Source organism: Larus michahellis, chromosome 2 (assembly GCF_964199755.1).
Source record: "Larus michahellis chromosome 2, bLarMic1.1, whole genome shotgun sequence".
NCBI classification, from domain to species: Eukaryota; Metazoa; Chordata; class Aves; order Charadriiformes; family Laridae; genus Larus; species Larus michahellis.
The window spans coordinates 120,910,189-121,054,367 of NC_133897.1; positions in this window are offsets into that span (position 1 = coordinate 120,910,189).

The window sequence follows — 144,179 nt, forward strand, 5'->3', positions numbered from 1 at the left end:
TTTAAATTGTACAGATTCTATTATTCTGAACGTATGAATAACTTATATACATGGCCACTCAAATGATTGACTCTTCTTGTGGAAAATAAACTCTTTTCCCCCCTCCCTTCAGTAGTTTCTTATAAGTGATGAAAGAAATAGTAAGACTTCTCTGAGCTAACTCAGATAATTGATGCATCTTGGCTACCTCAAATCAGTTCAGGCTGGTTGCTGCCCTGAATCTCCTCAGTTATCTCAAACAGCTGCCTTTGTTAACCCCCAAATACATGACACTGAAAGAAAATAGTGTGCAAGAAACCAGATTCCATGTGTTCTGAATTTATTGCGTAAAACTGAAATGAATCAGTAGTGTTTTGAATGTTTACACTGCCATGTAATACTCATTTGTGAGTATGTAAGGGTTGATGGACAAAGCTGAGTCTGTATTGTTCTAGGTGATTTATGAACACCAGACGAAAGAGAGTCCCAGCTTCTTACAATTTGTAATCTAAATGATTTAAGTAAAAGCATCTGCAATTCTAGTTTGCATAATGACAGTTAGGGTTAATGTCATGTAAAACAAATTGTCTGAGATTTCACATTTTTTTCTCATGTTTATTTTTAAAAGTCTATCTACCTTTGTGTCTGCAACATTTCCAGCACAGGCTTTTTTTTCAGAAATACTCGAAGAAATGCAAGACAAGCCTTGTTCCAGGCAACACCATATTTCTTATTCATAGGGCTGGCCAAGAAAAAAGTGTGAAGTTGAGCTGCACAACAGGCTTTTGGTTTGCAAAGTTCACATAAATATTTTCTCAAAACAAGTTGTTACAGCTGAGAGGGTACACTCCAAGTCACATTGAAATCCAAACAAATATTTACAAAAACTGCATGACACATAGCTATCAAGCAAATATTTACATAACCCCCCTGACACAATACACTAAATTCTGTGTAACTTGGCTTTCAACTTCCTGTAGTGTAGGAAGATAATTCAAGGCTATGCTATGAAGAAGTCTTTTGTTTCACTCCTTTGATCTATCCGAAGTCATAATGAAAATCTCCCGGTGAAATCTATTCTCAAGAGCGTTATTGACTGAAAGAAGACCTGGATGATTTCAGCTAAATGTTTTGTTATGGAGACAGAGCACCAACACTATCCCAATCTGAATGGGTGCTGCATCACACATTTTGAGGATGAACGATAGTGCCTTTTTTGTTCATTTGTTTTCAGACTAATAAAAGGGACTTAAATGTTTAAAACAAGGCAGTTTTTAGATCACAGATGTGATTCTTTACGCAGCATATAGGCTTTTGTCTCCAGAATTAAATGGCTACACTGAACAGCTTTCTCTGGACTCCCTCTCCAGACTGAGATTCGGCAAGTTCCAGACTGTTACAGCTAGTGGAGTTTATCTTTTCCCTTTCAACACAAATTGTATTTTCTTATGGTCAAGAAATATTTTCTTATCAGAAATCAGAATATAAAGCTGTATTTCCAGCCAAAAAAGAAAAAATTAAGAAAAAATTACTTGTGTCTTACGGGAAAAACAGGCAAAGTGACTTTGATTAAGAATGACTCCTTTCCTGCCTTTTTGAACTGGTAAAAAGCTAAAATATAAGCACTATAGTTAAGACTGAATATGAACTCACTTGAAGACAACCCCATAGGAAATAACGAGAAATAACCTCGATGGCATCAGCATCCTCCAGAGAGATCACTTGACCTGCTCCAGTCGTGAATTTTGAATCCAATTTAGGTATATATCAGAAAGATCTATCTCAAGCTGTGGCTGTAGTATATTATTTTCTGAAATTCCAATATACTGATAAAATAGAAGTGATGAGAAAAGTAAGCAATGGCTTTTAATATACAGTTTTTCTTAGACCATTGTCAAAGCTTGCCAGTTTAATAGTGTAGATCGAGTAACTACAGTACACTAGTGTGCAGTGAGGTGATTGCTTTTTATTCTGCAAAAATAAAGGGCCTTTTTGCCATAGCTTTTTAAAGGTAGAAAGAAACAGTAGGTCTTTTATTCATAATCCTTTCCTATTCAGAGACCTAATCTGATGGCAATGGGCAATGTGGAAATTAAACATAAGAGGATACATTTTGGAGTTTGATGTCATAGGCGCGTCTAATACCCCTGATTCTGAGAACAATATCAAGCTGTTGAAAAGTGTGACAGGTAGTTAATCCCACTTAATGAATACAGCACCATTTGCTTCTCAAATGCAAAACATATAAATACAGTGTCAGTTAAGATAAATTCTGTCTCACTTTGCACACCTAAAGTCCAGTTTACTTTGGACTTTAACTTAGAAATATTTCCTTCCCCACCTCCCCCACCCCCCTTCTTTTGATTTTCAGGAGAGAATCTGCTGTGATTGTTTGGTGGCTGCAGTTGACACAATCAATTTTTCTTTAAATTACTGATACTGTTTTCCTCAAATGACTTCTTCACTTATCCTCTCCTGTTACTTAAAAGCTCCAAACAATAAATGCTTAATAAGATTATATCCTGATTTAGCTGATCTTTACTTTTAATTTCTTGCTTATACTAAGTAAGACTTTCTCTGGTTTTCATATAAATTAATTTTCTCTTCATTGCTAGCATGGTCTGTGAATGTAGAAGAATGATTTTGTCATCTTCACGGCCATTTTTAAATGGCTTCTTTATCAAATTTACTCCAAATGTGGTGAATAGTAGAGTTATAATTCCCAGACAAGAGTTGGAAGTTGTGCTTTGATTTCTTGTATCATTATGTAAAAGAAGGTTGATCTTAGTTCTGTCAATTTAGACACTAAATCAGAATTCTAGTGAAGATTCTCTGATTTTATCTTCAGTCCATTTTTATTTTCCAGATACTCTTGTCTTTTCAGTGCTGCAAAAGTGTTATTTTGGCTATTCAGAAGATGTGACTAGAACTTCTATGAAAAAGCTGGTTTCCCTTAGGAAAAATGAAGTTTAAATTCTTCAAAAACATTCAAAGAACAAGGTAAATTTAACCAAATATATAAGTTTAAAACAAAAAGAAGGAAATACATTCCAAGAACATAAAATTTCCTTTTTTTCAGAATTTCAAAAATAAAACTATCTGATTTTTTATTTTTTTGGGGGGGACAAATTTTCATCTGCTTATACTACATATAAAAGTAAATTAGAACTGATTTGATTAAAAAAGGACTTACAAGGAGGAAAAGGATGGAGGTATTTTTTTCAGAGGTTTTTATTTCCATTCTAAAACAGAATTAACAAAACCAGTTGACTCTCTACTTTGTGTGGTATGAGATTCCATTATTTTCCCTACTCCAGATATGTCTTTCTAGAAAAAGATATGTACTTTCATGTATTATCTTTTAGGCCAAAACCATATTTTCATACTAAGTCCATGCTTATCTCAATTTCAGAAAATATGGAAGTACCTTTACTCTCTGCCTTCTTGAAGCCATTTTACTTACAAATGCAGCTTGATTATGTATCAAAAGGGATCTCAAAAGTCACATTTTCAAAGTGCCAAGTCTGTATGTCTGAGAGTGTAAAACAACATTCATCAAGTCTAAAAGCCAATATTGAAAATTTAGCCTTCTGTTTTTAAAGCTGAAATATGTCCTGATTTTCAGTCAATAGCAAAACTAATTGGTTCTAGTAGCTCTTCCCTGGGAAGAACAATAAATGTTAAAACATCATAAACATTAGCCCATATGCTTAAGGAACAACAGTTCAAAACCACTGGAATTTATTCCTTTTATATCAAGACATTCCAGAAGGCCAGAAAAAACAAAACACAGGATCATAACCATACATATCAATGTGCGAGTAACCATGCAAATGTTTGCATCTCGTGTTTCTTTTTAAGGCTCTGGACCTTGACATACACCCGGTCAGTATGGAGGACCAGTAGTAGGAATAGAAGTACAAGGAGGCTGTCAGAATCTGGCCCATTCTGCTCTTTAAAAGAGTTGGAGGGTAACAAAGGAACCATGGATTTGTACGACAGTCAGCCTGACCTTAATTTCTGTGAAAACAAAGCAAAGGAAAACAAAGCAAAGCAAAGCAATTCTGTCCCCTAAAAATCTTGACTGGGTAATGAATTTGTAAACAACTAGAGTATAACAAGGAGAGGAGTCAAATACAACATAAATTTGTAAAAAACAAAACACTTCAAACCACCCTAATTTCTTTTTATCACAGGTTAAGAGACCTTTTGGAGTGAATGAACAATAGATGTGACATTTTTTGACTTTTCAGAGGTTTTACATTTTTTTCTGACAGTATTATAAACAAGGAAATATGATTTAGGTAGAACTTCTATAATGTAGATACAGAAGCAGTTGTAAAATTTTATTCAAAGAAAATGGACATGTGGTTATCACTATGTGTCATCTAAGTCATTTAGTTATCAGTATTGTATGATCAACAGCATGTTGTGTCCCAGTCATGTTCTGAAGGTAGTGGATCATGTCACTCTCTTCATTAAAATTTGTAATAGACATGGTACTCGCAAGGTTTACTATTGATACCAAGTTGAGTGGGCTACCAAGCAATCCAGAGGAAAAGAATTGATTTATACAGGACCTTAAGAATTTGCAAAAATTAACTAAAAAGGTTGTTATTCAAGAAGTACCAAGTAGTAAAACTAACGAGACGCAGGAGTACAAAGCAGTGAATGGTGGTCCAAGCAGCAGGTTTCCAGAGGAGGATTTGTGCATTACAGCGACCATAGAGTGGATGGGAACTAGCGATGACATACAGTGGTGGAAGAGTCAGTCTTGAGCGCAGGAACATGAGTGTCATTTGTAAAATTTGTGAAATAATTCTTTGCCTCTGTTTTTAGTGGCTTGTGCTAGAGCAGTTTTTAGCATGCTGCATTTCAGGAAGAAAATAATGATCAGAAGACTTGCAAGGAAAGACTGACAGAAAGGGTATTATTTACTTGGGAAGGTTGGATGAAAAAGGTACTCAGATATGTAAAGATGAAGGGGATAAATTATTTTCCAGGTCTACTATGTATACATTAATAAAATACAGTCTTAGAGCACTAGAAAGATTCCAGTTGCAGACTAGGAAAAAAAAAAAAAAGGATAAAAATAACCAATTACTGAGATAGAAAGCAGAATATCCATTACACAGCTTAGCCAAACATCTTTCTGGAATAACATAGCTATAGCTGACCCTGCCATGAGGCAGAGAAATAGTCTATATGGCACCGCTCCTCTCTTTCCCAGCATACTATAAATCTCACTGTGGATGGCTGCTTTAAAAAAAGATTCCATCTCCTGTCTTTCTTATCAGACATCCCTGATCTCCACAGGGGCAGGTTTCTCTAGTCTCTTTCTATGCGCTCTTTCTTTCAGTAAATCATCTAAATAATGTTCACCTGTCATCAAACATTGGTTCTGTTTCTTTTGAAAACAGATATCATAGCAAAACATATCCGAAGTTTACCTTGCCATTTCAATCCATGACACGTGGGTTAGAATGTTCACTGTCATACGATACCATTGCTAGCAACATCAGTGTTGGATTTTTTCATTACATTTTTTTTTTTCACGAAAACCCTCAAAATAAACATTCCTGTTCATCTTTTCCAAGGACTTCACAAGTTATTATACCCATTGAGACTTCATCTCTTAAGTCCACACTCACCCATTTGCTTTTCTACTAATTCCCTCTTGTTCTAAAAGCATCGGAAACAGGTCATCAGCTGATGTGAAATTTAGGCAACATTTTTAGAGTCTTACTTTATGGTCAACTATATATATTATGAGTGGAGCTGCAAAGTAGTATCTTGCTGCTGTCCTTTGGCATGACTAAAAGATTATGATCACTTGCGCTCATGCTGAAATCAGTAGACTTACTAGAACTTGCCCTGAGCGCCAATCAAGGACAGAATTTGGTGAGGTAGTTTGCTGATCGAGGGTGTTTTTAAAAGAGCTGAAAGTGTCTGTGGGGATGTCTGCCTAAGGAGAAGTTGAAAATGCATTGGAGTTCATCCCAGCTCTCATCTATGTGGTACAGAGTGAACAGCGGTGAGGGGCCCTTGAGATTATCCTTTTATTTGGCTCAGATATTTCATCAGTTTAGAGAACAGACTTCCTTTTCCCGTCAGTTACTCCTTTTAGCAGAAAAAATAGCTCTTTCCAATGGATCATGATTCCCACAAGGTGATGCTTCCTTATTGTACTGGAAACAGGATTTTGGCCAAAACATTCTAAACTTTAAGGATATTTTGAATCTATTAATGATCTTAATAGGCTACTTTCCCCCTTTAATTTCAATCTAGTTATACTTTCCTTTCTTGGTGACTTTTTAACTATTAGTAATGAATAGTATAAGATGACTTTTTATCTTTCTCCCTTTTGATGGTGCCATCCACCTCTGGACAAAAAAGTGACTAATGCAAAGGAGGCAAGTTTTTCTGCCGTACCTTAAAATAAGTATTTTTGGGGCCCATCATACTATTTGCAGTATCCTAATTGTCTGTCTCCTAATTTGCATTATGTTAATTAGTGAGATATTACACTACAATGCTCTAACACAGCTATTTGAAATAGCTGAATAGTTTTACTTGTAATTAGAAGTAGCAGCAAATAATTTTCATTGCAAGATATTAGGCAATTATAGTTTTCTTTTTTTTTTTTCAACATCACATTTTCAGTCATTCTATGATTGCATATTTAACAGTAAAATTCTAACCTTCATTTCATCTTAGCGAAAAATAAATAAATTAAAGCACTGGCATTCTGTCACTGTGCTCCAAAAAAAAAAAAAAAAAAAAAAGATGCTATGCTATTTGGCCTAGAAATATAAGCAAAAATCTAAATGTACTATTAGCCTTTAAGATACTTTTTTCAAATGTCATTCTTTGAGGATGAAAACATGTTTGCTTTGTAAAGCTCTTAACATTTCAAGCTGAAAGGCTTGAACAAGCTTTGAACTCTGGAGTTTGTGATGCCTATAAATTAAAGGGAAAAATAACATTAAATGGTACCATAGCTTGTGAGGCTGCCTTCTTTAAGTCTCTGAGCATCTCAAAGTCCTCAAACAAACAATTTTTCTTGGAGCAGCCTGCGTGCCAAAAAACCCCATGTATCCCATGGAATGTTATTGCTTTAGTTGGAAATATCCTTATATGAGGCATAACATGAAAGTGAATTCTCTGTAATGCTCAATAAACAGCTGGCTATCTGAACAATTTGCTGTCCATAGATACTGAAACATTCCAATGGAAACAGAGTGCAGCATTGACTCAAAACATCTTTGTCCCTGACCTGCGTGTCTGTCACCTTTGACTAGGGCCCTCCAGCTCTTTGAGATGCTGGGAGCTACAGTCAAGATTTAGCTGCTTGTAATAAAAAAACCTGTGGGCTTGATTTTCTGCCCTTTGAAAAGTCTATTTCTTTTTGGTCTTGGTATTTAGCCCTCTCACCCCATACCTCTTTCTCTATCAAACTCCGCCTTTTTTCCCAGGATTGACTATATATTTTTTTTTCCTTTAATTGACACAAAATGAAGATAATAAAATGACATCAAATTAATCGTATATACGTGTGATTTCTCAGAAAAGCTGAAAGGAGGCCTATGAATTTCTAAGGGAATTATTGCAACACAGATTTCTGGATTATAGAATTGTTTACTATTGAGAAAAGAATAGAGACAAGAAAAGACTATTTTCCTTAGAGAACATTTTACAAGCAAGGGGCTGCTTCACTGGCACAGCACAGGTAGTTCATACGTTTGTGTGGATTTTCCTATTAGATCTTACAACAAAAAGAAAAAAAAAAACACTTGAAAAAAGGTCTTTTGTCTTATGTGTCCTTCCATCACAAGGCAAAGTAATAAAATACTAATAATGGCTCACAGAGGCTGTAAAGAGACCCTAAATCCTTTAAACAAATGGTTACAGTCTAATTGTCTCATCTGCTGATTGGTATTATAGTCTTCCATCAGCAGTGTGCTGTTGAACTTGTAGACACTCCAAGTCACAGATAGGCTTTAAAGAAGGAAGATAACTTTTATTTGTTATGGGCAATAAAACTAGAGTCTCTACTGACTGTCTGACAAGGAGGCGTCTGATACTGTGGATCCAGTCAGGCAGAACACAAATCGAAATAGTGTCTAAAGGGCAAGGTAATGGAGGAATGAGAGGTATAAAACCTACACAATAAAATTATATTGCAATGAAAGAAAATTAGAAAATGAGGAGTAGAGCCTAAAAATAGAACAAACCTGTCCCTTGAAGCCATATATGGTAGGCATGGCTGCTACTGAAACAGTACGATGCTGGTTTGCCTTTAGTTTAGACTCAGCAGTAGTCACATATTGAGGCTGGGTTGAAAGAACATGCTGGTGCATGTGCACAACTATGCGTTTACGCACCCAAACACTCGCTGTGTTACCCTAGTCCATTCTGTGTCATTAAGATGCTTCGATCTACCACAGAAGGTGTCTGTGAAGAGACAATTGCTTTGGTTCAATTCTGCATCTTCCACCATGGATTAAAAAAAAAACCCAGATCTTGGAAATGTGCCTCAGGTTATTTCCTGTTTGGAAGAAGAGGTCACATAGAAAGAAAGGTCATTTATTAAATCAGATAGCACAGACAACAAAGATATTACATACACATGGACACACATGCACACACGAATACATCCCTTCCATTATGCAGCTTTTGCAGTTTTTCCTCCAACCTGTCTCCGGTTTATTTGATGCCACTATCTTACAATGACACCTGCTAGAAAAGCTTAGTGGAGCCACTGACAGCTCCCCTGGAGTTGCTGCCTGTCAGTGCCTAATTCTCAGTCAGCACTATGTACCAGCTCTAACGTATGCTATATTTCTAATTTCCCTTTCTTTCTCCTTGGGGCAACCTATGCTTATTATCACTGTGGATAATACTCCTAGACCTGTTTTCCTGCCAGCCCTCCTACTCCTGAAGTGAAGGTGCGAATGAGATCTGGAAACCACCACAGTCTAAATGTGTGTTTAAGTTTTAAATCCCTGGCTAGAAAACAACTCATTGTTCCCATTCGTTTCATGTCCACAGCTAATCCACTCAGAATTTCAACAGAAGTGTTTTCCCTTTGTTTCACATTAGCTTTTAAAATGAAATTTTTGCTAGTTTCAATAGATGAATGCTCAGCTCATGATGGCCATTTTAGCTTTGTCTCTCTGAGGACAATTAATAAGTATCTCACAGTGATAAAGCAATTTTTTCTTTCCTTTCTCTTACCACAAGGTCTTTTACCCCTCTGGGGTAAATGAGAACATGCTTTTGCACATGTGTGTCAAGTTAAAGTTTGCACTGACTAAATAAGTGAGGTTCTCAATTGATTTTCATCCACTAAAATCAATAGTGGTATATCAGTATGAAAATGGTAAGACCAGAATGGGATTCAACTCTTAAACTTTTAGTTTCACCAGCTTTTGAATAGGGGTCTTGGCAGTCTGCATGAACAGTTGCACAGAGATTGCAAGGGGAAATTTGGGATCTATTTATGCCAAGTGCTCCAGGCACACACAGCAAAGATGATACGGGATTATTATATATAAAATACTCTTTTAAAGCCATATTTTAAATGATGAATCGGGAATTCCAATTTGCTAGGAATACTGTTCTTTGCCTTAGATTAATGAAAAATTGATTATTTCTGTAACTAATAACTAAATAACAATGCTAGAAAGGAGCTCAGCAGACACTGGGGATCCCATCTGTTCCCATTGATCTAAGAGATGATATGGATCACCTTCCCTTAACACTTGCTTGAACTATGCTCAGAAGAAGCTTCACGTGTAGGTGGAAATCCCTTACCTTTATTTTTTTCCCCCAAGTATTCATATCCGACACTTAGAATTCGCTGGCTACCAGATTATTTGCATAGGTAATCTTACAGAGTTTTGCAACAACAAAGACTCTAAGCTCATAATGAAAAAATAATAGTATTCAGATTTTTATTTAAGAGGGCTTCTGATCCTCTTACCTGTAGTAAATTAAGATGTAATTGGCTTTTAGGAAAAAAATCATTTAAAAAAACCCCCCAAACCCCAACACATTATACTTCTGACTATATGCTTTCACAGCAGATTTCTGCTTCTACTGCGGAGAACTGCTCATGTATGCATGGAGCTGCAGCCTTTATTTCAGATGGAGCAGTGTCCATACCAAGAGATTTGTCCTACATAGATTGAGCACTTCAACAACCAGGGAAACAAAGCTGCCTGATTTAGATAACCAGTCACAAATCGATAGGTAAGTTATAATTTCAGAACATACATTGCAACGTACAGAGTAAACAAATTCACACACAAAAAAGACCTGTCAAGTAATTTAGAATAACAAATATATGCAAGAAAGTTGTGATATGTTTGTAGACATTCCGCAGACAGAAAAAGAGGCTAAACTTATTTAATAAATGATTCATAGCGAATCATTCTCTCAGTATGGTAGCAAAATAAAATGTATTTTTTACGTGACTTCCATGGGAACTTGTAGACCTGGGAAAAATTCTTTAGGTAGAAAGTTTGGCTTTCTTACAAAACTATATATAAAGACATCTAGCAAGCTGGGCTCCAGCTTTTGCAATGTAATTTCGCAATGCATCTGTCTCTTCATAAGCAAAGCCATCGCAGGAATAATAAAAGCTTTCTCCTAGTAATCTGCTAACCTTGCATACAAATGGTTCAGCAGGAAATCCCGTCTACAAAGTGTCATGTAAACTACTGTCAGTATAAACGGTGAAATCAAACACTTTGCTTCAATTGGCTGGGGAGACCCATCAGAGACCTGTTTTTCCCTCATGCCACTTTCATGAGCTGTCCTTTTTCGACAGACCTAGTTTAGTAGCAGCAAATTCTGTGTCTCTCCGGAAAGTGAGCATTAAAGTTTGGCACCTTGAGCCTTTCCCTTTGACACTCTGCAAGCTAGATCCTTGCAGCTGGCTGAGGTGCTTTTATTTCTTTCCCTTTTTCTTCTGATAGGGTGATATGTATGCGGTTCAGAAAGCATTCCCACAGAGAACCCCCGAAGGACAGGCAGCCTGTGTATCTGACTGCAAATCAGCCAACTACCTGATTCCTAGAACAGCAGAGTAATTGGCTGGGGATTTTATCTGTTTCTCTGGCTGATGCCAATAAGCAGGTGTGTTTATTAACAATTTATTTACAGAACACAGATTGATTTCAGGAGAGAAACATCACCAGCCTCTGCAAAGTGCGAGCAAATGATTTCTTCCGGGCCCTCAAATAATCTATTATTGTCAAGGTATCTTTTTACATTGGACTTTATCTCAGGGTTTTAGATCTAAACAGTGAACATGCACAGGAGACACAACATGGAGTGAAATGGTTCTTCTTGTTTCCTGAAGAAAACCTGAAGAATAAGTGCTTCAAAAGTAACATAATTAGCTGAATAAATATACCCCACACCTACCTCAGGCTTCCTGTACAATATCAGACAATTCCATGTTGCTCACTAATTCGCACAGCTCCTCCCTCGCAGGTGGTTGGCAAGCAGATGCATATAGTCAAGAATACATCAAGATGGCATTTATGCTATGAAGTATTCTTTGTGTTAGTCTCTGAAATCACCAACCCCTCAAATTATAATGACGAACAATGAAGCATGACTGTTTTCAAATCAGCCTTTCTAGAAAACTGGCTTACCTTTTTTGTTTGTTTGTTTTTTTCCTTCACCAGAAACAGTGTTTTTTCTCTTTATTCTCTTAAAGTAGCTGAGATGCAGCCAGACTTCATGGTATTCTGTTTAGAAGTAAAACTGATTTTCCCAATAAGATTATTTCAGTCAAGAATATTCCCTTTCATGACAAAGAGAATAATTATACTAATATTTGGTTATACTCAGGATTTGATATAGAATTAAGTATTCTTGCCTGAACAAAGTCCATTTTATGAAGTAATGCTGGTAGATGTCACTTCTGCATTATTTTTTTTTTTCGGTGGTTCCACTAAGGGTCATGCTGAGCAACTTAAACATATTCTGCCACAGATAACTTGCTATCATTCATATATAACTTGTTTGCTGTTTAAAAGAGTTTAAGAATGAAAGGCACTGGGTAAATGATGATGATGATAATTCAATTTTAAGTTCAATACTTTTCTTTAAAAATTGATGAGTTGTATATAAAAAGGAATTGCTACAGGAAGTGGTTCATTGCTTTTCCTGTAATAATCTATCTCAGTCTGAAGTGTAGATCCTCTCAAAATGTGATTATCGCAGATGCAGTATTAAATTACAATGCAGAGCACAATTTACTTCCAGAGAAGCATATGAATAATAATAAAAATAAATATCTGACTAGGGTCTCCATCAAAGAAAATAAAATTCTGGGTAAATCTGTTTCCATGAATAAATGATGTCTAATAAGTTCATAATTACCTTATTGTGATAAATATTGAATTAATGGAGTAAACAGTTTTGTGCATAACTTTTGATAAATCACAAAATAGCAGCATGTTATCAGTTTACTTAAATGCAACCCAAACAAAATCTTCATTCAACACATTGTCTTACATCTGTAATGTTGTGCCTAATGCCAATCAAAATTCAAGTTTAGTGACATTGCTCACTGAGATACTAATTTAATGGAAAAAAACCACCATATGCATTCAGGCTTTTTTTTTTTCTTGTCGTACCTTCTGCTGAAAGTTTTTTCTCTGAGTAAGGTTCTAATTGAGAAACAGACTCTGACGTAAGACATGTCCTTTCTTAACGGGCCAAGAAACTCCATTGTTTACTGTATTGAAAGAGTAAAAGGTGTTCCACTGAGATGACAGAATTTTGCCTTAAAGATACAAATGTATGGAGTTTTTCATACGTCTCTATTAGTTGCAGATGCATAAATTGCTTGTTGCTGACAGAATAGGCAGCTTACGCTCCCTAATAAAAATGTATTCTCATATCCTCAGGGAAATGTAAATGTATGTTCAGCCCACTCTTGTGCAGACTAGCCACCTCATTAACTGGTCACAATTCCACTGCGTCTCCATGCTTGTATCTCATTCCTTTTTTCTTTCTTTTTTTTTTTTTTTTCCTGGAGGGTAGCATTCACACACATGGAGAACTCTTCACAACATAGGCTAAAAATCTTCTTTCTCCATCCAGCCTGTTTTCCAATTATACTGACTCATAAAGTCCTCACAACTTGCATCTGCAACAAGGGTCATTCCTGATGAATGGAACGTAATTATGAGGTAAGAATTAATGTTAAGTAAGTATGAGGCTGTAGAACTCAAAAGTTCTGGAATACAGAATTCCAGGCTGTAAGGAGATAGGCTGGAGTGTGCCCATGTTGATACTGTACCATGACTTTGAGACTGTATCTGTTTGCTGCAAGAAAAAAACCACTCAAAAGTGTTTGCAATATTATCCAAAGAGGTAAAGGTACCTGCAAGAGGTATTTTAAAGAGGCAGAATGACCAGAAGTTGAAAGAAGACAAGGATGAGAAGGAAACTTTGGCAAGAAGGAATGAGGAAAACAGTTACCTTTGCCATTCTTGAGTACATATACCTATACATGCGTACTCAAAGACAAGTATCTTTATCTTTTGCAATGTTTTCATATTTTTCTTTCAAGACAAGGGCTTTGCATTAATTTTATTTAAAATGAACAAGTGTCCTCAGTAAAGGGTGTGGCATGTGGACACACATGCAAAGAACCTCTGCATCCCAGTGCCAACAGAAAAATGGCTATTATTAGAAAATTATTATTATTAGAAAAAAAAAAATTTGTTATTGCCAATGGGGACATGACACATGAAGTCTAAATAAAGAAGAGCTTTTGGCTGTGATAGCACCCCTGTGCAATTCTTGCAGAATCCAGTGAAGACATCTTACTGCACTGGGAAATTCACTCAGGGTGAGCCAAATTTATTTACTGTTTCCTCAATAAATGCTCTTCACAGTCCTCAATTTTTCCCTTTCATTTGTTTTAATTTATAATATTTCATGGAATTGTTTTGTTTCAATTTCACTCTTCCCATTTTTTCCCCTTTATGTTCTTCCACATTTTCATTCTCCCATTTTTCTTGTGTTCTTCTTGCCCACGTTTGTTTTTCAGCTTACTGTTCTTCACACACTAAGCTGATGCCAGAGGCACAAAAACCAAAAGAGAATAGAAATGCACTTCAGAAAAAAGACATCTGTCATCCCCAGGTCCTTTACAACAACCAGCAGTAGGGTCATGTTTAACACAAATGTCCGAGAAAACATCTAACAAGGCTGCCGAATCATAGTTTGGCCATCACATCTTACAGTGTATCAATATGTCTGCATTTTTATGTTGCACCTGGCAAATTGGGAAGTAATACCAGAAATGGTTAGACGTTGTTTAATATGTTTTAATCCTAGCTGGAGTCATGTAGAGCTGTCTGCTGTGTAAGTAATTGGACATGATACAGTAGGATTGTAAGACAGTCAATTTGCCTTGGGAAAAAAGGCATCGTATTTGATGGTATTCAAAGAATGGTCAAATTACAGTTATTAAACCTGTATCTTGACACAAAAATAGTTTTAATCCTGTGCAATAATCAGGATAATTAAACAAGGAGCTTGCAAAGACTGGTGATAGAAGAAGGGATGCTGATTTGTTCCCACTGATACACTGATTTAAAACTTGATGAATCTGAGCTGGGGTTTGAATCATTCAGAGAAGTGGCTGCCAGGGCTAAAATTTGGATAAGGTCGTGAATGTAGAGAGTGTTACTACTTGGCATTTCCACAAATCATCCCTCTCAAAGCTTCATTCTCTGGCTGACTCTCATGCAATAAAGCTGCAATGCCTTGTGTTTGTTTGCTCAATAACTTACAGTTTCACGTTCATAATTCTGAGGGTTTTCTCTTTCTTCTGGGTCTGTCTTGCTGAGAAGAGCTGGAAATCTCTCTCTAATAACACCTGGGAAAAGTAATTGAAAATATGCCCTTAAAAAAAGAATCAAGTTGTTATTTATTCTGCAAGACAAAGCCAAGGCACTCATCCCGGATATTTTTGACAGTGAGAATGATAGAGGAAGGATAATATTTTATTGGGCAGTCTCTTGCTTGTGTTCTGGCTCTCATCGCAACACAATGACTACAATCAAGAAGGGGAAATTGCATGTGTCAGTGTCTTAAGGAGAAAAAGCAAACAGTGTTTATAATAGCAATGTTTTGAAATTCAGTTATTACAGGGAGGTTATATGCAACTCTTCAAGCCCAGAGGGGCTGGTTGGGGCTGGGGGTTGGGAATTGTGACTATGCTGCCCGGGCAAGCAGCTCTGGTGCTGGCACAATCCATAGCGGAATGCTCCAGCAAGGTGTACAGTGGGGTTCCCCAAACCGGGGGAACATCAGGAGAACCAGAACCTTGCAGCTCATGCAACAGCAGCTGGTGAGACCTGGGCAGGGCCAGGAGCAACAGCGGCCAAGCCGCCAGCTCATATAAAAAAAAGTCCTTGGGGAGAACTAGCAATGAGGAGCACTGTGAACAGGGTGTGGAGCGTCAGCTATCGCGTGGCACGGCACTTTGTGTGGCAATTCACGTGGCAGGGCACACAGGAAGGGTGCTGGATCTTGACCAAGGAGCAATGCCATCTGCCCGGCAGAAAACCATGGCCCCTATAAGCTCTGAACCCACCATGACTGAGGTAGCTTCCCAGACAGACCTCCAGTGGGAACACGCTGCCAGCCAGGTGTCAAGATACACAGTGTGCCCTGCTCTTACGTAGTATTGGACAGCAGCAGAGAGCACACCTGTGGGAGGTGAGCCCAGGAAGAGGAACTCCTCTGCTTAGTGACAGAGCTCCAGGAGGAGGTAACTAGGTTGAGGAGTATCAGGGAATGCAAGAGAGACCGAGAGACTACTGGAATGGAACCCTACCTTCCCTGAGACAGGCCCAACAGGCAGACAGGATGCATGATTCCCCATCCTGTCTCTGCCTGGTGACTTAGGGGTTAGGGGGCACTGGTGACAAGTTCCGCCCAGGAACAGCAGGTGCATCTCCTCTGTGATTACCCCACCTTCCCAGGCCCTTGCATAATAGGTACGAGGCTCTGCAAGTGAAACTGAACAATAACAAGGACAATGGTTCATCTAGCTTGGAGGTGTTGCCAAGGTTAAATCACTGCCTCTATAAAGAAAAAGAGATGGGCCATTGTCATAGGAGACTCCCTTCTGAAGGAAACAGAAGGACCAATACGTAGACCGGACCCACCTCTTAGGGAAGTCTGCTGTCTCCCTGTGGCCCGGGTTAAAGATGTGAATAGAAAGCTTTCTACATTGATACAGCCCTCAGATTATTATCATTTATTGATTTTTCAGGTAGGCGGCAATGAAGTTGCAACAAGAAGCCCAAGGGCAATCAAGAGAGACTTCAGGGCCATGGGATGACTAGTTAAGGGATAAGAACCACAAGTAGTGTTCTCCTCTATCCTTCCAGTGTCAGGAAATGATGAGGGAAGAAACAGAAAGAGCCAGCAGATCAATACCTGGTTTTGAGCCTGATGTCACTGGCAGAATTTTGGTTTTTTTGATCATGGGTTGGTTTACACAGCATCAGGTCTGCTGGCAACAGATGCGGTACACGTGTCTCAAAGAGGCACAGGAGTAAGCAGGACTCAATTAAAGAGATTTAAACTAGATTTGAAGGGGGAAAGGGATAAAACCAGGCTCACTAGAGGTAAGCCTTGGGGCAGCATGTCAAAGTTTGAGGAACAGCGTACTAGTGAGTTCCTTCAGCCTGCTGTCTCAGTGGAGATAGGGGATGGAGATCTATGAGGCAGCAAACACACAAGGGTTATTGATGTGTTGGAAACCATGGGAGCACCTGAGAAAGGTCACGTAGAAATTGGGGTTTCTCCCCCAAAAAGGGTGGCAGGATCAATAGCCCAACTGAAGTGCATCTATACCAATTCACACAGCATGGGCAACAAACAGGAGGAGCTGGAAACCATCGTGTAGCAGGAAAACTATGATATAGTTGCCATCACAAAAACATGGTGGGATGACTCACACAACTGGACTTCTGCAATGGATGACTATAAAGTCTTCAGAAGGGATAGGCCAGGAAGGAGAGGCAGTGGGGTAGCCCTGTATGTTAGGGAGTGTTTCTGTTGCCTTGAGCTTAATGATGGTGATGATAGGGTTGAGCGTTCATGAGTATGAATCCAGAGGAAGGGGGAAGGCCAACAAAGCAGATATCGTGGTGGGAGTCTGTTACAGACTGCCCAACAAGGATCAAAAGGCAGACAAAATAGTCTATTAGCAGCTGGGAGAAGTCTCACAATCGCTAGCCCTTGTTCTTGTGAGGGACTTCAACTTACCGGGTGTCTGCTGGAAATACAATACAGCAGAGAGGAAATGGTTTAGGAGATTTCTGGAGTGCGTGCAACATAACTTCCTGATGCAGCTGGTGAGGGAGCCAACTAGGGAAGGCACCCTCCTGGACCTGTTGTTTGCTAACAGAGAAGGACTTGAGGCTGATGTGGGGGTTGGAGGCCATCTTGGGCACAGCAATCACAAAATGATAGAGTTTTCAATTCTTGGAGAAGTAAGGAGGGGAGTTAGCAGAACTGCCGCCTTGGACTTATGGAGGGCAGACTTTGGCTTGTTTAGGAAACTGGATGACAGAGTCCCTTGGGAGGCAGTACTGAAGTGCAAAGTAGTCCAGGAAGCCTGGACATTCTTCAAGAAGGAAATCTTCAAGGTGCAGGAGCGGGACATGCCATGTGCCAAAAGATGATCTGTCAGGGAAGAAGACTGGCCTGGCTGAACAGCAAGCTTTGTCCGGAACTCAGGAAAAAAAAGGAGAGTTTATGATCTTTGGAAGAAGGGGCAGGAGACTCAGGAGGACTACAAGAATATCATGAGGTTATGCAGAGAGGAAATTAAAAAGGCCAAAGCCCAATTAGAACTTAATCTGGCTAATGCCATAAAAGACAGTAAAAAAATGTTTCTGTAAATACATTCACAACAAAAGGAGGGCTAAGGCGAATCTCCATGCTTTACTGGATGAAGTAAAGAAGAATCAGGAAAAAATAGTGACAAAGGATGTGGAAAATGCTGAGGTACTTAATGCCTTCTTTGCCTCAGTCTTTAATAGTAAGACCAGTTGTTCCCTGAGTACCCAGCAAGCTGAGCTGAAGACTCAAATAAATGTGCTAGTCTGAAGCACTTAGACATTTCTGTCACTTATGAAGTAGAAAAAGTTTTGGTCTTTAGTCTTGTTTAGACAATGGTGATTAAAAATCAATCACAATGGTAAAATCTGAGGAGTAATGAATGGACAAAGATCATGATCTGACATGGCTTTCAAGAAAGACAACAGGTAAGTATTTGGACTACGTAAGGAATCAAACTTTCCTTCAAGGATGTCATCTGCTGAAGGGAATGATAGTGCACAGCAAGACTGATATTATAAACTACTATTTCAATTTGATAAGCCTAGATTAAATATGAAGTATGTTGAACTGTCCTGTGTTATTGTGCCTGCCTGATACGGTATTTCTACTGTTCTGAAAATAATGGTGAAAATGGAACAGCCCTTTAGCTACTTTCAGACTTCATCTACAGATTGTAGCTGTAAAATTTTTCCCATACTACGACATATGAGCTATTTTCTGTGGGACTTCAAAAATAATAATTTGTCATAATGGAAGTTATAACCTCTATTGGATAAAGGCTCCCAGAGTTGGACAGAGAAGGCCCAATTTCTTTGGATCTGACTTAGTAAAAAGATCTAGTATATCTAGTTTATTTTTCCTTAGAATGGGAATATTTGTCTGGGCTATTTGGGAGACAAGGAAAATGCAGGGCTTAATATTCTTAGCGTGCTTTATTATGTATGTAAAATCATTTGGTGACAAAACATCAAATACTAAAGGTAACACTAAATTGGTCCTTTTTTGTTAGGCCTTTAAAAGTGAAATAAGGACACACTTCAGAAGGAGACTGGAAATGTAATGGCAGGATATTGCTACAGTGGAATCTAAGCTTTGAAAGTAACCTGGCCCGGTTCAGCTTGTAAATTACACTTAATCATACAGCTTCCCCTTATTGGGACTTTTCTTTTTTTTAACTTATACCAAGAGTACCCAGAACATATGAACAGCTTTCTTCCTTAATACTAGTATACTCTTATACTCTTTCTTTTCTTTCTTCTTTTTTTTTTTTTGACTATTGCTTTTCTTCACTTATACTTTCCCCCCACATCTTCTTATTTACTTTCTCTCATTTTGAGAATCACCTGGATAATTTCTCATTAATCAGTGCTATAATTTCACTTTCTTTTCTTTGTCTTGCATAAAACTGGTCTTCATTTGAAAAAACTATTTGATATATACATTGGTAAACCCAAAGCAAAGCAAACTGCATAGCAAGATATATTTTTGCTTCTATAAGTATTTCTAACACAAAATCTTCTAGAGTGAAACACTTCCGTGATGTTAACAAGGAACTTGAATAATTTTAAGAAAAAAGACGTATATGTTTTCCCTTATCCTGTGGAATTCAATACTTCTGTGAGAAAGCTGAAAAAAAAAAGAAAAGAGGAAAAGTCAGGAAAAAACAAACCAACCAGAAATAGAATGAATGTGGAAAACAACCAAAAACAGCTCTTATGAAACAAGAAATCAGAAGCCCCTAAACAGAAATGATCCAAATGGAAGAAGGTAATTGAGTTAGTATTTGAAGCTTAGCTCCTTGTGGACAAATAGACAGCAATCTCTGCAGAAATAAATGTCTAAAGTTAAGCTCACTGGAGTAGAAATACAACCCTTAGTAAGAAAAGTCTTCTGTGCAGGGAACCAAGGCCTATTGTAGCACTTAATCAGGGGACATCTGGCTACATAGATTACATAGATTAGTATAAAATAGTAAAGGAGATCAAACTTAATGAGATCAAATTCAAAAGGTGTTAAAAAAAAATACTGTGGTCAAAATTTGTACTGTACATAAGACATCTGAAGAACAGATGAGATTTTCTGCTAACGCCGATAATGACATGCATGTAGTAGTATGAGCAAACAAGCATAGAAGACAGAAGGTAGCAAAAGGTTCAGTATAATATGCTATGTGTATTTTTCCAAGAAAAAATGCAGCAAAGGCAGTGGCATGATAGGCTTGTAGTGAGTATCAGTTTCATCTTACTGCCCCAGTGCAAAACTAGGGAAGATGGTCATAATATGTCACAGCACAAACCTCCTGGCACAAATGTGCAGCATGCATCAGCAGAATAGTACAAGGTGTGCAGCGGGATGTAACTGTAAGATGCACTCTAGAAGAGGAACTCAGCAGCAGTAATGTTATGCCCTTCTTGACTGCAAGGCAGATTAAGAAACAGAATGCTGTGGTTATGTGTTACCATCTTAACACCATCTTAAGATGGGTCTAAAGGAAAACCTCAGAATTTTCAAAACATCAAAGTAATTGCATCCCTGAAACTGAATTCAGAAAAAAAGGTACATTACAACACACCACTGCTAGCATATTTATTCATATGATTTGGCACATTCATTGAATATTCAGTCCACATAGAGCATAAATAGTATATTCAAGGAAAATGTCAATAACTAGATATCTATATAATAAGCACCTAGCAAAAACAACCCTGAAATTGAATCAGTAAACTAGAGACCATGAAGTCTACACAGGGTATCCATAAACATACATGAGTGAAAATAAACAAACTAACACTTTGATAAGGCATTACCTTGTATGAGGTGTCTATCAGAACAACTACAAGTCAAACTTTCTACACCTCTAGTGTCAACGTTGGCTGTAATATATGAATTGCCACAAAAAGCTAGGGCCAAACAGGACAAGGAATTCCGGCATTAAACATATCTGTGTATTTTTTGCTAGGAAAATGGGAGAACCATCTAGGCAGCTAAGCTTCATGGCTGCAGAAGATAAGTACTAGATAGGGCAAACCTTTGAAACAAAATAATAATAAGAAAACTTGACAGTCCTCCTTTGTTACATTGCAACATCTCTCCCAAATGAACAAGTTAATCAGACCCAAAGTGTAAAGATACATCAGGAAGAAGATAGTAGCACGGTAACCACTTTCACCACTCTAAAGATGGCACTTCAAAAGACTATTCAGCATACAGTGCTCAACGGCACAAGAGATATTCCAGAAGTATGACATGCAAGAAGGTCTGATGGAAGTCAAAGTAACTTTTATGACATTTTAGTACATTGCAGCACAAGAAAAGTGCACAACAAAATCTTAATCACAGTGTTTACAAATGCAGGAAATGTCACCTAAAACTGAATCACAACAAAATGCAAATCAGAGTAGCACATATGAATTACTTTGATCATTCCTTAGAAAAAGGCAACATTAGGTCTGATCCAAAATAGAGAAAACAATAAAGCATTTAATAGTCCTCACACCATCCAAATGAGCTAGAAGTTTTATTTGAGATGATGACCAGTTAAAATCCACACTGAGACTAATGAAGTTCAAAAAGCATCTCAGAAATGGAAAGACAGGTGCTGAAAGAGTGAATCAATATGAAATTTGGTGAAAGCAGACTATAATAATAACCAAAGTACTGATAGACACTCCCTATGCATCTATAAGAGAAGCATAATGGCAGGAAGAGTTGAAGACATGTCAACGCAGCAGCCCAGAAAGACACATTTTGCTACCACTAGTAAGCATCATAAGCTACTAGTCAGGACAGGTCCAGCTGCATACAAATGGCAGAAAAGGTTACAGTTTTCTTACCAAAAAGTCAGTGTTTGGAATACAAAGCCCTCAGATTTTCATCTTAAAACCTCAGCAGTGTAACTCCAAACTGAATTACAGGACTGAAAGATAAACCTTGGTTGCAAATCTTCACTTGCACATTTTTGCAGAAGGAGGTAATACACAAGCGGTGGAGCAAATATATGTTTATCAGTGTCTGCCAATAAGTTAGGACATAAGATAACAGAAATAGGAACGACAAAGCAAGAAAGTTATGCCTTTCAAAGGCAAAAATAACGTCAGGATACTTAGCCCCAAGACAAGGTCTTAGAGATTTTTGGAATGAAAAAAGCGTTTTTTCTAAAGAGCATGACTATGTCTGACTTTTAACAACATTTTCAGCAGAATCAGTCTGAAATGTGTTAGTGAATGTATCCTACAATGCTAAAAGCGGTCGAGAGATATTTTATTGACTTAGTATGAACATGCAAGTAGAAATGTTACATTTGTGCAAACTAGCCAAGTCAGGATTCGGAAGAACCCGTGACAGTCAGTGCTGCACTCAGAGAGTTCTGACAAGAACTGGCAGCTGCTCTACTTGAGCACAGAGGAAACTGCTATTTGCTGATAGCTTGTTACAGTCATGCTTTTAAATACCTGAACAAAGCAGTGTGTTTGTCAGCGCTGCAGTGAGTCAAATTATGACAATTTCCACAGACATGATATTTGCATTTTGGATCATGGACTACACTATGCTTTGGCAGACATTTTGAAAAATTTGGGAGTGACTGGATTTGCACATCTGCCTTCTGCAGTCTGTGCTATCAGCTTTGCTATCAATGGCTTAATTTAATATTACATTCAAATAGTTAGGCCCTAACCTCTGTTTGCTAAACTCCTTAAGCACCGAGACATATCTTTACCGCTGTGAGTGAGAGGGGTCTAATCAGTTATTTTTCTTCTGCAAGTCTTTTAAGAACCAAGAGCTGTAAATCATTGCATAATACAATGGAGCTGGGTAATTGATAGAATGAGAAAAAAACATCAGATTCACACTTTTCAGGAGAGGGGCTGCTGTAACAGTTTTAACAAAAGGCTGGAAGATATGCTCTATGAGGAGGGGCTAAGGACTTTGGGTTTGTCTAGTTTGGAGAAAAGGAGCCTGAGGGGTGACCTCATTGCTCTCTACAGCTTCCTGAAGAAGGGAAGTGGAAAGGGAGGTGGTATACAGTGGTCCCTGGTATCCAGTGACAGGAATGGCTCAAAGCTGAATTGAGGGAGGTTTAGACTGGACATTAGGAAGCATTTCTTTACCAAGAGGGTGGTCAAACACTGGAACAGACTTCCTGGAGAGGTGGTCAATGTCCCAAGCCTGTTAGTGTTTAAGAGGCATTTGGACAATACCCTTAATAACATGCTTTAACTTTTGGTCAGCCCTGAATTGGTCAGGCAGTTGGACTAGATGATCATTGTACGGAAATAGTCTGTTCTATTCTAAAGTGTGAGTGATCAGTGGCAACCTTCTGTTGTAATTATACTGGTAGAGCACAACATATCTTATGGAAACTATGAGACTGCAATCTCTTCTCACACGCATTATGCTCTGCTCTTACTCATTCAGCTATGTGTCGTCCATGGAAGTAGAATCTGTGGTCTGAAATATCATGCATAAAGACTACAGCTTTGCTGTCAGCAGCGCGACTAGAATTATCACGGACTCTGGTGTGCCCTCTATGAGGGCAAATAGCAATATTCATTTCAGCTACAACAGAATTTTAGCTGAAGAGGAAGACAGAAGATGATATGCACTGATGCAGTTATTAACTAGAGCATTAGTAACGTCTCCAGGGCTCTTTTACTTATGTAGGACATGCCTTATATACAACTGGATAACAACCTCCATCATTCCTTTATGAGAAGCACAGGAGGTCCTTCCACTTCTGGCTCCCAGTGGGAGTGTCCTAAGCTAAGTTTCTAGGAATATATATTTGGGAATTTATAAATGTCCTATGTCATTTCCTTGGCTTTGTGGGCAGTCCAAGCAGGTATAGCTAGGCAGGCCATCAAAGCATAAGGCAAAGGCCTGGATGTGATCTCCATCGTCATGATGTTCAGCCCCTACTACTGAAGCAACTATGGCATGTAATCCCACTGACAAATTTATACAGCTTCATTCTGAACATAGTTTATATTTCTTTTCCTAGAGTTCTTGAAATACAGTGTTTCTCCTACACAGGAAAGTACTGGTAGTGAGTGCAGCTCTGGCCTGCCGCAGAAGTGTCAGTGCTGCTCCAAATCACAAAGCCATGGATGGGAGTGTCAGGACTATGACAGTGAAGAGTAATTACCATCACCTGCTTGGTAAGAGGTGTCCTACTTTAAAACTTCCTTGGGCTCAGTCCAAGTCATAATTCCAGCAGTGGAAAAAGAAACAGTGACAAGTTAGAACGTGTTTTATAAGCACAGAAAAATATAGCTGTTTTGTGGTTGAATTTAGTGTATATATCAGCATAGCCCAGCTGTTCTTCCTTGTTTTCATTCTCTGATTCGTACTTTGAAATTTTAGTTTCTCCCTGTACCGCAGAGGCAGAGAACTGGTTTGTACTGTAAAAGAACCAATAAGACCACTTAATATTATTTTTTCACCTGACGGGTAAGCTATCTTTAAAAAAAAAAGTCCAGAAAGGCTGAGGAAAATGTAGCAAAAGGTGATGGCAGTTCTTTAATTTAGCTTTCTATTATTTCGAATCTATTCAGTATTCTTTGTAATACTGCCACTCATAATGACTGTATTTGGAATTAACATAGGTTTCATGTGTAATTCAATGGGTATTCAGCGTAGCTTAGCAACGGCTAAAGCATTTTTTTCTTCTGGAAACTAGAGCATGGCTGTTGATGATTTCAATTGGTAGACTGGGAGGCACACATTACTCTGAATTTCCAATTTTCCCAATTAAAGGTGTAAGATGTTATTTATTTATAATGCAAATTTGTGATGATTATCAGAAGTTACATGAAGAATAAATAAATCCAGCATCAAACCTCTGCAAGCTTTTAGAACTGTCCAGACCATAGCACGGGAATAATATTTGAACCATAAAGGTTCAGTCCAGAGGCAATTAGAGCTACAACAATGGAAAAACCTTTTAAAATATACAGTGTTCACATGTCTCTGCATTGCATAGCTTTTGTAGGTGTGTGGATGTATTTGGTATAGCAAATAGGGTAGAGGAGGCTTTTAGTCTATAAATGCATTTCTCTCAGGGCTCATGCTGTGTGTGGCAATAAATTCTCACTAAATATATAGTCAAAGGAAACACAGTATTAAGCCAGTTTAAATAATTAATTACTCCAAGTAAATACACAAAAATTCTTTCCCTCAAAAAGTAAAAAATTAAGTTGCAAAATCAATGTGGAGCAGAACACTCAGTTTGTATATTTGAAGGATTTTATAAAGGTTCATAAAAGGCTACAGATTAGCAGGGTGAGCTCACCTGTCTGTAGGTCATTCATTTGCAATATTTAAAAGGCAGTATTCAGGTTTACTCAAGAACATTGTTTTTACTTTTAGTAGTATGAGAGCAGAATTCTTGGGAGCAAAATATAAAGTTGTTAAAAATGTTGACACGTTAAAAACACAAGAAAGGTCAGAACAACTTTTTTCTTCTGTAGTGATGATTGGATGGGATTGCATGATTTTGTTTTCAATTTTTTTTAGAATTTTCAAGAAATTTTAAGCTTACTTAATTGAACATTGTTTTACGAGTGCACAATAGTGGGCAGAGGAGCTGTCAATATGTTGGTTTAGTGTTTTATACTTCCTATTCTAAATGCATCCTAAAAGTTGAGATTGTGTTTTCAGGGGCCTTTAAGCCCCTGAATGCATATTCTGGTTGACATTTAGGTCAGCTGACGTTTCTTATCCCTGTGCATCTCTCTAAATTTTCAGTGTCCATAAAACTAGAAAAAATAAAATAAGAGAAACAAGCTGCTAAATTTTTCTACACTGGCTCAGTCAATTGGGAATGAACTTCAGAATAATGGAGCAACATCACCTCAGAACATATGTCAGACTTGTTGAGCTTGGCAACTTACTTGTCACAGGAAGAGGGGTAACAAGATAAAAGGATATTCTCAAATATGTGGAAAGTCAAGAATAGCCATATTTTTATGGCCTTAAAGGAATAATCAGTCTCTGGGTCTTTCGAGATCTGACCACATAGCTAAGGTGAAGTATGAAAACACACATGCTAGTCTAATACCAGAAGTGTGAGAAATCCAAGCACCGATCTTTCTATTTAATTTGGTATACAGCGTTCATGCAATGATGTCTCAAGAAAGACATCATTGATAATTTTGCTACTGAAGTACTTTAGAAAGCATATTCGATATTTTTCCTATTGAGCAAACATATAGAGATAATTTCATAAGCACCCTATCTTGTGCTGCAGTTCATGAGGTGTCAAAAAGATCTAGAGAAGTTTTGTTTAATTTTTCTAAATCATTTAATTAGCGTTCAAGAAAAGAAAGAAAAAATGCTCATACAGAGCGACAAACCATATTGCTTTGTATGTGCTGCTGGTAAAAGTTGCCTCAATATAGGCTGCAATTTGATGAATGATTGATACATTTTTCATAGACTTGAGATGAGATATTGCAGTTAATGTTCAAGCATCGCCATTTGAACTGGAAATAAAAGTCGCTATCAAAAGGATGCTGCTATTGAAAGCACTGTTGTTGTGAGGGGACAATACCTGAGAACTGCCAAACAGCACCAAGCAAACCTCACAGTATGAAATGGACATGGCATTGTTGAAGCAAGCAACAACAGCTCTGCCAATTAAGTTGGTAATAAAAATATCACACAACATTGATGAGACACATAGACCTGTATTATGTAGCCCGGTAAACAACCATTCATTTTTGGTGCTTCATTGAACTATGTTGAATTCAGATCTGCTGGATAGAAAGTGAAAGTCTCCAAAGACCATTATCTTTTCTCTTGTGCACATAGGCCTCTAGATCTCATTCACTTTTAACATATTTCCTATCCAGCTTTTTCAAAACAGCCTTTTTCACATGTGTGAGTCTGTGATGTTCTTTTACAAAAACTCTTCATATTTTGAATCTAAAAATTGATCAGAAGAAACCGGTAATTTTATTGTGTGACAGAGCAAAGGCTTATATACAGAACACTTCCATCATTCTGCAGATAGAGAGTGTAGGCTCATAAGTCTTTTGTATCACCAGATCCTAGTAAAATGGACTTTTTTCATGAACAAATGAATAAATCTCATGAAAAAAATGCCATTTAAACAAACTGGTATGATCATAAACACCGTCAAAAAATGCATCTAGTTGTCTTAAGTGCATTGACTGTAATTGCTGAAATAAAACATTACAATCTCACTTGTCTTCCAAACTTTTATTTAAAGAGAACAGTGATTTATAAAAAAACATTCCATATGAATTCTTGTTTTTCTTTTCTTCAGCTTTCTCTTATTCTGTGTAAATAATCATCCACTTTGATATATATCTTGCATCTTCACCAAATTCTCTAGACTATAGAAACAAAAGACAAAAGACCTTTTGTCTTTTATGCGTTTATCTCGGCATTTGCATTCCTTGATGCTCAAAGATGTATTGGGTTGTCTCTTTTACTGAATATGACATTACATATTCTTTATAATATTTGTATTTGACTAATCTAACCTATATCAAGGCAAATACATAATATTTTGTTTAATATATATTATCTAGTATATTCCTTTTGGATGTGCTGCAAGAGAGGTGGCTCTTCTTTTTTAAAAAAAAATAATTTACATAGTCATTTAGAAATAATTTTCTTAGTTTAAGTACCTTCCTGTGTAATACTTTTCTCACATCTGTCTTCTTTAAGTGATTTGTGTTCTTTACTTTCAAATGAAAAATCTGGAAGTTAATGAATATCAGCTCATCCTTTACTCTTGTTAAACAGTTCAAAATATTCCCTCAGAAATTATTTTACTTCCATTAGTAGAAATTTTTAATCCTCAAGAGAGAAAGGATTACTGTTGAGTTTGAAAATTGCTGCTCTCTGACTTCATGTAGTGACACTAGACTTGAAGACAAAAGCTTAAGAAAAATAAAATAGGCAAACTGAACCCAAAGGAAAAAAAAAATGATTGAGTGAAATAATGTAAGCAGGATAAAGCCTGTGAACTCACAAGATGCTAGATATGAAGAGTAGCTACTGGTCCAGGGGTTACATTTCATGCTTCATCAATTTCCTTCTGTATATTATCACACAAGTGCCCTGTTAAAAGACAGGCCTTTTAGGTCTTTTTGGCTTTGTGATCCTGCTCAAGTCCCTGTTCTACTAATCTTTTGAAAGAGTCATCTTTCACTTTGCTTAGGTGATCTCAGTGTTTTCCAGTAAACAACTTCATTCTTTAATATCTACTTCTGACAAGCACACTTCTATGTTTTGTCTGAGTGGTATAAATCTATGAATATTGCCTTTTGTGGATAGAGAAAAAAAAGAGGTATGATTGCCACTGATGGGACAGTGAGCAGAAAAATTTCAAATTTTATAAAGCTGAAGTGCCACAGTGGCACTGAAAAGTGACAACATCACTAGCAGAGTGCACTGGAATTCCCCTGGACCACATTCATACTTGTTATCTCTACTACCAATAGTTTTCAGTTAAAAAGCATGCTATTGTATAGAGAAACCCAGTAAAGAGCTCATATTCATCTGTAGACACCATGACCTCTTATGCCCTCCTCATTTGGTAAATTTTCTCATGGAATAAATACCAAAGGTAAAAGAAATCATTACGATATTTCTGTAATGTAGTGTAGTGTCAAACTTTACATTACTGAACTCCTCCTCACAGGTTACTATCCTGAGGTCTAATACAAGAATGTTTTAGTCCTGAAGAAAATGTGGATACTTTCTTAATTCAAACTCATCAGCAGAACTGTGGGAATTCCTACTTCATCTTGAGTGAGCTCTCACAGCAAGTGCAGGGCAGCCAAGGGATCAGGGCCAGCCAGCATGGGTTTAAGAAAGGGAGGTCCTGCTTAACCAACCTGATCTCTTTCTATGACCATGTGACCCGCCTTCTGGATCTGGGGAAGGCTGTAGACGTTGTCTATCTGGACTTTGGTAAGGCCTTTGACACCGTCCCTGATAACATTCTCCTGGAGAAGCTGGCGAATCATGGCATAGACAAGTGTACTCTTCACTGGGTTAAAAACTGGCTGGTTGGCCATGCCCAGAGAGTTGTGACTAATGAGGTGAAATCTTCTTGGCGGCTGGTCACCAGTGGTGTCCCTCAGGGCTCAGTTTTGGGGCCAGTTTTGTTTAATATCTTTATCAATGATCTGGATGAGGGGATTGAGTGCACCCTCAGTAAGTTTGCAGATGACACCAAACTAGGTGGGAGTGTTGATCTGCTTGAGGGTAGGAAGGCTCTACAGAGGGACCTGGACAGGCTGGATCAATGGACCAAGGCCAACGGTATGAGGTTTAATAAGGCCAAGTGTCGGGTCCTGCATTTTGGTCACAACAACCCCAAGCAACACTACAGTCTTGGGGAAGAGTGGCTGGAAAGCTGCCCAGCAGAAAAGGACCTGGAGGTGCTGGTGGACGGCCAGCTTAACATGAGCCAGCAGTATGCCCAGGTGGCGAAGGCGGCCAACAGCATTCTGGCTTGTATCAGGAATAGCGTGGCGAGCAGGAGTAGGGAAGTGATCATGCCTCTGTACTCGGCACTGGTGAGGCCTCACCTCGAGTACTGTGTTCAGTTCTGGGCCCCTCTGTACAAGAGGGATATAGAAGTACTGGAGCGTGTCCAGAGGAGAGCTACCAGGCTGGTGAGGCGTCTGGAGACCAAGTCATATGAGGAGAGGCTGAGGGAACTGGGCATGTTTAGCTTGGAGAAGAGGAGGCTGAGGGGAGACCTCATTGCCCCTCTACAACTACCTGAAAGGAGGTTGTAGAGAGGTGGGTGTTGGCCTCTTCCCCCAGGTGAGTAATGACAGGACCAGAGGAAATAGCCTGAAGTTGCGGCAGGGGAGATTTAGATTAGATATTAGGAAGAATTACTTTACTGAAAGAGTGGTCAGGCACTGGAACAGCCTGCCCAGGGAGGTGGTTGAGTCCCCATCTCTAGAGATGTTTAAGAAACGTCCAGATGTGGCACTTCAGGGCATGCTCTGAAGGGCAGAGATGGTAGGTTGTTTGGTTGGACTCAAGGATCTCAAAGGTCCTTTCCAACCATGAGGATTCTATGATTCTATGATTCTACAGCATTCCTACAATTAGTTAATTTCAAAAAATTAACTATTTGAGTGTATTTGGTAACAAATGCAACAAGGAGTGTTCTTGGAGAGGGCAGTGTAGTATGTAAAAGCAAGAAAGTAGAAAGACTAATAAATTTAAAAGAACCATAAAAGTGTTAATAATATTTTTAGGAAGGTCTGGATTATGATAAGTCTTCTCAAGATCTAGCAATATAAGGACATTCTTAACAGAGATACAGTCTTGTCATTAAAACTATGGCTCCAGTACTTCAAGGAGCTCCAAAATTATAGCCTTACACAGGATCAGTCTTTGCTTTGTAAAGAACAAGCCTGGGTTAGGTTCATAGCTGAAAAAAATTGTTGCAGTTCCACCCTGGGCATTATGCAAATCAGTTTTGGATCCCAGCAAGCACATCAAACCTCATCAACCTCTTCCAGTCATCTTCAAATCTGTTTCCTCAAAGCTTCTGCAGATCTTTCCACCAGGCCTTTTGAAGCAAATACTACAGATGTTTCTTCTTCACTCTCCCTGGCACAGGAGCAGGAGAAGGAACTGGAGAATAGGAAGAAGAGCAGGTAAGAGGTGCAGAATGCAGAAGTGAAACAAAATTGCTTCAAGATTTGGCAATGTTTTCTGCTTCTCTTCTTTGCTAATTTGTTTCCCAGAGGGAACTGAAAGTGCTTTGCTGGAGAGGAAAGGCTCAGCCTGCTTTTCCATCAGCAATCGTTGACTGCTACTCACCAAAAATGTGGGACAGAAATTAATCAAATGGTCCCTCCAGGCAGGACTAAAACATGATGTGACGTTTGCAGTATCTATTGACAGGTCCCTATTTGTTTACAAGTGATCCTAAAAGAATTCCAGGGTTACGGAGAACCAAGGACACGTCCATATTTTTTAATTTATTTCCAGTCATAATCCAGAAATTTGTTGAAGAAAACGTAGATTCAGGTTATTTGAAACACAACTGTGGAAATGAACCAGAAATTAATGAATCTGTAACAGGTTGTGGGAAAATTTCATTCAGTCATTTGCCATTTTTGTGAAGATGTAGCCCCTGTCTTCCTTTGCCTCCAAAGTCAGAACAAGCTTCCTCAGTGCTAAAAGGGTTTTTTTCCTTTTTAGCACCTTTTGGTGGTAGAAGAACCATAGGTAACAATGTCACAATCACTGTAGATGCAGATGCAATATATTCATTTCAGTAACATACCTAGTTTCATAGGCATGGACCTTTATGAAAGAGTTTCACATGGTATTTTCCATGTTTCCCAAAGCCCTTAATTCTCGGTCTCTTATTTGGATGAATATACTGTCTTTTTTTCAGTCAAAATAAAACTATAAAGATTCAGTATTTCTTTTTTTTATTATTATTTTTTCTCTTCTCATTGAGTCTTCTTTATTTTATGTTCCTCCACGCCTCTGAATGTACAACCTAGTGAAAATTTTCTTTGGACAAATCTGTCCTTTCTGGTTTTTATTTGAAAACACACCCAAGAAATAGAAATTGCATCCTGCCTTATTCTCATTATGACAAACTACACTGTTTCAGTGTGGTATATTAGCTCATTCTGTTAAAATGAGACGAGGAGGGAGAGATGGTTTCAGGAAGCATGAAAAAAAGATGTCTTAAAAGATGGAGAAACTCTCAAGACCAAAGAACTTTACTGTGAAAGTCTGCTGACATTGGGAATAGGAATATATGCATTTTTTATGTCTTCTTTTTTTCTTCTTTCTTTTTTTTTCCCCCCCTCAAAAGATGCAAATGAATCTATTCAGTTAGAAAATAATAATTGTTTACTTAAAAAACCTAACTTGAATCATTTCCAACTACTCAGTTATTAACTTTTTTTAGATCTTTTTCTCTTTCATGAGATATAAAAAGGGTTGTTTTTCATAGTTTTTTTTTTTTTTTGAAAAGCAAGGGGGGGTGGGAGGTGAGTGGGATGAATTGTTTTTCTTCTGAGTCTTCTGATGGGGAAAAATCGCTGAAAGATTAGGCTTTTAAGAATATATTTACAATTTTCCCCTCATTTAATAATAAAGGCCATTGACAAGCTTCTCTTGGAGATGTTTAATTGTAGTTTACTTGATAATGACTATACTTTGCTAATTCTAAACTCATTTTAAAATATTGCTATTTAGGTTTAGGAAGAAAGATCACCAGTTCTGTTAAGGTTCCAGAGTTAATAAATCAATTTTAACTTCCAGACATAAATAGCACGTTTCAGAGTTTCTTTAAGAATATCAAGAAATCAAGGAAGTCATATTAATTATAAAAAATCCATAAAATCTGTTATTTGATAAGCATTTTACTGAATTATCTATTACTCTTAAGCAATTATAAACTATTTTTACAGCTGCTTAACATGAAGTGTGACCGTAAGTGAAACCTTGAATTCTGTTCTGTAGAATATTTTAACTGCTGTCTAGCAGCCACAAAATAAGAAAGAACAAATTATATCACATTGAATCCACCTCTTACTTTATAGACCTTCTCCTAGGCTTATATGCAATTAAAGGCTCGCATATTTTCATGTTGATTATATATAAATCTTTTGTCTCTGCCTTTCAGATGAATTTAACTTCTGAGCAACTGGTGCTATATGGAAATGTCTAGGTTAGCTTGACTTCAGGCACTGGACAGTGGACAACAAACTGCCCGTTGATTGCTTTTTTGGATCAATATTGGCTCCCTACAAACTATGTGATGTAGAAATTTTTCTTGAGTCTTTTCTTGTGCAATATAATTTCCTTGCTAAGCAAGATAGAGGGGCTAAATAGAAGGACCCAGCAGATCAATGCCTGGCTTCGAGCTTGGTGCTGCCGGCAGGACTTTGGGTTCTTTGATCATGGCCTGATCTACAAAACGCCTGGCCTGCTGGTAACAGGCAGGAATACCTTGACCTCCAGGGGAAAAAGGGTTCTAGGACAAGAGTTATCGGGGCTCATTGAGAGGGCTTTAAACTAGATCTGAAGGGGGGTGGGGATGGTACTGGGCTTGCTGGTGAGGTGCCAGGGTGTAGTTGCTCAGCGCTCGTGGGCCAGTGTGCCAGTATTTCTGAAAGCCAGAAGGCACACCACATCTCAAGGGTCAAAACTACACACACAACTCCCTCTCTGAAATGCTTATACACCAATGCACGCAGCATGGGGAATAAGCAGGAAGAGCTGGAGGTCTGTGTGCGGTTGCGGGGCCATGATCTCATTGCAATTACTGAGACGTGGTGGGACAACTCGCATGACTGGAATGCTGTCATGGATGGCTATGTCCTTTTCAGGAAAGACAGACCAGCAAGGCGTGGTGGTGGAATTGCACTCTATGTGAGAGAGCATTTGGAATGCATCGAGCTCTCGCTAGGGGCGGATGAAGAGCGGGTTGAGAGCTTATGGGTGAGGATTAAGGGACAGGCAAATATGAGGGACACTGTTGTGGGTGTTTATTACAGGCCACCTGATCAGGATGGGGAGACTGATGAGGCTTTCTACAGACAACTGAAGGTAGCCTCGCAAGCGCAGGCCCTGGTTCTCATGGGGGACTTCAATCACCCCGATATCTGCTGGGAAGACCACACAGCCAGGCATGCACAGTCCAGGAGGCTCCTCCAGTGCATTGATGACAACTTTTTGACGCAGGTGGTACAGGAGCCAACAAGGAGAGGAGCACTTCTAGACCTGGTACTGACAAACACAGAGGGATTGGTGGAGGACATTAAGGTTGGGGGCACCCTAGGTTGTAGTGATCATGAAATGATTGAGTTCAGGATCATGGGTACTATCCACAAAACAACAACAAGAAGTAAAATTACAACCTTGGATTTCAGGAGGGCTAACTTTGACCTCTTCAAGAAACTGCTTGGAGAGATCCCGTGGGCTAGGGCTCTGGAAGGCAAAGGGGCTCAAGAAAGCTGGTTGATATTCAAAGACCACTTCCTCCAAGCTCAGGATCGGTGCATCCCTAAGAGAAAGAAATCGGCCAAGGGACGCAGGAGACCTGCATGGTTGAGCAGGGAGCTTCAGAAAAAGCTCAAGTGGAAGAAGGAAGTTTATAATAAGTGGAAGAAGGGACTGACCCCTTGGGAGGATTACAAGAATGCCACCAGAGCGTGCAGGGATGAAACAAGGAAAGCCAAGGCCGCCTTGGAATTAGACCTGGCTAGGGACATCAAGCACAACAAAAAGAGCTTCTACAAGTATATTGGAAGCAAAAGGAAGACCAGAGAAGTTGTAGGCCCACTGCTGAATGAGGCAGGAGTCATGGTGACGGAGGATGTGGAGAAGGCAGAGTTACTGAATGCCTTCTTTGCTTCGGTCTTTTCTGCTCGGCCCAGCCCTCAGGAGTCCCAGGCATTGAATAAAGTAACAGGGAAAGAAGACGACTTCCCTTGGGTTGAGGAGGAGCGAGTGAGGGACCAATTAGATCATCTAGATATTCACAAGTCCATGGGCCCTGATGGGATGCACCCGAGAGTGCTGAGGGAGCTGGCAGAAGTCATTGCTGGGCCGCTCTCCATCATCTTTGAAAAGTCCTGGAGAACAGGCGAGGTGCCTGAGGACTGGAGGGAAGCCAATGTCACTCCAGTCTTCAAGAAAGGCAAGAAGGAGGAGCCGGGGAACTACAGGCCGGTCAGCCTCACCTCCATCCCTGGAAAGATGATGGAACAGCTCGTTCTGGGTGTCATCTCAAGGCACGTGGAGGAAAGGAAAGCTATCAGAAGTACTCAGCATGGATTCACCAAGGGGAAATCATGTCTGACTAATCTGATAGCCTTCTACGATGGCATGACTAGATGGATAGATGAGGGGAGGGCGGTAGATGTGGTCTACCTTGACTTAAGCAAGGCGTTTGACACGGTCTCCCACAGCATCCTCATAGGGAAGCTTAGGAAGTGTGGGTTAGATGAATGGACAGTGGGGTGGATAGAAAACTGGTTGAAAGATAGAGCTCAGAGGGTTGTGATTAGGGGCACAGAGTCTAGTTGGAGACCAGTGACGAGTGGTGTTCCCCAGGGGTCAGTACTGGGTCCAGTCCTCTTCAACATATTCATCAATGACCTGGATGAGGGGATAGAGTGCGCCCTCAGCAAGTTTGCTGATGACACCAAGCTGGGTGGGGTGGCTGACACACCGGAAGGCTGTGCCGCCATACAGAGAGACCTGGACAGGTTGGAGATCTGGGCAGAGAGAAACCTTATGAAGTTCAACAAGGGCAAGTGTAGGGTGCTGCACCTGGGAAGGAACAACCCCATGCACCAGTACAGGTTGGGTGCTGACCTGCTGGAGAGCAGCTCTGTGGAAAGAGACCTGGGAGTCCTGGTGGACAACAGGATGACCATGAGTCAGCAATGTGCCCTTGTGGCCAAGAAGGCCAATGGCATCCTGGGATGCATCAAGAAGAGCGTGGCCAGCAGGTCGAGGGAGGTCATCCTCCCCCTCTACTCTGCCTTGGTGAGGCCGCACCTGGAGTACTGTGTCCAGTTCTGGGCTCCCCGGTTCAAGAGGGACAGGGAACTGCTGGAAAGGGTGCAGCAGAGGGCTACAAAGATGATTGGGGGACTGGAACACCTCTCTTATGAGGAAAGGCTGAGGGATTTGGGCCTCTTCAGTCTGGAAAAAAGACGGCTGAGGGGTGACCTTATCAATGCTTATAAATACTTAAAGGGTGGGTGTCAGGAGGATGGGGCCAGGCTCTTTTCAGTGGTGCCCGGGGACAGGACAAGAGGCAATGGGCACAAACTTGAACATAGGAAGTTCCACCTAAGCATGAGGAGGAACTTCTTTACCCTGAGGGTGACAGAGCACTGGAACAGGCTGCCCAGAGAGGTGGTGGAGTCTCCAACTCTGGAGACATTCAAAACCCGCCTGGACATGTTCCTGTGCAACCTGCTCTAGGTGACCCTGCTCTGGCAGGGGGGTTGGACTAGATGATCTCCAGAGGTCCCTTCCAACCCTATGATTCTATGATTCTATGATTCTATGATTCAGCAGTCCCATTACTTAAAATGCTTGCATGATCTGTTAGCTGCATCATATTGCATCTTCTTTTGCTCATTTTGTTTTAAATATACGATAAAGATAAAAAATGTATCTCATGTTTCAGCCTTGTCCAAGAAATCTAGTGACTTAGTTATCTACTACTAACAGCCTCCATGAGACTTGAACGTTTCCCTTAGTAGCTATACCAGCTTAATCAGTCCTGCCTTCTCCCTTCAACTTGTGAGTCTCCCGCCCTTGTGTTGTCTCTCAGTTGTGCTTGGACAAATGTTAGTGGTGGTTGGCAGAGAGATACATGAAAGAACAGTCTGTAAAGTAACCCCCCACATACCAAAAAAAGAGAAAAAAGCAGTAGGTAATGCCAGTGAGAGAAATGTTTGTATAACATTTATTTACCATAGTGCCTGAGGGAAAGAAAATCCTTTCCCTTTCTTCTTTGAAAACTATTTCCCAGAGTATTTTTTAATTTATCTATTGTCATATTGAAAAGCCATCCTCACCAAAAGCTCCAATACAGTCTTGATATGGAAGAACCTCCCAAAGGCCGGTTGGAATGTTCTGTCTAAATGACACACACGTAATCTTTACCTTCGCAACATCTATTTTCATTGTTGCTCTCTGTAATTTCCTTGCTTTCACTTTTTTTTTGTATTTTTGTCTGTTGTTCTGCTGGATGACCTTTTAAAAGTCCAGCTAGTGAAAACTATAGTAGTCCACCAGCTGGAGAGCACAATTCCAGTACACTGGTTTCGTGTTGTTTCTCTTTGTCACACAATGGTGCTTAACCTTTAAAACTTTGAGATACGGAACAGGGATTTCTTCTTGCCTTCTTTGGCTAGTTCCTAACTGATATTAGGTGGAGGCCAGCTGGGAACTCCTGAATGAATAGCAGAGTGATATAGTAAAGAAAGTACGGGGAGGCTGAAGGCCCTTTGTCAATTACACGACTACACAGAAGTATATGATCTCCCCTGCAACTCTGTGTGCTAATGACAATTCTAACAATGAGGACTCTCAGCAAGGCAACGGGGTCTCTTAATTTTTACCTTCACTCCAGGGTAATTGTGACTGGAACTACTGACCTCCCCAGCATGCTGCAAAGTATGTCTTTTTTTTTTTTTTTTTGCCAGTATTTTGGAAAAAGTAGGTAGAAGGAAAAAAGTGCTTTGTGGAGGTTACAACACATTGGTGGATATGGTCACAGCCACTGTTGTTGTTAACCAGAGGTGCAAAATGCAGGTGCATGTCACTATCCAAAACAAGCAATTTTGTGAATTCACTCTGAAATTTGAACAGCCTGGATGGAGTGTCTTTGCTTGGTGCAGGTTCCAAAGCTGTGAATAAGAAGGAGCACACAGAAACTGTGAAAGCAGCCAGCCAGGTGTTGCACAGGCAATCAGAAGTTGCTATGCTGAGATCGAGAATAAGTACTTGATGTTTTAGGATGAAAGTGCTTTGCATTTCATCGTAAGGGGCGAGGTGCCTTTTTGTAAGATTCCTCCTGTATTCATATCTTTTGTAAATAAGCATAATTTCATCAAAGATATCTAATTTTTATTGTTAAGGAACTATTTGTGTTAAAAGTCTAGCAAAGGATTAAATATCTTTCTTCATGACGGTAAACTTTTCAGTGTGTTCATCCTGCACTCATAATGTTTTGGAGTCAATTTACTTGGCAAAGCAGGGTCATAAGTAATGGCTATATCCTCTCCTCTCTTCTCCTCTCCTCTCCTCTCTCCTCTCTTGATTGAAGTGCATGTATTTGTTTTCAGCTGTACTACCAGCCTTTATCTTTCTCTGCTAACTCCAGCTTTCTGGAATAACATCTCCACAGATCTCTTTCCCAAGGATTAAATCAGTCCAATTATTTTCTTGCCAATAGAATGTTTTTAATTGTTATTATTTTGTGACCCAAATGACTTTGAGACAAAAAAATTGTTAATGCTTTTTCTATGTTCTCCTGTCACTGGGAGAAAAGCCGAGTGCAGTTGTCCTGTTTTATACTTTCCTACCTTGGATACCACTGCTTTCTGCTTCGTGGGGAGATATTTGCTCGAGCTGCAGGGCTGGAGGATCACTCTTAGTGTATTGATACCTCTGAGATATAAAGAACTCATAATATATTTTAATGTCTACTCTGATTAACTTTGAGGTACATCTTTGCCAATGTACAGAGCTATATCTCTAACAATACAGAGGTGCTGCCAGACTGTCAAATTGTTATTACAGGGAGAAAAGTTTAAAAGTGTTTGAATTTTTTAATTCTGAAGGGTAGAAAAGTTATAGAGATGGCTTTATCACTGTTGTTTATCATCTTAATATATGCTACAACCTAAAAATGACTGAACCCCCAGCAAATCCTTCTCTTATTATTGTTTATTAAATAAAAGAATATGAACTGTGGAAAACAGTCTCTTCCTTCAATGGCATGGGAATCATGTCTATTACTGGACAAGTACACTTCAGGATATTGCTTCCGTATATTTAAACACAGAAAAGAAATAATGAGGCCATTTATGACGAGACATGTCATGCTAAAAGCATCAGACATCACTTCAGTTTGTATGTAGAGCATAAGCATAGTCAATAATATCACCCATAGACACAAATTACACTATGTGACACCTGGACTCTTTAGATCTAGTACAACCAATTACTCTGAAGAAGTGCACTGAGTCTTGCACACAGATTTCCAGTTTCAAGCTTTTGAAGACTGGAGATGAACACATAAATGTACAGTTAAATCTTTCATGTTTCTTTCCAGAGTGCCTGTTTTAAATTATCAAGTTGCTGAAGTAAACAAAGAAGTAATTTAAAGCTACAGAAGCATATTTCTAGCAGGTGCAACCTGGCCAGTTCTCATTTATTAAGATGTAATTTTGTTTTGATATTTGCTTGCAAAAAAAAGTAAAAAAAAAAAAAAGTAAAAAAAAAGTAAAATAAAAGTAAACCCTTGAAGTCACTTACACCAACATGGAATCAGAGTAGGTCCAACAGGTCCCACAGCCTTTTGAGGAGGGAATTACTGCTGCAGATATACTCTCACAAGGTCCCAGTAGCTGCAGGAGTGAGATGCCCGGTTTGAGACAGCCTGCCAAAGCCAATATCCTGTGTATTGTCACTCTCTCTGTCTCTCTGTCCCACTGTTTGCTTTCAATTTGTTGTTTTTAAACCACTATGTATCTCTACTCCTTTCATCATAGACTAGCATTGCTGATAAAATACATTCACTGTTTGACTTTCTTAAAAAAGTACTTTCTACTCATTCCCTTCAGTGGAGAATCACAAGTCTTGCACTGAATATTTAACTTATGGTTAAAGGCACTATCTCATGGATCTAAGTAAAATGGCCTACCAAAAATTCAAAAAGCATTGATTTTTCAACTTTTAAAAGCCTTTTGAAATTTTGAAATGTGTTCCATCAAATTGAAATGACTGGATTGAACTGTTTTGTGATTTTCTGAATTTCCAAGATGAGTGCAATACAAAAAGGGAAAAATATACTCAGTGATATATTCAGTTTGGGTATTAGTACAACATGTGCTGGAAACAATGGTGACATTTACCTAAAAGATCTGAACATGGCCTGTGTAAGTGAAGGCCAGAGTTTAATTATTTTTTTTCCTATTCTGCAAAATAGTATTTTTACAAATATTCATAGAATCATAGAATTGTTAGGGTTGGAAGGGACCTTAAAGATCATCTAGTTCCAACCCCCCTGCCATGGGCAGGGACATCTCCCACTAGACCAGGCTGCTCAAAGCCCCATCCAGCCTGGCCTTGAACACTTCCAGGGATGGGGCTTCCACCACCTCTCTGGGCAACCTGTTCCAGTGTCTCACCACCCTCATGGTGAAGAACTTCTTCCTAACGTCCAGTCTGAATCGACCTATCTCTAATTTTAATCCATTCCCTCTAGTCTTACCATTACCCAACATGCTAAAAAGTCCCTCAGCAGCTTTCTTGTAGGCCCCCTTAAGATACTGGTAGGCCACTATAAGGTCTTCTCAGAGCCTTCTTTTCTTCAGACTGAAGAACCCCAACTCTCTCAGTCTGTCCTCATAGGAGAGGTGACCGTCCCTCTCTGATCATCCTCGTGGCCCTTCTCTGGACATGTTCCAGCACTTCCATATTATTTTGAAGCTCTCAAACTAGCACTGACCAAGGCACAGCTGCCATTAGAGTGCAAAAGGAATAAGAAGCAAATTCTAAATAATGTTGCTCAGACTGCAAGCCAGAATTGTAGTCTGTTCCTCTTCTGGAAGTACTATAATATATTTTAGTAATTATCTTAAACACTGCAGCCTCACTTAGATAAATTGAAATATTTTGAATAATCACCGTGTGATATCGCAGTGCTTTATTTTAAGATTGGCCCTGTTCCCAGTTCTTAAAATAATAATACCTCATTGGCAGATCACTTCGGACTTGTCCACACTAGGAAGCTGAACCAAGAGTCTGTAGTTGAAACAATTATATATGCACATTAGTTGTGATTTTTCAGCTGTCCACTTATCCCTTGCTCACATGTACCCTCATCCTTTTTGGTGACCATGATCCAATTGCCTTGTCAGTAGCTACAGGGAAATTCTAAAAGGGAATTATGATGGAAAGGAAAAACTTGATTTCCTGGGAACCTTCAGCAAGTCAGTAGAAATCATTTATCATTTTAAAACGAAGGTTAGGGTAGAGCATCTTTCCGTGTTTGCCATGACAGATTTCAAAGCTGTGCTCCAAGGTGCCTGAAATGGTTTCAGCAAAACAACGGCTCCTGTTTTTCCACAGCATCCACTGCAAGGAAGCCTAATAGTGCACAGACTCACCGATCTATATTTGCAAGTCATTCCTTTAAATTGCCAGTTTGCATAGCTTTAGAGGATGGCATTCATCAGGCAGAAGGCTGCTTCTGGCCTTGGAGCCGCAGACCATGAGGCCAAATTACTCTGGATTCGAGGGGTGTTTGGTGCATGCTTGATATTTTGGTGCCTTCTGCATACCTAGAATTTTACCTGCTTCATCACACCACGTGCTACCTTTCCTCATAAGCAACCAACTTCAATCCTGCCAACAGCTCTTCACTGATACGTTAGATTACTTTCAAGTTAATGGTGTATTTTTCCAGCCATACTGTCCACTTTATCTCTTTCAGGTGTAAACAAACCAGTGTCTGCTCTTTTACCTATTTAATCAAAGCAGTTTTTCTTCTTTTCTTCCGAGTCTGGTTAAATTAACTGAAATGACCTGCAAGGTCGTTGCTATCTCCAGACTGGATCAGAGAATGTAGGCAGTGCACTACAATCTACTTTAATCCCATTACAGCCATGTCAGTCCCAGGCCTTCACTGTGATTAGACAATTAGATACCAATGGCTTTCTAATGGATTTACTACAAGGCATTAGCTGATGAAAATTCTGCAGTGTTAGCTGCTTGCCTTTTCGTTATAATGAGAAATGAAACACTGTCACAGGAATCCGTTAATTTAATAGGTTTCATAACAATGTTAGGAGTGGTAGTGAAAGAAATTAAACATGAATTGCTGCTGTGGTTAACCTGCTCCATGAGTTAGCCTCGTGGCTACTTGGAGATGCATTTTAGTTGTTACATAAGCACAGCTGATTGACCAAACTTTAAAATGAATGTATTTGACTTGTATCCCCAACTAGAATGCAGTGCTTAAGAAATGCAAATGGCTGAATATTGCCACAGTACCTGAAGAATTAGTCAATAGTTTAGGAGCCATGGAAACAAAAGGGAAGTGTTTTCTCATGGCCTCTGTAAATATTAGCAAGAGTTTAATTTATCAGAGGTGTATGTAGGGATTGGTGTCAGCTTATGGTTGTGTGCAAGTCACTATTCTGAAGAATGTAACACCCAGGGTGGTGTGAACTTTCCGCAGCACTTCCATTGGGTTTGAATATAAATGCCTCATGTCTCGTCTGAGACACCATAGCACTCCGACAACTACCTAAACAATCAATCAGGCAGCTTCCAAATTGTTTAATTAACTGTAAAATCTTTACTAAAAAAAGCCTAATTACGATCTTGACAGCTCTGGTGTGTATCGTGGGACTAAGAGGCTCCAAGCAGATAGCGGGTGAAATCCTCCAGATGTGGTGGCTCTTCACTGTGCTGTTGTTTATGAAACCAGTGGGCAGATGTATATCACAGTAAAGCCAGTGTTCTTTTCCGCATTTGTTGGCAGTGGAGAGGAGCCAAAACCAGAGTATGCCTCTGAGATTTTATTACCTAATATAACCTCTTGCCTGATCCCTGTCGGGTAACAGTGAGATTCCCCGGATGGCTGGTATGTGTGAGCTTGAATTGCTGTGGTCATGACAATAGACATTTTGTGCATAAAGGCTTTCATACTCTAATCCTGTCTCTTGAGTGTTCTTCACAGGCATTCAAAAGAAAAAGGATGATTTAATGTATACTAAAATCTGAACCTAATTAGCTAAGCTAATGAGAAAGGTAAACAAACACGACGTCCATGAATTCACCCCTTCTCTGGATCTACAAAGCTCTGAGATATGATGAAACATTAAGCTTTTCCCCCATGACTTAAAAGTGACTAGTAACTGTGGGCAGATTATTTTAAACTGAGACATACTGACCCAAAGTGTTACATCTTTGTGCTATGTTTTGCAGATATAACTGCCTTGCTGTTTAGCTCCCTGCAAGGGTTTTGCCAGCATCCACTGCATGAAAAAAGGGGCTTCTTGGTGTCACTGTCCAGAAATATCAATGTACAATTTTTAGGAAATTCTACCATTCCCAATTGGAACTAAAGATCTTTTTCTTTTTGTCTAGCACATAGATTCCAGTTAACAACATCCCAACTTTTTGTTTTGATAACATAGAAATGCTATAATGTCAGTAATTCACATGCAATCATATTGAAAAATATGCAATATGTGTATACGTACATTACTGTATAAAAACACTGTCTTAAAATTAATATTAGCATATAATCTAAGTGACAAATGAAATGAAACAGGGTGATACTGAAATGAAATGTTTTGGCATTATCAGAATGAAACAAGAAAGATGAAATGATTCATTTTGACACTTTCCTGTGGAAAATTTCTTCAAAAATTGAAATGTTCCTGTAGAACAACTCGATTTCAACAAAACTGCATTTTTGGAGTTGAACAGTTTTCTGCTGAAACAGTTTTGAGCAGCTGTAGGTGGAGCCTACCTGCAGGTGTCTGCATTTGTAAACTTACCTTTCAGCTAGATGAAGGCTACCAGGCATGTTAAATCCACTGTTCACTTCGGAAAATGGCTATGAATTATGCAACATCATCTGAAGCCAGAGTCACACTGCGACAAGACAGGGTCAAACCACAGCATGAAATATTTTGATATGTGCCCTCCACTAACAAGACTCCCACACGGAACTAGCACAAACATGCCTCCACATAGAATGATACCAGTATTGGGAATTTTTCCTCCCGGAGTTGTTTGTACATCAGATGTGCCTGATCGTATTATCCAAATGGACAATTTGGGAGTTATGGCATTTCTTAACAGCTTTACTAGAACACTTAATTGGTAAAACAAAACATGAAAAACCTCTGTTTAATGATTTATTACCAATGTAATTTCCTAATATTGATGGTCACTGAAGGTGGCTCTTATTGAGGGTATGCGCGTGTGACCAGTACCATCTGGGATTAGCTAAAGAAGGGTGTTTAGAAATTCACAAGTGTTTATTAATGGTTTGTAGCTGTCTAGCACTGTGGTTTATCTGCTGTATTACATTGATCCTGAACGTACAGTTTACTGATTGCCTGTTAAGTACATGCTATTAATAATTAAAAAAACTGCTTTGTTTTAAATTACGTGAGCAGTTTTTCCCCATGACAGATATAAACTGGATGGTTCAAATCTAGACAGCAGCTTTGAGACACAATTTAAAATTTCCTGTAGTTTCATTCATCCTTAAAACCACCAATCATCAATGCAGCTCATCTATTTAACTATATTACTGTGTGGCTATATTGCCGAACAACATATTCCTTGACCAGAGTCCAAGAGTTATATTCTGGAGTTTACATGTAAAGTTTCCCTACCCATTAAAATCATAAAAACCCAGTTTAAAGTCACATTTTATTTATACCAGATTCTGACAGAAATCAGCTCTTCCTTTTGCTTAAACTGTAAAGTTTAATATACATATACACGCTGTTATTTTTCCTGACTTTTAAGTTTTTTATTTTTATTACATATATTTATTAATTGTCTGCATTCACTACCCAACCTTCCTATCTATGCACCATTTAAAAAAAAAATACAAAAGCAACTTTTTGTTTGTTTGTTTTAATCAAGTGATAAATTTTGATATCAACTTTCTCTTTGTTATGTTTGCATCTTGACAAGGATTATCCAAATTCTTCTAGTAAGATTTAATATTTGTACGCTGTGGGTAGCATAGCAAGACATGAAGTTCACATGGAGGGTATAAAACTCAAAGGTTCATTTAATTCTTTTTACTTTAATTTCTTGTATTGAAGATGAAAAAGCCCCAACTGAAGACAAGACAACATCAGTTTATTATTTATGGCAATTCATGGTCAAATAAATGCCCTCTAGCTTTCCACACTATTCACCAACAACTGTCAACATTGAAAATAATGTAACAATCAGGGTGAATCAAATCCTATGAATAAATAATGAAATCTATTTTCAATTTAAATTCAGTGTCACTATAAAACAGAAACAACAACAACAACAAAACCCAGCAGCAATTTCTCTAAAGAGTAATAATAAAAATATTTAGATTCAGGAGGGGAAAAAACATATCATGAAGCATTGTCAGCTCAACAGGACTTCTAATAGACCTTGAATAGATCAGAATTTAGATTATTCTGTGCACTAATAAAGCAATGAGTGATTATAGACCTTATTTGTGTTTTCACAGAGATGCACAAGTAAAATGGCAGATAGACTGCATCAGTAATGGCACTTACTCTGCTGTGAATGTTTATAACAATGTGAATCTTTATAATGGTGTGGAAATAAGGAACTACACGGTGTTGGTACTGTAAGTTGAAAATGTATCCATGAAGGCTGCAGATGGAATTTTTCTGTGGACAACCATGGAATCAGGGAGCTGTGGGTAGAAAAGACACACCGGGGGAAAAAGAAATGGATTGGAGATATAGCTTTTTTTTAATTTGTCTTGCAGAACAATATGGTGTAACATTTAGTGCAATATTTGTAGATAGAATGAAACTCCTGTAGGTTTGTAATAACATGTATTTCTGCCAATAGACAGTAAACAATTGCTAGATGTTTCAACTACAGAAACAGTGTTATCAAGTTTTCTTAAGCCCTTCTTGTCAATTGACTTTTGTGGTATTGTACCTACTTTTTCAAAGTCCTTCATAATGTTTCCACTGATTTTGAGATTCTCCAGTGCAGATCTATCACCCTATCACCCAGTAAAGTAAAATAAACCTTTCTTTGGAAAGCCATAGAAATGCATATGAAATACAAGCTTCAGATGTGTTTACAGCTGGTTGATGCCTGTTCATATTCATTGAAATATTATTTTTCTGAATTGACAGAGAAAGAATGAAACCCTTCTGAACTTTTTTGCACAGATAGACAGTAAGTACTTAGAAAAATGTATCAAGGACAGTTGTGGATGGTTCAGAAAGCTTTTCAGTTCCAAATAAAAAAAAAAACAAACAAGCTCAATACTGAATAGGGAAGTAACATGAAAAAAAAAGTTTTTTGAAGCTTTTTGAAACTGATTATTTCAATAGTTTTAACTTTTCAAAAATTTCCATTTTTAGGGGTTTATATTTTTAAAAGAATTAAAACATAATTAGATTTTGAGGTGATGCGTATTTCTGATCTGGAACCAGTTCATATGAAGATTTTGAATCAGAATATATCTGTGAATTTGAAAGCTGTCTTCAAATGCATTCTTTAAAATAAGAGTTTTATGAAAGCCACCTGTTTAGATGGAAAAATCATGATTGTGTTGATTTGGGATTACCATTCTGGCAATGCAGTGTTTGTTTACAGCAGTTGTAATTTTGTTGTTCTGAATATACATAGACTGCAAGTGTATGGATCAACTGTCCTCAATATTACATGCTAGTTATCAAGGTCTTTTGGGATTAGGTCTTAAGATTCGAGTCCTAAGGATAAATTTTTTTTGAGTTAATTTTATGTGAGTGAGGGTTTAGGACTGGAGTCTTTGTGTAGGGAGATGGGAGGTTCAAATTGAGACAACAGTCCATGCCTTTATTTGGTGAAGAATTGATTTGGGTGCACAGTAGGAAGGTGAGAGAGGAAGGGGGTTTGGAAGTTTGAAAGAGAAAGGAAGTACAAGAGAGATTTTGCTAAATCATTATATTATTTTTGCTTTTTTTTTCTTGCAAAGTTAAACATTGACAAATGTGTATTAAACCCAAAAGTGTAACACTGTGTCTCCAAATGATATAGGGATTTGATATTAAATACTAGAAGACTTAGTTTAAAATTGTGTTAGTGCAGATAAGTAGCTTTAAAGAGAATTTACAAAGACAGAAGAAAAAGCTTTTGATGAGGTACCACAGGGGAGTCCCAAATTCCATGGAGAAGGAGGGGTTAGATTCTGAACACCATAGAAACAGTTCCAGCTGCTAGCACCAACGGTTAAAAGAAAACACAGTCCCAGCTAGTTATCCTTTCATTTAGCATACAGCAGTGAGAAAAGCAAATCAATGCCTTAGTGCATCATTTACTGTGAAATGCTATCAAATTTCTTAATGATATCGTTGCATAACTGTGTTACTAGAAAGCCTGTATCCTTAAAAGATAAGTATATTTAAAAAAAAAAAAGTGATTTCGTGCAAGGCTAACAGTCAATGATATCTGGTAGTGACATCAGGTATGAAGATATGGGAAGCATTGCATAATATAACTTTGGGAATTGATAAAACCTCAAGGAAGTGGTGAAACACTCATAAGTGAAAGAAGAAACTGACATCAATTAATAGGATAATACTACAAAACAACTTCATTTTGTTTTCATGTTGGCAATATTGCACCATGAAGAAAGGAAGAAATGACCTCTAAAATACCTATTAAAGATGAGATGTGAACCTTCTGAACAGAAGATAAATGAATTTATGGTTCTCGGATACAGCAGGTTTGAATCAGTGTATGTATACATTGACAGTTAAATTTTGTGCCGTTTGAAGAAAAGTTAATGGAATTATATTGCATGATTCTTATGTACCACTATATATTCTTACAGTTCTAGTAAGTAATTGAAAGGGGTTATTTACATGTTGAATGCAGCTGATAAGTTTCTAATTATCTGCTATGGTAGCCCTTAAAATGGCACCCAACTATTGTACCAAAATCTAAAGTCATACATGAAGGAAGCTGATGATACAGCCAAAGAAAATTCCAGGCTTAGCAGTTCTGTGAAAGATGGGGAACCCAACTGAAAATGCAGCAAACATAAATACACTCATCCACACAGCCAGCTAGAGCAGTGATCAAACTATTCTTGGAAAATCCATTTAAGTAGGTTTCCCCAAACCCTTTCATGTGAATTTGTGATGTAAGGCTGAAAGTAGCACCAAAAAACCTGTAGCAATGTAGTGGATGCACAGTGTCCCTAAGTAACTAGCTCCTTGTGGAACGTCTTTTTGCTTGGTTTCATAAAGGTGCTTGCAGTGTGCAGTAATACCAGACTTCTGTTCACATGACCTCCTTAAAAAAATGTCACATGGTAGGCAGAAGTCAAAATTCAGAAAAGCAGCCCTACAAACCTTTCATGTAAATACTGTCTGTAGAAGACTAGATGCAAGGAAAAATGGATTAATCACAAAACTTACACCTTCACGGCACTTCTTTCATTGAACGATAGCTCCATTTGAACAAAAGTTAACAAAATAACACTGTATGATTCTCATGACCTCTTAACCTTTCAACACCTCAGTTACCAACTCTCTTACCTGGTACTAGCATCAGGTAGAGACATTAAATATTGTTGGTCAGATATTTAACCTCTACTTTTTCTTTCCTGTATGCTAGACCTGAAAAGGAAGATGTTTTGTTGCATGCTCTTATATTTGCTTGTTTTGTTTTGTTTTGTCATATGGGGATCCTGGGTAATGTTTTAAAACCATAGGTTATGCCAGAGATGTTCCCAGGCAGAAAGGGACAGCTCTAAGGCACTGTGAAAACAAAAATATCATCTTAGGTTTATGATATGGGAAGCAAGTTCTCATTTTGTGGTTACTCTGTACTTTGAAATGGCCATGGACAAGTAATTTCACTGTTACGTGCTTTAGTTCCCCAGTTATGAAAGGGGATAAACAAGTATTTTCTAAAATTATATTTTGTCACTTGGTTGTTTAAAGCAGACAGAGAAAACCCTTGCCTTATAGCATTACTTTTTGTATCTTTTGAAAATGAAAGAAACTGAACTAGTTCTGTATTTTGTCACCAAATCAGTGAAAGCTGGTAGGCAGATAACCCTAATCTATCCCTTTTCTGCTTAATGAGCGGGAAAAGTTTCAGGAACTTTAGAAATTGTATATTCCTCAAGGTGCTGGTACCACAGAAGAGAGCCTCTACAATGCTTTTTCACAGAAAATTTTTACTCATGGGGAGTAAAACATGTATGGGAGGAATGTATCAAGGATGGGAATAGTCACAGCTCTTTTATTCAAATCACGGTGATAGCAGGAGAAGGGAGAACAGAAGCAACCCAGAAAAAATAAACACACAGAAGACAGTAAATACAAAATATGTAAATTCATTTTAAAAGAACACAGTCGATTTGGTATATTTGTCTTTAAAATCTGTGTTAGAGAGCAATAGATAATAATGATAAAATCAATGGGTGTTTTGTTGAGCAGAAAGGTTTAGTAGGGTTACCTTGCACCTGGAAAACAGCTCTAACTTTGCTGTATGAGATTTATTCTGATCATTGGCAGTGTTCATTACAATCATTGCAGTTCCTATAAACTCACACTGGTCTCATTATTAAATTCTCATCATTAAATCAATCCTGGGCTGGGTTTTAATGAACTTAAAAGCCCAGGCAGGATATTTATTGCAAAACTATTAAACGTTGAACATGTCACACTTGTTGTCTACATACATATGAAATCATCAAGCGTGGTTCAGACAATGAAGGTCTGATTACTTAGCAGCTGCATTTGGACAATATTCAGTTCTTCTGTATTATACCCTGATACCCTATTTTTAATAAACAAAGCTGATTAGAATAAAAATAAAATACATGGTCCAGATTCTGCTTCCTTTTGAATCATGACATATTCTTGATCACGGCAGAGTAGCTATGGTTTTACACCGTTATAAAGGAGATGAGAGCTGTCTTACAAATCTGCAGCATCTGCTCCTAAGACCGTGCACCCAGAAGGCCTTTGTTAATGTTGCTCACTGTTGTTTTGCCACTGAATGTTTACGGAGCTGTTTATTTCCTTCCTTCCTCTCTAAATTTCTTCCTCTCATTTCCTTCCTTCCTTCCTTCCTTCCTTCCTTCCTTCCTTCCTTCCTTCCTTCCTTCCTTCCTTCCTTCCTTCCTTCCTTCCTTCCTTCCTTCCTTCCTTCCTTCCTTCCTTCCTTCCTTCCTTCCTTCCTTCCTTCCTTCCTTCCTTCCTTCCTTCCTCCCTCCCTCCCTCCCTCCCTCCCTTCCCTTCCCTTCCCTTCCCTTCCCTTCCCTTCCCTTCCCTTCCCTTCCCTTCCCTTCCCTTCCCTTCCTTTCCCTAGTTCTTCATTCTTCCACACCTTCAGAGAATACAGCTAACAAGTTCCTGGGTTATTAACATATCCCACATTAAAACAGTCATGGCATGATCATTTAAAATTATCTTCTCTACGCAGCATTACATATTTGTGACTGCAGTGGTTCTTTTCAAACTTGTAGTAGTTTGTATTTAATCTCTACAGTAGTCCATTATAGTTAGCTTCCAGATATATAAATAATAATAATAATAAAAATATTTAAACTTTAGTTAAATTTGTTTACCATTATCATTCTACAGTAAATCCACTGTATTTAGTAAGTGTTAAGGTCATGATATCAAACATACTTGGTGCACTGCTCCAGATAAAATATAGACTTAGAAGTATGTCTCTTCCTGTATTAACAACACTGTTAGTTTCAGCATTATGAATTGCTTACAAAAAATTAAGAACATGTACAATTATTGTGGAATATCACATATTAAAGCCCTGGATTACACTTGTCTATTGTACAATTGATGACCTTGTGCCTTCAAGTGCCCTAATACCAGAGAGAGTTCACCAAGATGGACAGATACTGACTTTTTTCCACTGAGATATTTTCAGTACGAAACCGGGTGGCTGAATGAGATGCATCTCTTTGGGTTGCTAGCGTTAGGAATGGCTAATACCAGAGAAAGAGAACTGATGTTAAAGTTAGTTCTTCCTGCTGGTTCTTATGGTAATATTTGCAATATAGTACCACTTTTTCTTCAGTTTTCTCTCCTTTTCAACAGGCATTCTTCATCTTCTTAAGTGTTTATGCTAATCATCTCATAATGTACAATCACTCCAGTCTAGCAATTATCAAACTACAAAATGTTGCTTTACAGAAAACTGTACACAGATAATGTAGAAACGATTAATATCTCTAGTATTGTTCATTTGTTGCTATGGAGATACTGTTCCTCTACAGAGCTATTAGTAAACACTATATTAGTGATGCAGCCAATGACAAAGAAAACCTTGGCAAGCACTGTGGTAAAATTAAGATGTATATTGTTAGAGATCTACAGTTCCAGCATAAATACATAGAAATATATTTCTTACCCATGCCATTGCATGTTAAAAATATCCATTTCAAGTGCAGCCTACATGGACAGAAACTTTACAGGTCAATCATTGGAATACCATATAAAAGTACATTTTAAATCAAAGGAGACATCGGCCAAAAAATAAGCAACTTTTTCATTATGTTACCCGTGTAAGTTGAAGTGTATCTGCTCTAGAAGATATACCTGTGGGTTTTGTTTTATTTGTTCCCAGAGTTAATGTTTTTCTGCTTTCATGAGTTATAGAACAATCCTGTATTTATCATTAGGTTTTCTTTTCCTTGTATATAATCACATGATTAGGAGGGAAAGAGAAATCTGGAACGTTTTAAATAGTTCCTCTAATGTTCCACTGTGAGTACATTTTTAACTGTTCTGATGTCTGAATTTTCCATGCTTAATGTGCTGAGCAGCTAAATTATTTTTTCCTCTCTAGAAACTGTTAGTGCCAGTGAAGCTATATAAATAGTTTCAGTGTATATATATAACTGCTTGTCTTCATTTTCAAAATCTTCTTATTTACTCCTCTCTCTTATAAATGTTGGGTGATCAGTGTTTAGCCCATTCTGCCAGCTTCAGTCCAGCAGGGTTATCAAATAGATATCTCTACACATTTTCCCTGAATATCACAAAGCTACTTCATTGTTCTCCTTCAATTCTCCTGCGGGACGCTTTTGCAGAGATGCCCCAACCAAAATTCAGCGTAAGTTGTGGCAGTGTATTGGCATTGTGGTATTGTTTTTCTCTGCATCACATTATCTCTTGGTCATGTTTCAAATCTGCCCACAAAGCATACCTGCCTTAAGTACCTGTATATCTCAAGTATCTTGGGCATGGAGGGAGGTGATTCTGCCCCTCTACTCCATATCATGAGACCCCACCGGGAGTACTGCATCCAGCTTTGGGGTTTCCGGTACAAGAAGGACATGGATCTGTTAGAGTGAGTGCAGAGGAGGGCCAGTAAAATTATCAGAGGGATGGAGTGCTTCACCTATAAAGAAAGCCGGAGAGAGTTGGGATTGTTCTGCCTAGAGAGGAGAAGGCTCTGGGGAGAACTTATTGTGGCCTTTCAATATTTAAAGGAGGCTTATAAAAAAGATGGAGAGAGACCTTTTATCAAGGTCTGTAGTGGGAAGACAAAGGACAAAGGTTTTAAACTGAAAGAAGGTAGATTTAGGCTGGACATAAGGAAGGAGTTTTTAATGATGAGGATGGTGAGACACTGGAACAGGTTGCCCACAGACATTGTGGATACCCCATCACTTCAAGTGTTCCAGGTCAGGTTGGATGGGGCTCTGAGCAACCTGGTCGAGTGAAAGATATCCCTGCCTGTGGCAGAGAATTTAGAGAATTTAGAAATTTTAGATCTTTAATGGTGCCTTCCAACTCAAACTGTTCTATGCTTCTATAATTTTGGGAGGTGGTTGAATGAGTAGGTGGGTGGTGTTGTATAAAATTTGTGTTAGTATGAATGAGCCACTGCAACACAGAATGCTAATATTCAAAATTATTTTTTATATGTATGATTCCAGGCACAGGCTTTTAAGTGTGGCATAATATAAAATGCTTACTGCTACACTGACCTGGAGGAGCTCCATAAAATCACTTAATGGTCTACATCACAGCTTCAAATGATTCAGTTCATTACAATTAATGAAGGGTGGTAGATCTGGAAAAGATTTCATATTGGATATGGTCATAGTCATTTGTTCTGTTCACTAAATCATTATGTTATCTCACTGGCACGAATCTTTCAATTTTAACATATTAATTTAAAGCCGCCTCTTTTAGAGTTTGCTTTGATAACCTTTGTTGGATACAATATCCAAAATAGTTCACTCTGAGGAATAATCTATAATTTAAAAAGGCATAAAAATACTCTGTGCCAGTTGCCAAATTACACAATTTTAAAATGTTACATAATACATAAACAGCTTTGATGAATCCATTTAGTCATTCCTATTGTATAATGATGTTGACATTTCATTAATTTCAAGATTGCTGTAGATCTCAGGGAGACAATTCAACTAACTTTTAAAGATTTTACTGAGTAAAATCCAAGAAAACAGAAAGAAGTCTTCCTAGCCCTAGTGTTATAAAGAAATATCTTCATGCAAGGTGCTTTTCTGTAATAGACATTAATGCAAGACAAACTATCCAGATTCCTGCGGGAACCTGGAACACATTTCATCTGGCTACATCATTATGGAAATTTTGACCATTGGATCTTAATTAGTTATTCTCATTTGCATGATGGAAGTTCACGATTTTGGCTAGATACCATTCACAGCTCTGCTTCGCTTAAATTGCTTTGTATGGAGAGTGATATTGCACTACAATAAACGGGGAAAAATACAAAACCTTGTTAAAGGCTGAAGATAACTTGGCACTTATGTTGCATATTTAACTTGCAAAAAAGACTTTCTTAGGGCTAAAGCAATTGTAGCTAGAGGCAGTAGTAGCAGCTGCCACTATGTTCAGCTGAATTAAAATCTTTCTAAGGGCTGAGAAAATCCACTGCTAGTCCTACCAGCTAAAATATTGAAAATAATCTCATGGTTGATGAGATAATGGCAGTTGTGACCAGCCTGGGGGTCTGAAGCAAGAAGAATCAAAAGGCCAAGGATCTTTTGTAACAGTGCACTTTTCAACTCTGGTAGCTAAGAGAGTACAAATGATCACAGACATTGCAAAAATTACAGAGCCATGTCTCCTGTCATTAAAATAAAACAAAACAAAAAATCATAGTATAATCTTGTTATAATCTCGTCAGTACTCAACAAAAAACACATGTACGCTGCAAGCGAAGCTCAGATGACTTCAAATCAAATTCTAAAGAAAAATATTAACTAATTCCTGCAAAAATTCTTAAGTCAAAACTGGGGGATGGTAATCTGGAAGTGTTAGACTGAATACACGTTACAAGTATTATTCATGTTACGGTAACTAGTCTCTGACCTTAGCCTGGGGCTAACTGTGAAGCCTGGCTGAATATTGCTATATATAATGAGAAAATACATCATATCATTGACTTAATCAAAATATGATAATTAATCATTGCTGTATCTGCCTTTGGGAATAAAATTTTTCTAAATGTTAATTAGCCTACAAAAGTAACAAGTGAGCTTTTTAATCTCCTTTACCTCTTTATTAGTTGATGAGCTAAGTACCTCAAGAGAGCCTCAGCTTGTATCCTCATCATTCTGACTCCTTGCATTGTGCCCAATTATCACACAACTGAGCTTTTTCCTTGAAAAGTGTCAGTTGAGCCCAGTGCTCTGTGAAGAACACAAATGAAAAATGAATACAGAAGCCAAAACCAGAATTAATATTCTGCCTGATAAGCATGCCAAAATTATATAATTTGTGTTTTAATTCAGTTTAAGGCTCAGGTGAAATAATTCATTTCACGTTACAAATCTGATCAATTCTTGCAACTCATTTTGCACTGTTGAAATAATTTTAATAATCATCATTTAAATCACTCAATTTGCTTCAGACCAGCCTTGTTATCATGAAGCAGTAAAAAAGAAAAATAAAAAAAGAAAAAAAAAAGTGAAATGGAAACTGGCTGGGGGGGTTCCACAAAGCTTGGACTATTCAGTACTTTAACAAAGTGGGGAAAAGGGAACAAAAAATTAGAGAGAGGTGGTTATTAGGTAGTAAAATCATAAGTTTTCTGATTTTTTTTAAAGGCAATTGAAAAATACTGTCCAGAAAAATAAATTTCAGAAAATACGTCTAAAAAAATACCAGATTACATATGTAGCTTCAGTCATGAAGGTGAACAGGTTGTCAGATTTTTTATTTTTTTTTTTAAGAACAGCTCTCAAGACTTTGTTAAAAGCAGAACCAAAACTCATGTTTCTAAGCAGACGGGGTTTGCAAAGAGCTTAAAGCTGTGCAGGTCCAAATGTGAATTTTGTCTTCTTCCTTCAAATCTCCATGTTGTTGAGGTGTAGATTTCAGGTATTTCTTTCCGAGATGCAAGAATTTGCTTTTCCACCTCCCCAAATCTCCAGGTCTGTCTGTGTGACAAAAAGTTTCAGAATCTGTATCACCCTGTCATATTCAAGATCAGTCATTTCACACTACCAGCAGGCCCTTTTCTAACACAGAACTAGAAGTGTTAGTAACACTTGCTTTTGCTAGAATCACTTTTGGACTAGTTGATAGGATGAGGAAGTGTGTGTATAACAAGATGTGTTCCTTTTGGAGATATAGTTGTCATTTAGAAAACTGTGAAAGCTAAATATAAATAAAAGGCCCCTCCTTCATATACATACATGTATTTATTTATGCACACACATAAATACATATGTATATATATGTGTGTGTATATGTATACACACACACATATAATGCTGTGTGATGCCTGTGTATGTTTTGGTAAATAAAGCCCCTAATGAAATTGAAGAAATATTGCAGAGCTATGTAACAGGCAACAAATATCTCTACCTTTCTCTGGTATTTACAGTAATACCATTAATCATGGTGAATTCTCTCCGTATTCATGGGGTTGCAATATGTAATCCCTTAGGAGTTCTGTTGTAATTTAGCATTAATTAATTTCCACCTACAGTAAAGCGTTACTAAAACTTGAATAATGTAGTGCTTATTGCCTTTCCTACTAGCATCTCTGATTTTTTCCGGTGTCTTGCTCCTTTTACCTCTAGTAGTCAGAAGGTTATTCTATGTGTTTCCAGACAACGATACACAGAACTAAGATTTCCCTACTACCACTCAAACCTAAAGTAATTTAAATGCATTATTTATCCCTTGAGTAATTTGCCACAACTAATCCTCACAGGCAGGTCTAATGCTGGATCCTCTGGGACATTCCTCAATTCTGTTTAATATTAACCGTGAATGCACATCTTGAAAAATGCAGCAGTGGGGTACTGCTATTAGGCCTCTTCGACGCTGAAAACCAGAACGCCTGTTTTTCAGGAGCTGCATCGAGTTTGCCAAACATGGGAAGCCCTATGACACAGCTGGGGGAATGCCCTGACCCCAGCCCATCCAGCCTGGCAGCAGCACAGTTTTGAATGTACTTGAAGATGGACTACAAATGAAACTGTGATCCCGATCTTGCCCCCTTTCTTCCCAGGCCTGAAACTGCTGGTATATCAATCCACACATTGTATGTAAAGCATGTGGGTAAATGTCTCACTTCAACCTTTAGTACATCTATATTTACGTAGTGGTAGCGTAGGTAGCGTAACTGAGATTCTCTCTCTCCATAGCTGTATCTTAGCTAGCTATGCCTATGATGACGGTTCTTTCTCGCCCTCCTCTACTACTCAGCTGGTTACACCATTAAATGAAATAAGGCTGCAACACTCTTTTCAGAGGGTGTTGCAAATATTCCAAAGGTCAGAGAGATTTGGTGTTTCTTGAACAGAACAGTAGGATTGCAACTGGCATGACATAACACAAAAACAAGCAACTCAGTATTTGGGGATTCAGGATATTGTCTTTGTTGAATCGTTTTGGTTTTTTTCTTCTCTTTCAGCAAAACTTGATTTGAACTGTCACATTTTTTCAGTCACACGAATGAGAAGAAAGAATTATACAGAGCTTTACTTTTCTGACAGTACTCTTAAAACCTCCTTTATACTTCTTAAACACTATTATCGATGCTTCTTAAAGGAAACATCTTCCAGTTAGCACACTTAAAAAGTACACATATTTTAAAAAAAACCAGCCACAACTATTTTAACAAAAGACAAAGTGTTTAAAACACACTAGAGAACAACGCAAATTATAGTGATAACAGAAACAGTAAAAAGAGTAAACAAAGTATGTTATATTAAAAATACTAAAGGTCATTTTGAAAAGTAACTAGTGAACATTACCAGTAGTTTTGCAAACTACATCCCCAGTCAGTTTGGTGGGACAATAACATAGTAACAATTTCAATAAGGTTTTAATGCAAGTCTTTAATGGAGACCCTATTATGGTGCCATTTACGATGTGAGCTAATGATGGCAAGATGATTTCAATATCACTCTAAGGGGATTCCATTATGAAGCCATTACAATACGAAGCTGCAATTGCAAAATACTTTCACAGCAAATCCATAGAGACAGCATGATGGTTCCATTACTGGTTCCAAAGTGATACGATGACACTCCAAGGATTTCACTACAAGACTACAGAGACCATACCAGCATGTAAAATCATGATATGGATGATATGCTTCTTTGCAGATAGACTTGTATTTCCATTCTAAAATACAGTTTTTTTCTGAGACATCGGAACAAAAAAGTCATAGTGTGAATCATGCCTTGTTTCCTACATGCACTCCAAGACACGTTGCCTTAACAAGAAAAGCCCTTCAGTCTTCTTCATTCCTTTTCAGCTTTAGTGTTGTTGACACGTTTAAGAGAGGAAGTGAGCTTAGTTCTTAGTTTCTTTTAGGTCATGATTGTTTACCAGAAATGTATCATTTACTTCAGTATTCACCTACTGAAGTGAACATAACAATAATCTGAGATTGGTGTTACCATGCAATAGGATCTTCAACTGTCGCCAGTAAGAGGATCAGTAAAATTGTAGGATCTGAACGTATTTGGAAAATGTCCTAAACCTTGGAAGAAAATTCCGAGTTAAAATGGTTAAGTTTGGTTATCTCCCTTTTTTTGTAAGGGTAAATTCTCTTGTAGCTTTTTAGGAAGGGTCCATGTTGTTAGAACTGCTTGTGACTGTGTTGATAGGACTTTTCATCGAGGGTAAAAAGTTCTGTAAAAGTATTCCAAACTTGTCTAAAAATATAGATAAGTATCCTTTTGTGACATACTCAAAATGAAAGAGTTTAGAGGTTTGCCATGGAAATTTTTTCTTAAGCTTACTCCCTCTCCCCACCCACCCCCGGCCTACATTGTGCCAGATTATGAAATTGCAATCAAAAAGTGTGAGGGAGGTCTGTGTGTATAAGTGTGTGTTTGTTGTTTGGTTTGATTTTCCTAAAGTAAGGTATAAATAAATCTGAATAGACATTCCTTTCCATAATCTTGAAGAGGTTTTGTTCAGATTTGGCATGAAGCTCAGTTTCTGGAATGCTGAAGTGCTTTGTGAAATGGAATTGCTATTTTTGTCTCAGCACTGTAACTTTTATAAAGAGCTTCACTTGCCAAGCAGCATTCATCTTCAAAACCCTTTGTGGATATTAAAGTTTATAGGTCTAGATAATTAAGAATTTCAAAAGCAGTGCATTTGAGACCCCTTTTTAGATGATTGCTTGCCATTCAGAAATCTGAATTTCTTATCAAACCGCCATTCTCTTCTTCTACAATGCAAATACAAGCACGTATCATTGCTGATAGACCAGAAAGACAAATTCCTAAAAATCACAGAACACATGGGGGTAGGTTAAATTACTTGTCCTGTTCCTGCTAATACTCTTTTTCTGACATCTTATTAATTTATGCTTTCAGCTCAACAGATCAAGTGCTTTTGGTTGAAGGATCTGTTATCACAACGCATTCTTCCTTTTGCTGGTTTTAACAGTCTGCCTTCCTCAGGCTCTGACGACCTCTAACCAAGTTTAAGAGATGTGTTCTTCACCGTCTCATGTACTTGCCATTCTGTTGATTGCATCTCATAATTTTAAAATCAAATTGCTAATTTTAACCAAATTTCACAGTAGATTAATAGTCTCAAAGATGCTTAGTTTCTGTAAGTTTAAGGAATATAGAAGGCAGGTTAAAGGAGACCAAAAAAATTTTATTAATGCCCTCACAAGAAGAAAAACTAAATATGGAACTCCTTTTTTTGAATTACTGCAGTATCCAATGACACTTTTCAGCACTGATACTGCCTAGAAGAGTGAAAGACAGACTTGATTCAAAATTGAAATTATTTATATTAAGGTGCCATCAACTCATCTCTTTGCTGTGTTTCCAGCTTGCATACTGTATCCAAACTATCTACTGCAACTGTGGTAGTACTGTAGCTGTATGAAACAAGAGCTGCTAACAGACTTGAATCTATTTAGAAAATTAAGGAAAAGAGCTGTGAACCTCTTATTAAGAAGGAAGTCTTCTCCAGTATGAAGACTTTCAAAAACATCTCATAGGATGCCTAATATTCTGTTCTTAACCAAGAATATGAAGAATAAGAGGGCACTGGGATACACTGCATTCTTTTTATGATTCCTAACCTTGTAGCAGTTCAGACAAGCATATCAGACTTTATTCTAGCTATGTTTCTTTTTTATTCTAAGAGGTCTTAACATTATTTCAGCATCATATTTCTCAATGGAATGAATTGTTAATCATTTTCATCCCAGCTCTATTTTCATGTACTTTTGTTGTGTGTATTTGGAATCTGTTCAGCATCATTTTTGGCTTTCTACAGTCCTTTGAAAATCTTGAAAGAGCTAATGTTGTATGTTTGGTTTATATGCCATGTGTAACAGGCAGAGAATCAAAGCACTGGTTAAACTTCAATGCTAGCATTCGGAGCTTGCTTGACTTCAGCCTCAATGTCAGCAGAACTCACAGAACCAAAAAAAAAAAAAAAAGCAGAGCAGACTCTAATGCAGCCATATATTCTGCTGCTTCCACAATTGCAGTCTCTGTAGACCACTGAGCTTATGATGCTATTCAAGAGATAGCAATTTGTCTACAATTTGAAAATGATTTTGTGACATGATGTACTTATTTGACAGTATAATACAATAATTGATGTGGGGTAACACAGCCATTGTAAAATAAACTATCATTGGTAACAGGGTTTTGTCCACAATTAAAGCATGGATACTGAAAATAGTAGAATTCTGACTGACAAAATGATTGTGGGCATAGAGCTTGGCAAGATTCATTTTAGAGGGAATAGCCATTTCCTTTCCAAGAATTCTTTAAATGCAAAATTAAGTGCTCTTGAAAAATAGAGGTGTTGCCATCATTCATTTTCATCTGAAAAACCTACTTAGAGAAGAATGTTTTGTTGTTATGGATATGATATAAAAGATGTCAGGGTATTAGATAGCAATTTATCTGTATTACAATTTAAAAAAAAAAAAAGGAAAATCAGACATGTAAATTTTGGTTTAGGGGTTAGCTTCTCACTTTCGGAGTTCACCAGTTTTTAAATACTTTGGGAAAAGTCTTCATCTATAGTGCTCATTTGTTTTATTTTTATATGTCAGCATGTAAACTCTACTGGTCAAATTTTGACTGATTTTTGATGATGCTTGGGTTAGGAAACTATTGGGAACAGTGACAAATATAATTTCAATCAAAAAAAGAGAACACTTTAGGAGTTCTTTTTAGCCTTGAGACACAGTTGAGGAAACTAAAGAGTGTGCTCTCGTTTATTTATTTAAAACACATAACACATTTGAATTTTGACAGCTACAGAGAAAACTATTTGAGTGAGTAACACCTGTATGGAAGAACAAAAATACACTATTGTAAAGTACAGCTAAGAAAAACAGATTAGGTAATCATTTCAACCCTGTGTTCACGTAAGGAGTCCTTTCGGATTCAGTGGAATTTTCCACTGATGATGTCAACACAGGTTTCCGCATATGGAGAACAAGAGATGACTAGTCTCAGCCTCAGTGATACCATCCACCAGAGACACAGTTATTGCTAACCATGGGGAGCAGTCCATGAGATGAGGGAAGAGGAAAGCTGGCATAACTGTTTATTAATATTTGTGGGCATAGCAGAACAGAGCAGTTCTGTGCAGGAGCCTCTTTAAGCTAGGAACCATAAGAAACAACATCAGGATGTGTTTCTTCTCACGTGTAATACCAGGCAGAAAGGAAGTAAACCAATGTAGACCTGGTATTATTTTAGCAAGCATAAGAAAACAGAATTCTTCAGGCTAATGAATGGTAGATTAATATGTAGTTGAGGTACATTAAGACTTGTTTGGAGTCCGTTTGGATGGGTAAGAGCTATTTCAGTGGTGGTGGATGTGTTATCATTTATTTGAATTAATAATAGTACCTTCGTTGTATAAGATCCGACGAAAACAGATGATGAAAAGACAGTCCCTCCTCTAAAAGCTTTCAGTCAAAGATGACTGACAACGGATGGATAAAATACAGATTGCTGGAGCACAAGAAAGTATCACATGAATACCGATCAACCTGACAACAGCAATACTTGCAAATTACTCAAATAACCATCATTTAGCTTTTATGTGAGCATCGTAGCCACAAAGAGTTTTAAGGAACATGCGTTTATGTCCATATTCCCTTTGTAGTTGCAGTGCACACTGCATAAAAATAAGTGATGTTATTCTCACTGTGTGAGACCTGGGAGAGAAACAGCCAACTTGTAGCTATAACAGGCAGCAGCAATAACCATCACCACTGGCAAACTCTGGCAGATATTTTTGCTGTAAGCGTTTCTTAAAATAAAAACCTTTATTGTTAAAAGCTCTCTTCTTCATTCTCATGCCACCTTGATATCTCTACTTGCCACACTGTCTTGCTAAAGCCATTGGGAGTTGAGCTTAAGGAGTTCCAAATTTGATATGGATCCCTTGTGGAGGTACAACTGGAGTTCATATATCTTTAACTTCTTTAATTCCCCTTTGTCTCAAGGGGAGTGTAAATAAAAAAACGCGTGGATGTCTATAGATTTTTTAAGGTTTTGTGCTTTCTCTCAAGCCAAAAGTGTTAAAGATAGTTGTGCAGGTGAAAAAGCATGCAATTTCAACACAGAAAGTAAAGAACATAATAATCTTCAGCACTGTGTGTGATTCTGACATTGCATAAAATAATCCATAAAATTTCATCATTTCAAAATGAAATTTTGTTTAAACTAAAACCAACTAAAACCAGGGAAATGGGTGAATAACCCTTAAACAGAAAAGCACTGTAGCAATTGAGAAAGGAGTAGGAGGACCAGATGGAAATAGAGAGTGGAAGCGTACCTAAATTGTCATTCTTTCTGTCATCGTTGCTGTACAAAATAAAGACCTCTGGTGCACTGAATTATCCCTGCCTTCCTCTGTATCCTCTGATATGATTCACAGTTATTTTATGATAGTTATTGCATATTGGAGTTTAGAAATTGTTACTAATCTTGTGTTGGGAAAAGGAATTCGTAACCAGGAATTTATTACTAGTCTAATAACGTCTGAGCAGTCAAACAAAATTGACTACCGGTTATTATTAGCACAATTACAATGATGCTAATAATACACTGAAGATTTCTATGCACAAGTTTTCTAGTATCTATCATTTGCTCCACTGTAAATTCACCCTTTAAATGTCTCTCTAGATCCCAAAGTCAACAGCTTCAAGAAGACAGGGTAGGATGGGAGTTACGGCAAGTTATCAACATCCTGAGTTCTTTGCCAGGAGAAGTATGACAGGGGTTTCTTCTTTCCTCACATTTGGGTCCATGTGCGGTCACTGCCTTACAAGGCTGTGCTTTAGTGCTCAGTAACTGACCCACTGTGCTTTGCGCTTACAGTTTGGGGTCCCTGGTATCTTCCAGCATCTTTGCTTTCCTGCACTGTGTTTTTGTTCTAGGTTCATAGACAGCTTGCTCCACACTAAATACTTGTTATTCCTATCCAGTAATTAACAAGATGTTGCACCACATAACGTCCCAAAACTAAAACAAGTGCAGGCAATAGTCATCTCACCACTACACAGCTGTTGTCACAGCAAAAACAAGCTAAAAAGAGTTCAAGCCCAGATAAGCCCAACAATGCACCCTGTAATGTTAGTAAAAGCCTGTGGCCTATTAATTGTAATTAAAAAAATACATTTACTGGATTTTCCCTTGCTTGTTCTACTACATTTCAGCCTGAACTTCCACTGGTCCGTATGACTTAGCCTGAGAAAATTTAGTACAGTTCTTGGGAAAGCTGGAACTCAGATATGAGAATCTGTATCCAAAGATTGCAAGGGAATTAAAATACAGAGAAAAAGTGAACTGCACATTTCACAAGCAAGGGAAGTACAGTATGTTTGTGTTTGTTGTGTGATAAGGATACTTCTCTTGACCTTGAGGTACCTAATTAAAGAGGATCACATTCACTGTTGATATAGTAATATTAGTAAAGCCATACAAATGAATTTATTTGGCTTAGAGGCCAGTCTCATGCAGATAACTTGGTCTTTGTCAGTCCTAAAATTCCACCACTCACAGACCCATGATAAACTTTCTACTCCATTATCATTAACATGATAATTGTCCTTCCTCTGTGTCGTGGTTTTTGAATTCTTTGGCTGTAAATGCACTCAAAACCTAATGCTTCTTTCCTTGTGGGAAAGTGCACTTTTGATATATTAAAGATTTAGATACCTCATGGGAGAAAAAAAAAGAAAAAAAAGAAAGAAAATTACTTCACAATGCTTACAAGTCTTCCAGATTTATCATCTACAGTAAAGAAGAAACCTATATGGGACTCAAAAGGATGTATATGATTCTCCACTCAACTCTCTCTTCTCCTTTTTTCCACATGATGGAAACATAACCAACCCTTCCTCAAAAAAACAAACAAACAAACAAAAAACACCCAAACTCAAACCAACTTATAAGTAAGAAGCATTTCTTTTTCCCCATTTCCTGGGAAACGTCAGGCTGCTATGTGTCTGGTGGCATTGAAATTTGATAAAGGATATCTTGCAAGCATGTGAAAATTCTACTTACTGCTTATTTCCAATATTTTAATATAACCCTAGAAATTAAGATTAACCTTTTAAATTTTTTAAGCAATCTTTTAAAACAAAAAAAATGGATATATGCCAAAAAAAAGACAATGAAATTTTAAAAGAATATTGTATTTTCATTTACCAATTTTGGTAAATGAAAACGAAAAAAGAGAAAAGGCTAGTACTGTGTATCACAGACTTAAATGTCAGAAAATCATCAATCACTTGCAGAGAAATTACCCATTTTCTTGATCTCTTTAATCCTTAGGTGTTTGGACTGTGGAACAAAGACTTCAAAAGGAACAGGAAAAAGGTAGTTCAAGTTCCAGAAATTAAGCACAATGAGTAGCTGAATCAGGCTGGACTGACTTCCCTGTAACTCTCAATTTATTTTCCAGATAGCATTTTCTCTGGACACAGGTCTGTGTGTGTGTTTGTGTCCACTGTGTCCGGGTTCATATGGTATAGCCTTTTTATGTTAAAGGTGCCATTCAGATGTTTTTGTCACCATTTTATGAAGGTGCCAGACTGTCTGGGGAGTGCCTCTGTGGCAAGCGTAACGGAATCCCTTGTAAGTTGTTATATATGATATCTCCTTTCATTTTTTCAGATGACTTCACAGAAACAAAGAATAGGAGAGTGCCTTGATTATTTTTAATGAATAGGTCATTTTTAATCTCATGGCAGATCGTTATTTTTTAGGGTTTTTTTCTCATCTTTAGCATACTATTACAAATGACTAAGAACTTGCTAACGAGCACTTACTGCTTTCTCCCAGTAGATTGTATACTGCAAAGCAGAGCAGAATATTGTGCAGTACTGCAGTTTTTCACGTGCCATTGTATATGTGGCTAGAACATGTCTTGCTGTGTTGAGAATTTACCAAAAAGATAAGAATGGTAAATGAACACTATGGTTGTAAAATAGGTTATAGTTAAGAAATGTAAGAATTAAGTCTGCTTGTCAAATTGAAATTATTGTCCTTTACATATATGCAATTTTTAAGTACGTGATCACAAACCCTTTTTTGCCCACATACCACAGAGACTCTAAATTTTCAGGATTTGACCATCAGTTCAATTCAGATCGGCTTCATCGACCTCCAAGTTTAACAGCATTTTATATATATCCTAATATCTCTTCTATATCTCTCATCTCTACTCTGGATGGAGTGCAGCATAGCACGGTTATACCTTTTCCACCTACATAAACTGGAAGAAACTCAAATGATGAGGTGCAACAGCTACATGCTCCTCTGAGGATTAATGTTATTGCAGGCATTTTTCTTAAACCCCTTTTTAGCTCTTCCATGGCCATAGTAATTGCAGGATCAGGTCCAACACATCTAATAAAACTCTGCCCACTGATCAGTAATAAGTGACATTAACTAATAGAGCATAACATTTACAAAGCGTGTTGAGTGACAAAGTATTAACTAAAATTAGAAGAAATTCATGAAGTTGGTGAAGGATTTGGCACTACCTGAGGACTGAGCAAGAAAGAAACTTGATCCCATGGTGTAGGCTACCAAAAGCGTCTGGTACATGGCCTTTTCTTCCACCACTCCAGGATTTTGCCTAACTGCATTCTCAGGAGTGTGTAAAGGCATTCAGGGCCTCTGTGCATTTAATAATCTGCCTTCAGCTAATCTGCTATTCATCACGCGCTACACAGTATGTAGAGTCAAAGGCCCTAACTGTTCACCCTATGGCTGTCGTACTCAACAAGTAGTAGGTTTACATGGTGAGACAGCTCTACAGCATGTACATTGCCCCTCTACCAGCATCCTGCTCGTGCATGGTGCTGTGCTGGAGTGTGTAGAGCTCTTTGGTGTACGAATAGGGACGTAGCCAAAGGGTACCTGAAGTACTACATTTCTACCCATATACTAGACCCTGAGTGCTAGGGCTGGGAAATCTGAACTCCGCTGGATTTCTGGTAATGGATTTTCAGATAATAAAGACAAGAAAGCAGGGTGTCATCACACCAGGGCCACATAAACATGCCGGCATACAGAAGAGGTTGACTGAACCAGAATGAGATTTGCAGGGATCTACTGCAATTGACTGAACTGGACTGGGATTGCCTTCTGCTTCCTCTTTATTCAGGGGAAGTCATTGGGCTGGTCAGGATCCTGCCTCAAGTGCTTCTCAGTGTTGGATGTCAATGCTAGGAGTCCATGTGAAAGTCCTTTCTCTTTTGTCAGCTTAGATTTTCACTCTGAATGGAAAGCCATAAACCTACACTGTAAGAAACACACATATACGGACCTATGCCTGTAAAACCCTGAAGAGAAATGTGCTCGCTTTCCCACAATGCCTCAGGCTGAGCGAATGCTATTCTGTCACATCAGACTCCTAATCTCTTAATTGGAGCTCCTTAGGAGTAAGAAGTCTGCATAACATATTTTAAATGGAATGCTAACAGTTTTCTGTCACTGATAGCAGTCCCCAAGGATTCTGTGATGGAGTTTATTTTCGCTAATTTGGTAGAAAAATATGATTCTATTTTTGCGTTTTCCATCATGTTGTTGAAGTTTGTAAATTATAGTAAAATAATGCACACCTGATATAATGCAAGAGTCAGCTTTACTAGACATCATTATTGTGTTTACACATGAACGCATGCATGTGCATACATATATGTATATGAACCCACTGACTTTTCACCTTAGGGGTTCTATTTTCAAACTCCGGCTTCCATTTCCTATCCTCTTCCCCGATACAATTGAAACTTCAAGTCTGCATCTGTTTTTTGCCTGCATGGTAAGCGATGTTCCTTCTACACAGCCCCACGGATTTCACATGACGGTAGCAGCCCACCTGTGTGTCACCACTTACACACAATTTAAGATCTTCAACGTGTAAATGATGGCATAATCAGGCGTTAAGCTGCATGAACTGCTTAAACTGTCTGGCAGATAAAAGTTGCTCCCTTCTCATTCACTGTACAACTACAAATATAGAGGCCTGTTTTAACATTAGCTTGCAGTTTAGTCTTTGTTTACTGAAAGTGAAAGAAAAAAACTGAATTTCTTACTCTGCTAAAAAACAAGAAAGCAAAGAAACAAACAACAAGCAGGTGGGAGGCCTTCATTAAAGAAAACCACTGCAATTAATTAATGAACAAAAAGGGAGGTGCTGCCAGCCAAATTTTTGACATGTAATTTTCTAGTATGTGAATACACTATAAGACCCTTCCTTTGTGAACGAGAAATTGAATGCTTAGTAGTGACATACATCATCCTCCCAGACAATAAGCAGCATGTGGTCTCACAAGCTGAGGTCACACCAGCTTGTAGTAACTGGATGTCCATTATTTTCCTTGGAAACAATGACTACTGGCAGCATTAAACTCTCAGGCTTTTGTGAGAACATAGTATGTTACCTTGTGAAGATAGCAATGATACTACTATTGCTGTAGTAGATAATGTGTCTGTCTGATGCAATGGAAGCATACTTCTTTTCATCTGCTGCGTGTCTAACCTTTTTGGTTTGATCGACGATGTTGTGTGAGTGAAGGTGCCAGGATTACTGAATCATTCCTGACTAATGGTGATATCATCAGCAGCAATTTTTTAGGCTTAAAGTACTGGTTAGTGCTCAGTACTGAAAGGAAGTAGATTACAGAGGTAGAACCACAGAACGCAAATCTGACTCAACTAAGCCTGAGATTTATTGGCATTTCTGAAACATATAAGATATGGAGATACTATTTACAGGGTAAATCCAGTGCATAAAAAAATATATTTTAAAGACAGTTTCAAATGCTTCTCTGTATCTATTTGTTATCCTTCAGTTCTAAAAATTAATTTAGCTGCCTAGTCATAATTTTTCAAAAGCTTATGTTTATAAAGAAGATGGAATGTTTCTATTTCCTTCCTAATTATTTCCACCATGAAAGATATTTTTATACACTCTGTCATCATTCCAGTTAATGAAAACTTCTGGTGCCTAAAATGTTGAGAGAAGAAACTGCTCTGGACCATAATCTGAGTTCAGTTTTAATTTCAAATTTAAAATTATTTCAGCATTGAAATGTCGGTGGGAAGTAAGCATCTACGTAACCACTAAAAATTGCCTAGCTTCTTATCTTTACTTTGGATAGAGAACTGCAAAATGTTGGTAACACACTTTCCAGCACCCCGTATGTGCTCAGACAGTAAAACCTTTAGAGCACTGTTTGTCTCTTCCCCGTCTGTACATATAGGAGAAGGAAATCTCTCATCTTACCTGGGGTAATGTAACAAATATGAGGAAGAAAGGGAACAAAAATAGAAAATCTAGCAGGGTAGGTTCAGTCTGCATGTTTTTTTTCAATTCATAACCAACGCCAGTATAATCACAAGAGTTACAGTGACGTAAAACTAGTAAGAGAAAAGAATATATCTGATAAATTCAAGACTGAGTCTTTCATGTCATTTTCAGAGGAGCTTTCAGAATGAGCACAACAGGCGTTCAAAACTGCCTTGGAAAAGACAGTGATAAAACAGATGTTAAAGATTAGTTAAGAGTTTCTGCAGTCAATGAACCACAACATAATTTGATTTTGTTGCTCTTTTGATAAGAGCAGCATTTCTGGAGCATACTTGTGTACAATAAGCACACATCTCTCTCTTTTGCCGTTAATACAAGTAACCTCTAGGGAAGAAAGCTTTTCCAGTGTTAATTAGGCTTGTTTTCAGTAAACTTTTGTGCAAGATAGAAGCTTATAGTTAAACATTATTTATATTTGTGGTCAGTTTTTAACGTATTGTGTCTGTTTTCACATACTCCTTTCAGACCTGTAAAAGTGAAGGATAGCTATTGGGGTAAATATGTAGTATTTTTCTTTTGTAAATCCATTAATATTCCTCACCACAAATGTGTGTATGTTAATGTAATTTTCAGTAGGTTCATAATGTGGGTAATCCCAGCATCTCCTAATCACTTTCTGTTGCCTGGAATTTACATATTTTGCAACTGAACAGGAGATATGTGCTGCTGTGCTTCAGGAGAATATAAATCCTGTGGAGTTTTGTGGGTTTTTTTAAACAAAAGTCCAGTGAGTTACTCTGTGCTTTCTGTTACAATTTAAGCAAGCATTTGTAATGCCTGGATAAATGTAGACAGGACCAGCATAATTCTTTTCTACAGAACAGGCATATTAACTATAATGCTATGAGCACACAGAAAGTATTTTCTGGTCAGTGTTCTCCATACTTGAGGTAAAAATTTCCATTCTGTTGTAGGCTTAGTGTAGATATTCCATAAATATCTCTGCTATCACGGTATGATTATGGTGACATTTTCATAGTGGGCAAAGACAGTGAATTAAATTGGTGGTCTTTGTATCAATGGGCTGTGCTTGACAATGGTTTGTCTGGAAGATCACTAAGTCATGAAACTTTTACAAGCCAGTGAGAGAATATTTGCAAAAAAGGAAACTAGATTCTGGTGCCATAGTTGGTCTGTGTATGTATTGGTAACCATGGAAAGATACTAAGCGACAATAATGAGCAACTGCTGAGCAAAGATGAACAGGATAAGGGAAATGGTGGGAAATACCCTTCTTATTTCCCATCAGTAGTTCACACCCAGGATCAGACCTGAATTTAGGCAATGTTCCAAAAACTGATGTCTGGACACAGTATTACATCGTATTAAATGCTTGCTTAGAAGTAATTTAAAATAAACAAAGAAAAAGTGGAAATTATATCTGAACTAATTTGATAAACTTTATCTCACTAAATAGGCCATTTACTATGTTAATTTTATTATAATCTCTATGTACTTTAAGAAACAGGTAAAAGGAGATTTAAGCACTTGTCTTTACATGCTTCCAAAGTTATCCTTAATAGATCTAGAAAGAAACTTTGTTTTCTTTTTTTTTTCTTCCCTCAGGAATTTTAAAACACCTTTTTAGTCTGGGACAACTTTCCCTTGGACTCTGGACAAATTCTGAAGGCATGTTATTTTGACAAATCCAGTATATCTAAACTTCTACTTACAGCCTGCAAAATCAAATATTTTTTTCATGTGGATCCCAACCTTGAGAACTCCTATAAGAAGGGATGTTCTCCTTCTCCTTCTCCTTCGAGGAGCACTGAATAAGCTTCCAGGTAAAAGTACTTTTGTTTTACAAGCTGACACTTTTTGATTCTCTATTAATTCTAATGATGTCTTAGAAACATGAAAAGATTGATTTTGTCCTTTTATATGTAATATTAATAAATTCTCATTTAGTTTAATCTTGTTCTCATGCCCGATATTATTACTAGAATCCTTTGATAAAAGTACACATTTAATAAGCGCTCTCTCAAATTCTAAGGAATGCTTTGTCTCTTTTCATGTATTCAAATATGGCAGCAAACAAAATAACTTGAAGAAGTTTACAGTAAATTCTTCCAAATTCATGGCAAGTAATTCTCAAACTACTTAAAAAAGGTAAAGAAAAAATATGTGATTGTTCTAGATCTTCAAATTACACACACAAATTTCAGATACGCACTAAAAGTAAAACTATTTATAGGTAAAAAATAGGCCTTTAAGGATATAAGTAAAACAACTGAATCACCTGCTATCTATTTTGCACTCATAAATGCATAGCCAGAACATGGAAAATTTTCTTACTCAGACGCTTTTCTAAATGTTACAGTACTTTGGTACTTAAGACTTAAACTATGTAGTTTTTTTCTAGATATAAACAATAATAACACGGTAGTAATAGATGTTAAACTTTAAAAGTACTTATAAGGACTATTACAGGATAAAATTCTGAAGGAGACAACACGTAAAGGTAAATGACAAAAAGGAGAAAAACATTTTTCCACGGTCCTATAAAGTTGTGGCCTTTTGTTTCTCTTTCTTTCTTTCACAATTGCTTCCCACAATATAAATTCTCTTCTCAAGGGCATAAAACTTGTTAGTATAAAGAACCTAAGTAAGTAATTCTGTGTCAGGAAAGACTATTATCTACTTTATGACAGTAGCTGATAGCAGTCCTCAAGCAAAGAATATAAAATATACAGTAGTGCTCACCCATCTTCCAGCACTCCGGCTTAGAAGCTTCTTAAGTTATGGATATTATCTTTTTGTTTAAAACTTTAAATAGTTTTTACTTCATTAATGTATTTAATTGCTTTTTGTATCTATTTATAATTTGACATTAACTAATTCCTTTTGCTACACGGCTCCTCCACAGTCTATCTGCAGCGTGGAAGAAGTACTTGCTTTTGTTTTAAAGCTCTGCATAATGATTTCTTTGCATTAATTTTAGTGCTTTCATCATCAGAAATATTGTGTAATCACTCTGTTTCTGCAATCCTCCCATGATTATATGGTTGTTTCCCCGTCAGTGTTTTCTTTCAAAGTTGAAGGTTATTTTTCTACATTCTATTCCAACCTGACTCACGAAAAGGCAACTGTTTCCTTTATAACTTATTGAGTGGCGGGGACCAAGCTCTCACTGCTTAGCACTCAAGATGCAGGCACACTATAGATTTATACAGTTGTGTAAAGATGCATAGTGTTTAATTTGCTATTCTTTTCTGAATAATTCCTACTTTTTGACCATTTTTTGGATTAACACTGTTCACAATGACTGTCAAATCTCTTTCCTATGTAAAGTAGGTAGCTTAGGGCATGTCACCCTGCGCATATGTTTAGGGATATTTTTCATCATGTGTGTTACTTTGAATTTATCATTCTTGAATATTATCTGCCACTATCTGCCACTTAGTCTCTTGATACCATGACATTCTCTGTAGCTCTTTGGAGCCAGCTGCTTTTATTGTCCTCAGTAATTTTGAATCCCCAGGAAACTTTGTCATCTCACTAATTACTCCCTTCTACATATTATTTTTCAATATGGTGAACAGCGAAAGTCCAGGCACAAATCCCTGTGGGATGTGCCTGAAAAGTGATCATTTATTTACCCCTTTCTTCCCAAGTCCTTTAGCTGACTATTGATCCACAAAACCTTAAGAACGTTTACTGAGTGATCTTGCCCAAAGTTTTTCAGTGTTAACGTATGGTTTACTTTTAAATACCTTGATAAAATTTCATATAGAGTGAAAATTGACTCATGAGGGTAGTATATGAAAATTTATATTAATGTTTCTGCCTACCTAAAATCTAAACATATCTGAAAGGACACAATGAATACACAATATTTTTTCTTAACCTATGGGCTTTGATGAGATGCTGTAGTCCTGAGTGTCTGTGTCCTTGAGAATGCTTTAGCCAGAAAAACAAACTCTCTTCTCTATAAGGGAAAAGTGTAATTCTCAATATTTTTGTTGTTGTTTGTTTGTTTGTTTTGTTGTTCTTGCTTTTGCTGTCCTTTACACTTTTCTGTGATCTGTCATTGACCTACTTACAGAAACCAAGTATCTTGTTTGAAATGCAGAATCCAGAAGGATGACAGAATTATTGTTCTGGATTTAGTATTTTTATAGTGATGTTACTGACAGAAGTCACACAGAAGTGGCTCTACTGTCCTTTGAATCCCCCAACAATATGTGGTTCTTGTTATAGGGCAATCATGGTTAATCTTCTATACAGCACAAGTGGTCTTATTCCTTCACATTGTGTTCTGTTCATTACTTATTGCTTGCCCTGTGTTTATCTGCATTCTAATTTGTGTTTAATAAGGAAGGTTCTCCCATTTCCCCCAAAGGCATTTAATTGAAGTGAAGGTGACCAGCAGGTGGTTTGCATAAAATTTCATTAGCCTCTTAGATTGTTTTTGACACCTTTATGAAAGAATGCTTCATTACCATGCAAATGGTCATTGGCCCTGTTTCCAAGCTATTCGCCATATAACATAACATACATATCCCAATGTTATATTCTCCAAGATTTATATGATTCATTCAGCTAATTTCAGAGTTATAATGACACGCTTAAATAACTGCAGAATGACGAGTATCTCATACAAACCATATCATATTATGCTATTAAGAGTATCCAGTATTAGGAGTATCCAGTACTATTCAGATAAGAGAAGAACCAAAGAAACTGTTTTGTTTGATACTCTTATCCTTTGAGATGACACTAAGACAACTCATTACAAGAACTGGTATTGACTTTTATTTCTTTGGTTATCTGTTGTGGATATGAATAAATTAAGGTCTTTTTGCTTGCAAGTTTGTAACCCAATATTACTTGTAATTTCCAATAAGTACAATTTAAAAATATTTTAAAATAAGTAAAAAAAAATCCCAATTTATTTTTTTAAATATATAAATTGTGTTCTTTTTATATTTCTGAGTTATTTAAATATCAGATTTTGGTCTTAATTTTCATTATCATTTCTAGTTTGTACATAAAGCAATAGAAAATTTCACATGTTAGTATCCACAGACTGGTTGCTTATTTTCAGTGCATGTATAGTTTACATCCGCTTATGTAGTATTCTAAATTTTCTGAATGCTCATGTAAACATAGCTTTTGAAGATGGATTCAGTGAGTTTCAAATATTACAAGTTACATACATAAGGAAGTACTGCAAAAGTAGAGTGTTTTTTACTGAAATCCTTTCCTTTCTAGAGTACCTATTTAGAAAAAGATCATCTGAAGGCAATGAGACTGCAGTTTTGTTTTAATAACTGCCATCCACATACAGCAAAGCATGGGAATTTTCATGTTTTAATGATGTTTTTTTTTGGTCAATAATTAAAGTAGAGCATTATAAGAATTTGGAACTGCAGGTAGCCAGCCTGTAGGCTGTTAGATGTTTCAACCCAATTTAGAGAGTACTGTACTATACATGCCTGAAAACTGGTACTGGAGTTGCATGTAGGCTAAAAAGCCACAATAATATACTATGAAGTGAACTGAGAATTTGAACTTGTTTTTCACAATTATGTAGCAATGAAAATATTCCATAAATTTAATCTCTTTAGAACTGATTTTTTTTTACCATAGGCTATTATTTGTCGGTATGTTTTTTATTGCAATGTGTGCATTTTAATGTAACTTATTGTTAACATCTATGTTAGCAATTCAAGAACTACCTTTCAACACCAAAAATGGTTGAACTTTGACATCCTGCCTCATGTATGCTTGCCTGAAATGTACGTCACTAGCATATATCATTTTATGGATAGCATGCAATTTCTCTGAAGGGCTGGAACCTCTAGCACAAATTTGCAACCAGGACGGGCAAATGATGTACTTTCAGCTGGTCTGCTTGCCCTAATGAAGTGCCATCCACATACTGGCCCAGTAGAGGTGAAGATCCTCATGGAGAAAAAGGCGACTGACCATTGATGGTGCCAAAGGGCTTCCAGTGATCTGATTGACACAGACCCTAAGATTATCCCCTCTAGGACTGTTGCTTTAGGCCCTCCCATAGATCCTTCCTGGAGGTCACTGTCTATCTTACCATGTAGGGTCCCCTTGAGATCCCTGCCTCTCTGCAGGTCCCACTACGTACACAGTCACCACATGGATAAACTCATTTCTTCCTGAAGGAAAGTGCAGGTTCTCCAAATAGCTGCCCTGTTTTATAATATCATATTAGGATTCTATTAGTGCTCTCTATGTATAACCGCAGCTCTAGTAATCACAGATAATGATGTTATTAAACCAGAATCCTCAGTAAGGGCCTGTGTAAAAATGGGACTGCTCTAAAAAGCGTTACACAACAGATAAGCTAACTATGACTTTCATCTCTTGCCTATCATCAGAACAGTATGATGATGAAGATCACGTACTCAAAGGGCCTTTCTGAGTTCTGGGAACCAAATTAAATTCATTTATTTCTACAAAATTGTTACTCTTTTTCTTCTTGTTTCTTTTATACTTATCCTTCTTTGGAAAGGGGACTCTTTTGGCGGATTCACAATTATGCATACCCTGGCTCTGGCTTGGTGGCCCAGAAGGGTTTGAAGTGAGAGTAGCAGACTACTAGCATGAACCTAATTGCAAAATTTTCGTGTTAGCAACACTGTAAATGATATTCAATTAGCTAGTTGACAACATTGCTATCCTAACAATGGTTGCTGCTACTACTGCTACTACAGACAATTTTGTGACTTTAACAAGCAGTGTCATCTTTTCTGAAATTCATAAGTTGTTATGATAAGAAATAAAATTATGTGACTTAAAGGACCATGTCTTATTCCGACATATGACTTACTCAATTAGCAGCATAAATCTTACTGCAAATCATGGAAAATAAGACTCTAAAGCAGTATTGGGAAAAGATTTAGGCTTCTGAATCATTTAGCAGCTTAAAAAAATACATCAAATCTCAAGACTTTTTTTAATTACATTTTAGTATTTATACCTTTGAGTTGTTTACTTACTGTAATAGTGAAGGCTTGTTAGTCAGTGTGGAATAAATATGATTAATGTAAGTCTCAGGAATACAAAAATGACCTGCTCCATAGGAACTTTGCAAATCATTATCCTTATTTCATAATTTATCAAAAAGACACTCAACACTTTCTTTTCTTTTTTTTTTTTTCCTGAAGAATCACAACATGGAATGACTGTGGTCAAGAAGGGAGGGCAGTTTCATAATTCCACAGTCTGCATCATAAAGTTCCAGCTACTGACCTTCTGCTCTTTTATTAAGAAAGAAAATAATATAAAGTATTTCTGCTGACCCAGTGCGTAATACAAAATAGGGAGAGTGAAGGGATTCTTTCCCATACGCTAATCTCAGGCCATTTCGAATTGTTATACACCGTAACCAAGTCTTTAAATTCTGTGAAAAGATGAATGGACAGTCACTGACAGTCTCTGAACATCTGATTTGCATTTCAACATCTTCGCCTTTTTAATGCTACTAAGGTATTGTGTAGTGTAGGGTCATTTTTAGTCAGAGACATTGTTTGGCATATTTCCATTTCTTTGGTATTCTACTATTGACTTGTGCTATTTTTAATAGTATAGAATACAAACTACATAGTAGAGTGTGCTAAATGCATGGTATAATTTGTACAGTGCAGTTGTACAATGCATAGAAAATAAAAGCATGTGAAACAGTGAATCTGTATCGCAAACTGCAGAAGATAAAAAAGCTGACTGAAACACTTGTATAACAATTCAAATGCCAGCTGGAAGTCTAAAATCATCCCTCTGTTGTAAGTACTAGTAGATCTTGGTAGTAACTACAGCATGGTTATTAACCATTAAATCAGTGAGAGCAATATCGCTCCCTCCCAACCTGTTTCTTCAGCCTCAGCTTTCTTGCCTCAGTCTTGCTTTGGTTGAGCTTCAGGAAACCTGTTCACCTCAGAGAACCAATCTCATGTAAATACTACTTGAACATCACTGCCCAAATCAAGCAGAACATACAACCCTTGTCTAGCAGTTTTCACCAGAAAAAGCTGGCAGTGACATCTTTAATGTTTTGGTGTTTCTTTGTAAGGTCTTGATAGTGAAACTCTTAGTTGGTCAATTTAGACAGGTCATATGGTATGAAACAACACTGCTCCTGGAATCAGACAGTCAGGATAAGCATACAAGTATGAATACAAGGTTAAATTTTCTAATTTTCCCTAATGTTAACTTAAAACTCTCAGTTTCCACGAATATTCATTCCAACAAAATCATTAGTTAAAACAGCATCAGAAATACAAATGAGGCTAATCTGCAGCCACAGTGATTGATTTCAAGATGTAAATGAGTATTTGCAGATCTTTTGAGAGCAGAAATTAATCAGTTTCACTGAAATTGTAAGAAGAATGTAAATAACATTTATATACCTTATTCATAGCATCCTCCTGATTTCCCTGCAGAAGCATCATGAGGTATAGATGATGTACTGTTTTTACGCTAAATTCTCTCTTCTTGAGGACCTTGAGGAATACAGTATTCTCACAGTTGGGAACATAAAAAAAAGAAGAAAAAAAAGTGTTTCATATGTGTTTAACTAATCTGGAAAAGCCAAGGTCCCATCTCCCTTCATAACCAACATAAAGCATCTCAGGAGTTTGTGTGAGGGGAGAAAACCCTCAGTACTGTCCTTCTATATTAGAGGATAAGAAGTTGTGGTACCATTAGTTATAATTTTACCTTAAACTTTTCCAGGATCGCTGCAGCTGTACACAAACTGCAAAGTTCTAGCTAAATGCTGCAATATAGCCTTTGATATCTTTCTGTGTTATGACTAATTTAATATATTAATTAATTAAGCATTTCTATATTTATAATTGAGTGGTTATGCATGGGTGGTTATCACATTACTACTTAAGTACCATAAACAGTTTCCCTCACTGAAGATTTTTTTGCCCTTTTTTTGCTTTTCTTTTCAAATGCACTGTGTTTATGTAACATTATTCAGCAAATACAAACAGTGAGATAAATATTTATGTCCTAAGATACCTTAATTGAAATGTAATTTTCTTTTATATGTTTAAATTTGTATTTACTGAATGATGCTGAGTACCCGCTATTACCTGTAGGAGTCATGGCTGATGACTGAATCCAACTTAATCCCAGATTTCTTTAATATTTGCAGAAAAAGTTGCGATTTTAGAAGTTAGTTAAGATAACTAAATTTATAAAATCTATGATCTATCACATTTTCTATCACAGCAGTATCTTAATTTATCATATATTTCCTAGGCTGCATTTCTCTTTTGCTAAGTTGTAGGTTCACATTCGTTGACTTGGCTCCGTAAGCTAATATCCACACTATTGCCAGGCACTTTTTCCCACCACCAAACTGCCTTCTGTGTTTGCTGCTACCCACAGTTGCATCCAGCTGTCTATGCAGTGAACTGGGGAATTGATCCAGCTGTAAAAGAGCTCAAACGTTTTTTTTTTCAGAGATAATTTAGGATAAATTAGTTCATCAATCCAATCCATTCTGTGGCTACATAAACACTTGTGTCGGTGTTGAGCAGGGGCTCCTGGAGCAGAAAAAGCCTGGGGGATGAGGATGGGCTGGCGCACCTTACAGCACAGTTGCTGCTGAAGGATCACAGCCTCAAGGTCCAGGACTCACATTAAACTGTAGCATATCTGGGACATATAATTAGCTCATTCTGACTAAGGCCAGCTTTCATCACTGTGTTGTGTACCTATATTTTTTCAAGGAGCATTTACATTAACTTTCTGTATTTACTGAAATCTAAGACCTACCTTTTTCTCCCAAAAGAGAAACTGGTAGTTGCAAATCTCATAGGCCCAAGAGGTACCTGCCTTTCTTACATTTATTTATGAACCATCTTGTGCCCTGATCTTGCCTCTGGATCTGCTAGCGTGGACTTCTGTGCCTGTCACTTAAATCAGTAGAACTTCACAGAGGCCCAAAGGGCCATGCCAGTAAATGAAGATGAGACAAGCTTTAAGCAAGACAGAGTTAGAGAAGTAAAAATGCTGCCATAGTTGGCTTCAGCATCTTTTTTACTTTTTTACAACCACTGAAAGACCTTTCAAATAATTAATTCTCTTTAGAATATTTTCTGCTGAAACTGAAGATGATAATGTTAACATGCAGGTCTTTCTATTATATCCTCCGGCAGAGTTGAATAGCCACTTTGAACACTGGATTTATGTTTCTGGAATAAAATTTTAGAAAATCCCTTAATTTGTTCCATTCTAGTTTTGGAAGAAGTATGAATGCAGTCTTACAGATTCATCTTTTGCTGAGAAATATTTAGTTTGCAGTCTTTACCTCTGCTCATCAGAATTCGTGTTGTCCGTATTGCCTACCAATAGTTCCATTTCATTATGCTCTTTTTGAGCAAAACTGAATACCATCTTGCCACATTAACATCTACTGTTAGCAGTAAGGGGACCTGGACTCAGCACTCCAGTGCCATCCCAATGCAGTATCAAAGCAATAGCTCTAGAAAGCTGAATTAGAGCTGGCAGTTGAAGCAGAACACATTTCCCATTCTCTCTACATTATTCCTGAAAGTGCTATCTTTCAGAGGCAGTGCTCTCAGGAAGAAAAATTGTGTACAGCTCTTGTGTCTGGGTTACATATTTGTAAAACTACTCAGGCAGCAAGAAAAGTTGAATATTTCAGTATCTGTCTAGTCCTACTCCATGGATACAGAAAAAGACACTGAATGAAAGGTGCTACATTTCTTTAATCCACACTAGTGCAGATTTCTGAGATAATTTTCTAACAAGGAGTGAAAATGCAGCAGTTGTGTTTGAAAATACTTGCACATCTGGCAACTGTGTGTCAAAGCTCCGTTTGTTAACCCACATCCTTTGCACTGCAGTTGTTTAGAGAATCAGGGTGAACGTCTTTGTTGAAAAAGAATTTCCTTGCAGATATGCAGAGTGCAGGCTGAATAAATCAGCTAGAAGGACCCAGAAATATACAGATATAAAATGTGCACATTAATTGATATTTTCAATAGCTGCCTCTGAAATTGCAGAGTAGGTTTTTCACACTAAGCAATGATAACAGTAACTACATCATGTTATCTTCCAAAAAGCTGAACCAAAAGAGCTAAGGGTAAAAAAGTTTTAACTTATTAGTAACAGTCAGCCATATAGAGTCAGGAGATATGACTTTTCTAATGCATTTTATATTAGATCTGTATTTTATGGATGTAGAAGAAAAATTGTAGGAGGACCCAAGGTCCTCTCTGATGTGAAGTAGAGCTTTGGAACTAACATTTATATACAGGATAATTATTAAAGGTAGAATTTCCTCTAGACGCAATCAGAGTAGAGCTGTTTATGGTAGATATCTGCACATTTTTATCAAACATTTTCTCAGCGTATGGAGAAAAGATGTCTCACAGGGCGAGAATGTTGTAATAGCCTAGCTGATTACCATCTTATGAGTAGATCTCAATACTCGTAACACTTCTAATACATGCGGCAAAATACTGGCTGTTTTGCAGGTAACTTGAGGACAAGTAACTTGCTAACCTGAGTCTTTGGAGTTCACTAATCATGGAGCTCTTTAAATTGCTTTTTGTTGGCAGGGGAAATAATCTTGGAAGGACTGAAGTGCTTCTGCCTTTTGAGCTCTGCAGGCTCCGTACAGGAGCTCTGTGGCTCTACCACAGAGATTGGTGCATTTACTCTCCATAGTGGGTTGCAGTGGAGAGTAAATGCAGAAGTGCCCAAGCTAGCAGAAAAAGTTTTAATTCCAGAGCCGCAAGAAGCATAGATGCATAGATGCCTGTGATTGCTCAGTGCTAGTAAGCCCTGCTAACTGGCAGATCTGTTTAGCTGGCATGTAGCACTGTGCTGATCCTGATATGCTGTTTTGGAAAATATGTGTGTTTGGCACCCCAGTTCACTGTGTAGGCATACCAGCCTGGTCAGGGGTCTCTAATGCTATACCCTGCTGGGCTCTGAAGCTTTGTTTGTATCTTGAATACTCTAAAGAAATGTGCAAGATGAAGCTTGCATGTTGAAAGGATCATACTACTACCCACAGATCTTGTCTTGCTCTGTGTAAAAATATCATTAATGACCTTAAAAGATAAGAGGCAAAGACTCCATGAGAAATAACGACAAACGTATTGTCTGGTATTCACTCATTGAAGATGTCTGTCAGGCAGCTACTTATATGGCGGACTATGGTTACATACAGATTCACTGTATATAATCACTTACTGTGGTTATATAAAGATTCAATTCTGTGAACACTTCTTCGAATAGTTCCAAAAGGGCAGAGCTCTACCATGTTCTTCAGTGAACATGTACAGAGGACAGTGGTGGTGGTGTGCAGCAACTTATTGATGATTTCCTGACTGCTTTGCCCCTTTAGAAGTGAAAACTCTTCTTTGCATGTGAAACTTGCAGACAGTACAGATGCAGGTATTTTGTAGGTCCAAATGCACCCTTTGATTTAAATAAATAAAAAATCAATAAAATAAAATAAAATAAAATAAAATAAAATAAAATAAAATAAAATAAAATCAATAAAATAAAATAAAATAAAATAAAATAAAATAAAATAAAATAAAATAAAATAAGATAAAATAAAATAAAATAAAATAAAAGAAGATAAAATAAAATAAAAATCAGCAGTATACTGTGAAGATCTCCATGCCTGGAAAAGATTGTTCCCCTTTAATAGAAATAAACAAGATAAAAAAAAAAATCTGTCATTCTGTTATGTTTATTTTTCACCCTATATAGACAGTCTTCATTCCTGATTTAGGAGCTGTTGCCCTTGTCCTATATCTCTGTGTCCTAAATGGCTATGGCAATGACACTGTGATGACTAGCAGTCAACATTTTACAACATTAGCAAAAAGAATATGTTACACCACCCTTCAAAGTCTACCCTGACATATTATGAAGTTTATTATTAATATTAATATTATTATTATTCCAAAATTTGACAACTGAGTTTCAACATCCTATATGGTTTGATTCCTGGTTGCTTAGAGGACCTTTCTTTTCCTGCCCTTCGCATTTCAAAGCAAACTGTGGATTCAGTTTCTGTGTTTGAACTAATAATCATCTCATTCAATATATGATAAATGGTTTATGGAGACTGTCATGACTTAGTTTCAGTTTTGAGACCTTTCTGATACCAGGTAGACTTTACAGTCCATTTTCAACTATTAACAGGGTCTTGACTTAACTGGCCTGGGACTGTAGATTTCTATTTTTATTTGTTGAATGGTTGTGTGATTACATCAAGCTTTCCCTTATTTATCTCCTCCTCCCCTCCCTAATCCCTTTCATTCCATGAGAATACTTGGCAAAACAAGGAGCAAAGGGATTTTTTTTTTTTTTGTTTTTGCAATAGGATAAATACGTGGTTTGTACATCTCAAGGAAACTTGACATAAAAAAAAAATGCCTCCACAGAAGTGGATTCCTCTCTTGGAATGTGACAGACTTGTGGAGTATTTTATTATTCTGCTACTTAGTTTTTGCTTAAGTTAAAACAGTCTCAAAAATCTAGAACAAAGGGGGAAAAAAAATAAATCTAGTGTTACCTGCTAAAAGAATAGACTGTCTTCTGGAAGAGTAGATGACAACTTGTTTAGTCTGAACAACCTAATGCTTGAGCATGGTTGTTACCTCCGTAAGTGCTCCTCCATTCTCCTAAATTAAACAGGATAAGGAGAGAAAGTTACAATTTTAATTTATACATAAGTTATAGGGTAAAAAGTAAATAAATAAATCAATAAAAATTCAGGCATATCTCTTAACAGAGACATCCTTAGAGTTTACCGAATCAAAGTGCTGATAACTCCATACCGAAATGCATAATTCAGCCCTGTGGAATACATTTATATAGCAAAGATGTGGTTTTTATGTATGTATAAATATATACATAGTCCTTCTGGGTAACTGCACTTCATCCTTCTTTGAATTCACAAAAGCTCTCAGAGAGACAAGATTGGACACAGGAGTTAAAATTCTGAGGAACTGTTTACAAGAGCTAGAATCCACTAACTTACTACATAAGAATAAAAGTCAAAACAAATAGCACAATATTCCTTCTTCCTTTCTATTTGTGCCCTCCCTTCCCGTGTTTTTTGTTAGCCTTTTGGCCTTGTGTGTATTGATTGTAACTAGGTTACAGTGTTTGAAAACAACTCCAAAAAATTATGTTGTCAAATTTGTGTGTTCGTTTAGGCATTTTGTTAACCATAAATCATCTTCCAAGCTCCTCCATCTTGATACTTACCTTATACTTAATATAAACCTAATCTGATCTCACAACAAATTTACAGTGGAGTATCACTATTAACTCATCAGAATTAATCCTGTTCTATGGTTGCCTATATCTTTCACTAAATACTTCCTATTCTTTATGATTTGAAAGGTTAAATGCCAGTATTTCTGGGTTTGGGTTTTTTTTTCCCAACTCCAAAATTCTTCTTCCATGCCTTAATTGTTAGGCAATTTAGAATAAACCTTTAGTTATCGCAGTTACATAGGGGGGGTTGGGTTTTTTTTTGATGGATGAACGTTTAACATCTTAGGGAATGGAAAATACTTTTCAATGGCACACTACAGTTTTCCTCCATCTCCAGAATCTTCACTGTTCATTTACACTACACGCCTGATAACTTTTTCAACTTACCTGAAGGGTACTTCTGTTGAGTAGAGGCACTCCAAGGCAAAATCAATCTTCCTAATGGCAGAGAGAATTGTGCCACCTCAGTTGGTATTACAGGTTATTTAGCATAAACATATGTGTTCCCATTAAGGGCCATCCACATTCAACTAAAATGAGTCACTTGTGTAAGAAGTTTTGTTTATAAATCTGAGACTAATTTCCCTAGTCTATTCTGTATGTGCTATGTGGTATAAAATTGTACAAATGTCAGTGTGCAGCCTTGTAATATATTTCTCTGAGAGCAAAATGTAAAGTCATTATGTACTATATTTCTCAGCAGAATTATAAATAAATAGAACATGAAAAATAAAATCAGTTCTAGGTGAAGACCTTCACTGCTTATCTCTCAGTTAAAAAGGCAAATATTTCTTCAGTAACAACAGCGCACTGACATGGTGGCTATATTAATATACAGTTAATACAGATTATATTAATTATCTGCACAGATAATGACCTGCTGGTTAAAAGGCTCCATCCCCACTGGCTTTTATAACCGGCTATATTCTCCACATGCACATGACTGTACTGTGGCTGCCCTTGTCTGAAAGAAGGCTCTTTTCAGTCTTGCACAACACAGAGAGATGGAGTCAGTCAGGTTTTCAACTTCCTCGGAGGTGCCCTCTTTCAAGCTAGAGTCTCTTTCATCTGTAATAGTTAGACAGAAGAGTTTTGCATTTCAGAAAATGTTTAGTCTATATTTTGGCTGCCTTTTATGTGCTAAAATCTGTGGAAATTTCAGCCTTCCTGAACCTGCCTGAGCCTCTTATGGTTTTCAGTGTTCACCCAGCTACTCCCGTGCCACCACCATGGGACAGCTGGATTGGAGAGGGCAGGACGAGGGGGACGGGGGGATGATATGGACATGCAAACCAGGGCTCCCCACATCTGCTCCCCAGCAGTCCCTGCAATGGCGCTGGCATTAGGCTGCTCCTGAATGGCCTCGCTGCAGCAGGAGTGCCCCAAAGTGCCCTTCCATGCTCCCACCACATCCCATAGGGGGTATTCTCAGCCATGCCGCTGGCACACTAATCATCGCGTATCTCGTTATGAGCTCTCCCCTGACCTATCTATAGAAGCCACTCCAGGATGTCACCTCTGAACTCTGCCTGACGCCTTGTATTAGCAGTGCTGTTAGTACGGGATTGCTCGTACGGGGATTGTTAACACAGGATCAGAGTTTTGGCAGCAGTGCCTGTACAGTTTGGAAGGGGTTTTCTTCCTGCTTTTCATCAGACTATTCTCGACCTGTATTTCTGGTGAGGGAGAGAGGGTTCCTATTGCAGGTGTGGGCTGTTGCTTGTTAAAATTTAGTGCATCTGTTCAGTATCTACCAGGAGGGAGAGACTGGACTTGGGCAGGTACCAGCAGAGAGTGTAGGGTAGCTGCCATGGGTCTCAGTGGTATCTGGCATAAGGGCTGTATCATTTCTGTATGATGCTGGCTAGCACGGTATATTGTGTTTGACCTGTGTTGCCTGGTAAATTTGGATCTCTCAGCATTTGTGGTTACAGTGCTCAAGGGCAATGTCAGACCACAGGCTCCAGATGAAAGCAGTGCACAAAAGTTAAACCACTGGGCGAGGGATTACAAATATTCTGGCCTCTGCTGTGGATATGGGTGTCACCTTCTTTAGTGGGTCTCATGTGGAAGAGTTTTGGAAACCAGAAACTGTTGTGACAGCAGAGGCAGTGTAGGAAATGGAAAGGTCTGGGGGTGCTGCTTGTGCCGGGGAGCTCTTGACAGCATTGGACGCCGGTCCTGGACCAGGACCATGTACTCAAAGAAGCTGAAATGTGAAGGCGAAGTGTTGTAAACCTTCCAAACCTGCTTCCTAGGATGAGCGTAGACAGCCCAGGAAAACTCCTACCAGTATAACTCCTGGGTGTGAATGCACCCATGAAGCCTATCAGGCTGCATGGGATGGCACAGTGGACCAGTCAAGAGGTTCAGGTGGAGCAGCTATGTCACTTTCATGACACTGCTGAGTAAGCCTTAAGACCTAGACTGACTAGGCCAGCAAGAGAACTTGGCCTCTATGTGCTGCTAAATGTACTATAAGAAAACAGTATAAAAAAAGCCAGTGGAATTCTCTATTGAGCAAATATTCCTGACACCTTCTGGCTAAATCTGATCATGTCTTACACAGACAATGACATCCTTATATGCCATCAGCGACCATAGTTTAAATGGTTATAAGAGTTCACACTATTCCTGTAATCCATACCAAACTATGACAGAATTTGATATCAATCTTGATAAGGGGAGTCGTAAAGACAGTACATACCAGAATAAAGCTGTTAATGACAGCTCTCAGGGTTTTGAACTCATTCAAAAAAGGAGGTGTTTAAATTAGGGTTGTGGTTTTGTGGTACACTTTATAATACAATTTTTAATTACATGGTCACATTATTATTTTTTTTTCCCTCAAAATATGCTTGCATCACTGAATAAACAGCACCAGGCCTTTTCCACAGATGAGTCAGGATAATATATTCAAGGCATGTGTTTCCCATAGTTGCACACAAAGTATTGTAAGGTCATACGATTAAAGACTATCATAAATCATTTGTTGAATAAGCAACTTCAATTATGTCATTTCCTAACTTTCTAGTATTAAATTAAAAGTTCTTAATGTACTCATAAAGTATCTTCTTCTGTGCACTCATTTCCTACTTTAGCTTTTTTTTTTTGTTTGATTTACTTTATTATGTAGTCAAAATGAATCTAGTTTGCCTAATTAGAATATATACAAGCCTATATCATCTTTAGAAATGGAGAATTTTCAGCTTAAATGTGCAATAATTAAGAGCAAATGGGACCGGGTACTTAAAATAGTGACAGCTCTGTATTTTAAAATGTTGGGATGCTGTTGTTTGGTTATAGAGAACAAGGAAAGAAAGCTGGAAAGATGCTGTTAAAGGCATACTTACTGAGAATTTTACTTTTATCTCAAAGATCAAAGGAAGCCATGATCTTCAGCAAAAATTCAGATTGAAAGTGATGAAATTATAATGCACATTGCAGATGATAAGCAAAGTAATTGTTTAGCAATTTGTGGGAAGGTGGAGAGCTTTTATAAGAGAGCAAATGAAGACATGAAGTAGCCCAGCCACATGTTTATAGTCTGTCAGAGGCTATGTATTGAAAAATGGAAGGGTAACAACCACTAGATAGATTCTTCAACTGAAACCACATTCATATCAAAAATCAGGATGTACTGTTGCATATTTGGCCCAACTGGGGACGTCTAATCTTACTAATGTCTCTGTAATTGGTACAGACTATAAAAACAAAGGAATAAAGAACACAATTAGTATAATGAGTTAGACTGTTCAACCCTGACTCTTGGCAAGCACTTACCCAAATATTTCCACTGTGTACTCTCTCAGAAATAATTAATGTAGAAAGGTATGCCTTGTTTCGTAACAAAATAGCTTGACCACTTCTAGTATTTATTACACAGGTTAGTCAAGAATGTCCATACATAGAAGACAGAGTCACAGTTTTTTGCATTTGCTCCCTTTTTTTCCTGCATGAAACTGGAATGAGAAAGTGCTGTACAGGGGCCAATATGCCTCTTTCCTGCACAATATTGTAGCACTGATGGAGATAATAAAAAGACTTAAAATCATCCTAAACCTAAACAGAGGTTTAAGATAGGAAAGTTTTCTAAAAGCAAGCCTCCTGTACCTGTGCCGAAAAAGGAGGTTTAAAGTAAATCCAGGGCTCTGCATTAGCAAACATAAATGGTATACTTCTATTGACCCAGAGGATTGTTCCTACTTATGCCAAAAGTTAATTTGTCATCAAAGCATCATTCAAAGGTTTGATCGCCCACTGTTGCATGAAGAAATAGAGTTTAAGGATTAAATTTAGTTTCCCTCTACATTGATTTGTGTGTAGTTCTGCAACTCTGAAAGATTTGGGGTTTGCTCATAGCAGCATGAGCTTCTTTATGCTACAGGACTTAATATTATATCCCTAGAAGTTCAGAGATGAATTGAATGACTGAATCTTAACAGGGGCTACTGTCCTCACAGTAGGAATAGACATATTATTCGTAAACTGCTCTCACCAGATAGTAATTTTGTTTGTGGTTTGTTTTAAATGAGCTGTTTAAAATTCTGTAATTAATTCAGTGTACACGGCAAAAATGACAGATGGTTATGATAAAGGAACTTAATGCCTTGTGGAAGCAAGTCAAACCACAATCACTAGCAGATGTTTTCTACAAAATCAGATTGTTTGTGTGTGAATGTGTGTGTACATACTATGTGTGTATATATATGTATACAGTTGGAATATGGAATATGAATATGTGTGTTTATGTGTAAATCTATCTGTAAGTCTATCTGTATCCATAAATGTTACTTGAATACTTCCCCCACACAGGGCAATATTTACGATATTTCTTAGTGCAGTAATGACCACATTTATTCCTGCAGTTGTACAAAAAAATTCTATCGGGGCCAATTCCTTCAATTCTCCTTAAATTTTAGAGAACATTTACACAGATGTCACTTTTGGTGACTTGTTTATAAAGTAGAAATATATGGTTCTAGTTGTCAAGACAAAAAATTAAAACAATGGTTTCAAAACCGTTTAGATTTGTGTTCGTACTATGCAAAATGTTGATTATACCGTTTATTAGAGATTTCAGAAAGGCGATTACCGGAAAATACCAGTGAAACTGAGCTGGTGTTTAACAGTAGTCAGAATAGCTGTTAGCTTATGACTGGACATAGAGTCAGTGAGGTTACAGCATCACAGGCAGTCATTGTTTTTCAACATTACCAAATGTTGATCAAAACACATACTTCTTAGCATATATAAATATACATTTTTAAAGCTAACCAACATAATCTCACAGAGGAAACTTGACAGGCAAAACACAGCTAAAGAGGGACTGGGCATTTCATGACATTTTTTTCTGCATCAGACTGCAATTTCCAGTATTAGTAATCTCTCATTCAGTCTTGTATTCTGACCAACCCCTTCCATTGCAGGGGGATGCCGTGACTGATGCAGTCCTTTCTACGTGGTTGGGACCATCTAAGTGTGTCATGAACAAGCAGCACAAGCATTCAGGGACTAGTGATTTTAGCTCTAGGCTTTGTCTGGCTCTGAAAAGCTGAGAACCTGAAGTGAATATACACTCTGGACAAGACCCAGCTCCATATCCATTTAATACTAGCATGCATGCCAGTCCTTCTGTTCATAGACACCTTATCTTTGCAGAAAAGAGTAGGAGAGAAGTCAAAGCATACACTGAGAAGGTTCCTGGCTTGGAAGATCAGAAGTCAGGACTCCAGAGGTATGTAGAGCCTGGCTGTACTTTGCAAACCCTAGGTGTTCTGAACTGATGTGATTTCCTCTGCAACTCCAGGCTCTTTCAGCTCAGCTGGGGTTCACTACAGCCTATGAAGATCTTTTCATCCACATACATAGACACTGAATACATATTTGTGCTGTTGGAGAGAAGAAAACAGAAACGAACGATTTAAATTCTGACACTTCTAAATCTGAAGAGCTCACTTGAGCTACAGATAGAATGCAACCTGCTAGTTACAGGAAAAAAATAAAATCAGGTGGGAAGTACTTAATCAAAAATTCTTTTGAGGATCACAACACTCTATTTAAGTAAAGAACTCTTTAAAAGTAATTGTCAAACATGTGAGTTAAAAAAAATAATAGGTCTGAGTAATGCTCTTCAGGTATTTTGGATTACAGACATTTTTATTTATTTATTTATTTATTTGGTTATAACAGGAAAAATCCTTAGCTCTTACTTCAGAGAGTAAGAATTATTTTTTTTCATATCTTTATATTGATGCAGTGCTGTCTTTGTATGGTTTCCTTGCTTTTAGATTTTCTTGTCTTGGACTTGATAATTTCTGTGATGTACTAAGTAATCAAACCCTCAAGGAACTGAGGAGGGTTAAGCATTTCTCAAGTTATTTAGTGTCCTAAGAGAAGACGCTCACTTTTAAAGAGAAATAGTGTATAGGCGAACAGTGTGGCTATGAAGCCAATACTTTGTTCAGGATCTAGGGTATGTAGAAGTAAGGTTGCATATGCAATAACCCCATCTGCAGTAAACTAACAGTAATTGTTGCCCAACTTCAAAGAGAAATTTAATGGCAATACTCAAAATCAAGGGCTGCAAAATCACAGAATTATTGCTATGAATCAGTAGAAGAATTGGGATGCTGAATACTGAGAGCTCATTGTCTCTGAGCCTGCATAACCAGCTACTTCTGGCTCTTAGACTAATCATTAAACCAAACATTATGCTATTTCATGATGTGGATCCTATCTGGATTTGTAGCTTAGTTTTTGTCATGCAAAAGATGCTGCAAGGCTTGAAGTAATCTCACTGAAATGAATAACTCATTTGAAAGTGAATGGAATAGAGACCTGTCTTGGAAATGTTTAAAGATTTCAGAAGACTACATTAAAGTACCCGCACAAAGGGTCCTCCCAATTGTACTAGAGCTTTTACAAGCATGTAGTCCCTCCAGATGGAATCTATTAGAGTCAAGGAGATTTGAATCAGAGATATAATAATTCTTCTAGAGAGCTTCTGTTGTAAACAGACAATACTGACAAAAGTAACAGTAACCCAGATATATGAATACCTATGAATAAATCTCACAGGCATTCAATGGTGAGACTGGATTAGAACTCAATTCATGTCTCCAAAAGCATTTGCAAATGTCCAGTTTTATAGATTGTGATCATGGTACAAACACATGTTCTGATTCTGTAGTGTACTTTGTACAGGCTGAGGCCCAACATAAAAAGCAAAACCAAAAAAAAGTAAATCACATTGTAACATTGTATAGGAAAATGTGGGACTAACACCACAAAATAAGAAGCATCATCAATTAAAAAATCATATTTTGAAGTGTTAAACTGCTAATCTGCAACTTGCAGAATTCTTGATAGAATGTGTTGGGTTGAAAGGGAACTTTAAAGGTCATCTAGTCCAACCCCCCTGCACTAAGCAGGGACATCTTTAACTAGATCAGGTTGCTCAGAGCTTCATCCAGCCTGGCCTTGAATGTCTCCAGGGATGGGGCCTCCACCACCTCTCCGGGCAACCTGTTCCAGTGTCTCACCACCCTCATTGTAAAGAACTTCTTCCTAATGTCTAATCTAAACCTACCCTGCTCTAGTTTAAAACCATTGCCCCTTGTCCTATCACGACGAGAGAGCCTGGCAGATGGGGAGTGTGAGACAGGAACTGGTGTACCGACACCTTCGGTGTTTAAGAGTCAACAGGCAGCTGTTTGCCCAATGGCATTTCCAAGTTTACATCAGCTGAGTTGCCTGCAAGAAGAGAACAGAAGAGCCTTTAGGGAACAGGTGCTGACTCAAGTCATCTACAACTGAGACTTGGCTGTCACCACTACTATCCATTGCTTAGAAATCTTAGGGACAGTTCCATAAAGGAATGATGTAGTGCTTCACTTGCATAACTTAGTGCAAATCTACTCATTACTTTGTCACTTTTTTTTTCTTTTTTTTTTAGGTGTAACTGTTGGCTAATCAAATTATCATTTAAAACTATTACTGCTACAACTACTTTAACTGCTTCTACTACTGATAATCTGAATTTTCCCATCATACTTTTGTATACAGTATTTTTTGTTGTCAGGACAACTATTTTGCTCTGAAATAGTCTTCTTCATCAAAACAGTGGATTTTTTTTATTCGGTTAATATGGTTTTCCCTTTGTTTAAAAATTGTAAAAACTATGTCATATTATTTTTAAAAAATTAATTTCAGATGGTGCCGATCTTTTATAATAAGTGTGAAATTCTGATATGCTGTTAGAATATACTGGAATACAGAGAAAGTGAATGAAATATGATGAAAAAATATTCTTGGGAAGATTTATGCCTCTATCTGTGAGTTTGGTTTTTGTCAACTTCAGAATCTTTTCATTCTTCGTAGACATTAAGTTGGAGACTGCAATAAAGTTTAAAAAATAACAATCAGAGCATATAAAATGAAAAATATAAGAAATTAGAAAGCAAGAAATTTTTTCTTTAGAGGATTTGAAGCCCCTTACCAAGATTTTCTTCCTTTTTTCATTACATGCCTTTTCTAAGAATGCTACAAGAAGTAGGAAATGCATCAGTACCAGAATGCTCTTTTTTTTAGAGGTTTTTAGAGCATCCTCTAGAATTTACCCTCCAGGACAGAAAATCCTCTCTTGAATGAAAAGAATTTTAGCACTCCCGGATGGCAGTTTCTCCTTTCCTTTGAATTGTTATTATCTAAATTTTAAATAAGTCTCTAAATGATAAAGCTCACATTCTAGGTTTTTACTTCAATGACTTTTAATAAAATTACTTCAGCTAAGGCATAATCATTTAAGTCTGAAAATACCTTCTGTCCCAAGATTTTTGATGTTAAAATGGAATCATTATCTATATAGCCCAGAAGGCTCAAATTCATTTTTCATTATCAATGATATAGTTGAGCAAACAGATGAGAGTTCATATTAGAAAATCTATATATTATACAAGCATATACATATACAAATCCTCACATATATATGTGTATGCATAAAGTATGGATGTATATCTATATATATATCTATGTAAGTGAGGTTTCTTCCTAGTTGTCTGCTCCTTAAAATGTAATAACCAGAAAGGTGGGATATCCTTGAAAATCGGTTGCTCAGGAGAAGATATCCATGAAAAGAAACTGTAAGCTTGGACACTGGTAGCAGCATACTAGAGATTAATTTGAATTTTAAATTTTAAAAATTAATGCAGTGGGCCTTTACTTGACAGAAGATTCCTCTTCTAGTGGAAGCCCTTTATCTTGGGCAGAAAGATGAGGATGATTTCATAAACCCACATGCAGTGGTTATAGATTTTGCATAAGTCAGAGGAAAAAGGAGGTTCATTACAGTTATGGTTTGTCCTCCAGTGGCCGTTAATTCCCACCAGTGCTAAAAGACAATAGCACGTCACAGTGCCATAGGTTGATCAAAGTTTGGAATCCTTGAAACAACCATACCATGCACAAAATGCTGTTACAGAGACTCTATGAGGCCAAGAGCACACAAAAAAAGATCTATGATATACAAATACAATATTGCCAGCCTGGAAAACAGAGACAATGTTATTCTCACTATTGGAATGTCCCTTATACTACGTGAGTGTTTTCTCATTTGGTTCCTAGGCTTTTTCACAGTTTGACATTTCTTACAGTACATAATCCTTGCAACAAGCTTCAGTGCTTACAGTACAATAACAAGCAGCACCAAGGCTTTTCTACATATTCCTCTAAGTTATTTTCCTTAGCATGTGATCAGGCTTTGAAAAATATGTTGTTTTGTAGCTGTTTTTGTCACGTAAGCTTCTGCATTTAGAAATAGCTGTGTGAGCAGCAGGAAAATTTGTTCTCTGGCTTGGTCTCTGATTAAATTCAACTCTCGAGGCAGAGTTTCTCTCTGGATGTTACTGCGTGGGCTGAGATTTCTGAAAGAAGAGATTACCAGTTGTGATGATCTGTTCCAGAACTGGTACATGTGTTGACAAAACAAATGACACTGAGTGTTTATCTGAGCTTCCTGCCACTGAAACCACTATAGCTGGCAAACTGGAGCCAGAATGCTATACTGGTATGAGAAAAAGGAAACAGTAATTGAATTTCTCTAGAAATGCTTTTATACTGCAATCAGGACATAGTATTAAACATCAAGCAAATAGATTAAAAAGGTTATATATACATATATAACTATACAACTAAATTACTTGAAATCTTCCATCATTGGTAGCTCAGGAATTCACAATATCAAGATCAAGCTCTAATTAAAAAAACTTAACAAAACACAATACCAAAAAACCAACTAAACAACAAAAACCCAAAATACCAAACATAAATCAATAAACCAGCAAAAAACGAAAAACATACCTCTCCGCTCCCAAATTCCCAAAGTAATAGCTGCTTAATTCTGCAAGCCTCTTTCTAACAAACTTACTAACAAGCAAGCATTTCTGTACAGTTAGAAACAGCATCTTCATCCCTACACTACAGTAGCTTAAGCTTCTTCCGCTTGGTGTTGAAATCCTCTCCTCCCAAACCCAAACCCTTAATCTCAAACAGCCAGAAGAACATTTCAGTCTAAGTAACAAATGTGTTGAAACATTAGGGGATGCGAGTCAACAACATGCCAAATAAAGCCCAAAGTTTGGCAATGAAGGTCTTTTATTTTGAGAAATGTAAAGGGTGCACTTGATGCAAAATAAAGCATGTCTCTTTTAACAGCATGTACATATGGTGGTGCATTTAGTTGTGTAAAGGATTTTATCTTCAATTCCATTGCACTCCAACTGTCTTGCAAAAGAACAATATTTTAAAAAGCCCCATTCCCTGCTGGTTTTATTGCTGTGTGTCTATGAGAAGCACAGTGTGCATATTGTTAGTAGTTTCCCTTAACAACATTAAATTAAAGTCTTACGCAAAGTATCAGGGAAAACTGTGATATTCTTTGTCCTTCTTAACAAAATGCCAGGTTAATCTCTTACCTCCTTACCCTCTCTCCACAGCTTCTGATTAGAAACATACACTGTTTTCTCAAATTTGAGACCATTACTTAGGAAAAAAAACCCACGCAAATGATTCCTCTCATCCCAAGCCCCTATAAATCTGTAAATCTCATTTCAATAAACTCTAATTTTTTGCAGCCACGGTTTGACTGATGCCTAATTTCAACTCCCTGCCTTAAAATCTGAAAAGCACAGTGGATGCTATTAATGTAATGTCAACCTGACAGCCTACATTGCAAACCATTGGTCCTAGTTCTGGCACTAAGCCGTGTGCTCCTTGGACATTCTGAGTGACTGTATCTTCCTTTTACTTTAGTTAGATAGCTTTGATGCAAGCGAGAGCATCTAAAAATGTGAGGCTGAATGCTACAAAAAGTCAAGGGTAGTCATTGCCTGAGGGTGATTCAAAGTTGCCTGAACTGACATGGTATTCACAATCTACAGAGTATTAGAAGAGGAACTGTGCAAAATAAGCTCTACTTCCCTGTTAGAGATAGAGGCTTCACTGTCTTCCTGTTTCAGCTGTTAAACCTCCTCCTATGTTAGATAACTTCTATACAGCCAGTTCAGGTTCTCAGGGCAACAAGGCTCACCTTCAGTCACAGAAATACATGCTGACCATGGCAAGCACTCTGATACTGTTAGAGCAGGAAAAAATCACAGCTGAAAGGCAGTTCAAGGATCTGCTCTTAATCACCTTTGCACTATTAATTGTGAAAGAAAATAAGGGGCATTTGTGATGATGACCTCTGTACCCAGCTAGAAAGTAGCTGCTAAAAGGTCTCAGGCTGAAATCAGCTGTTGTTTTTCTCTTTTCTTCTATTTCTGAGAAGCCAATACCTGTTGGGCAATCCTGCTGGCTTTGTTCAACCTACTTATTCATCCAGGATTTACTAAAACATAGAATCATAGAATGTCTAGAGTTGGAAGGGACCTTAAAGATTGTCTTGTTCCAACTACCCCTGACATGGGGCAGGGACACCTCCCACTAGGCCAGGCTGCTCAAAGCCCCATCCAACCTGGCCTTGAACACTTCCAGGGATGGGGCATCCACAACTTCCCTGGGCAACCTGTTCCAGTGCCTCAACACCCTCACAGTAAAGAATTTCTTCCTAATATCTAATCTAATTTTACGTTCTTTCAGTTTAAAACTTCATCCTATCACTACATTCCCTGATAAATAGTCCCTCCTCGTCTTTCCTGTAGGGTCCCTTTAAGTACTGGAAGGCCACTATAAGGTCTTCCTGGAGTCTTCTCTACACTAAACACCAGCAGCTCTCTCAGCCTGTTCTTGTACAAGAGGTGCTCCAGCCCTCTGATCATCTTTGTGGCCCTCCTCTGGACTCGCTCCAACAGGTCCATGTCATTCTCATGTTGGGGGTTCCAGAGCTGGACACAGTACTCCATGTGGGGTCTCATGATAGTGGAGTAGAGGGGCAGAATCACCTTCCTCAATCTGCTGGCCATACTTCTTTTGATGCAGTTCAGGATATGATTGGCTTCCTGGTTGTGAGCGCACATTGCCAGCTCATCAACAAATACCCACAAGTACTTCTCCTAAAGGCTGGTCTCAACCCGTTCTCCACCCAGCCTGCATTTTTGCTTGGGATTGCCTCGACCCACGTGCAGGACCTTGCACTTGGCCTTGTTGAACTTCATGAGGTTTGCATGGGCCAAATGCAGCAGTAGTAATCATCTGAACAAAGTTTAGCTCCGATATGCAACATAACGTGTATATACATAAATGCTTTATAAAGCATAAAAATATAAAGCACAGCTTTTCTGCCCCAAAGCTTATCATCAAATAAAGTGTCTTTGCAGCAACCTGAAAAGTAGAGCTTCACCTTAAAAGTAGATCTGGCCCTTTGCATCTACTCTAGTTAGAAGACAAAAGATGGTTCAAGCTCAAAGCCTGTATGTCCTAACTGAGTAATGAAAATTTAGAATTTAGACAATAAGGAATGCATCTGCATCTTATTAATGGAGTCCCTTGACAGGTATTTCTATAAACCTGAGGTTTTTTTTCCCTGAATAGGTATCAGTTAAGTGACTGGCTAGTCAACTAATCGAACACTAGGTGAGTTCTTCCCTTTGTGAAGTAATATTGTAAGTAAATAGTAGATTGATAAGATGGTAAAAAAAAAATTATTATGATCATGCTAGTAATTTAGTAGCATGCTCATTTCTACTGTTGTGTTTTGGGAGCAGCTGTTGGAAGAAATGAAATCATTTTGGCATAAAACTGAAGTTCAGAATAAGATTCTTCCAGCTACAGCTATATCCCAGGGCAATCTTAAGGCGAGCTGTTGAAAACCGGTTAGCAGAATACAGACGATATTTTTATTGAAAAAGCTTATTTAATGGATATTTATTATTTCACTACTTGCTTCCGTTATTAAGATCTATTTCTTTTAAAAGGTTAATTTAGATAATCTTTAAGCTTTATAGTTTCCAAAACTGAACCCACAAAAATATCTATTTGAATGTAGATCAACTTTTTTTTCTTCCCTCCCCTCCAAATTCAGATAAGACACATGAAAGTTGGACTTCCATTACACTTTCAGTGACAGCGGAATAATTCTTTATCAATTTCTGGCTTTTGGTTGAGCCTTGTGTTTCTGTTAGAAAGCTATCCATCTCTCACTAAAGACTGCTGCTGAAAAAGAATGCAACAAATTCGTAAATTTTTCAGATTATTTACTTTAAAATGTTAATTTTATATGTAGTCTGAACCTCACTAGCTGGGCTATATTATTGAATTTGAAAGCATGCAAATCTTTTTCAGGAATCATTCTTGAACTTTTTCATCTGTTGTGGTCCTTTTCAGACCAGACACATGTTTTTATCAGGTGGTATACTTGCTTTTAACCAAAATTTCTTCCAGTTTTGGTGACTGGTATTTCAACACAGATGTACAAAAATGTTAAATGTAGTACAATTTTCATTACATATGCAAAATTCTGCTAGATAAACTAAGTGGCTTGCCTGACTCTGTACCAAAAAGGAATGGAGTGCTGTAGAGTATATGGTTCACTGCTCCTTTCTTGCATCCATGGATCAGGCGTACTGCAAAAGTCATGACATACCAAAGCCTTCTAATTGCAGTTTACTATGAGTCACCATTAGCAGTTGTCTTGGGCAAAATGGCACTGACTTGTGTCATCAAAAATGTACCATGGTATATTATGTACTTATTCAGATGCAATAATTAGCTCACATTAATGCAGTGTGCATTTTGGATTTTGTAGCAGAGGTTATTCAAGGCAGCAAGTCTGAAGGGGATGTTTCTTTTCATTAGTGCTTCTGGCATGTTGCATTTTATTAAATTAGTTCAATAAAACTAATACCATCATAAAATTCTTACATACTGTATCATGTGACTGTAATTTAAAGAACCAGTGGCAGATGCAAGGTTTTAAAAGGAGTCCTGTGGTATAACCTCTGGAGAATTATAGTCAGATAACAATGATAGACCAATAGTTATTACTTTAAGATGAAGGAGCTTTGATAATTTCCCTAGATGCTGCTTACACTATGTAAATGTGCTGTGCATCTGCTAGGAAACCTACTCTCCCCTACCCCAAATTTCCCTGTTGATGAGAATGAAAATAGTTTGCCTATCAGTGTTGAGAGGGACAGACAACTTTCAATATCCTTTAGAGACAGTATACCGGACCTCTAGAGGCACTAAACTTCTACGGAGTAATCCTTTGAGAATATTGTTTATTTCAGGACCTACTTTTACGTATCCTGAATAACTGCATATCACCTCTGTGCCATGGAAGTAGTCCCAGGACTACTTTCATCCCATTCCCTTCTGTTACCACTCAGTCACTGAGTGAATTACATCGCAGTGTGAACTTTTCTTCTTATAGATACGTTCATTTATTTGACGTGTCTTGGCACGATAATCACCTTCAAAATCAAAAACAAGGAATATGCTATTGCATGATTCATTGGCTAACAGATGCACTATTCACACCTACATCATACAAGGTACTTCTCTGAATATGCCAAATAATGCTAGATTTCCTGGCCTTCTTCCTATTTCAAAGACAAGACATAGTTGAGACTCTTAATTCTTATCAAAAATAAAACATGAAGTTTTTAGGAAGTAAAATATAGGCCTTAGTCATGAGCATTAGCAATAGTATTGAATCACCATTTATATGAGAAATAGAATCTCAAAGCAAAGAGCTGACTGAACAAAACATGACATTTTAATTTCCTTCTTAGCTTCAGTGCTCGCCTTTATGAGCTTCAGAACCTTTTTTTTTTTTTTTAATAGTTTGTTCTTACATTGTGCTGTTTAAAAATGCACTAATTTTTTCAGTCACTTTGGAGGTCTGGAAATCTTCTTTCTACAAAAACATTTTGTAATGTGCAGAAAATTGAATTGATGCACACAACTACTGTGCTTTAGTATCACCCTGACTTTGTCTGAGTAGCTGTATGAGACATCCCTGAGAAGACATTGTTTACATGGTTAATCTTTTCTCATCTACAGGAGGTTGTAACTTAAGAAGGACAGCTTGGAGTCCTCAGTGACAGTTCTCCAAAAACACCATCTCAACATTCAAGAAGGTTGTAATAGCGTTAGTGAACACATAGAGAAAAGAAAGGCTAAAGGGATGGAGTGCACACCCATGAAGAAGAGCTAAAATGCTGTGAATTATCAGTTTGGAGGGCGAGGATGTGATCAAGGTGTACAAAATCAAGGAGCAGTGTATGAGAAGAATACAGAATTATTGCTCACAGAATCCTGTTATAATAGTAGGTAGTCACTGAAACTGGCAGGAGTTTGTCTTGAGTAATAACTGTCTTATTATCCTACATTTTCTAAAGCATTTTTCTGTATTCTTTTATCTTTGGAAGGTGTCTTCTGGGGAAAAAAACACACCAAAGTATCTGAGGACAAAATAAGATATTATTAGAAGTCATTCAAATGAAAGTAATAATTCTCTAAATACTTTAGTGATAGGGAGGAGTGTGAAAACTACAGAGCTTCAAGAACATCTAAGACTCAGAGGTAATTGAGGACAGAAATGGCACTTATGTAGTTGATTCTACCTCAGGACAAAGGAACAAGCTGAATGACCTCCTGAGGCTTTATCCAGACCTATTATTCTGTGGTTCTCTAGATAATTACTTAGTCTAATTCAGACCTCGTGTACCTCATTTAGATTCTTTCATTGCAATTGCACACACAGGAACAATTTAGTAAAAATTTGCCATCAACAAGCAAAATAAAACTTTAACAGACTTATATGGTTTCACAGTAACAGTATACACTGGATTAGTACACAAAAATTAAGGGTAACCTAAGTCTATTATTTAAATCATCAAGGTTGTACTATTGATTTTCAGTAACGAGTAGGATCTTATTGTGTCTATTTTAACATCTAGCCAAATCTGAAGATTCAGCTAAAGTAATCAGGCAGCTGTTTTCTGCTGGTCCAGCAGAGGGAGATTTGAATTCCTTCCTTTTATTCTTCAAAGAACTAGTGAAACTGCCAAGTCCATAAGGTGTATAGTCTGGCATTAAAATGTCAGAAAATATCCAGTTTTTGCTACAAAAGTTAAAAATTCAGATATAATATTTTCTAGCATCTGTTAAAGAGAGGGAAACTAAAATTACATGCATGTGAATACAATACAACAGCTTTTCTTCTGTTTTGTTTGAGGTTTTTTGCTTGTTGTGGTTTTGTTTGTTTGTTTGTTTGTTAAAGAATCTTTTTTCTGCATGAGGAAATGCATCCTGTACATCTGTCAGGCAGACCTCAAGTTGCTCTATGAAAGCTGAAATCCTTTGTCGAATATATTTGACTCTTAACATCTTTAGCGGTATATTTCATGGATTCTTTTCAAATATTTCAGCAATGCATGTCTTGTTTGAATTAGCTGTGGAATAGTAGCTCCTGTTTTATCTTCTGTTCAAAAATCCATCTGATTGCTGGCAGATTCAGGAATGTGCAGAGGCCATTATTACATGGAATGGCAATGCAGTCACTACAAATTGTCTTCTCGTTGTAAGTATCTGATAACATGAAAAAAATAGGGGTTTTCTTTCATGTGATAAATTCCATTAAATTGCATATTTGAATATTGGTTTACTGCTGACATTTGTAGTAATAGGCAATCAGCTACTCAATAGGAAAAATGCAAAAACAGATTTTCAAAACCAAACACACTCAATCCATATTTCCTAAGTGGCTTTAGGGCCTATAAATACATGTCTATATGTCTGCATTGGACAGTTTCAGGGCTTGCTCAGATGCTAGAGTTCATCGGAAGAGCTTTAGCAAGTCAAGAAATAGGTAGAAAAGGCACAGATTTTTCACAGCCTACAAAAACCTGCTTTAATTTTGCAAGCATGTCAATAGCCCTACTGAAATCACGCATGAGACTACTCACACATGTAAAGCTACTTGCAAGTCTAAATATTTGTTCAAAGAGACAGGGAATAGCTCTAGGTAAGTATTGTCCATGCAAACAAGCATGATCAGAATTGCCTGTGTTAAGAACCTTCAGTAAATAGTGAAGAGACTTAGGTTGCCTCTGTTGCCAATATCAGTAAACCTCCTTTAGCCTTTTCAGTGCTGAAGGGTCTACGTAAAGACAATATTGTGATTGCTCCTTTAACATAATAGAGGGCATTGTTCATTTCATCAAATCAGAACTTTGACACTACTTTTTTCTTTTCTTTTTCTTTTCTTTTTCATTTTTTTTTAATCCAGACAAGCTCAACACTGAAACATAGCTATGGGAGGAAAGTGGTTTGGAAAGTGGTTTGCCTTTAGTAGCCTAATCAAGATAAGATTCTAGTTGACAGTAAAACGTTGATGTTTCCAGAAATCACCTTTTAATGCCAAAATATGTTGCAGTGGAGTGGTAGTCTAACCCTGCCTCTTAGCCTTTTCTTGTTTTTTAAGCTTTCTGACACATACAGCAACATACACAAGTTCATGAACGATTTCCTCTTTGCCAATTCAGTCAAGAATCACACAGTAGGGGAAAATGTTGTGCTGTGCAATAAAGCTGTTTTTCTGGAAAAAATGAACAGGCATCTGTCTAGGTTATTTTGCATTATTTTCATCAGCACCTACAAAGGGCTGTTATCAAACCTGAATATCTTTCCTTCACCATCATTCATATCTTTGAGGAAGAAAACACATGGGTTTTGAAACTGTCAGATCTCATAAACTAGTTTTCTCTCTGGAGAGACACGTGGAATAATTCCAAGACCAAATATGCCTCTTTTTAATTAGGTTAGGCCCCAGATATTATATTTCTATCATATTCTGTCAGAATGCTGGCTTCTGTGCCTGATTTTTTTTTTGTCACAAAAAACCCTATACCTTTGTGTAGCCAGAATTGTCAGTGGAGACTGCTTTATCTGTGAGATGAGAGATGGCCTTAGCTAGTCCCCTGGAGAATGGTGTTGTCTCCAAGAGGCCATTTGCTCTCCCAAGAATACTTCCTAGTTTGAAAGAAATGCTTTTGTCTCTAAGAATCGCTGGATATAGAATATCGGAAAGAAAAAAAGATGTTTCTGAGAAGAGTGTGATGTGCCTTCCTTTTGTGTATTTCAAAGGCGAGTATGCGAAGAAAATATTACAACTGAATACCTTCTTCAGTGACTTACTGTAGTTATATACCTCTTCAACAGACATGGGGATAGTTATAAAAGAAAGAGGATTTAATGATCCTCCAGGGCCTTGCTAAGTATTTTTGAAAGATGGTGATGCTACTGTAAGTAAAAACATGAGACAGGTCCGGCTGGGTCCTGTCGCTGTTGTCCATGTTCCTGTTCCTGAGAGGAAATACCTAAGGCAGAAAAAAGGTAGGTTAAGCCTACATGATACTTTCCCCTCAACGCTCTCCCAATCTCCAAAAATTTCAATTTATTGTCTTCCTATGTCACGTATGGTGGTATTTGGTAATTCTCAATACATTCTATGGCATGACTTTTTCCAGTTTTCTCTTGAAGTCACACAAATTTTTAGCCACCACAGCATCCTTCGGTGTGGAGTTCCACAGATCTGCTGTCTGCTGAGTGTTCATGATGGAATACACAGAGTATTAACTGCATCTCAGAATGCTTAAATTAAGAAAGGGAAATAAAACAGGTTTTCTAACATCTTTACAAATGTTTAAACTAGCAACCGATGCATAGTGGATGTATTATCCAGTTTAAGGAATTTAATTTTGCCTGTCTTGCAATCAAGAAAGTCAGTAAATGTGTCTGCAACTTCAGAGCTGAACTTATCATCTTTAGCAAAAAAGTAACACCTTCTTCACTAATCCTCCACTGGTACCAGATTACTCCCTTGGAAAGCCTTAAGGCGCCTAGATTAAGCAGCGTGTATGGAAAGCTTTACTTGAGTCAAATCCCTTACTTCATATTAGTTATTAGTATAAAAATGTACAGTCATTGCAGAAACTTCTGTATTATTAAAAGAAACCAGTTGGGCACAGAGAAGTTGATTGAAGACTCAAGCTTCACAGCAAAACTGCACTAAGTCACCTAAGCACAAGAAGAAAAGATTTGCAGTCACCCTGAATATCTCCATTCAGCATCATATGTAAAGCTGATACTAAAGGAACCTCACAAATTCATGCTGTAGAGCCTGTGGCTTGTCAACATGCTATGCAGATTTTTTTTATGCATGTATGTATGTGTGTGTATGTGTTTAGGAGACAGCTGACAGCAAAAGTTTGGCAGGAACGGGCAAAAATCAAAACTCAAGTCTATAACTCAGATTTATTAAGAGTAACGACTCACAGATCAGATGGTCTTGGAGGTCTTCCTGTTGTATTTATAGGTTTGTAAGATCTTTGGCCCAAAGACACCATTAGGGCCTCTTGAGCAATGGAGGCCATAGAACCGCTCCAAGTAATTCTCACAGAAAAGAAAGTAAATAACATCTGAAAGGAAATACTGTTTTTCAGAAAATATTCTGTCTTCAGTTTAATAGCTACGTTACAGAGAATCCACACAGATCTTTGTAAAATATTTCAAGCATTACAGTGCTTCCAATCAAACCAACACTTTTTTTCCAATCCTAAATTTGCTCAGCATCTACTTCTAATTTTTGTTTTGTTATGTCTTTGTTTGCTAAATGACAGAACCTTTCACACGCAAATATTGTCTTGATTTAAGACTGTGAGTGCATGAAAATAAACACTCCTTTGGTTTAAAAGACAAGGGATTTTTCTAAACAAATGCCCACCATTAGATATTATGTAGAAAGGTGTTAAAAACTGTAAACACAGCACATTTGTGATTATAATGCGTAGAAGTGAGTAGGAGAAATGTCGATTTATCTTCTTCCTAAGTACTTGGTTTATGTACCTTATCACACGGTGAAACATAACACTGCCTACTTCCTGGCACACATTCCTGGCACACTGCCTGGCACACATTCTACTCCCAGGTGGAGGAAGCTCCTCTGGGAACAGGAAACTCCTGCCCTAACTACCAGGTGATGGTCTCTAATCAAACTCAGCTTCAGAAATTATCTACCTGAAATAGACAGGGGTAGGGCTTGCTCATTTGCATTATCTCAGTGCATTGAAGATTTCAGACAAGAGCATAAAAATAATCTGTAGAGGTAAAAAACTTGATCAATCTTGGAGAAAGGTTAAGATATAAAACTTTCATTAAGATTGATTTTGGACTTTGCTGCTCTTTGAGTTAATTAATTAAAAGCAGAAACAGCTGAAAGATGCATATTAATATTAATACCCTATCAGAAAGAACTTCCTTCAGTCAACAGAAGAGGATGAACCAGGGACACCTTTCCTGAAATATACGACTTAGCCTTCAGGCCTTTTCACAGCACTTCTTTTAACACTGCTAGTTGAGAAAAGGAGTGCCTTTCAGGCTCTCCTGTTAGAGCACTGGCAGCTTTCATATACTATTACTTCATGCCCTGTTTTTTCAATGATCCTCTTATGCATTAGGAATGCTCTGCCGTATTGAACCTAGACCAGCTACACAGTGATAATAGCCTTAGTTTTGAGTGAAAATAGATGACCTCTAGTATCAGTGCATCATAATGAATACATGCGTGTTCTGAAATGACTCCCATCATATTTCACATCTGATTATATACATTGAAATTGGAATAGGCTCCGGACAGCAATGTTCATGTAATCACACTCAGTGAATATGGATATAATGCAGAACTGAATGCAGGCAATGTTGGCAGGCTTCCTCAAGCCTCACCTATCTTTCTGTGTTCTTCGTCTGTAGGGAAATATGAGATTGGATGCCTTTCATTCACTGTTGAGAGTATTTATTTCCACAGCTGATGAAAAGCTGTGATTTTTATGGCTAAGACAATTTGAATCACAACATACTTTTGTGTATTGATACAGAAAACTACATAGTGCTTTTCCTCTTAATAACTCCCCTTGTTTCAATAGTGCCAAGGTCTGTGTGTATCTGGACAGGAAATAAAGGGAAATTCAATCCAAAATTATTTTTTCAGTAAGTTATTTAATTCACAATTTAGGATAAATTAAATTTGATTTGACTGTAACTGTAATTTCAAATCTACTTATATTTATGCCATACTTGTAGCTCTTTAGGTTCACAGTAGGATTCCTACAGCAAATCAGAGAAAAACAGGCACACTTGTTTTATGGATTTATATTGCTTTCCTTATGCTAACACATTTTGTTTTTTAGTAATAAACGTTGCACACTTTAAGCAAGGAAAGAATATCCAAGGAAGACTGAGAGGTTCAGCTTGAGGCATTCTCTAAGCATCCTTCCCTCATGAGAGATTTGAGGAAACAAGAAGGAGATAAACGAAACGTCATGTGGACCTGCAAAATACGCAGATCTGTGGGAAAAGCAGCTTAAGTTATAGCACACTGTCTTAAAGCCTCATGCAAAGCAGCTCTTCTAATATCACAGCACCCTCTGCCCAGAGGAGTGCAGGGGTGGCCACATGTCCTCCTGCTGCTCCTTCATAAGAGACAGGGGAGCACACATGAATGTCATTGCAGCTAAAGAAGGTAATTATCCTATAGCATCAGTGGGCTAGAAAAATGTCTAACCAATATGTAGGCCACCCAGAGAAATGGGTATTTCCTGCACAGAGGTGGGGGACTGCCACAGGAGGGGGCTGCAGCACGGAGGGGAACGGGGCCCTCTGTGCACCTTCTGCTTTGCTCAGAAGTCTTCGTCTCTTGTTCATCCGCTCTCTGCTGCTTTCTCTGTCTCGCTGCTCAGTAAAGAACAAAGCTGTAGATTATTAGCATGTATTAGCCTCAGTGTGGTTTTTTATGCAGCCTTAAAATATGATTTTGTGTGAGGAATGGTGTTTGTTTCATCTAAAGAACACGATTTTAAGCTTCTGGCACATACAAGTATTTGAATTAATCCTTTCTCAGCTGGACGAGGAAATGCCGTTTGATGCTTCATAAACATATTCATTACAAGCCATTGCTTAAAGGAAAAGTTATTTCCTTGTCAGGCTTTTATATGAGCCCCAAGAGGTCATAGTTACTCTGTGTATGTGTGTGTGCATGAGTGTGCGTGTGTTTAACCACTTTAAAAAAAAAAAAAAAAGGCAGCATAGTGCTGATGTCTTTATCATAATATCAGCCTTACCTCTAGCCTTTGGAATGGCACTGATGTTTTTTGAACACAGTTTATTTTGATGCATGGACAAATATCTGAGCTAAAGAACATCTTAGCTGTATGTAGTGGCCATAAACATTCCTTTGCTCTCAGCTTCTACATGTTCACTCTTCCTTGTACGAAACACGGTTTAATCTTCTCTTGTCAGATTACTGGTGCTTTCTCACCTCTTCTGACTCACAAGGTCTATCAGGTCACCTTTTGAAACAAGGATGAATCTTTTCATGTAACAACTCACCTCCCTTTAAAAATCACATCTGCAGCCTGATGCTAGGTGGCACTCTGCTGGTTTTATGACTTCCACAAAGGATTCTGCTGTCATGACAATTTTAAACTTATATAACTATACTGACATTAGTGGAGTTGCTCCTGGTTTACACTTGAGTAAGTACCAGTAGACACAGACCCAATTTATTTAATGGACATGTAATACAGAAAACAGCTTACACTAGAGTCTTTACCAAATGCTGGTTTGACTGGTTCAAACTGGGATTATTTCATTAATCTGTGACAATATTTTTAGACCACCGTAACTAGCTTCACTATGAAGTTAACTTGTTCTATAGAAGTGACTCGATGATCTGAAGAATTGAAACTCAAGTCTATAATTCAGATTTATTAAGTGTACTCAGGAGTCTAATAGGAGCAGATCCACGACTAATGTTAAATAGTATAACTGTATTAAAAATAGTGGAACTTTTTCAGTTAAGCTGGGTAAGACAGGGGTTCCATAAAAGAGTTTTCCATTTTCTGTTAGACCCATATGAGCACTCAAAATATACAGGTGGTTTCTTTTTAAAATTCTGTACTGTAAAGGTTTTTGGTATCAAGAAAAATGTCATTGCAATTCACACAGACAGAATTTCTCCAGAGGTTTCTTGTAGAGCCTACCTCTAGTTAGTGCAAAATGCAAACTGTTTTGCTCATGCAGAATTCAGAAGTGTAGAAATGTCCAATAATGAAAAACAGTGATTTTTTTTTAATGTTAACTAAATATTGCGATGCTTGATATAAAGTTTCGTTTTGATTCAGGCTTACTAAAGGAAATGAAAATGCGTCCCAAATGAGGAGCAAATGAGGGGAAATGAGAGAGTAGCAAATCAGACTCAATTTTCTTCTGTAAACTGATACAGAGATAGAATTAGAGATAACCAGAGCAACAGTGAAAACTTATCAGAACTTTTCCTTGCATTCTCTGTAACTTTGTATGAAAATCCCCAGACTGCATTAAGGTTTCAAATCAGACAATACCCGTGAAGGTTAGAGATTTCTGGGGAAATATCTCTGTACGGTGGAGTGGCATTAAGAAGTGATCTAACAAAGACAAGCTGATGCTGCATGTTCCAATTACCAAGAGCTGTTATCAGGACTCTTTGCAAAGCTCTTAGATTTCTTGATAAATAAGAGAGACACAGTGCTATGTGTTATTGTTATGGTTAATGACATTGATTTCTTGGCATGACAGCCACAGAGATACAAAGAGAGACTGAACTATATGCAGTGTCTGCTTTTTTTAGTGCTAGCACTTTGAGCTATTCCGGTTTGAATTTTTTTTGTTTCTTTTTGGGTTTTTTTTATGGACAGAATCAAATGAAACAGCTTCTGAGTTATCCGTATTTTTTAACCTAGTAGTTTCAGGAAAAGATGGGCATTTCGGCTTGGAAGAGTTAGTGTGGTTCAAGGAAAATTTCTTTACTGCTTGGACATTTAACTCTATTTCAGTTGTTCAAGTGAGAATGATATTCTGATATGAAATTTTCTTCAACTGTCAAGAAAAAGGTGGAGAATTTCTGCCTACTGCCCAAATAAAGCATTTTATTTGTGGCTGTAATCAGTGATGTTTTGATCAGTTTAAAGGATCTGCTCTAATCTCAGTGCTGCTTAGGACAGTTTTGAACGCACTGACTCCAATATGCCAGCCAGAAGTGACATCTGCCAATTAATGGCAGTTAAATAAAATATTGAAAATCTTACCAGAAAATGAATGTCATGTAAAGTTTTTCTACTTCACCAGTGAAATTTTCTTTTTCTTAATCTGTTCCTTATTCTTCCACTTGCTTTGTTTCTATCTATGTATTAAGTGCCCTGAGTGCTGCTTGGACTTGTTCAGCTATGTGTTTATTATTGTCTTTTGACTTCTGAAGAAAGGATATTAAGATGGGCAATATAGAAATAAATAAAATAGGATTCTAGACAGCTACATCCAAAAATCCTCTTATGGATTATGGATTTTTATTTCCTAAACACAATAGCTGAGATTCTATACTGCATGCTTCTAAAAAAAAAAAAAACACTTTACAGCCTTGGGGAACAAAAGAGAGCAAGGCTGATGTTAAGCTTGTCTTACTATTTTCTCTGAGTTAGATATTGGTCCTGCTAGTATTTCAAAAAGCCTCAGGAGCCTTTCTGTCTGTCTGTTGGGATGTAGTACCACATGGACTCTCCACTGCCCCACATAACTTGTCCCTCGCTTCACTCGGGGGTGTTCTTACCCTTAGCAGGTCGCTAACATCAGGTTTATAAAAGGATTTCTTTGCCTCAGTTCCTGAGCTAAAATTAGCCTGTCCAAAACAAACTAGAGCATTAGAGAATATGTAGACCATGTAAACCTTCTGCCTCACAAAAAAAAGGGAAACGTTGTAAAAATTGTACTAATTTTTATAAAAGAGGACTGTTTGTTAATAGAGTTGTATTAATATTATCTTTATCTCCTCTGTTCTCAATCTATTTAGGGTCTAGAAACCTTTAAGATGTCCTTGATCCTTTTTTTTTTTTGGCACAGTCCTTCTGCACAGTTTGACTTGAGTCAGCCAAACCAAACCCTTGGCCCACTCAACAGATAGAAGTTTAAACAAATAAATAACCCCTATAATATGACTTGAAGGAAGCGGGTGCAGTCAAACTGCAGAAAAGTAGATTATAGTCATGAAGATTCTCCAGCAACATTATAACATTTCCGTTTATTCTAGCTGTCGATGTGGAGAACAAATAAGAGAGAGAAAGAACTCTCTGAAAAATTAAAAGTTAGACTATAAATGGCAAAACCTTTCCCCAGCTTGCAACTTGAAATGAATGTTACTCCCTATGAAATATGTATACAGCATGTACCAGTCTTGAAAAAAGAGTAGGAAGGCGGCTAGTTAAAGTTGCTGGGATCCTTTTTGACTAAATAACTGTCAACATTAAACACTGACAATTTTAAATTAGAAGAAGTAAAAAAAATCATTAAATGTAAAAAAGTTATTACGATGCATATCTGTTCGTATGTGTTCAAACACCCAGCTTTATCCTGGAACCAATGAAACTGAAGAATCAAGTTCAGCATGAAAGCTATGATATTTCTTTGACTACCTGTAAAAGAGTTGATCAGAACCAGAAGACTATGATTTTTTATTACTTACATGATATCTACAGATAACTGATTAACTGAACATCTGTCATTATTGCATCAGCCATTACTGACAAACAGGTAAAAGCAGTTTTAAATAGTTCCCAACTGCACACAGCTATGTCAGAATGAGGGGCTCTATGCATGCTCATTCAGCTACTTACTTGCTTCCTCTCCAAAACAGAAGTGCTGGGAAGTTGGCAAAACCCAGAATAAAGAATTTTCCCTTCTTATTTCACACGGTTAATTTCATTTGGACAGAGATGTTAACTATCTGCCTAAAAATTATTAAGCCTTATTCCCTAGATAATTTTTGGCTGATATGCACTACTTCATCAATGCAACTATAAGCCCAGTTTAATGGATCCTTTAAACATCCATTGTATACAGACATTTTATACTGTGAAATTAATGCAAAACAGCAAAATATACCATTTTTCTGCACTGCTGTTGGCTTTAACAAAGATCTGCTGATTTACACCTGAACATTTGGCAACTCTGCCCATGTTTACAAAAACATACTTCTAGGAACACAGACCATGAAGATATTACCTTAAAGAAATAAAACCATGACAAGCAAATATTATTATTATGTATTTTTTAAAGCTGTCAAACTTCTTTCCCATTACACTGTGTTTCTCTGTTTTTAATTTTTTATTTGGTTTCAAACAGTATTAACAATGAATGCAAGAAGTAACGGTGCTCAGTTTATTTAACTTCACCTTCCTTTTACAATTATGTTTCTATTAGTAGCAGCTCTTTTATTTGCTGCTACAGGCAAGCTATTTATTTTTACAGTACTTGTGCATTTCATTATTTTTTGTGAAATTAAAACCGAGGGTATGAACTCGGGATGCTCTGATTCACCGTCAGAATAATTTTCTTGACTCTTTTGCTGCCAATTGTTTTGTAACATTTATTATTAATTTTATTTATTATTTTGATTATTCACTTCTCTACTACATGTGACGTCCTGTGCAGTCCTACTTAAACAAGTAAACAAACCAATCTCAAAAGTCTTTTCTTCTACTTCTTCCCCTGGACCTCTTCTACAATCTCAGAATTGCTTCTTCCCTGTATAACTAAATTACATAAGTGAAAAGTCACAGAAATGGTCAAACTGTGCCAGTAGTTAGATTTCCAATCAAATCAGCTGAAAGCTGCTGAGTTCATCCCCAAAAACCTGATGACTCAGAAGTGAAGCCTTTACTTCAAACAATGTTCTTCAAGAAGCTTTTCCGTATTAGATCCTGAAAGAATTTAATTTAAGATGTCTCACACTCTCAACTGCTTGAAAAGAGCCTTCTAAGGCATTTTTTTATTTCTTGAGAAGGAGAGCTATTTTGAGGTCTTCAGTAGAACAGGGGCTGGGAAGAGGTTCGTTTCCCTCACACACTGCATAAACACAAACTCAGAAATTCTAGTTCCTGAGTTTGTCACACTTTAGACTTTAAAATGTCAATAAGGATAATGCTACAGATGTTACTTGTTTTACGTTGCCAGTGATACCTACTTGGATTTTGGAATAATAAGGAATATGAAGCGTCTGGTCTTCTTTAGATCATGAATGCAGAATTACTCAAAATAAAAATAAGAACACAGGTTGGGAAGCATAATCTCTAATCTGAATGTTTTCCTCAAAGAAGATTATATTACTAAGGGTCAATTATGGCACATCTGTTCATATTGTATACTGTAGCCTCAATAATAAATCAGAAGAAAACCATAAAAGTTGTACTGGAATTACATACTACCTATTCTGAGTGAGTTGGCAGAAACTGGTCCCTATATTTTTAAAATATTTGTCTCACTAAGTGGTAGTATTTATCCAGCTACCTTGCTTATTAACTAAACTAAGTGGAATACGTACATTCGGCTGTGACTTACTCCAGCTGTTTTAACCTGAGATTTATAGCTTGGACATACCAATTATTCCATTTTATTTTTTTCCTCAATAGAAATTCTACTGTTTTATAAATTATTATAAATACTGCTGAAAATCCATCTGAACAGAACTATTTTATAATTCAAACACCCTGCATGGCAGGTGTGATATTTAATAGACTTTCTTGGATTCTAACATAATGGACTACAGTTTTCCACTGAATCTGAAAAAGAATAAAAACACATTTTCAGATTCCAAGAGACACCTTTTATTGTTGTTATAAATAACATGTTTTCTTGGTATTAAGCAAATGGTGCCCAGCATCAAAGCTCCTCGAAATGTTTGATCTCCTAAATAAATCAATGAGTCTTTTCTATTTCTCACCACATAAATGTCATGCCAGATCCTCTTTTCACTTACATAGCTCTAGTGACTAATGTACCTAATATTTATTTTACATCATAACCATGCAAAGTAAAAAGTATATGAAACCCCCACACTGAGCCTTGCTTTCTGTAGGAAGAAATGTGATGTACAGCATGTGGAGTTAAAAGAAATAAGCATATTCAAGTCTATATTTCAGAAGTTTATTCAGAAGTTTCAGTTTATAAGCATTACTTCACACTGAGAAAAAAGGCTTGTTAGGATGGGTAGGCACAAATTAGAAAGGAGATGGGTTTCTAGTGTATGAACTAGTAGTTACATAAAAAAAAAATAATTTAATCAGTAGCATAAAAAGAGAAAATAAGCAATCAGTCCCAACCACAAAAATTAAAATAATAATTAATAAATAAGCTGAACAGAGAGGCTCGTGACCTAGTGTAATATGCAGACCGCATGTCACAATTTTCACCCTCAAATTTCAAGCCACTCTCATGCTACTTTACCATTTTGCACTCAGTTTGCCCTTTGATATTGCAGACTCCTCCTGTCACATACACTAACATGACAGCAAATATAAGAAGTGTGTTCAGTGAGTGAAAAAGCATGTTCTGAGATGTGGGTAAGCTAGGGAATTATTAGTGAATGTGTTGATAGTGGAAATACCTGAAATTATTGTTAAGCCGGTGAATTTAGGACTTCCTTTTTGTGCATTGAAAACAAGGCAGGTTGCAAGTATAACTGCTTCATAACCAAAATTACCCCCTTCCCTGGATTTTAATAGCACTTAATTATGCTTCCAGGAAATCAAATAGGAGATAGGATTTAAAAAATGTCTTATTCTATTGCATAATAGACCACTTGGAGCCATTACAGTCTATATGAGGTCAATAATATCCATTCTGAAACTCAGCAAATAAATATTTATAAATGATAAAGAAACATTGCTCCTTGGAGCCTATCAATAATTCATATTTTAGAAGGCCTTAAATACATGATAAACCATAATGGCTCCAATGGAACAGTCAGCTCTCATAAACTTCTAGGAGGAATTATTTTTTTATTTCATGTAAACCTCCATTACAATTCTATAGTAGAGGAACCGTGCATTAAAATAGCTCTGTAAAAGTGATACTATAGATGTGCACAGTTAAGACTAATACTCTTTGTGGCTTGGAATAAATTGACATTTGGGATAGGGAATACGGGTTTCTACTCTTTATGCAGTATTATAAACGTACAAAGTGCTTAGCAATTGCCTCTATTCCTAATAATAATTATTGTTAGTTGTCTTGTAGCTGAATTGAAGAAGTCCCCGGTGCACTAAATATCATAATACCACAAACCTTAACACACATGCAACAGTTGTGTTGTTTAAACTGAATGACAGAAACCCTATGAGCTGCATGGAATGAAATCATTAAATGGGCATAAAAATGCTTAGACCAATCTACCTTAATCCTGTAAGAAAAGAATCATGTATGCAGATTTTACTCCTAACTGAAGTAGTTACACCTGTGCAAACTCTGCTTGTGGACAAGGACTGAGAGGTGGTTCCCACGCTGCTTACAATTTTTGCCGGGTAAGACATGTATAAGGTAAAGCCAAGAAAGTGACTCAAGAGGAGGTGAAATGGCTTTCATCTATTAACACAGCAGGTTTATAACGACAGCAATGAATCATTACTAACCAGGGAAAATATGTGAAATCCTCACTGCCATATAACATGATCCCACTCTTACACCGCTCACTTAACAACATGGAATGAATTAATGGGTTTCACCCCTGAACTCTGCATTTTCCTTCGGTGTCTATACTGTCAATTTAAGCTGATTTAGCAAAGCGTGATACTTTGATACTTCCTCTGTGACTCCATCCGGTGTCACTAGAGAATAATTCAGGTAAAGAAACCTCCTCATGAAGTAGATCAGGACATTAGCAGCACTGAATCATAACAGGAGGGAAAAAACAAAATTTTTATTATCAGGAATGGCCTGAATTTTGTGCCCGCTTTTTTCTCTCTAGAAAGCTTCTGGTAGAATGAGACCTCTCAAGATCTCTCTATACGACAGATACAGTTGCTATTACATTTTATATAATTAAAAAAAAAAATTAAAAAATGTTAAAGTAAAATCTAAACTGTTGGGTGTACTCTGTTTGGAAAAGGATGTTTAACTAAATTCTCCTAATTTACTCCAGTAGCAGCCTGGGATTTTGCTGACTTTGTGAAGTTCTTCCACATTTCAACCAGTATGAATGAGAGCAAGTTTTAGCTTAGGCAATCCCATAGGGAAGGGAAGGCATACACACACATTGAAGCAAAAGTCAACATGTTTGCTTAAAGGAGGGATGAAACCCTTGCTCACAGGGCTCAGCAGCTCAGCAAATAGGTGAAGGAGCAATCTACTTGAAGCCATTCTCCTCACTTTGAACTTCTCCCAGGCTCTTTTTCCATATCAGTCAGTGTGCCTGCAGGAGGAAGCACCAGAGGAATAAGCCAAACAATGTGGTAAAATAAAACATTTAAAATTATTTTCCTAGTAGAGAGGTGATTTTTCTGAAATAACAACCAGCTTAGTCACAGAAGGTCAGGCGTCTCAGTGCACCATTGGTCCTTATATTTTCTGATCATCTCTCCTGGGACCTCCACCCCTGCACCCCCCACCCCACTGAAGCTCAGGCCTGAGCCCTCAACCTCAGCTGTGCTATGCTGAGGGCAGGTGAAGTCCGGTGGTGTCCCTAGCTGCTCCTGGCTTGCTGCTTGGCCTTTCTGCACTGAGTTGGGACGTGCCCACCCCCTCCTGCTTGTCTGCTGGTCACTGGCCTGTCAATGGGACTTGTCGTTGCCAGGAGCCCTGCCCTGCTGGCCCTACTCAGGTGCCCTTTTGGAGGAAGCATCACCCCTACTTGCGCTGTGGTCATCCTTGCCTCTAGCTTGTCTTCCCTTAAAAAGCTGTTCCCTGACCAGTGGTAGCCAGCCCTTACCTGCCTGCAGCTTCGATATACAAAGAGGGGAAGGAAAGAAACAGAAGAATGGGGGTGCTACTGTGGTTGCATCCTCCAAGTGTGAGAATCAGAAGATCGGGAAAAGGCAACCAGGAGCTGCAGCTCCTGCAGTCCTTTGAGTCTTACTCTAGGCCACTCCATCTGCATGATAAAATGACACATGCAAGTACCTTCAGTGGGTGTAGATCAAGAACAGTACCATTAGCAGGACAGGCCCCCTTTTATTGTCTTTCACTGGTTTTTGGAGTAGGAAGAAAGTACGTTGCCTTAATAATTCCTGTTTTTACTACGTCTCTATTGAATTTAATTAACCTTCCCCTGGGTTCACAAACACAACAAACACTACTCCTAAAAGCAAATAAAATTGACTGTGTTCCATGGGATTTTCAAGGCATTTCTAGCTCCTAAAGATACAAATAAAGGTTTTAGTAGGCAACTTTTAAAGAGGTATGTGTTACTACAATATATCACTAATATTTCATTGATTTGGCTAGACAATAGTTCAACATCAGTAAGGTCCTTGCCATAAGCATCCTTTAAAATCATAAAATGAATTAAGCTGGCATGAGTTGTGCAGAACATATTTTCCTTGATCTTTATGTGCTGTTTACACAGTTACAACCTTCAAGCAGAACACTTTGAACTTGAGAAAGTAATTTCCACTAGATATATGAAAAGTTAACCGGTGGTACAATTTTCCAGCCTAAAAACACTACAGTGTAGCTGGTCACAGAATTTTTCGAACAGTCCAGCTCCTGTGGAATGAGGTTTCTGGTTTTGAAAGTAATTCAGAAAAGGAGTAAAATGGATTAAGTATGAGTCCTTTCTGAAAACCAAGTCTGCACATAGACAGCCTTAACTTCTTGTCTAACAAAATGAAATGTTGATAAGATAAAGTTGCACTGCCATGCATTAGCATTACAGCTACAAATGTTCTTAAGCTCAGTCTTTCCTGAAATGTTACTACCAGCCAGCAATGAAAGAGTAGTTAGTATATGGTGTTCATCTATAATTTTTTTTCACGTAGTTTTAGCAGAGAAATCTTGCATAAAAATGATTCTAAATTACAGTTTATGCCATTCAGCAACATAAATGTAATGAGAAATATAGTCAATCAATCAGAGCCATTTAGTTTTTCCACAGATTGCTGCAACAAAATAATCCTTGTGCTATCAAGTGGAGTGTAAATGGGACTACTTGAGTCATAAGTAACACTGATTTCCTATGTTTTGCACAAATATGTGGAGTTATTCCAGCACTATAGCCAGAAGCAAAAAAAAAAAAAAAAAAAAAGAAAATATTTGAGCAGTCTTCAGCAGTTCTACAAAAGCAGTTAGGTAATTGTATCAGCATTTTTTGTTTGCCACTGCACATCTGGATTATACACAAGAATTTTTTTAAGGTAAAATAATCAAACAAGATCATATGCTTTGCTCAATACAACATCCTAAAGCAAAATGGTATATATCACTAACACGCTGGCTGTACACACCATTCTTACTTCTCAGAGGAGTTAAACTTGAGTGCGCACACTGCAGTATTTTTCACTGACAGATCTAGATAGCCTGTAGGTTTTCTTAAGCTGTAGTTCAACTGATAACTCTCCTGAGTTTTTTGCTTCTCATTTACCGGTTCTCCTGCAACAGCTGCCAGTGTACTAATAAAGTAGCTCTACTGATGCTGAACAACTGTGAATATCAGTGTAAAATATGGTTGCTCCACCCCATCTTTTATTTATCTGCTCTCAGGATTGCTTGAGCATGAAGGCAGAATAGTCTCTGAAGATCCCTCCTGTTTTTCTATTTCAGAGGACAGGACTAGCATGCTGGATGCTTCTCGTTTACTGGCAAAAAGCTGCGTGAAGTACTTATTCTGTCTCAGTGTTTAGTGCTTCTACCTGGACAACGTTCCAATTAGAAGTACCGTAAATCTGAATTATTCCTCTTTGTGCTTCAGTTTCAGGGACAGCACAAAACATACAGCTTAATGTAAAACTCCCAGACTCCTTGAGTAGGATTATCTGATAGCGTTCCCATATCTGTAAGTTTGACCTCTGTGATTGGTTCACTATAGCTAATGGACCTGACTTGCAAAAATCACATGCCCTTTGTATGCTCCATGGATGAGTTTTCTCTGAAAGGAGCTCAATCTCTATGCAGTATTGTTCTCCAAACCCTAGGATTCTTTAATGAGCTATTCTTTAAATGGCTCTTTTTCATATTTGTCGAATAACTTTACTGAGATCATATTTTGAAATCTGTAAAGGCAATAATAAAACTTGTTCCTGAGATGCATGCTCAGAGTGCAGTACTGGAAAGGTTAACATTCCCAGTATAAAGCAATTAAATGTTTTATTTATATTTTGGGGATTAAGCAAGCAATTCAGGCGTTGTAACAAATCAAGCTGACAAGTCCTATTCACGTAAATGACAATGTGCAGACAAAAATTAGATTAATTTTCAAAATAACAATAATTCTTTTACCCAGAATGCCGTATTTATGGAAAGTGTTCAGAACATTACTTCCAATTATTTCCAACTTCGCAACAAATTATTACAGAGCAACCTTTTCTATATAAAATTACCCTATTTTGATGACTCATTGCACCTTTTCATTCTTTGTATAAATGGACCTTCTTCGTTACGTAGACACAGAAGGGATGCAATTGCAAGACAAAAGCAAGACAGCAGGGAAAGAAATAGTTTCCTTGTTAATGTAGTCACACATTTATGAAAACTTTGTTGAATTAATGTAGCTCCAGGGTTCATAATAACCTATGTGCACTTATGCCTTGCCAGATGATGCATAGGTTATTTCCCTGGAATTAAGCAATCATGCAGATTTACCTCACAGTAATGTCTGTTGACAGACACATACATATATACACAAATACGCTTACAATCATGCATGAAAAAGTCTAAGAATTAATTAATCTAGGGTTTTTCAATAAGATGGAAAAGAAATTAAAGAAAATGGTCATATGACATAGTAAGTAAAAGTGGTCAATGTAGCCATAGTTAGGAAACAGCAGAGCAAGGTACAACCATTTCCTTATAAGCAACTCTTTGGTTGTTGGTTGTTTGTTCAGTTTTAAATCACAGAATTTTAGGGTTTTTAGACTGCTGGTACTCAGCTGCCAGTTGATGGTGATCACGCTAAAAAGTGTGGGAATCAACTCTGTATCATTGATACCTAGCTGCTGCAGTGTTACGTTAGCTTTGCTTTTAGGTCTGGCCCCTGCTGTCCATAGCCTTTTAAACATTAGGTTATTACAATGCATAATTTATCACCACAGATTAAAGTTAGTCATGCATAGATGACAAAAGACCAAGCAGGATGCTTGTCTAGGGGGATCTATGCTGAATATTCATAGTGGCTGGTCATTGTCTCTCTAGTCCTAAGTCAGAGACCTGATTATCTAAGAGCTTCTCTGTCCCCTACCAGGATACATGCTGCTGGCAGGATATCCTTTGTAAGTACTCCTGGATCTCTGGGACTTGGTTTTATTCAGGAACCAGTCCAGGAACATAGCCAAAGCCATTTGTGTATAAGGATTTTTCAGGAAGAGGTAACGCTGTTTTTTAGGAGACAACTGTTAGTGAAAACACTGCGGTTTATTTTATTCGCTGTCTGGCTAACCTGAGTTGATTTGTTCATGCTGAATGTTTGCTTTTTTAATCCTGCTTGGTGTAGAATACCATTGAAATATTAAGTAGGAAAACCTAGAGCTTTATGTACAGCACTTTTTTTTCATGATGTAAATCTAACTAAATAAAGAAAAAAAATGGGAATGAATAGTGGGAGCACCATTTGCCTTTGTCATCTTCCTGCAGTCTATGCTTTTTTCTTTACTTGCACTCATATAAATTCTCACCAAGCTTGATATGCTTAGCTAAAAGAAAGAAAAATCCTTCCTGTAAACCATCACATGGAAACAATGTTCAGATGCTAGTCTAAATGCTGGACTTTGCTTTGCCCTACATGCAAATGTTCTTCCTCAAAAACACTGCTAGAAAGCTTTTCTTTTTCCCACTTATTTTTACAAATAGTAATCTTCTTTTTCCCTATAATGATTATAGGAGTAGTAATTATCCATTCAATGTGCTGCCCATCTTGGGCTTCTCATCCAACTTTCCTTTGTTGGCCATCCTCTCAGAACAAGGTACCCTGAGTGAACTGTGTTATTTATCCCTCCAGAGACCTCTGTGCCCTTTATGTCCCTTTGACCCCAGGTATACTTATAATATCTTTGATGTTCCTCTGTGATAAGAATTTCATTTTAGTCCATGTTATCTTATTGTGCAGAGAGCTTTTCGTGTTCCTACCACTTCCCAGGAACCCAGAGCCTTCCCTAAACAATTCAAACAATTCATCCTACATTCTATATCATAACAGTTCTTATCATATAAGTCTGAATGTAGTGAGACTGTATAAGCAAGGAAAAGAAAGACTGTACTGGGAAGTCCTTGGTGTAATTTCTAAAGTGCCTTATCATACGCCATAGGAAAATTATGTCCTTCATCCCCATAATCCAACTCTGTAAACCAAAGGACAAAAGAATGCCATGCAGCCGATAGTGGTTAAAGAAGTACCTTGCAAAAAAATGGCAGCTGCAGTTGTTGACGTACATTACTGAAAGTGACAGATTTTGGATCTGCTCTTTTTTCAAGTCCCTCGTGAGTCACATTGCCATCATTTCTTCATCTGTAGGGGACAAACTCTGTCCCTTCTGTGAATTATGTCAGCAATCTTCTGTCAGACACATGCAATATTGCTAGGTGACACCTTGCAGCAGGTGTTCACTTCTTCCATATGGTGCTTCACACATTTACTTGAACTATCATATCTGAAGCATATTGAATTTGTTCAGCCTACAGAAGTTGTCACGCTAGATGGACGACATTCTTTTAAGTATGTACATTCATCTTAGCTTGACAAGTGTCCATTTGACACTGAATGGAAATTCTTTTCCTGGGAAGGCTCCAGAATACCATATTACCTGTCACTGTAATTGTTGTGCTGCCAGAACTTTGCAAGAAATGTTTGCAGATTCCCACTAGCAAATTACTTTTATCTTGATATGACAAAATAGGAAGTATCTAGATTTCCTGTTCTGAATTGGATAAGTGAGCACATTTTATAAACAATGGACAAGTCCTTACCTCCTTTCAGACTTTCATTTCATAAATAGAGTATTGGGTCCGTGCTACTGGCTGCTTCAACAGAGTGTCTATGTCATTTAAAATGGCCTCTACTGGAAAGATGATTTTTTTTTTTAAACATCTTTTTTTTTTTCTAGAACGCATCCTATTGAAAGGCTATGTAATTATTCTCTATTCACTTGTTCAGCACAATGCTACCTACAGCAATAAATCTTTAACTGCTCTTGTATTTACTGAAAGGAGCCAGTCACATAATATATATGTGTGTAACATTTGGCATCCTGTTTTAATTGAGGCTCCAAAGTCTTAGACAGTTTAGTAAGAATACTTATTGACTTGGACTACCCAGGGAAGGATGACACAGTCCCTGTGAAGTGGGATTCAAAATCAGCAGACTACAGCATCATTTGTAATTTGACAAAAATTTTGCTCTGTGAAAACAAGACACCTCTTTTTTTTTTTAGCCCACTGTATAATCGTAGCAAAAATAAGCAGACAAAAAATCTTCATCAATCTATGTTATGATGATACATATGAAAAGGCTACTATATATGTAGTAGCAAAGGTGTCAAACCCCTATCTGTATATTGCTAAAGATCGTCTAGCCTACTTCCTAGTATTTTTCTCCACTGAACAGATTCTTGGCAGTAGCCCCAAAATTAATGAAGCAAACATGTCTCTTCTACAAAATCTCTTCCAAAATTATGTTTTTCTATACCAGATTTCACTCTAACAAGCTGGTGCCACTTGGTACTTACTGCTGTATCTTTGGGTTTTTATCTTGTTACTTGCTGTATCACTGAATATCACAAACTGAACTGAAAATATGCACAAAAAATAACATATTTTTATCAAAACTAAAACTAGAGACAGAAGGATTCAGTCTTTTAGGTCATGAAAAACTGAGGGTTATAATTTGTGTAATTGATTAGGTTTAGGGCAATTGCTCATAAAGCATGTTAGCCCTGGTTTCATTGGCTAGTGCCATGTAGGTGATGGACTTATGAACCAATATTTCTTCTTGCATTTGCTTTGATTTCACCAGAAATCAGGTTCATAAACAAGACAATCCTTCAGTTACTGGAGTTTTCATGCAAAGGCACTGCTATCCAAAGAATTAGTGTTCAATTTTTTTAGGCACTTCTGGCCTAAAAAAATGGCTGGTGGTTGTGTGAATGGATGTGGGCATTTCCTGCTGTCTTGTCCCACTGACTTGCCTTACTGACATTACAGTAGACAATGTCCAGCAGACAAAGTCCACTGCTCTCTCCTCACATACTAAGCCAGTCATTTCATTGTAGAAGTTTATCAAGTTGGTCAGGCACGATTTCCCCTTGGTGAAGCCATGGGAAAGCTTGACTACTCCTGATGATTTTCTTGTTCATGTACCTGAAAATGGTTTCCAGGATTAGCTGCTCCATCACCTTCTCAAGGACTGAGATGGGGCTTACTGGCCTGTGGTTCCCTGGGTCTTCCTTCTTGAAGATGGGAGTGACATTTGCTTTCCTCCAGTCCTTGGGCACTTCTCCCAGTCACCATGAACTATCAAAGATTATTAAGAGTGGCCTCCCAGTGACATCTGCCAGCTCCCTCAGCACTTGTAGCGCATCCCATCTGGGCCTGTGGACTTATGTATGCCTGGTTTGCTTAAGTATTCCTTGACCTCTTCCACCAGGGGTACATTTCTTTACTTCAACCTTTACACCGATCTCTGAGACTGCGATTTCTGAAGTCCACTCTTTTTAGTAAAGACACAGGCAAAGAAGGCATTCAGAACTTCCTTCTTTTCCACTTCCTCTGTAACCAGGTCCCCCATCTTGTTGACCAATGGGCCCACATTTTCCCTAGTTCTCCTTTTGTTGCCTTTGTACTTATAGAAGCCTCTTTTGTCTTTGACATGCCTGGACAGGTTCAATTCCATTTGGACTTTAGCTTTCTTAACTTCATCCCTGGATGCTCAGACAATGTTTCTGTATTCCTCCTGGATTACCTGTCCTTGCTTCCACCTTCTGTATGCTTCCTTTTTGTGCTTGAATTTGTCTAGATACCTACTTGTTCTTCCATGCAGGCATCCTGGTATTTTTGCCTGACTTCTTATTCATTGGGACTGAGGTTTCTTGAGCTTGGAGGAGGTGATCCTTGAATATTAACCAGCTTTCTTGGGCTCCCCTTCCCTCCAAGGCTTCCAAGGTTGTCTTCCAAGCACATCTTTGAAGACACCAAAGACTGCTATCCTGAAGTCCAGGGTTGCGATCTTCCTTTTCACCCTCGTCCCTGCCCCCAGGATCCATAACTCCACAATCTCATAGTCACTGCAGGCAAGATTGCCTTTGATCTTCACATCCCCAACAAACGTCTCATTTTTGGTGAGTATGAGGTCAAATAGAGCACTTCTCAATGGCTTCTCAATCACTTGGAGGTGGAAGATACCATCAATGCACTCCAAGAACCTCCTGGATTCCCAGTGTCCTACTGTGTTGTCCCTCCAACAGATATCGGGTGGTTGACCAGGACCAGGGCCTGTGAATGTGACACTGCTCCTACCCGTCTGCCTCATCCACTTGTTTTTCCTGGTTAGATGGCCTATAGTAGACATCCACTACCATGTCACTTTTGCCTGTTCTCTCTTTAATTCTAGTCCATAAGCTTTCCTTTGGCTCCCTGTCCATCCCCAGGGAAAGCTCCATGCACTCCAGCTGCTTTCTCACGTAAAGGGCAATTCCCACTCCTCATCTTCCCTTTCTGCCCTTCCTATAGACCCTGTATCCCTCCATTGCAACATTTCAGACATGAGAGCCATCCCACCATGTCTCCACAGTCCCAACAAGGTCATAGCTCTGCAGCTGCATGCAGATCTCTAGCTCATCACGTTTATTCCCCATACTGAGTTCATTAGTATACAGGCACTTATGCAGGGCACCCCAGCATGTTGAGTTCCTGGAAAGGGTTTGGGGGATTTGTCCACAATGATACCTTGCAGGCATCTCCTTGATCACGTGCAGGTGCTGGAGGTGACATCACCCAAGCCCTGTTTTGTTGGCTTTGTATTCCTTTCCCATCACAACACCCCATGCCCTTTTCTCAGCAATCCCTCACAGGCATGCTTGTTGCCCTCTCCCTCCCCTCATCATTCCTAGTTTAAAACCCTCCTAATGAGGTCTGCCATCCTACTGGCAAAAATAGTTTTACCCCGCTTAGTAAAGTGCTACCTAAGTCTCCCAGGCAGACAGTGGTCTGCAAACAGGGTCACATGGCCCTAGAACCCAAAATCCTGATGCCAACACTAGTTCTGCAGCCAACTATTAACTTGTTCTATTAGTGCCTTTCTCCTCACACCCTTTCCACTCATCAACACAATTGAGGAGACCACCTTGGACCCCATGCCCTTGACTACTTCCCCTAAAGCTTTGTAGTCACTTTTGATATTTTTATGACTTGACTTTTATGGTCATGACTTCCATCTTTTCAACTTTCTCTCTATAGGCACCTCACTCATCTGTTGTGTTGGCTATGGTAGCCTTTGTAAATGTAATATTTTTAAAAACTAAATTCTATTCCCCTGATGCTAAAGCCAATTTATACAGCAGATTATATACTATAGATAGTTTTTATAATCTTACATTAGAGTTTCTTAAAAAGACTTGGGAATTTTTTGCTATAAAGTTTAGCAATTTGTTGCAAAACCATTTCTATCAACATTTCAGTTTTACACAGTTCATCACTGTAAGTACGGAAAGAAATCATCAGTGTGAGAACCTCCCAAAATCCTTCTGTGTAAACAAATGAAAAATGTTAATTAGTCTTGCAAAGACTTTAGTTTCCTTTTACAGCATCGTAATTTACAAGCTTCACAACCTAGTGCTTTGTACTTTCAACTTATGCTTCTGTAGTGTTCTAAAGTGTGTTGGTATGAGGAAGCTTCCCATAAAAATCTTTTCTCATGCACCTTATTATATTTTTACTTTTAAGTTGTCAAAGTTTGTTCTTTTCGGTTTTCCCCATTGAGACACAGCATTCTCTTTCTGAGGGATGTCTGTGCTTGTAATCATTTTCTAATACTTCAATTTGATCACATTCACTTTTATTGAGTTTTTTTATGTCATAATTAATTTGTGGTTTATACCTCTGATCCTCTATGGCAGCAATGATCAGTCTCTGTGTGCCATATAGGTCTTTTACTTTTTGACTCTGCCTTTTGATTTTTTTCTTCTTCATTTTCTTGAATAGTGATCTCAACACTTCCCAAGACATAACCAAAGACTGTCTCAGATCTTGAAGTCTCTAACTGGGTGGTTCAATAAATGTCCATTGATGGTGTCAAAAATGCTATCATTACGAAATTGACACTGTCCACATAAAGTCATTAAAATGTCCTGTTTTGTACGCTTGCATCCATTCAAATGTCTCTTAGTTTTTGTACTCATTGTTATCATATTAGATGACTTACAGTAGAACCCCGATATTGTACTTGCCCCTCTCCAGCACAGAACTTTATTGTTTGTGGTCTTTTGTGATATCACCAATGCACTACACACATCTGGCTTAAAGCTTTGTTAACATAAGGCACCATGTTTCTTCTGGCTTAATTATCTCTTAGTCACAAACAATTTTTACTTTCTTATTTAAAGCGCTTCACTTATCATTTTTTTCTCATCAAACTTTGGAGAAATGTTATATTTCCATTGTAATCCTGAGATTTTCATTAAACTTTTTTTTTTTTTTTTAGGTTCTGAATATTTGTAAAGAGGTACATACACATTTCATATATGTCTGCCTATTTTTATGTGCCTTAAATATTGTCTAGCATTTCTTAATGTTATTCTTCAGTATTTTCTACCCATATTTTAGAACTTCCTTCTTATTCATATTCAGAGAATGCAGCATTTTTTTGGGGAGATTCTGATATTCATTATCTTAAATAGAGTGTTCTTTCCACTGTTTTACATTCCCCTGCATTTTAGGTGTAAAGGAAATAATACTCAAAGACTGTCTTAGTTTTAATTGTTATGATGTGGCACAGTGTCAGCAAATGGGCATTTTGCTGTAACAGATTTTTTCCTGTAGAATTTCCTTTCACTGTAAAGATTTTCTGAGTTCTTATGAACCATTAATATCTCCCATGTTTTTTTCTGTTATCCTACCAAGACTCATTCTCCTTCTCTTCGGTCTCATGCATGGTCCCGTCTTCAGGAAAGGCTGTATTTTTCACCTTTCTATATCAAAATACAAATGCTATAATATCTCACTGAGAGGGCTAGATCTGATAGAGCCTCACAGGCTTTAGAAAGATGCTTTTAGCTGTGTCTAGAACCACCCTTACAGACTCCCTGTCTCAGGTTGGTTGACCAGCCAGCAGATCTGGTCTTTATGAGTTGCCTTGGGGACCTCCTTAGAAAATTATCTGCTTAGCATAATCAGACAGAAAAGAGAGAAATTTCACAAGAGCGGTAAGCAGAACATTGACACCAGCAAAGACTATGTTTTCCAGTTTACAAGAAAGCAAAGAATTAAATCATTAAGCACCACTATTAACAGCATTCCTGATAGGAATCTAGTACTGAAACTGAACTGTTTTGCAGGACACACAGACCTATTCCAAACATCCTAATGTGTTTTTCTTCTCCTTTGCCACCTGCATGACCTCTCCACAGAAACTACAGAGAGCCAAGAAAGAGTCAGTTTTTTTCCTGGCTGCTGCATGTTCTGCCTTCCCCTGTGAAGAACCAAAGCTTTGCAGGTAAGACCCTGAGTGTCTCAGGAGGAAAGGTAATATGGTCCCAAGAAAATCACATGGGGATTCGAGTTCCTACTCCAATACTGTGCTGCAGTTTCCAGCATTGGAAAAACCGCTGCTGCCCTAGTAATATCATAGCAGTATGAGGAAACAGTAACAGAGAGAAGAGAAAGGGAAAGTAGAAATTTCTATATCAGCTACGGTCCAAAAGACTTAGTATTATTATAGTAACTGGTACTATGGTGAAAGAGTAAAATGGATATTGTCAGTTGTTACTACAGAATGGAAACACAGCAGGAGAAACATTTGACCATTGTCATCCTCAGTCAGTCTTCAGCAAATATGGCAGCATTTAATCCATTCCTTCAACTTGTCAGGCTTACCTTCCCATATGCACCCATTTTCCTCTGCTGCAAGTTATAAAAATAAGCAGGTTCACATTTCTTCTGCAAAGCAGTTTTTTGTGGTTTTTTTTTGGTTGGTTGGTTGGAGTTGTTTGGGTTTTTTTGTATTATTGCTATTTACACAGCACTGCTTGTCACAAGTGTGTGTGCAAATATACAAAAATCATCTATATTGTGTATTGCTCCTCATACATACAGATTTGTCTGCAACTAAACAGAATTGATGAGCTGGTTTAAAAAAATGTGAGAAAAACTATGACAGTCAATGTCAGAGGAAAAGAATAAACTGTATGGGAACAGCTCCCATACATAGCTGAATACACAAAAGCCCCTTTCTAGATCTCCATCAGAGGGGAAAGGGTGCATGTTGAAGCAACATAACAAGGGGAAGCTCTTTTATAACTGGGTGGATCCCAGTGATAACAATGTTGGCGATAATTAATTACATGTGTTGTGTACAATGTTTTCTACTTTGACAAAACAGAAGCAACTTTATTTGTACTTTGTAGAGGGAATACTAAGACCAGGTGAGACCTCACCCCTGAATTTCCTCTCCAGTGTGTCATGTGTGTAGTGTGCACTCTTCATTGTGATTGATAACTAGGAAATTATTCTCTACCTTGAGAAAAGCCAGGAAAAGAGAAGAATAAACACAAAATCTAAAAAAACTAAATGCACAGATGTATCTCTCCTGTGGCCATAAAGGCACAGCAGTATTGATAATGATATATTTTAATCTGGTAGAAAAGCCAAGTGTTAAGGATTAACAAAATAAAACCATCCAGGAGTCAGAAGAGCAGGTGGGCTGAAAGGAGTGAACTTTAGGTACCATAATCTTCTTTGGACCTCGGGATCTAAAGACAGAAGTGTGAAAGGCATTTAATAATATTAATGTTATTTGCAGAGTAGGGAATCAGCTAGAAATTTCTGTGATAGAAATTTGACCTTAAATGGGTTTTAATCATTTGCTCAATTTCATGTTTTTGTTGTAAAAATCTGAGTGCATTCATATGAAGTAGGAGTGTGGAGTGGGAGTGTAATGATAGGACACAGGGTAATGGCCTCAAACTGAAAGAGGGTAGATTTACATTGGATATCAGGAAGAAATTCTTTACTGTGGGGGTGGTGAGGCACTGGAACAGGTTGCCCAGAGAAGCTGTGGATGCCCCATCCCTGGAAGTGTTCAAGGCCAGGCTGGATGGGGCTTTGAGCAGCCTGGTCTAGTGGGAGGTGTCCCTACCCATGGCAGAGGGGTTGGAACAAGATGATCTTTAAGGTCCCTTCCAACCCGAACCATTCTGTGATTCTGTGATTATATATATATAAAAACACACAAGTCACTGGTCACTTTGAAAACCAGTCTAAAAAGCAATATCCTTTACATGAGACACAAAGATGGAGATACTCAAAACTGGCTGTGCTTTTTTTAAGTTATACCAGCTTGCAGAATATAACCTAGAGCCAGTATAGTCCAGAGGAATCTTTGAATTTATTGCACCACAGGACCTTTTCAAATAAGTCAAGATCAGAAACAAATTATTAAAGGTATGAAAAAAGAAGCCAGAGTATCTTTGTAATCAAGTTGGAATGAGTGGTCCAGGGTGAAAACAGTCTAGATTGTCATGATAATGACAGACAATGGTCATAAATTACATGAGGGGATGTTCTGACTGGTTATAAGGAAAAAAAAAAAATGTCACTGGTAGGAAAATTAAGCATTGGAAAAGGTTACCCTGAGAGGTTGTGCAACCTCCATCCTTTGAGGTTTTCAAGATCTTCATGGCCAAAACCTCGAACAACCTCGTCTAAATTCAGTGTTGCCCATGCTTGGAACAGGAGGTTGGACTAAAGATCACCTAAAGTCCCTTCTAACCTTAATTATACTATGAACTCTAAAAGGTGTAACCTCTCCCTGCCACCCCCAAGTTCCTCACAGTTGGAAATCAGAATCAAACAATTAATTCTCTTCTCTAACAGTGATTTTTCTAATTATAACAACAGATACTCCTCATGCAAGGACAGTTTTAGTCCTGATTGCACAGTGGGAGGTAGTAAGATCCTGGATTGTCTGATGCAGGAACACAGCAAGTCAGACATTTTCAATGAGGGAGGAGAAGACGGAGACAAAAAAGGTTTAAAATTCTTCCATAAGTACAGCTGCGCTGTTCTTCCTTTGATCTGAGTAGTAAGCCCGGTCCTCCTTAAGAACACCATTCCTTTGTTGCTTTTTTATGTCATCATCATCATCTCTGTCCATTTCACAAATTCAGGAATTAGATGCCTAGACCTCAACATTTTCTCCTCTTGCCTTTAAGTGTCAGGATATCTGGACTACTTATCTGAATAGAATGGACCTTTCCTTATAAAATCCAACAATCAAATAATAGAAAAATTGGAAAAGACTTAAAACCTTCTTGTCCAACTCCTTTCTTCAATCAAGGCTTACTCCAAACTTCAATCAAGCTTCTCATGGCCTTTTGTAGTTGTGCCTTAAAAATCTCAAAAAATTGAGATTCCACAGCATCTCTGAAAAAACCTGTACTTAACCACTCTCATGATAAAGATTTTAAATTTTTCTTTATAACTAATAAGTTTTCCATGTTGCAACTTGTGAGCTTTGCCTCTTGTCCTTTAATTGTACATCTCTGAGAAGGTTTTGGCTCCATCTTCTCTATAACCTCACTTCTGGGAATGAAAAACAGCAAATAGATCCCCTGTTAGCCTTCTCCAATTTAAATAAACCCTATTCTCAGCCTTTCCTTCCGTGTTATATGCTCCAACTACCTAAGCTTTTTAGGAACTTGCCACCAGACTCTTTCCAGGTTGTTGAAATCTCTCTTGTGTCCAGAGCTGTATGCAGTATTCTAGATATAGCCTCATTGAATGCCAGGTAGAGGGAAACAATCACTTCTTTTGATCCACTAGCTATGGATGTGGTTATTTCTCACAGTGACACATGACAGACTTAAGTGTGACTTTCTATTCAGCAGAACTCCTGGGTCCTTCTCTGACAGTGCAGTACAGATCTCCAGCCTGTGCCAGTGCCTCGGGTTCTTCCATTCCATATTGCAGGCTGGTTTTTGTATTTGTCCATGTTGGACTTCATCTGGTTTCTCTTGGACAATTCCTCAAATTTATCAAGGTGACTCTGAACACTATCTTCCTGCTATGTTGAAATCATTGTTAAAGTGAAGATAAATGCTACCCACTGCCTTCCCTCTGCCCATAGATGTAGTCATTTTATGACAAAAGATAACCAAGCTGATAAAGAATGATTTCCCCCATGCTATTAATTTCCACCTAACATTATTTCTTTCTTTTGCCTGAAAATGGCTTCCATCAGTATATGTTCCCAGGAACTGAGGTGAGGCTGTCTAGTCTGTGATTCCCCAGGTCTTTCTTCTGGCATTTGTTGAAGAAAGGTGTTACAATTATTCTATTGTGCAAACCAGGGACTATATCATTACTACAACTCCTCCAATATATTGGAGAATGGCTTGGAAATGACATTAGCTAAGTCCCTATTTGACAATCACATTAAAAAAAAGAGTTTAAAGGTAATACTAAATAATTGAAAGAACTTGGAGAATAATATTGTACATCCTACAAGATTGCTTTAGAAGTCTTGGATGCTTTTCGCAGACCTGAGGTTCATAGTATCTACCATATGTTGACACAGTGATACGTGGATGAAAAGGAAGAGTCTTACAGTTGGTTCACAGGCACACTTTTCCACAAATGAAGCTTAAATTAGAGCCAAGATACAGACCAAAGTAAATGTGAATGAAGAAAACTGCATGAGAGTTTCACTCATTTTAAGGACATATATTGTATAGAAGACAATTATCAGCACATTTTTTGGAAGATATTTGAGGTCTTCCAGACTTAGTCAGGAAGGGCTAAAGAAATTAGTTTGTTCTGTAATAGCATCAGCAAAGATTCACTTTAGGCTTGGATCTTTACTTCTGACTGCCCTTTCTGTCACCAATTATTTTGTGTGCACACCAAAGGAAATCAGTCAAGACTGTCAGCAGTGTTGATCCCACTTCTCTCTGCCAGATGTTCTTCTTGTCCATCTGCTCACACTTGCTTTGCACAACATGAAAAAGAACTGGAGGCTGTGAGGTGACACTGCAATTAACCTTGTAAATGATTTCCCTTTTGCAAATGAAACCAGCAATTGGGTCCATAACTTACACAATTAAGAGCAATGCATCTTAGTCATTTTCTGTAATCCTCCATTTAATATTTGATCATTGATTTAATGTTTAATACTGTGGAATCATTGTTCTGTGTCCCTCATTTCTTGAATGTCCTTGATTTTAAGGATAGTCAGCAAGACAGCAGCTCGATCTTGCAAAGCTTTGCTTGTGTGAATACTTTTATGAAGGCAAATGTGATTATTCACATGAATAAGAGTTTGCATGGGTAAATTCTTATATTTCAGACATCTCATGCCTGTCTTAGTAGTCTAATGTTTTCTTTTTTGGGGGGTAAGTTTAAAATTAATTGTATGTGTGGAGGGGTCTCTAGGTGTTAAATATAATTATTTTCAAAACTCAAGTTTCTATGCAACATGATTTGAAATGTTGACACCTCTTAAAACAGAAATTCATAATCTTTTTCAACTATGGAAAATTGAAGCTACCTGTCAATATCACTTGACATCATGTGAATGGGAACATACATATGTATATTTGATATATACTAAAGTGAAACACACGGAAGAGTTAACATTTCAGGCAGATATTTTGCCAATCTACCTGGATATTCAAATATCTTAATCCTTAAGGGTATGTGTTTCTGTTATTCCAAACTTCTAATTCTATTATGTAAATGCTGACAGTATGTTGCAAATCTTTTTTTAAGAAAACTACTATTCACTGAGAAATAAATGAAATAAATGTCCAGGGACTTGTTATAATGGATGATGCAGATGTCCAGTTCAGGAGTTGCAGTTAGGTTTCCAGACGTGAAAGCACATTCCATTAAATTATTATATCACATATCTTTGCTGACATTTCATTTCAAAGTCCACAAATGTTTTCTTATTCAGATGAAAGTCACTATTTTACTATAATAAGCAGTTATATTATGTGACAACTGCCATCTTAGTCATGACCTGGAATTTAAAATTGAGTCTTCGGTTGATAAGAGCGTTGGGTACTACAGCTGGAGCTATGGGACTGACCCTTACGCTTTGCTATAGTGGCATGCCTACACACAGGGCAAGAGGTACCACTCACTGCACCGTGTGTTTTTACAGCTGAACGCAGAAATGCAAGAACCCACCATTGTGCTAGATCTTGGTAGATGTGGTGGCAACTTCCTGTTCCTTAAAGCAGAAGTTCCTTCTTTTGTTGGAAAAGAAAAATCCTATTAATTGGTCAGTTACGTATCAGTTTCAAAATGTATGCTTCCCCCACAATGTCTGGGGAATCTCCTCAAATTCAAACAGTTAAATAAGTTACAGTGAATTACCTTAGACTTTCCAGATAAATATAAAATATTAAACAAAATATATTTGACAAGTGCAAAAAGAGCTGCCATTAATATATATAATTTGCTTTTGATTCTTGGGTTTTTTTTAGTTTTTGTGGTACCTGTTTTAAATCAACTGGGAAGGCTCATTACTTTTCAACCATAATAATAGCTATATCTTTTTCCTATTGTACTTGCAAACCTTCATCTTAGAGTTCACTGAAATAGTCTTGTTTCTTTTGTCACTGAATGTTTACGGAACTGTTTCTTTCCTTCCTTCCTCTCTAAATCTCTTCCTCTCTTTTCCTTCCTTCCTTCCTTCCTTCCTTCCTTCCTTCCTTCCTTCCTTCCTTCCTTCCTTCCTTCCTTCCTTCCTTCCTTCCTTCCTTCCTTCCTTCCTTCCTTCCTTCCTTCCTTCCTTCCTTCCTTCCTTCCTTCCTTCCTTCCTTCCTTCCTTCCATCATTCCTTCCCTAATTGTGCTGTTTAGCCAATAAAGCAGGACTTTTATGACTTGATTTTCTATGCCATGATCACTTTTTGCTTCTTCACCAAATGAGAGAAAAAGCAATTTGTAAAATTTCCCATCAGTCACTCTCCCTTTTCCACTTCACAGACTTGCTACCAACACAGTAAAAGTTGCCACTTTTTTGCACAAGTTTGTTTATCTTTCTCTCTCTCTTTGTGCTGTCCATTTAATTAAAGGTCAGGATCTATGACTATAATCTTCTTCTGGGATAATAGCTAAACGTAATAGGGTATCTTCTTTATAGCACTGACAGTCTATCACTGCTGATTCCTCATGGTAGCTATTCTGTGCACCTCATCATTCTGCTGGATCTTTCAGTAGACACTGTCTTTAAAATCCCATTTGTACCACTTGGGTCAGGTCAGGAAGAATAATGGCTCTAATCTCGTTGGAGTGATATTATTAATTTTAAAGCAGGTGAGGAGCAAGATGCTTTCTCCAGCCAAAGAACTCCGACTTCAGTTCTGCAGTGGGTAGCACATGGGAAAATGACTCAAAGAATGAGCTATCATTTTTGGTTGTATTTAAATCCGTATGATATGTTAAATCAATTTCAGAGAACTAAGATGGAGGACTAAAGATTTCCTTTCCAATTCCAGCCAGTTTGTTTTATATTTTCTTAATATATTTTCAGCAGATAATAAGCAAAAGTAAACAGGAGTAGCTGTGAATCACAGCAGTATTCCTCTATGATCATAATCATATGCTGAGCTTTTTGTTTCTGGGCATAACAGGTGCATATTTGCTGATGTCTAGAAATTTGAGAAATTCACTTCATAATTAACACCAGATTCATCAATTTGACAAGTTTAAATTTCAGGGCCAACCTGTTGTTTATAAAAGCCATTAACTGCATCAGCTGCAGTCACTGTTACTTCCGAACATCCAACCAGGATGTTTTAGTATCTAGAAATAAAACTTCCTGTGAGCATCTGCTTTGTGTACTCATTCAATGTACTGATTTGGTGGTAAGCTTCACTGCTTTGTGAGCAAGGATTTTAGCAAAGAACAGGATGGAATATAAGTCTTTTGTTTCCTCTTGGTTTGGTTCCCTGTGCACATTCACCTGCAAAATGGATTTCCTAAGCCTACTGTGCCTGGCCAAGGTGTTCCTATAAATTACACCTCCATATGAGAAATATTGATAAAATAACACAGTGCAACACCACTCCTAGGAAGGCCTCAAAATAGCCTTCTGCAAAGGCAGATAGGTTTGTAGGCACTGAGCCATAGTTCTTCAAGCCTTCCACATTTCCAGGCGTCTTTTGTTCTTCTATTGTTGTTTCTTGCATAACGTAGTTCCTTGTTTCTAGTCCACAGATAGCTATATTAAGCTGGAACAGAGAGAGAGTCTTTAAAACCCCAAACTGCTCTCAAAGCTGTAGCTGAAGGATGGTGCATGTAGGGGATGATCTTTAATACTGAAGAGATGGACCCCAGCTCTTGCTTCAGTATACCGGGTTGCTCTCACAGTCATGTGAACTATTATTACTTTGAATGGGCCCATTTTAAAATGTTACTAATATATTTCCAACAGATCGTAAAAAAAAGTAAACAGTAGTAGTTGTGCATGAAACATGTGTAGTCCTATCTAAATAAAATGAATCCTAAAAGATCTCCACCGGAATTTAAAAAGAAAAAAATATTTTAAAAAATGTGTATATGATAAAAATAGACTACTTTTATAATATATTTTTTTTGCATTAAACATTTCCATTTTTCACTTTTAGAATTTGAGGATTTGGTGATTTTTGTCACACTCAGCCTTGTTTGGTTTCTCACCTGTATTACTCAAAAAGTTTAAGATTACACGAAAAAATTGTCAAAAGATTGTCAAAAAATACTTTGTATAACAATGCTTTTTATAAGTTGATATTTTTCAAGACAAAAATGCAATTGAACCTAAGAACCACCATTTTCCTTTTCAGCTCTAAGGTGAAATGAAATCAAATTCGCAAAATACTTGCCAAAATCGAAACTTCTCGACTTTCCAGTATCAATAACTTAGACATAAAATGTTTTCTTTCTAAGTACTAGTGCAACAAATAAAACATGCATTAAAGCTGTTCAGCAAAGAGGTGGTAAACTTATAACAGCTCTTATTCCTAGCTCACCTTGTCATTGTTGTGAAGAAAAAGCTATTACCAAAAATAACAATCAAGTTCAGTGTCATTTCATGAGCTTAAAATATGTTTTCAGACTCTTCCCCTACGCCAACATATCGACTGCTTTGATTTCACTTTCCAAGGAGGCTGCCACTTAACTTGTGGGATTTTCAATGAAAGATCAAAAGGACAGACTAAACGTGTTGCATAAATCTCACAGAAAGAGAGTGCACAGCTGGAGCACAAAGATGTATATTGCATCAGACCACTGAGGAGCACTCCATGCTCACTGCTGTTTCCATTGATGGAATTTATCTTTTCCTATTTGTGGGTGTAAAGGGTCTCCTTCCTGCTCCCCACATGGATCTTCAGAATCCAGGGACCATCTTCAGATGGTCAAAGTTCTTCCTAAATCTCTCTGCAAAGTGACTTTTATTATTTGACTCCCACTCAACACTCTTTAAAAATTCTCAAGAATTCCTAGCCCTCTACTGATGGAAGGTCAGGGGCATAGAAGGAATTTAGGTATCCTGGGGGACTTTGAGGAAAATTCTCTATTCTGTACACAGCTGCACTCTTTCTTTAGTCTGCACCTGCATAAGGGAAGGACACACCTCATATTTCACTTCACTAATATTCACTCCAACAGGAAAAATCAAGTCTAGGGTGAGACCTGACCTACTTGAGAGATAAGGAGATGTATACTTCTGTCTGCAGTTTCTTGGTAAGTTTCAGGATCCCCAGTGCTCTTTGTCCATTCGTACGGATAAAAAACAACTAGTAGTTTTAATAACAGCACACTTTTTAGTAATCTTCCCTTTTGGTTTAACCACAGAAATAGAGTTATGCGCTGGGTACTAATTGATCAGAAACTCAATTTTGTGTTTTGAAATTGTGTCAAATGTGGGCTAAGCTGTGTAACACACCTGGCTTCTCTCTCTAAGCCCAGTTCAATTTGAAGCAGATAGATTACCTTTTGAGCAAGGAAGTAATTTCTAGTATTTCCCATTGTACTATGGAACTACTAAAGCACAGAAAATAACAACAACCTGGTTTCAATTCCGGCCACTGCTGCCTTATTAGAATTATTTTGAAAGACTCAAGGCGGAATCTTTACTAATGATAAAGAAAAATGATTGCAAGTGAGGAAAAATTCCTCTGTCTGTACTGCCAGTGAGGAAAAAAAAAAAAAAAGAAAAAGCAAGTTATTCTGTACAACATATTTGTATAGAAAGCATTTACTGTGGTTAAATCCATAGGAAAACTAACTCCATAATTATTATTATTTTAAATAATAATATTTATTTTAGTGTAAAGCCATGTTTTAAAAACTAAGCAAGCACGCTTTCAGGGATTTTCTTTTCCATATTACACCATATGGTTACCACTTGTCTAATGTGAGATATGCAAAACACCCCATAGACTCCATAGAATCTTCTCCTTCTTTTTGACATGACACATGTTTATAACAAAAATAAAACCACCTTCCAACCCTATTATTACATCTCCATAACCTGAAGCTTTTTTACTAGGTACAAGTAGGCATCTTTTTTACCAGACCCCACTGTTCTTTCTGTGTCCTGTGTGATTTGTTCTGTTTTGACTGGTAAATTTACATATAGTTTGAAAATGGTAGATTAGGTCTGCTACAGGAGTAATGAAAGACTGAACCAAATTGTCTGTAGTTCTTCTTCAGCTTGCTTGATAATTTCATTCTTCATTGTAAAGCCTCAGTGCTTATTAGGCTCTTGAGTGAATCAAGCCTCTGCAATAATGGCCAAAACCATGACAGCAAGCCATCAGGAAATTCAAACTGCTGCATGCAGAGGAACGATTAAGAGCTGCTAAAGTGAGAAGTGATATTATGTAGATCACTGAAATGTTATCATCTTCTTAGCATTTTGGAAAATGTGAGGAAAGTTCAAAGCCATACTGATGCAATTTTGTAGAAGGAATTGGGCTATTGTCTTATCTCTATATATATACCTAATTTCTTTTGCAGAAATATGTGTATTCAGAGATTTCAATCCAACCAGAAGAGAAACATCTAAATCATTTCCATTAGGAAAATTGTATTATAATAAATGTTCTTAAAATATCAATTTTATTGAGAAAATAAATGAACCTTTGTCTGATCTTGAGATAGAAAGGACTTGCCGATTGAGTAGGATTTCTACAGGCTTCAAAACTATTTCCAATACCACACTCAAATTATTGGAGTGATACGATTTGTTTGGGAAAAAATATGAATCTCCTTCAAGGAAGGAACATTTTCTTCACAGAGGAAAAGGCTGCTTTTAAAGGAAACACCTCGACAGATGTGCCAGGGTAGCAATGAGGAGCTCTAAAATGAGCTGACCGCACCTCCAGTACCAGCAAAATGATAGTCAAAAATCGTTGTTGGGATACCTCACCTAAGAAGTCAATAGAAGTAGGAAATGTTTGTCAGAAGAAGAAAAAAAAAGGCAAATAAACGTTAGCAACTGCTGATTGAGTTTTTTTACACTTTAGGAGAAATTTTTGTTTAGGTGCATATTATAGTGCTGTCATTTGATAACCTAGAAAGACTTAGAAGGCAATGTGATTTTTCAGGCAGTGTTTCATGCCTAAAGCTAATGTTTAAGCTTATCCATTTCTTTTTATCAACTCAATATTATGACCATAAAAATCAAAAGCCAAAATTGTAGATTCCTCACATGTACTTTAAATGAATAGTAAATGACTTCTGGTCTCTGACTACAAACAGGGAGCTAATGCATTGTGAAGCAGTAGATTACCCTCAGGATTTCTAAGTCTCCTCAGTATCAATCCATTGTTTGCTTATTTTACTTCATTTGTGACCATTTATGGGTAATGGTTCAACTTCATATAAGATGCAGCAATCTCCTGCACATTCCAGGCCAACAAAATATGACTTTTATCAAGTGCAGAATCTATTTTTTTCTCTCCTTTTAAACCATAGTTGGAGGAAGAAAGGAAGACAGGCTTCATTGTCCAAACGCTTCACTTCAGCTTCAAACAAGCAAGCTGGCATTTTAAAATATGGATGGAAAATAGAAACTGAACTCAGTAGAAATTAGGGGAGGCGGGGGGGAGGAAGCATAGAATTAAATCAGTGTCTTTCCAAGACTTGAAAATATAGTTAAAAATAAAGGTCTTAATATGCATTTCCTGGGGGTATATGAAGTGCAATAGTTATTGAGAGAGATTGTGATGACTCACAGTGGGCTGGAAAATGACAGCTACAGAGGAGAATGAGACCAAATCCCACAGTTCTTACACCCCTTTTACTCAGGCGAGTTGCCACTGGCACAAAGTAACCAGTCTATAAAGGAGCCAGAGTTAGGTTACAAAATCATTCTTTTCTTCTGATGCTAAGTTGTTCCCAGCAGTATACTCTGAATTGTTTTGTCCTGGGGTGCCTAAGTGACACACGCAGCGAAGCTGAAACCCCTGAGCAATTGCTATGTACCGCTTAAAAATCCCATTGGTTTAATGTATAAAATAAAAACCCCAAACCTTTTAATGTCCTGACTATTAGACAGTTACTGCTGATATTCAGGCTTCATACTCTCTTCTTCCTTTCATCTCTTATAAGCCTTTTATTGCTCTTTGTATTTTTCTCAAGAGTGATCAGAATCACAGGCAGTGCAGTGGACTACCAGAATTTAACAACACATGGGCCTCATTACAGTCCGCCTCCAAGAAAGAAAAGTGTGTGTCTTTTCTATAGGTCCTCCTATTGTGTAGTGAAGCTAAATATATCTGATTCATTTCACTTTTCCTCAAAGACCAGCCCCTTCAGTTTTGATGCCTAATAATACCCACTAAGAGAACACTCTTCTGGAGAATGGCACAAAATTATATCTTGTAGGTATGACTGATAGCTCTGTGCAGGCTTGGAGAAGTCTTATACAAAGGCATGGTGGTTGTGCTGAGATTGCTAAACTGGTAATGATTTCTTCCTTATATATTCTCTTTTAACTGAATGTCCATTGTCATCAACCAATAGTCTATTGTTATTACTCCTTGTCATGTATTTCATTACATGAAATTTAGATCATTAGCACCTGAGATTTTTTTTAATAATTTTCATTCTGATATTAGAGATCAGCAAGTATTATTGTAGATCTGCTGAACTGAATGCTTTTCGATAACAGAGGTACAATCAAGGCCCTGATTTCAGCTACTGATGCTCAAAGTTAGCTCTCAGGTGTGCACCTGGGCTGTGTGGAAACAGCTATTTTGCAGGGCTGAGAGGACGGACAACCTCCTTCCTCTCTCCCTCCCCCGTTTTTCTCAGAAGCTTCATTTAAGCTCAGGCTTTTGCACTTGATCATTGCCTGAGCAACATTGCAGCTATGTCGTTCGTATTACTGTGCCCTCCTGATCCTGGACTCTTGACTTGACCTGGGGATCTGCCCCATCGCTATGGTCCTGCCTGGTGGTCTGGGCTGTGGGTGGCCCTGGATACCATCACCAGACATGCTCTGCTTGTCTTTTGGGGGTACCATGGGGCTGCATCCCATTTAGGTGAAGGCATGGTCCTTTTGGCACTCCTGCCACCCCTGGTTCCCTGCTCCCAGCTCCCTGCCTCTGTAGTGCATCCTGCCCCACTGCTCCCTGGTGCACACTTGGGTTTGAGTGTCTCATATTTAGTGTCTGTCTCAGCAAAGAGATATTTGAGGTAGCAGAAGAAAATTTCTAAAATCCATTTCAGTTTAGATGTGGAAGTATGTATCTTCAGCTGCAACATGCACATGGTCAGTGCTTGTTACACTGAAGGGTAAAAAGGCTGCAGTATGGGAGACCTGCATTTTCCAGGCTGGGTCTCTTCCAGAAGTTGAGTCCAGAGTAACCTCAACATTGTTTTAACATGCACCAACTGGAAATCATTAGGTGGGATATTACATGAATCTGACATTTTTAGGAAGATTTCCAGGGTGCTATCTGAGGATGAAGGGGAATCTGGCTCAGAACACTCCAAGCCACACTTTTTTTCTCTTTTAAGGAAAAATGAGGTAAACAGGTTGAACAAACAAGCTCAGGTCTCATTTCCAATCATCCATTAGGCACAGAGGATCCAAAGTTTCATTGAAAGTCAAAGGATTTTTTTTAGATTTTCACGTTTATATTTTTCTTCCTTTTTTTTTTTTATAACCTATATTTATATTTTAAACTAGTTAAAATAAATTATACGTTGGGGAAAAAAATTCTACTAACTTGCATATCTGATTTTATGCAGATTAAAATCAAACCAAACAATTCTTCCTTTACATTAAACCAGGTAATTGAACATGATATGTAGTTTACGCTGATCTTTATAGGAGATTATGAATGAATTTAAGAATTTGAGTATAATTATATTTTTATTGCCCCTTATCTCAGCTACATTAAGAAAAGATTGTTACTTTCTTATGAAAATCTATACCTAAAATCTATGTGTTGTTCTACAATTTTCCAGAATTCACAGCATTCATTCAGAATACTGTGCCTTTCACAATATGCCAAAAAATTTAATCAGAGGGAAATTCAAACTTCACTATAGGAATGTATTAACCCTGTTGGAGTTTGGTCTATAAAAACAGCTTCAATAATGCGATGTACTGATAGGAAGATACAGCTTATTGGTTTTTCAGATGATTCGAAATAACATGATAATCTTAATTCAAAAACTGAACCATTCTACTTTTGCTCAGAACATCTTGAAATTAAATCTTCCGTTTATATTTGCCTGATAGAAAATCTAAATCTGGGGGCAAAATTATATCAGATTAAAAAACCATGTATATACCTACATACACATATTATATTGATGTAGGTATTTACTTATATATATTGGAAACTGCATTTTCTTAAAAAAAAAATTCTGAGCATAAATTCCTTGCCGACTATCAAATCCCTTGGCTTTCCATATTCAAAGTAGAAAGCATATATAGTATATTTTTAGACAATAGCAGTTGTAGCCAGTGTTTGCACTAAATTATATAAAGAGTGGCCAGACCAAAAGGTTTACTCAATTTAATTTCTTTATAAAGAGAGGTCATTGTCTAAAACTCGGGGGCTATACATGCTTAATCCATGGAACTCTGAGAAAGGAATTTAGTGAAATGAAGACACAATAGGTTTAAATTATACAGGGATCTGCACCATGCCTGGAAGCGGTTTTAGGTGTCTACAGGTGGAAGAGTAAAAAACAAAACCTTGCAGTCATCATGCAAATGATGAAATACAGAATCTGCAGTTGAAAGGTGAATGTGAGAAGGGGACAAAAATCAATTGTGTTTGAAAATATTCCAAAGCACATCCAAAGAGAATACAGACTAGTTAGAATTCCTTTATAAGACTGGGCAAATTTTTTCTTCTACAGTAAATTTAGAGCAAGGCTGAACAGTTCTACTTAGAGTTTATATCAATAAATTATACTATGAATTATTTTACCATGTAATGATTTTCATGTATTTGAAATAAGTGAAGAAATTTAATGTGGCTGTAAGAAATGTTAGTGCCATTTAAAGAAATTGAAAAATACAGGTAATGTGATCTAAATGAGATATTTAACTGAAAGCTAAAATATATTAAGTAATGGATATCTCATAATCCAAGTATGGGTTTGGTAGCAGCATAAGTATTTAAGCAGTGTGTAATTTTAGTAACTTCCTTCATATAATTACTGACAAATTAACTGCAGTATACAGGATCAACAACAAATGAATTTTTCATAACTGATTACAAGTATAAAAAGAATTTACTCCTTGAAGGTTGTTGTGACAGTGTTTTTAATGAATACTTGACATTATTAATACTGTATTTATTTATTTATTTCACACTGGAGTTGTACCTGGTATTTGTCAGTGATATAAAAATAGATGATCTTTGACTTGAAGATCTTATATAAAATGACAATAGGCCAAAGTGGAGAAAGGATAAGAACAGATAAGTTGATAAAGCTCTTTGGAAGTCTGAGATGACTGTCTCTAGTTGATATCCTAAAAATAACCATTAATCCTGAGAATAAAAGAAGGAAGTACTTTTCTCCACCTGTACTGAACTTTACCTCTTATTTCTGCGGGGGGAAGTGGATGATTCTTTTGTTCTCATTATCATTTCATTCAGTGTTGTAAGTGATTTATTTAGTGATTTAAATTATGCTATTAGTTGTCAGCTGCATAAAATTGTCCTCCAACCCCTCAGTTTTATCATCCCTCTTTTTTGAGCTACAGCCATGTTTCTAACCATCTGACAACTGAAAACATAGCTTTAAAGCAACACAGAATTTCAGGGAAACTTGGTATTCTGACAGCTGGCATTTTAAGGAAAATACCAAATATCAGGAAACTTATGATAAAACTCATGAGAGTTGACAATGCTGCCATCTAGCCTTTGAAACGTAATCAACAGGAGCAATCTGATTCAAAGCAGTGAGTCTCTGAGTGTCTCCATTAGCTCCCTAATTATCAAGCATCTAAGAGGACTCCGTTCTGTGAAGTCACGGCAGCTTGACCATGGACAGTAAGTCCTCTGGCATCATTTTCAAGAGCAAGACTGTATATATGTTGATCTAGTGACATCATATACTCAGATGTTCAGAGGCTGCATACATGGGACATTGCTGTGAACCCCCCTGTTACACAAATTAAAAAGCCAGCAAGCTTCTCTGTGCTATCCTTTAAGGAAGGATTAAGATCTCTGGAGTACATCATATACTCTCACGGCTGGTTTCCTCTGTAAGTTGGGCTGCTGTTATGAAAAGCTAAAAGACTTAAAAGATAAAGATTTTTTTTCTACGTCTAATTATTTTGCTCTCATTAGTATTTCTTTGATTTAAGCCACAAGTTTGGGAGTTTTTGTATTACCTAAGAAGATCAAAGAGCAACCATCTTCTAATGTATATAGGTAGGATTCGTTGTGGGTTTTGTTCTAAATGTTGTAGTTTTAGATTAGTTGTTTGTGCACATGCAAATCTTTGTATGAGATATATCATTCTTGTATGTATTAATACATGTAGGCTGTTATCACTTACGTTTGAAATGCTAATTTGTTTTTTTTCTGTTCTTGTTTTAAAAGTAGCATTTGTCATTGTTTTGTTCTAGCCTGTTTCACAATAATTGATTTTGTGTTCACTTGTTAATTTGTTTAGTTGTAACTTTATTGAAATTCATGGATTTGCTGATGTCCTGAGGAGGGTGTGTTTTCACTGGTAGTCACTAATTGCAGAGTGTTAAGCATTCATAAGCTTGCAACTTCTTCATAAAGCAATCAACACATTTTATTAACTTCGTGAGTCTCTGCTCTGCTCCCTGAATCATAGCATTTTTGATCCTGCTGTTAGCTGAAAACAGGTGCCATATTTGTATAATAAGAAACTCTTTGAAATGAACACATATTTTACTTTTAAAACAGTAATTTCTTGGAGACAAATTGCTGTAATTATTATTATTTACAACAGAAGCACTGGGAGCATCAAAATCAGAGATACATTGTGTTACGCGTAGAACAAGAGAATAAAAGGCACTCAAATCACCCAAGAGCCTACAGAGTAAGGGTTGGATGGTTCCTAACCATATTAGTCACATGAGGAGCTTAGAAAGCAAGCGAGCAGAAGTGCCATGCACACCAGTGTAGCTTTGCAAAAGCAATGCGTACCTTCTGCTTAGGAACTCCCCTTCCTGGCTGCTTCTTTCCAATGCGAGCAGAAGAAACAAAGAGAGACATCAAACAGAGATGCTGGATGTCTCATCTGGTGACCACCAAACATAGACAGAAATGGTCAGCACCATCTGGTGTCAGTCCTTTAGGACAGTGGATGAGTAGGAGCGTTAACATGTCCTATTACCCCACAGATCCTATTGCTGAGTCCAGCAGGACAGACCATGTTGAGGGTCTCAGCAGAGGCTGGACAATAGCCACTTCATCTCACAGCCTGAAAAATGGGAGCGAAATGAAACCTGGCCTGATACTGAGGCCTCAAAGCTTTTAAAGTTTCTACAGCTGTGCTGTGAAGGGAAATGCACAAATCAGGAGACAAATCACAGATTCCTTAGATTTGGTTTCCCCTCTTTTCAATTCCTTTAGTTTTCATCCTTATGTCTTTGATCTTTTCCTCATTTAACCACTGTAGCTGTCTTTTATCCTTTTTTAATCCACTTAACAAGAGACAATTTAGGTTATATTGTTTTAATAATGTTGCCCATAGCATTCCTAAATCCTTGCCCTCCTCCAGTGGATTTTTATATCGTTCCCCATTGCTCTCTTTGTCTAAATAACATCATACTGAGCTATATGACTGCATACTCCCAGCTTCTCTCTACAGCTTTCTTGGTGGTAAATTCACAAATAACTACCATATACTTAGTTATTGCCCGCCTAGAATTATCACAGTATATATACACAGTAGTATAAATATGTTTATATTATGCATATGAGAGGGTACAGCCTGGGACACCTGGCTTAAACTCTCCTTTTAGCACAACCAGACTTTCCCTGGAATGATTAGCTGCCGTCTGTATGTTGATACTCACTGTAACTCAGGTGCGGAGGAATCTGTCTTCCTCCGCAGACCTGGGGGAAAGGAGGTGAAAAGGGCTGCCTGGAGCTCAGACCTATCCCTACTTACACTACAGGTTCAGCTGCATGTGGCATGGCAGCCACAAGCTGTTGGGACCTGGCTGACAAAAGCAGGATAAAATTCCATTGCTGTCTGAATCCAGATAATTCAGACTCATATTATGTATTTTTTATCTTATCAATGAGTTTATGCAGATGTGTCTCATACATCTGTCCAGACAGAAAAAAGAGCAGGAAGACAGGCAAACAGTCATATTCAAAACCAATCTTACAAAATAATCCAGATTCACTTAATACATAGGTTCCATATGAAACCTAACTCTGGATAATTTCCCAGCAAGAGGTGCTTGATTGCTCTTGTCTGTTTGTTTTGTTATTGCTGTGATTGTTTTTTTCCCAAGACTATTTTTGCCTGTTTCAATAACCTCATGCTTTCTATAGGGAAGTACATGTGGATATTTTGTACCTTTGTAGACAGACGGATCACAGTCTCTATTCTGTGTGTTCTCCAGTTCTTTCTTTGCCCTTTGGTCTCCCACCATTCCTTTGTCTGACAAACCCTGTACCTCTTCTCACTTAAATTCCACCTCAAAATACCTTCTGAGAAGAAAATGTCATTGCTTGTCCACCACTGAAAGGAAAGAGTTGGTCTGATCAAATGTATCACTGAGACAGAAGATGGTATTTTTCCAACATTTTTTAGAAAAGGATTTCTGAGGAAAAAAAAAAAAAAAGGTGATTGTTTTTTTTATTGCTTAGAAACATCATCATAGTCTGATCATCCAGTCTCTGTGTTGTCTGGATTAAATAATACACTACTGGCACAGGGACTGTTGCTCTTTCTTTATTCCCTATGTACTAACAAACCTAGTAGAAAAATCAAAGTAATTTGTACCCTTACACCCATGTTGTGAATTATAAACTCTGTGTTCAAACAACCACATAATTTTTTACCTGTACTTTCAACCTGAATAAGAAGCTACATATCTATGTTGGCACAGGGATAGGAAAATAGAGCAGTTGTCTCACCTTCCTGTGAATCAACCATGATTCAGCTAAGCATGGCTGAAGCAGCATGATGTTGACGAAAAAATGCTCCTGCAAAAGAGGGGATTTTTGCTTGGGACAGTGATAGGAATCTGAATTCTATAGTCATTACATTCTTCATGGTAATATTTCTAAGACTGAGACTTCATACAAGTGCTCACATCCATTTAAAATTCATTAAAGTGTTGAATTGCCTTTGAATTTTTTAAAAATATTGGTTTACATTCAGAAATAGCTACTGTCTTCTGATCTGGTACAGCTTTGTGCTTGGCAAAATAGCTTCATACTCTTTATTTAACTTGCAAGCTTATTGTGAAGCTTAATTAGTAAATATACACGAGGCACATTGAGATCCTTAGGCAAAAGTTGTTCTCTATCGTACCTACATAGACATTAATACCTTTAAAAGCAGCTAATTTGTACAGTCAAAACAGTTATCTACTTATACTTCATGCTATTTTACAGGCTGCTTAAATCAATGGTTCAGTTAGAAAATGAAAGCAGCATGAGATTTCAGCCATATGTTTATCCCCTAACCTTTCTCTTTAACAAAACTATACAAATAATTTCACCAAAGCAACTATTTATCCTCCCATCATTTCAGTTCTGCAAGGCTGATGAGTGTTGGCAGGATTTGGTTTTGAATGGTTTATAGGCCTTCAGTATGATTAATTTTAGCTCAGGCACAGAAAAAAAAAACAGGGAAAAAAGTCTCTTCACTTTAGTAACCACATGGAAATAGTAGAAAATGTCTCTTGGTAGAACAGGGTGTTTTTTTGATAAAATAATGAATGGACAAATATGTATTAACCTTCTGAAATACACTGTAAAGCAGGGAAATGCAAAAGTAAAATTAAAAA